This window comes from Arvicola amphibius, chromosome 5, assembly GCF_903992535.2.
Source record: "Arvicola amphibius chromosome 5, mArvAmp1.2, whole genome shotgun sequence".
Taxonomy (NCBI): domain Eukaryota; kingdom Metazoa; phylum Chordata; class Mammalia; order Rodentia; family Cricetidae; genus Arvicola; species Arvicola amphibius.
Window position 1 is genome coordinate 136,810,529 of NC_052051.1, and position 133,237 is coordinate 136,943,765.

The 133,237-nt window shown below is 40.3% G+C and overlaps 1 protein-coding gene across 1 annotated transcript; it reads left to right on the plus strand.

Moving 5' to 3' along the window:
- The first annotated feature begins 48,617 nt into the window (after positions 1-48,617).
- Positions 48,618-100,970, plus strand: Htr4 (5-hydroxytryptamine receptor 4). The gene is made up of 6 exons (XM_042055170.1): positions 48,618-48,698; positions 48,782-48,948; positions 50,173-50,373; positions 65,178-65,331; positions 76,722-77,290; positions 100,880-100,970. Exons 1-6 carry the CDS (start codon positions 48,618-48,620, stop codon positions 100,968-100,970), a joined length of 1,263 nt encoding a protein of 420 aa, XP_041911104.1.
- Positions 100,971-133,237: the final 32,267 nt, after the last annotated feature.

A 133,237-nucleotide genomic window follows, 5' to 3' on the forward strand; every position in this document is an offset into this window, starting at 1 on the left:
TTAAATAGTCAATGTGCTTTTCAACTTGAAGTTCAGTTTTGAAGGAAGTCCTTTCTCTCTTAAGAAGGACCTGCATTGCATCCTTCCGAACAATTGAGGTTTTATCGACTGAGGTACAAGCCCAAAGCAGCCCTGTGACACAGAAAGCAGGTGCTGGCATGGGGAGCTAGGGTGGTAGTGTCCCGTGGGACTGGTGAGGATGGGAGGATCAGGTTTGCTTATGACTTCAAAAGAGCAGATGTCCTAAGACAAGAGCTGAGCGACTGGAATACAGTTGTATCACTTTTTAGGTGGCAAGAGAGGGCTTTATCCCAAAGCAAACTCGTGGGCCTTTTGCTTCCATCCGTTCAATTGTGTTCGGGCAGAAATCTCAACTGTGGGTAGGAAGCTTACGCCGCAGTCATCACCCCAGCTGACTGATTTTTTTGTTATTATATGGAAACCACAAAGTTTAAATATTTGTTTGACTTTCAAAGAACTTATTAACAAACACCAATTACTATTCCTGATTTAAACGCATGGTTATTGGAGTTGACATCAGAAATGTAAATTCCGCTGTTAAGAAGACATTCTGTGAATTATTCCTCTATTTATAGCTATTCTTCTGACACAGGCAGATACGGCTGTGCGCATATATGGTAAGTGGATATTCGTGTGAAGAGGCGGTGGTGACCAGTTTTCTAAGTGAGTGTACTTTCCTGCGTGGGTGTGAATTGTGTGGACACGGCAGCTGTTGAGTCTTGATGCAGTTTTTATCCTGTGCGAGATGAGAAAGATGGAGGGCTAGGTCAGGATTTCCTGGACGCTGTAATATCACCCGAGCCCAGAGAGGGCAAACCGGCCTGTGTGGAATAGCTCTGCTCAGTAGAAGTATGGTCAGACCACACAGATGCAAACCACAAACGTGATTGCAAGTGGTCTAGTGACTATACTGAAAGATAAATAAAAGACAGTTGGAATTAATTTTAATGATTTATAATGTATACTCAATACAGCCGGAATATTATTTATGCATGTGATATCATATATCAATATATTTATTGAGGCCTGTAACAGTTTTGGTTACTTAGTCTTCAAAATTTCGGACTAATCCCATTTAAATGTTCAATCATTGCAAATGGCTAGGAGAAACCATATTGGAGCGCAGGGGTGAAACCTAGGTCCCAGAGCCAGAAAACTGCCAAGAAGACCACCGCTGGCCTTCTAAAGCCTCACCCAGATTCCACCATCACTGTGAACGCTGACAATCTACTTTTCCTTTTACTGGGTCCTATTATGTTTTCATCATCTTTAACAAAATATTTCCTTTATTATTATCATGTATATGATGTGTATGTGTGAGTGGGAGCATGCGTGCTCTAACAGCTGTGTGGAGGTCAGGGGACAATACTGCGGAGCCCGAGGACCAAATGCACGTTGTCAAGTAGACACAGAAAGCGTCTTTACACTCACTGGGCTGTGTCTATCGCTCCGACCCTTGCCACACTTCAGAGTATCTGAGACAGTGTCTATCAACTGAGCAATTACTTGATGAGTAACTTCCAACCGTCTTGCCAACAGCGTTTGACCTCTGAAAAATCCCCAATAGTCCCCCACTGTCTGCATCTGCTGAGCTGTCCCTGAGCTGGGTACAAGACCTTACCTTGCCCCAAATGGCCATCAGCCCACAGGACAGAGACCACCTCCTAGCATACTTAGCTTATTAAATTCATTTTACCTGTTGCCTGTCCTCCTGCACTGGCTGTTTCTAGTAGGTATTTTTAGCATGAAATACTAAATTCTTTTTGTCTTCTGTATCCTTTTAAATATTATTAGTCACTTCACTGCAGACTAATCAGGCTATCTTTTCCAAATTCCTTTTTGGACCTAATATGGCTCATGTTTTTCTGTTTTCTTTTTTGTGATTCTGTCAGATTATAACTCATTTCTTGCTGTTGGCCTTTAAAAGAAAATTCTCCTACAGCTTCCACAATCTTGGCTGGACCAGATAAACCACACAAAGAAGTGTTGTTTCTGGTTGGGGATGGGGCTATGTGAGATCCTGGTGACTCCTTCCTTGGGTCTTACTGCAGACTGCTTCATGCTATCTGCTTTAACATTTGGTCCACATCGAAAGTCTGAATTGAGGCTAGTGTCCTAGCTTTCGGTTTCAATATTAACCTGACAGTTGCAGTGCGTTTAGACACAATTTGCTTCCTTAGTCAGGAGAGACAATTTTTAGGCAATTAGTGATGTGGAAATAATAGCGACTTGAATTTTATATCGAATCAACAAGATCTCCTAACCTTGACCTTCAAAGATGCTCATCTATTCCTTGAATGATGATGCAGCTGGTTAAAAAGCTCAGGTTCATCACTGATGTGCAGGGTCACTCATCAACCAAGCAGCTTCAGAGTGGGCTGCAGCTGTACACATTCCCCAGGAAAGTGAAGGAAAATACAGAGGGCTAGGGGGTCTGTCGAGAGCAGTGGAGGATGAAGTAGCACTTTGGACTAGCAGTAGCTGTGAACTGTTAGCATCTCGAGGACCCTAGGTTCCGGTCTCTTATACTGTGAGAGTTATTTTCACACAGTATAAGAGAGTTTTCTATCTCTTAAAAATAGTTTTTACGGGGTCTATAAACTTTAGTACAGGGATATAGCTATTGTCTACCTGAGACTCATGGAAGAGAGTTGGAGAAATGTTCTTGCCACTCTCTTGCTCATGCCTCTTGCTGGTACTAGCCAGAGGGAAAGAAAGCTAATTGATGAGGTCCATATGCCAAGCCCAGATGGAGAAGAAATGGGTTCAAGGAAGACCTGGAGCCCACAGGCTTGGGAGATATGGAGCCCTCGGGCTAATAGAAGGGACAGACTAGGAAGACATGGAGATCACAGGCTAATGGTAGGGACAGTCTATTTTGATTGCCCCCTTGATTTGCTTTGGGAAATGAAACTTCTTATACTTTGGGGAGCTTGCATTTGGGGAGGGAAAATTGTTTCTAGGCTTCAGTTTGGTCGTGTTCTCTATTTCTGTGAATTTGAGGACCTGGCCAATCACACATGATTCTTTCATGTGGGTTCAGACTATCACCTCAGACTAGATTGGAGGCATTCCTTTTCTTCTATAGTTCTTTGAGTTTGCCTGTATATGTGCCAATACATTTAAGCATATATATGTATGTGTGTGTGTGTGTGTGTGTGTGTGTGTGTACAAGGGCATGTGTGCATACATGTGTTTACATGTGTGGAGGTCAGAGGTTGATACCCTGTGACTTCCTCTGTTTTCTATCTCTTAAAAATAGTTTTATTACTTTGTCATTTTTATCATATTGATTTTTATCGTATTCATTCCCTGTCTACTGTCTTCTCCCTACCTACACAGTTTCATGATCTCTTCTTTCTTTTAAACCCAATGAATCACATTCCTGTTGCCCAACTCTTCTTGGGTGTGGGGTCTGCTGTGGGATGTGGTCAACCTTCCAGGGAACACATCATCACAGAAAACTCCCCCTGCCTCTCTCAGGAGCTATCAAATGCTACTAGCTTTCCAGCTAGGGGTGGGGTTGCTTGTCCACCGTCACCTCTCTCTCTGCTGGGGTTTTCTTCAAAGTCTGTTTGGTCAGTTATTAGAATAGTTATGCCTGCTTGTTCCTAGTTCCATTTGCTTGTGATACTCTTCCATTGTCTTAACCTAAAGTGGTGTTTGTCATTGGTGGTGAGGTGTGTTTCTTGGAGGCAGAATAAAGGTGGATCCTGCTTTCTAATCCTGTCAGTTGGTCTTTTTTTTAGAATGTTGCAACCATTAATACTTAGTTATTGTAATTTTTTATTTCTATTATTTTTGTTGTGGTGGTATTGTTTTCCTTTACCTTCTTTTGTTAACTCTCCTGGAAGTATATGTTCCTTTTTGTCTTGGGTTTGTTTAATTTTCCCTTCAGAATAAAGTATTCCTTCCAGTATCTGTAAAACTGATTTAATGACACAAATTCCTCATATCTGTTTTCATCATGTAACATTTTTTTCTCCTTCAATTATGACTGGTAGTTTTGTTAGGTATAGTAATCTGTGCTGGCATCAGTAGTCTTCCGGAATTTATAAAGCATCAGTCTAGGCTCTTTAGTTTTCAAAATACCTGTGGAAAACTCACCTGTTCTTTTTATGGGTTTATTTATTTATTTTATTTTAAAATTTTAAATTTTATATACTAGCACCAGTTACTCCTTCCTTCCCTTCTCCCATTTCCAACTTCTCCCATTCCATTCCCCCATCATTCCTCAGAGGATATCACCCTGAACGTCTGATCTCATCTGGGCTGGTTTTCATATCTGAGTTGTTTTTTTTTTTTTGTCTTGCCACGTTCAGTACCCTTCCTTTGTTCTGTACACTTCTGTTGCTTTTTATGTGATTTGGGGAGTTTATTCTCTGGTCCTGTCTGTTTGGTTTTCTCTATGTTTTTGCACCTTAGTAGGTATCTTTGCTTGGATTTGGAAATTTTTCTTCTATGATTTTGTTGAAAATATTGTATGTACCTTTGACCTGTGATTCTTCTATAGCTATTAATCATGAATTTAGTCTTTTTACAGTGTCCCAGAGTTCTTACTTGTTATGTTCATGATTTTTTTTTAGATTAACATTTTCTCCTTCTTTGTTTTCAAGCCCTGATATTAACACTGGTGCTTGATCTAATTTATTGACAAGGCTTTCCTTCAAGCTTTTTGTTTGACTTCTCAAGTTTGACACTTTGTATATTATTTAAGGTTGGCTTTCCTAGGATATTCCATATCTTTTCAAATTTTATTTTCACATATTGAATTGCTTTGTAGTTTCATTCAGCTGTTTGTATTTTCATAATCTTCATTCTGGCATTTATTCATATCTTCTTGGAGGTCCTTGAACGTATTTATAATAGCTATTTTAAAATCATTTCCTTGTGCATCAACTAAGTTGGTTTTCTTTGGGAATATTTTGATGGAAATTGCAAATTTCTGGAGGAGAAATGCAGTCTTGGTTGTTCATGCTGGTTTTATGTTGACGATGGGACAGAAAGTGAGTAGAATTAGGTCATTGCTAGTGTTTCTTGGTGTGGATACCTGGTCACACCTTTGTGGTGTGGGTGTTTGGATCTTTGCTTGTTTCCCCAGCTTGTCAGTTTGCGAGCCAGCTGAATGGCTGTATCCACTCCGTGTTGATGTTTGAATCGGTGTTGGAAGTCAGTTCAGCTCAGTGAAGGGGTTGGTGCAACGTCTGGACTTAGGAGTACATTTTTTTGTAGGCTCCTACTGTCTATGTTCAGAAGTCTATGGAGGGCTCCCTGGGTTACAGATGAACCTTGGGTGGTAGAGGCTGGAACCACAGTGGCTGTAGATGATATTCCTTGGGGAAAGGGCACAGGGTGCTATCATCCTCGAGTGAAAGCAGATAGGGTGGAAGGCAGACTAGTGTTTCCTTTCCTGAGTTCAAGGCCACAGGACACAGTGTAGGCCAGAACAGCATGACGTGATAGGGTATCTGAGAGCCTGGGAGGGAAGACTGGGTCTGAGGATCCTACTAGACATTCTGAGCCCGCATTCATCAGGTCTCAGATTGAGATTGACTATATGGTCCCAGATCTGTGTGGTTTCTCTGCCTTTAAAAGAAATAAAAAATATGTGAACCCACAGATCACTAATTGGCTACATTGACTGACAGTGAGTTGTGGAGATCTTTCTCCCTCCAACACACACTTGAGGTACAAGTGAACATCAACATGTCAGATCTACATGGGTACTAGGGATCCACACACACTTGTACACAAGTAATTCACTGACTGAGCCATCTCCTTAGCTTTCTCTTGAGATTATAGACTCCTTAAGAATCAGGAAACCATTTCATCACATTTGGTGGAGAGTCTGCCAAAGAATTAAGACAATAAGGGGGACAGGATTACTGTTAGATGGAGAGAAAGATGCTGGATACCACTGGACTTATCTGACCCTATAATTGATGTATCCATTTCTACTGGAAATTTTATCAGTGTAGCCAGAAAGTAATTTTTTAAAGCCACTTTGAATTTGGGTTTGTAACATTTAAAACTATAGTCTACTTAGAGTTGTTAAAGCTAAAAGCCAGGCAAGAGACTCAAACAAAGGTAGTTTTAGTAGAAATAAAAAGGAAATGAACTACTTGAACTGGGAAACTAGTAGTGCTAGATAGCTATGGTTGGATTTGACAGAAGATGTAGTAAGATTGGTAGAACTGTCTCGCCATAGATGACTTACCTGGTGTTCATTCTTCCAAGTTTTATAGTACTAGATAATTATGACATGGTATAAGAGTCATTAAAATTACATTAACTATTATTAAATGTATAAACCCAGCAACAAATATATATGGGAATATAAGGAAAGGATATGCTTGTGTATATACATAAAATAATCTGAAATATTATGTGCACAGGTATTTACACTGCCTGTCACAGATAAGTGAGATCATGGGAGTTTTTCATACATTCCTCTGAATTGCACTACATTTGTTTAGTGGCCATATATTATTTTGTAATAAAAAATAAAGTAATACGCACATAGTATAGGCAAGAACATTGTATTTTTTTCTTCCTAGCAACTGAAGAGAGCAAGTACTGATCACGATAGGAGACAAAATTCTCCTGGAATTAATAGCCTGGGTGGACAGCGCAGTAGGAGAGTAGGAAGATAGCCTGCTCTCTGGGACCAGGAAGGAGGCTATGAAGTACCCAGGCTGTGAAATACGGTCTGAGTCAGAGAAATTGAGAGCCTTCTCGCCTATTTTCATCTCTTGAGATGATTATTGTTATAACAGTTTGTGTCAACTTTTCATCAAGGAGAATTTTGAAAACATTTTGGAAAAACGTTGAATGCCAGAAAGATTTGAAATAAGTGTATGTTTTCCTTTCCTCGTGTGTGTCCAAGAATATTCACCCCTGTGGTTATGAAGACGACTCTTGATAGCTGCTTGTATAATACAGCTGCCCAGCATCCATTCATTGTGCTGGTACATGGCCCTTGTTGCTTAGCAACAGAAATGGAATTGCTATGTGTGCTTTTCAATAGCCATAGAGTCCTGTTCTTTATTTTCTATTAAAAAAATAAACAGAAGAAAGATGGAGGAAAGACCATGGAAAACAAAGTGGGGAAAAAAGATCCATTTGGCCTTCCAGATGCAAAACATAGTGTATGTCTAAGTTTAAGTAGGTAAACAATTTTGTCAAAAATTTTGTTTTGGTCCCAGTGAGGAATTGATTCATAAGTGAAAGTCTCCAAGTCAGCATTTGATTGAGCAGTCTGGAAGAATTTTTTTTTCCAGGAACTTATTCATGTCTTTAGGAAGTGTTTGCTTACATGCTCACGAGGAAAGCGAGTCCTCTCTTGTTTGAAGGCTGTCTTATTAAGGTTGATCCTTAACCCTGTGGCTTCCCTTTGCACCCTCATACTCCTCATAATCTGTATTTTCAGATTCTATAATTTGTAGGATGGTGAATTCTGTCACTGTCCTTTAGACTAGAATCATATGAAAGATTCCTAAGAGCAACACCTAAGTGAATTGCCATGAAAAAAAAAATCACACTGAAAATTCCTCAATGTAGATAGTGTGTGCTAATGAAAACGAAGGTGTCTTTTCCTCCGTGAGTCCACACATTGGTTTTTAAGCCTCAGGACAAGTCCTCTTCCCTTCCTTGTGAGCTGTTTGCAACAACTGGCTAGCTGGGAGGATATGTGTTGCTTGAATTTTCAATACATAGATCTTTGCTTTGCAAGCAAGAGTCCCAGTGTCTGTACCCAGTGAGGACTGTGGGGAGCTGGACTGGAGGAGAACACAATAGATGGCAGCCTTTGTCGCCCGCTTTTCTGGGAACCTGAGATCCTCAGTGTATAGCGAGCAGAATCACCTGCAGAGTAACAGCCTCCTCTCTTGGAGTCAGTTAATTGAGTCTATATTGCAGCACTATGATAGAATCCGCCCCCCTCCCCCCCGCCGCCTGCTTCCTCCGGCATCTTTGATCTTTTTAAGGCCAGGAGCGCCCCACTCTTATGCCCCACTCTCATCATTCAATAAATCAGTCAATAGATGATTACCCATTGTCATTCTGCGTCTGCGGCCCAGAACCAGAACACGAAAGGCTTGAACTGAATCCTAAGCTGTGCAAACAGGCTCCCTCCATGACATTATTCCATAACAGAATGCATGTTTTGATTAGCTATATCACACCACTTTCTACATGGATTCCAGGTTCTGTGTGTTCCTTCATTTTCTCATAAATTCTATTTTCTTGCAAAACTGAGAGCAGCCTTCCCCATCTCTTCACACGACATTGCATCACCTTTACCAAGTCCTAGATTAGATGTCATTTTCTAGGGAAACGCCTGAATTAACTGTCTGTACTCTGACGTACTTCTTACATATTTTGTTGGTTTCTCATTGTAGTACTTATGAGATTTTTATGGTCAGGGTTGCCTGCAAGGCTTTATGATACTTAAAGATAAACGCTGTCTTTCTTTACCCAGCTCAGGCAATATTAATTCAGGGATGTGGATGTAAAGCCGACTTTCACTGTTAGTTCTAAAGCAGCCTGATATACACCGTTTGTTGAAGCTCCAGCGTGTGTTATTTAACCTCTTCATAAAAACGTCAGATGGCAGTCAGAGCATGGATCTATATCTCAGCCCTCAGCTCTTTCTCACCGATCCCTGTGTCTTTGGATGCCAGTAGTGTGCTATCGTCCCTGTTCTACCTCTGTAGTATAATGTGAAATTGGAGATGGTGCCACCTCCAGGAGGTTATTTATTTATTTGTTTATTTAAAATTATTTTGGCTATCCTGGGTCCTTTGTGTTACCATTTTTTTTTCAATTTCTGTGAAGGATTGAGTGGGAATTTTGTTAAATCTGTAGATTGCTTGGGGTAGACTATTCATTTTTCACATATTAATTCTGCTAATCCATGAGCATGGAAGGTCTTTCCATCTGGTATTCTCTTCAATGCTTTTCTTCAGTGTCTAAAAAATTTTTACTGTGTAAGACTTTCACTTTTTTTGGTTAGAGTTATTCCACAATATGTCTTGAGGCCATGGTGAGCTAGATCACTTCCCTGATTTCTTTCCTTTTCTGTTTGTCGTTGGTTTATAGGAAGGCTGTTGTTTTTTTGTGTGTTGATTTTATATCCTGTGACTTTGTTGAATACATTTATCAGATGTAGGATGTGGGAGCTTTGGTGGGTTCTTTATGAGTCTTTTAATAAATTATCTGCAAATGAGAAGATTCTGACTTTTTTATTAAGAATTTTTAATACAATCTTTTCTCATTTTACATAGCTATCCCCGTTCCCACTTCCTCCCCTCCTCCTGCGTCCCCCCACCTCACTTCACCATCCACTCCTCAGAAAGGGTAAGGCTTCCCATGCGGTGTCAACAAAGTTTGAAACTTCACTTAGAGGCAAGACCAAGACCTCCCCTTGTATCTAGGCTGAGAGCAAGGTATCACTCCAAAAAGAAAATGCTCCTAGACACCAGTTCAAGCACAAGGGATACATTCTGGCCCCACTGTTAGTGGCCCCACAGACTTCCCAAGTCTCACAACTGTCCCCCACATTCAGAGAGCCTAGTTTGGTCCTATGCAGGTTTACTCACTATTAGTCCAGAGTCAGTGAGCTCTCACTAGCTCAAGTCAGCTGTTTCTGTGGGTATCACCATCAGTGGAGAGGACGCTTAAATTGGCCTTCCCCTGTAATCAGATTGATGACTACCTTAATTGTCATCATAGAACCTTTGATGAGCAACAGATGGAAGCAGGTACAGAGATCTACAGTGAAGCACTGGGCGGAGCTACCTGAGACCAGCCAAAGAGAGGGAGGAAAAACAATATTAGCAAAGGAATCAAGACCGTGACACTGACTTCTTTCCCTATCCGCGTTCCCTCTTTTTCCTTCCCTTCTTCTATTGCTTTAGTTAAGAAATCAAGCAATATACTGACATTAATTAATCTCTTTTAAGGTAAAGTTTGTTCTAATGTTTCCAAGGCCTTCAGGAGCGGCTTTAAGTTATCAAAATGAGGTCTCTCCAGCTTTAGCGTAGGCACTTGGTGTTATAAACGTCCCTGTTACGACTGCTTCGACTGTGTTCCATAAATTTTGATTCGTCATGTGTTCATTTTCACTCAATTCTAAGAATTTAAAAAATTTCCTTCTTGACTTTTCTTTTAATCCATTTTTTAATTCAGTTGTTCGTTGAGTTTTTCTCGAGTTTGTTCTGTGAGTCTGTGTACTTCCTGTCATCAGCATTGCTGTTGACATCATGTTTTTTTCTTTTTGTCCTAAATTTGTTGAGACTTGCTTTGTGTCCTAATAGGTGATTAGCTTTAGAGAAAATCCCATCGGCTGCTGAGAAGAAAGTGTACTCTTTAGTGTTTGGGTGGAATGTTCTGTCGTTGTCTGTTAGATCCTTTTCTTTTTAAAATGACATTGTGATATCATTTAGCACCCAGATTTCACTACTGAGATTTTGTCTGTATTAGCAGTCTATTAGTGAGAACGTGGTATTGCTGTGTTAGGATTGTTTTGTGACTTCTAGATGTAATATTTATTATATGAAACTAGACGCATTGATTTTGCTGCATAAATGTTTAGCATTATAGGATCCGTTCAGAGAATTTTTCCTTTAATGAATATGAAATGTCTCTATCTCTTCTGACTACTTTTGGTTTGCAATCCCTTTTGCATGGCATCAGACTAGCTGTGCCTGCTGTGCCTTTGCTCCATTTGCTTGGAGTACCATAGTGCCATTTCCTATCCCTTTACTCTAAGGTTTTATTATTCTATTCTGTTAGTCTGTCTTTTTGTTATGTAAATGGAGACTATTAATACTGAGAGTTCTATTGAATAATGTTTATTAGCTCCTGCTATTTTTTGTGGCTGTATTATTTTATTAGACCTCTTTAACTAACTGTTTTGTTACTATATATTCCCTATTACCTCTTGGGTATGTTTAATAGTCTCTTCAGATCAAAATGCATGTTCCTTTGTAGAGCTGGTTTTGAGTACATAACTTCCTTAGGTCTGTTTTTATTGTGACAATTTTTTCTTTCTCATTTGATTGTGACCTATTGGCCATCATCCTTTGATCTGGTTTTTTCTTCTTCATATATAACTATTATTCATAGGTTTGGTCCTTTCATGGTGTCAAAGATTTCCTTTATAGCAGCGTTTCTTAATTGGAGACTCCACCTTCCACTATCAGGGAATATTTGACATTATCGAGTAATGTTTTTAGTTATGATCCTGAAAGAAGCTGCTGGTGCTCTTGGCATCCAATGGCCTGCTGTCAGTTATGCTGTGAAACAGCCTTTGTACTAAGAAAAAAGTATATACTCTGTCTTAACTGTTAGAAAGGCTGAGTTACCGTTAGTAGGGTTGAGCAACCTTGGGCTGGAGACAAGGACGATGGGACGAGTGCGGAAATGGTTTCAGGCTGGTAAATATGAGTTGAGCACCCACATAAATACTGTGGACCCCGGGCAGTCTACAGTGGGAACTGTTGTGGAATAATGAAAATTCCGCCATGTTTTAAGAAGCCATCTCAATTTTTTCAGTTCATTTTACATTCTAGATATCAACTCCTTGTCTGAATCATAATTTCCAGAGATTTCCTCCCATTGTTTGAGTCTCTTTTCTTTCTTTCCTTCCTTCTTTCTTTCTTTTTTCTTTTTTATTCAGCAGTCTTTTAATTTCATGTGATCCTATTGGTCAGTTCTGGTTATTATTTCCCATGCTATTGGAGTTCTTTCCAGAAAACTCTTGTGTGTTTTAGAGGTTTTCCCTTTGGTTTTCTTCTAGAAGTTTCAGCAATTCACTTTTTTATATTCAGGCTTTTGGTCCATATAAAACTTTTATTTATTTATTTTATTTTGGGGGGGCTGCAGGGCGAGAGAGATGGGTATATCTTCTTTCTTCTGCATGTGATTCACTTCTGCGGGAATGTAAACTTGTGCAGTCACTGTGGAAATCTATATGGAGGCTTGTCAGAAAGTAAAACCAGAACTACCACATGACCCATCTATACCAGTCTTAAGTACACAGCCAAAGGACAATAAATCTTGTCAGGTCAATGAGATAATGACTGCAGAATACATTAAAGCTACAAAAATAGTTGAATTCTCCTGTTAAAAGCACTATATCACTGCATTGTGGGATTTGCCAATCCCATTTCCATGTCTGGGGTATTTTTACTCTCTGTGGATGGAGAGCATTCTGGGTCCTAGAGTCCGTATGTCTGATCCACCCCTGAGACGCATACACTTGGAAGAAAAAGTTATGGTGGTGCACATGCCTTGAGAAACCTGTTTCCTAGCAGAACAGTTAGTGGTGGGTCTGGGATTTGGAGAAACAAAGGTAAATGTCGGCTCTAGTGCCTTCCCCAGACACAACAGGTGAGTTCTGGTGCCTGTGCCACTGGCGTCCATAGGACTGAAATCTCCTCTGAGTTGATGCTCGGTGCTGTTCCACTGTTTTGCAATTAGGTTCCTAGCACTCACGACTCTCTAACCTTCCCAGAGAGTTCAGAGCTGCCCAGTTTCCTTCAGGGAGAGCCTTCTCTATCAAGGTAGCTCAAAATACATTTGATGTTGCAAATGCTGTCTGATCCCCCTATGTGGTCACATCTGTTTCTCTATCTTTAAATTATTTGTATTAAAGAAAAGCAGAATATCGTTCTGTTATGCCAGGTAGGATTTCTGAAGATCTCTATCTTTTATGTATTTGCTTTCAATGTTTTCTATCATACGCAATTGGTTTTTAAAAGCAGTAGAAAATAAATACATGAGAAAGCTTGTTCTCTTATGGCTTTCCTGCATTTATGAAACATGGGAAATGAAAGCTCACATAGACATTTTGGAATTGCCTTGCAATGATTGTAAAAAGCTATCGTTGTAGCTATCATACTTCATGGAAACTTTCAAGATCAGGATTTAGGCCAGCTTTGTTCCTGACTGTGTGTCTTACTCAGGGTCACCATTGCTGTGATGAAACTCCATGACCAAAAGCAAGCCGGGGAGGCGGTTGTTTTGCTTGCACTTCTACAACATAGCCCCTTGGTGAAAGAGGTCATGGCAGGAACTCAAAAAAAGCAAGAACCTAGAGGCAGAAGCTGGTGCGGAGTCCGCGGAGGACTGCTGCTCACTGGCTTATTTAGCCTGCTTTTCTTTGATCAGTTGAACAGTGGTTAGAGTCTGGATATCTCAGCTGGTCTTCAGTATATTCTGGAATCCTAAAGAAGAAGTAGGCTCTAATGTCAGTGAAGGGATTGTCTTACCAGTGAGAGTGAAGGCAAGCAGACAAGGAGAGCAAGTTATTTCTTCTTCTTCTTCTTCTTCTTCTTCTTCTTCTTCTTCTTCTTCTTCTTCTTCTTCTTCTTCTTCTTCTTCTTCTTCTTCTTCTTCTTCTTCTTCTTCTTCTTCTTCTTCTTCTTCTTCTTCTTCTTCTTCTTCTTCTTCTTCTTCTTCTTCCTCTTCCCCTTCCCCTTCCCTCCTCCTCCTTCTCCTCCTCCTCCTCCTCCTCCTCCTTGGTGTGGCCCAGATTAAAGGCGAATCTTCCTGCCTCAAAAGATATGGATAAAAAATAAACCCTCATAGGTGTGCCCAAAATCTTACTAGTAAAGTTATGATGAAGTTGGTCATCCCCTGACTGAGGACAGCAAGACCCTGAGAGGAAGCCCAGGGAGGAACTGTGCTGAGGAACCTTTAGAATGCAGCCTTGATAGGGGTTGAGAGGTTGAGTCTGGGTCGCTGACTGTTCCTTCTGAACTGAACTTCCCCAGGATTTCAGGTGGGAAGATATAAGTTCCAAGAATGGAAAAATAAAAAGACACAGTCTAAATCTCCCTTTACTGCAGGTCATCACACTTCTTTTTAAAGCCTCCTTAAAGGAACAGTGTTGTCACCGGTAGCTTGGATCCCCAGTCACCCTACCTTGAAAGAATAAACAGTGATTAGTTATATAAAGTGACAGGAAAGAAAGACATGGGTACAAATTAGTGAAGGAGAATAGAGGTGCAGATGTGTCCTCGTGTGGTAGGAGCAGGCCTCCTACCTCTCCAGGTTCTGATAGAAGAAAATGTCTGAAAAAGATGGGCTTGCCTCAGGTGGAGCCCATCACCCCAGCCTCCTCCAAACCTCAGGATTTCAAAGAACTACACCAATTCACCCTGGTATTGGATGCCAAGTATATATTCAGTCCCAGATGTACTACTAGCTTACTCTGTGACCTTAAACACTCTGTCCCTCAAGTGTCAGTTTTTCCAGCCTCAAGGGAAGGTGATGGGCTCAAACTATGTCAAATTTCTTCTACTTCTGATGAACTGTGCAGTTAAGAATCTTCAAGACCCTTATTCAATACTGCGGGAAAATAACTTTGGTTTATTTACTCATGGTCAGTTATAATAATCTACTGGTGGCACTGGTAGCACCTCAAGTCTTCCTACTTTTCACCCTGATGCAAAGCTAGCTGCCAAGTACCAAGGCAGCGACATAAGTTCCCACAGGAGCAGTCAAGTGTGACACAGTAGCCAGCAATGGCGGCACAGCTGAGTTCCACAGTGCATGCATTCCCCAGCGGCAGAGGCATCAGAATGTTTCTGCTTCGCTGGGCTGCCAGTGTCCACCTTATACAAGAAATGAACATGTCTCTGAGTTTCTGCAGCCATCAGCGTAGACTTAAGAGGACAGGGAATAGCAGGGGCTGCAGGGTGATGAAAGAAGGGACATTCATTATCTCATCCGTTAGCTTTCACAGTATTCATTGTCTTTTTAGAGATGCAGCCCATGACAGATCTCGCTACTGTCCCCAGTCCCAAACACTTGGGTGGAATTCAACTATTTGTGTCTGGAGACCAGTCTGTATCGCCACTTGCCTCCTCTCCTATATGGAAGCTCCTTGTAGCTTGATTCTGACATACCTTCTACATTATGTCTTCTTATGAAACTAAAGATAGAGTGGTTTCAAGATTCCTTCATTTCATTCATGTATTCTCAAAAGCAAAATAAAGAAAAATCTGCCAAGTATAGCTCATAAATATTCATCAAATATTGTCCTAGGAGCCTAGAATTCTAGAACAAATAGAATTATGTAACATTTAGTTGACAAATATTAGGTGCCAACTCTGGCTCCAGGCATTGTTGTGACCTCTGGAAAACAGCAATATACAAGGCAGGGATGTTCCTTGCCCTCCTGCAGAGCAGCAACAGGTATGTGCAAATATAAAGCATGATCTAGTGGCTTGTGTGAACTAAGAAAGACGTGGGTAGCAAAGAAGTAACAGAAAAATAAAGAAGAGCAATCAGAACTGTCTAGTGTAAAACTCTGTAGAGTGTCCGGCTTGAGGAAATAAAATCATGCTTCATTTCCTAACTATTTAGTCAAACACTGATCTGGGTACTTCAGTGAAAGGATCTTTTTGAGTATATAATTAATGCCCCAAATCAATTGTTTTTGATAGCTAGATTATCCAGCTATACCCATTTTAGTCACACATGCCTCTTCAGTCTAGATCTAGAGGAAAGACAGGGTAAGTCAGAAATTTGAAACACAGTTGGATGTGCAGCAAAAACCTTCAGACTAGGTTTTAGGAGAGAGTGTACCACATGGCAGGGGTTGTGGACAGACTCACGGGCATGGCAGTCTGGATGACAGCAGCAAGAGGGGCTTCGGGTCATACCAATGGCCATGCTAGAGTGAGAAGGGGAAACTCATGGGGCCACCACTCTAAGCAAAGAACTACGGCAACCGGGGAATGATGAGCACAGGGAAATGGTCTTCCCCAGAGAAGAGCCCACATTTGGTTACACAGTACCAAGTGGTCAGCATCATATGTATACATATATGTAGACTGAGCAGGTTGTACTTGTGTATTTAGGAATACATACACACATATGTGAAAAAGATGAGCCAAATTTGAGAGAGAGCATGGTCATGGATATTGGGGGAGCAGGTGTGAGGAAAAAGAGGGGAAATGATATAATTATAATTTCAATAATAAAAACAGTTTATAAAAAGATAAAAAGAAAGAGGACTTCATGTTACAGCTGCAGGAAATAATGATAATGCGAACTACACAAGAACTGAAACCCCACATGCAGTTAGCAAGGAGTTCTCCTGTAATTTGGGTTCATTCCTGAGCAGAGAACCTGCTTACAATGCCCAGGCTTCAGCACACACCTGGACTAAGCAATCTTAGTCCACCATCTATCTTAAGTCACCAAATTTCTGAAATGTATTATTTGAATATCCGAAATGAACACACTTACCTTGGGCATGTAGTTTGGACTCAGTCCTGGGCAACTCTAAAACTTAAAAAATACTCTCATACTGAAGAATTAAGCATATGGCAAATTTTATATTATGCAAAATCAGTTTTAAAAATTTTAATTCATTTTAAGAATACACAATAGTGGGTGCCATTATGCCATTTCATATGCACTTATCATTATATTTTATTCTTTTTCCCAACCCCTGTTACCTCTCATTTCCAGGTCTGCCTTATCCCTTCCTACTTCAAAATAATACCTCTTCCCTTTCCAAGTCTTAGATTAGATGATCGATAGAGAGATAAACAGATAATAAGTGGTAGATATTTCAAGTTACTGGGTACAAGTAAAACAAGGTCACCATTTAGATATGAATTTGAATTTAGTTCTGAGAACTCTAAGGAAAAGACATTTCCTGCAAGTTACATATTCTATGTAAAACCCAACACAGAATATCATTTGTATCATTAGAATGAAGTGGAGAGCTAGAAAGGAGGGAAGGCTGGCTGTGTCCCCTAGGTTTAATTTAAAGAAAGAATGAGGATGTACGAATACTTAATATATTTCTCTAGTTGTCAAATCAAGTTGGCAGCAAACTGATAGCTATGGATGATTTGAAAATCCTCCTTTAGGTAGGGAAGAGCCCATCAATTGGTTATTCAATACCCAATGGTCAGCCCTAAGAACATAATCACAGATGGCATTATACAGACTGAGCAGGTTGTATTTAGGAACAAACATTTATATACAAAACTTGTTTATATGTATGTATGTATGTATATAAAAATGATGAAAAATGAGGCCACAGATATGAAGGAGAGCAAAGAAGAATATATAGACTTTAGAGAACTGGAAGGGAAGGGCAAACAATGTATTGTATTTTAATAACATATCACACATGAATTCCCTCCTATCAAGCAGGCCTTATGAGACACCTGTTGGTTACTTCCAGGCTGTAAATGCCACCTATTGCACCTTTCAGAATATCTCACTGTTCTGGTTTGTATGCCTCACACCAGGTAGTGTTATGGACTGCTTTTCTCTCTTGGCAGTCTGCATAGCTCCTTCTGGTTCTGTGAGATGTACTCAGGTAAGAACCTTCCAGATTGGTTCCTGATCAATTTATCTAAATACTCTGTTCAAAAAGGGTATTGTTTTCAGCCATAGAGTCTTATTGTCAATTTCTGGTAGGCATCCCAGGGCCATGTTAACAGCCTATATTGGGAGTGGGTCTCTTGAACTCCCAAAGTTCAACAGCTTGAAAGGGTGTTTCCCATGGCTGACACCCGTTTATATATTACCACACATACACACACACACATACACACACACACACACACACACACACAATGGTAAATAAACATAAAATAATATGATCCCCTGTTGTCTTTAAAAACACCTTTAGGGTTATTTATACATCTTTACTTGTGCTCTGTTGCTCTCCTTCTCCCTCTCAAAGTATCCAAGTAAACCTGTCTGCCTTCCCCACTTCCCCATTCATATTATCTGTGTTTGACTGTCCTCCTCTCTAGAATACCCCGGTCCCCACCACGGTCCCTTTTTAATTTCCTGGAATCTACTGTTACACCAGGCTATACTCTCACATCTAAAACTTCAAAGCTAGGGTCTACAACTAAGAGAAACTACGTATTGTTTGTCTTCGGGGTCTGAATTGTATCATTCAGTAGAGTAGTTTCTAGTTCCACCCATTAATTGTAGATTTCTTTTTTCTTTACAGCTGAACAGTATTCATAGTGTATATGTCCTGTATTTTCATCATCCATTTGTCAGCTGAATGGCATTTAGACGGTTTCCATTTCCCAGCTACTGGGAATAGAGCAAGAATGAAAATGGCTGAGTAAGCACCTGTAGAATAGGATGCTGAGCCCTTCGAGCTTGTGCCAAGGAGCGGCATAGCTGGGCCATAGCGTAGATTTGTTTTTTGCAATCCTACCAACAGAGAATGAGGGTTTCCCTTTCCCGACTGCTGGCCAGCACCTATTACCAACTGCTGGCTTGTTCTTAGCCATTCTGATTGAGGTTAAAGTAAAATCTCAAAGTGGTTTTGATTTACATTTCCCCAACTGTTAATGGTTTTATTTTAAACACTCTTTGAAAAATTTATTAGCCATTTTATTTATTCTTTTGAGAACTCTCTGTTTAGATCCATAGCCTATTTTTTTTTAATTGAATCACTTTTTTATTGTCTCTGTTTTTTAAGTTCTTTTATATTCTTAATATATTCTATATATATTCTTTTCATATTGACATTAATTTCCTGTCAGATGGGAGAATGGAACCAATAAATGAGGGGAACTAATGACTCCTGCAAAAGCCAGCTTTCTTCAGAGCATCAGACAGTTTATACTCTGAGGGTGAAGAGGCGTGGCAGGAGTAAAGTGTTCACTCACAAGGGCAAGCTGCACATGGTGGACAATCCACATGCTGCAAAAACATGGTTTTATATAAATAAATGACAATAGCCAGTTGTAGTGGATAACCTGAAGTGAACTCTCTCCTATCTGCTGTACCTACAAGGGGCATGAAAGCGTAATCCAAGAAAAGTTCTGTGTTGTTGAAGAAACTGACTTAGGGTTACAAGGCTCTCGTCTTGCTTTCTTGGGGTTTTCTCTCAAGCACTCAGAAATCTCCTCACATGACTCCATTCTTTGACTGTGTTTCAACATACTACTCTCGTTTTCCTAAGCGAGTATAATTCCCAGCTACTTTCTAAGTACCCATCCTTATATCTAATGATAAGTACAGCTCTTGCCCCCGCCCAGTCTAAGAAGCTCCCTTTTGCAGCAGAAAGTAACCATCCAAGAAAACTGCAGTTAGTGACTATGTCCAGAGCCACTCACCACGGGTACCCATCCCTGGCTGATACATCTACAACACTTCTGCAAACCACAAGAAAGTGTAGCATGATGTTGGAGAGGATCTTGTTACCAATAAATAAAGGCAAATACAAAAAGGAAATAAGCTAGGCAGATAAACAAGGAAATTCACACATGGATCCAATGTGATATGATCATGGAGATGTTTCTGTAATTGCAAAACACTAGAATCTATCTGTATGCTCATGAACAGGAGAATAAAAAATCATTGTCATAGAGCAAACTCTCACAGTTAAGTGAGAAGCATATAAATATTGATATATTATACCTATATACTACTGAAGTTAAAAATGAATATATTTTGAATATTGTTCCAATACAACACATAGCATTTTGCTTACATAAAACTAAGAATACTAAAAATATTGAATAAAATTCAATATAAAAATATGGAATAAATTCAATATAAAAATATTGAATAAATTCAATATAAAATATTGAATCATTCTTGAATATTTTATGTACTTGCTTAATGTACTCAAAAGAATTAAAAAGCACAGTAATAAGATAGCTTCCATGTGCAGGGCACAGTTACCTCTGTTGAGTAAGTGGGAGGATGTAAATAAAAAGGCGAAAACTTATTTTCCAAACTGGATGATGTGACCTACTTTAGATGTTGCTGCAAATCATCTATGAAAATAATGCAAGCATTTCAAGGATAAACTTTACCTTGACCACCATCCAATACCTGATTCCAGGCTTGGTGTCTATTTGTCTATTTTTATTGGTTACTAGATACACACAAATTCACACAAACTCCCCCTCCCTCTGCCCCCCCCCCTCTTGGCACCCCCCGTCCTCCTCCTCTCTCTCTCCCCACCCTTCTCTCTCTCATCTCTTCTCTCTCCCCCCCCTCTCTCCTCCTCTCTCTCTCCTCTCTCTCTCTATCTCTCTCTCTCTCTATCTCTCTCTCTCCTCCTCCTCCTCCTCTCTCCCCCCCCCCCTCCCCCCTCTCTCTCTCCTCCTCCTCTCTCTCTCTCTCTCTCTCTCTCTCTCTCTCTCTCTCTCTCTCTCTTTCTCTCTCTCGTTCTCTCTCTCACACACACACGGGGGGGGGTGATGGAGGAAGGGATTCAAGCACATGTGTGTCTTATGTGATAATAATACATATACTTTCACTTAAGATATCTGACTGTATTAACAGCATTATTCCTAACACACAGTAGCATTCAATGATCAGAATAACTTTTCCTTATTTCATCCTCATGAACATATGGAAGCTAAGGAGGGATTGGGAAGACCCCACAGCACCCCGACGGGATTACAAATTATATAGCAGGGCGTACTGCAGACTGCAGCTGGGCACTTATTGTCAAACTCTCACACAGTATTCTATCTCAGCAACAACTCGCACAGGGAAGCGTTTCTACCCCATAGGTTATTCTAGTAACGGAAACAGTCACCCATGCAGACATCCGAGATTTGCACAAAGCAGCTCACAAGTAGCAAGCGGATGATAATGAAATACAACCTTTTACGGAAGATGTTTATCACAGCTGTCAAAGATCTTGATGACAGTGAGGAAATCTCGAAGCTAGCACAGAGCATCCTAATTTGGCTGGCAGCGAATCAGTGAGCAGTATTTGCCTCCATTTCTAGTCTTTACAACACTTCGTATCCACCGGTCTTCATTTGCAGCGTACAACCAAGGCTGTGAAACAATACGCCCGCTCTTCAAGAAATAAAACGTGCCAGGATTTTGAAATTCACACTTTTTTATGTTCGTACTTCCCCTCATTTCAGATCAACTACTAACTTCCTCTTTTATCAAGCAATATTTTAAATATCTCTTTATGATGCCGAAGGGAAATAAGTCTTTCAGTGAAAAAAATTATTTATGCACAAATAAAAAAATCTCAACATTGTTCACGAACTAGAATATTTAAAAAGTTTGAGTAATTTATAATAAAATTATACATGGGCTATAAATACCTAGGGTTGTCTAAAGTAGAAACAATAAAGGCCCTGGGAAATATGTGTTAAGCATTAAGGGCCAGCGTATGCGACAGTTTCTCACAGCCTAAAGAGTGTGCGCTGGATTAACAGCTCCAATTGGCTGCAGGGGACACATAACAAATGCTTGAACGGAATGAACTCATAGTCGTCTTTCCATCTAGCTAGTATAAATAAGGAACCGTAGAAAATTCTTCATGTTTACATGGAGAAGAAGCTGAATACTAGATTACTGTATTTACATAAATGCCTGGGAATGCATGTTAGCCTCATAGAGACTAACTATGGGCTGTATTTTCTGCATGAGCGATTCTCCGGCATATCGCAGTATGTCACCTGCCCTCCCCATTAGGACCTGCTGTGTTCTCTAAATCATAACCATGACCAAATGTCTCCATTAGTCATCACAAACAGCCCCCTGGAGATTATACTACATCCACTAAAAACCATGATTTAGATGGGGATACACATAAGGGAAGTCTTTGAATTTACCAAGGTCAGACCTCGATACCCAAATGACTGACTCAGTAACTCACTGCACTGTTGTCTGTTGGGGACTATGGAACACCAGACCCTGAATTTCCTATAAACAACTTGTTTTCCTCTGCTCTGAGAGCCTTCAGCTCTTCTGAGCACGAGACCCTGATGGCAGGGGAGTGGGTTCTGGTGGCTGCAGCTGAATGATCCCGAGAGCTGGGGCATGGCCAGAGCACTACATAAGCTGTGCGTGAGCACTTATAAAGTGGGGATTCTTGGCATTCTTGTTTTAAGGATGACCCGTGTTTCCAGCTATACTTTGTCAGTGTGTGTGTAGATAGGCCCTTTCCCAAAACACATGGACCATACCGTAGCGCATATCATTTCTTCCCCAGTATTCTTAAGGCAATCTGTGACTCCTCACTGAGTTGATAGGGCAATCATAAGGCGCGGCTCCTGGGCCACCTTTCAGATCTGCTTCTCCAATCTCATTCTGGCACGCTACCTCTCTCTACTCCCTGCACCCCAGCATGCTCTTCTCCTCTCCTACACTAGGCCGTGTGGTTGTTACTGCTGCACCAGCAGCCTTGCTCCTGCTTACTGCCTGCTTTTCAGTAACTCTCGTTCTCCCTCCAGTCTCACTTCAATGATCAGTTCTTGGAAAAACATTGTCTGGTCTCTCACAGGGCAGCTCCAGTAGGGCCAATGCTCCTCTCCCAGCATCCCCTTTCCACAGATGCAGTTTCGGGTTTTTGTCTGCCTTCCCTAGTGGCTTCTGAGTTCTGTGTGGGAAGACCTGTATCTGTTTTCTCTTCTTAATGCCCATGAGTCTACATTTGCAAATACTTTGTTGGGTGCATGCACACATGCTTGAGTGGATAAGAGATGATCAGATGAACACATGGCCAAACATGCCTGTGACTAACCTGACATTCCTTGGCCAAACCTCTTTTTGAGTCAGTGAGTTTGTTTGTTTTCTGCTTTGCAGCAGAGCTTATATGCCAGCTACCTGGAGAAATTAATGACTTAATGTTTGACCTATTTGGCAAGAACAATGTGCTAACCTTCTAGTTTGATGGATTAAAGAAAGGGAAAGCGACAACTTGTGAGTGTGCCACAAATATAAGAGTGGCTGGGTTTCACAAGAGAGCGAGGCTTTCCTTTATCTCCACTTGAACAAGCAGCGCATAGACATATCCATTCCCAAAGCTACACGTTCCTTAAGCTACAGCAACTCAAATTAAAAGTTGTCCTGTTGGGCTGGAGAGATGGCTCAGTGGTTAAGAGACAAGCTGCTCTTCCAGAGGACCTGGGTTCAATTCTCAGCACCTACATGGCAGCTCACAATGGTTTTTAATTTCAGTTCCAGGTGATCTGATGCCCTCTTCTTACTTTCTTGACTCAAGGCACCAATATAATATACGGGCATGCATGCAAACAGGGCACCCCTCTGCACAAAAACAGAACAACAAAAAGCAAATAAACAAAACAAAAAACTTCTCCTGTCATCTTTGAGGCTAGCCTGATCTGCAGTGAGTTCCAGATCAGCTAGGGGTTGCACAGTGAGATTCTATCTCAAACAAAGGGAGGGGGGAGAAAAAAAAATCTCCTGTCATTGTTTTCTGCCACAGTCATTTTTAAATGTCTTGAGCCCCTTTATTAAAGGACAATAGAACACAGGAAACAGATATGCAAAACTGTAGAGCACCTTTGTAGGTCTTTAAAATATGTTTTTGAAAATTTTATATATGATATACTGTATTTACATCATTCCCTTCTCCTGTGACCCCCCACTCTTTTAATTCATGCCTTCTTCTTCACTGTTGTTAATTAAACACACATACATCCATATAAATGCTTCCTTGTCTGCATATGTCCTTAGGGTTGGCCATTTAGGATTAGATAACCTGTTAGGAAGTATATTCCGGGAGAAATCCGATGTCTCCCCTCTCCTGGCAGTCATGAATTGCATGCGGTTATTTGTCTAGGAGTGAAGCCCTACCCTAGTTCCCCATTCACACTAGCATTTGGCTCGTTTTGCCATTGTGCTGTCTCGTCGAGATAACCACATGGTTGCACATTCATGAGTGTAGTTCCACATCCTATTTAGAAGACACAGTCTTGCTGCAGATGCCCCGTTCTGCTTGCCCTTACAATCTTCCCACCTTCTTGTCCGTGACATTCTCTGAGCGATTGCATTATATACACATATCATTTGGGGATGGATACTGTGTGCTCATTTATTCTGCTTATTTCCAACAACCCTGGGTTTTAGTGATGGCCTCTCTGCTGCTGAAAGAAGCTTCTTGGATGAGGAATGACAGTCACACTTAGGAGTGGGTAGAAGGATAGATATTTAGAATGTGTTGGGAATTATACTGGCTTAGGGAAGTGGAAATAGCAGGATCTCTTCTTTGGTCTATGTCCTTATCAGCATGGCCAGTAATTACTTGGGTAGTTTTACAGTACCAGGCATGATTTCCCTCCTGTACTGGGCCTTAAGTCCTTTCAAATCAATCACTAACCTCTGTTTTCATAAGATTATTGCTTTAAACATTCTCTATCATACTTAAGTGAACTAAGTCCATGATCAAGTTAACTTATTTGTGCACAGATGAAAATAGACAGCTGTTGGTTACTTCCAAGATACAAATGCCATTATTATCGCACCAGTGGGGATGCCTTGGATTGCTGGTAATTACTGTGACTCTTCGGCTTTACAACTGGGTAGGCTAGTGATCGTTTTTCTCCCTTGAAGTTTCTCTCATGCAGAAATGTCAAATATAATGAAAGCCAGTCCTCTCAGAAGAGGCTTCTGGGTTGATTCCAGCTTGATTCCTTTAAGACCCATGTTTGAAGTCAAACACGAGATGGGTGTACACTTATGTTTAGATCTTCTGTTTTGCTCCATTGATCTGAATGACTGTTTTTGTGGCAGTGTCGTTGCTGGTTTTATTACTATAGATATGTAATATAGTTTGCAATCTGCTATTGTAATCCTTCCAGTATTGTTCTTTTTGCTCAGAATTGTTTTGCTATCTAGGGTTTATCGAGGAATTTTCCTATTTCTTTGAAGAAATGCCATATAAATTTTATTGAGATTTTACTGAATCTATAAATTGGTTTTGGTGGGATGGTCATTTTGATAATATCATTTAATATTAATATGCATTCTACTTAGTACCCCATGTGCAGTCTCTAGAATAGATTACATATTGAAATACAAAACAAATCTTAACAAACTAAGAAAAACTGTAGTACCTCTGTGTAGCCTACCTGAACACAGTATAAGAAAACTTAAAATCAATGACAAGGACATCTGTAGTAAATATACAAACTCACAGAGATTAAGCAACACAATTACTGAATGATCAGTGTATTGAAGAAGAAATTGAGAAAGAAAGAATTTAAGTCCTGGAATGAAATAAAAATGGGAACACAACACAAAAACATCTCCAGGACCCATAAAAAGCAGCCCTCAAAATGGAAATTTATAGCTACAAGTGTCTTCATTAAAAGTCAGAAACTGCAAATACATAATGATGCAACTTAAGAATTTGGAGAAACAAGAACAAATCAAACACAAAATCAAGTAGATGGTAAAGAATATCAAACATCAGAGCAGAAAGAATGAGGCAACCCAAATGAGTGGAATCAGACGTGAGCAGGCAAACTTTACAAGAGAACAGAAAAGAAAGAATGTCACAAAGAAGTGGTTTATAAACCTTTGCTTCATTAATTTATAAAATCTAAAAAAAGAACAGATAATTTTCCAAGTTAATCCAAACCACCAAAATTAAACCAAGAAGAGAACAACATAGCAACTTGGAGCATAATAAGTCAGGAAATTTAAACAATAATAAATGTCTGCCAACTTAAACAATAAAACAACAACAAACAAAAACCAAACGAGCCCAACTAGATGCACAGCAGAATCCCTACTGTCTTTCAAAGAAGTTCTACTTCTGATATTCTTAAACTAACAAAACCAATAGAAAGTCCTTCTATGAAGCCAGTACCAGTCTAATACCAAAACCAGATTGAGACACAGCAGAAAACTACTGCCCAATACTTCTGATGAACATAGATTCAAAAATGCTCAATAAAATACTTGTAAACAGAAACCAGATATGTATCAAAAACACCATCAATCATAACCAAATAGACTTTATAACTCTGCTGCGTGGATCATTCAACATACGTCAATGTTATGTATGTCAACATGACTGGATTTAGAGTCACCATGGAAACACAACTCTGGATGTGTCTGTGAGAATGTTCCCAGAAAGGTTAAATCGAGGAGGGAAAACTCACCCTGAATGTGGGCGACACCGCCCCATGGGCTGAGGTTCTGAATAAAAAGGAGAAACGGTACTGAGTACCAGCGTCCATTTCTCTCAGACTCTTGGCTGGGATACAGTGTGACGAGCTCCCTCATCCTGTCGTCATGGCATTGCCATCATTGTGGATGTAACCTCAAACTGTAACCCAAAGCAAACTCTTCCTTAAGTTGTTTGGGTCAAATATTTTGTCACAGCAGTAAGAAAAGTTCATAAGGGTGCATTGGAGAAAATCCCTTTAAACAAATGGTTCTGGGAAACTGGCATCTTTCCATGTAAAAAAATACAAGTAGATCTGTACCTCTCATTCTGCACTAAGCTAATTCAAAATGAATTAAAGATCTTGATATTATACCTGAAACCTTGAAGGAACCGAAGGAAAACACTTCACAATCTGGGCATAGGTAAGGACTTTGTGCAAAAGGCTTCAGCATCATGGGAAATTATTCAAAGAATTGGCAAAATCACAAGAGATTAAAGAGCTTCTGCGTAGCATAAAAATAAGCAACAGCATAAAGAGACAGACTTTGTAAAAACAAGTCTTTATCAGCTATATATCAGGTAGAGGATCTGTATCTACAACATGTAAAGAACTGCAAAACTTGCTTACATAACTTCAGGAATACTGTTTACTCAAGTTTGCAAATGAATTATCACAGAAAAAATACATAAAATTTCATTCATAAAATGTTCGTTTTCTTTTTACTTGCTACAATGAAAAATCAGTTGGTGTTTCATCAAAATATATATTATCAGTAGCCAAAACACAGGCAGCTTATTGTCAAAGGAACTAACGCTGCTGTAGCCACTATGCCTAATGACATAATATTTTCTTCTATTTCAGGAAATTCCTGATTGTAAAAGTGATGCATGACCCTTGTGTTATGGTTGTCAATCTGAAATTTTGCATTCTATGCAGTCGTCTTTGTAAATATGCCTAATTTGAATGAAGAATTACAAAAAAAATAAACATCAAAAAATAGCTTTCAATTGCTAAGTGGGCTGGTGAATTGAATATATATTCCTAAAAGAAGAGTATAAATGCAGATAAATATTTTTAAAGTGTTCAGCATTGTTAGCCATCAGGGAAATGTGAAGTACACCAGTCAGAATGGCAATCATGGAGAAAACAAATGCAAAAATACTGATGACATTGTGGAAACGGGGGAGCGATTCCATACCGCCGGTGGGAATATAAACTTGTCTAGTCTGTGTGGAGATCAGTATGTAGGTTTCTCAAACAACCGAAAGTAGAACCACCATATCACCCAACTATACACAGTTATAGTACCCTTTGTTCTGTATGCTAACTCTTGAAATTAATTAATACAACTAGTTATGATGCACAGTTATAAGGCACTCCTGAAGCATATAGGAAGGGGACAATACTAGAGTCATGGATGACTTCCCAGTCAATAGATATTTGAACATGGATTAAAGGACATGTGACAGCCTGTTACATAAAGGTTTAAAAAAAAATAGGAGTGGTTAAAAGTGTATGGCGTCTTCCTTTAATGGTGGCTATATATTTCTCTCTGGTGGAGTTGGTTATGTTTCAGTATCAAAAATAAAACAGAGAACTAACCAGGTCAACCTTTGGGATTTTACCAAAATAATAATGGAAAGATATTACAGAATTTTTAACAAAAGGAGAATTCGTATTTTGTTTTTCTGTGAAAAGTTCCCAAATTTTGACCTCAGTAATAAGACTTGTGAAGGAATAAGAACGTGGAACAGCATATTAAGAGCTATCTCATTCATTCATTAATTCCTTTGTCCACTCCTCAAGCTGTTTTTTTTTTCTTTTTGTTTTTTGAGACAGGGTTTCCCTGTAGTTTCTAGAGCCTTTCCTGGAACTAGCTCTTGTAGCCCAGGTTGGCCTCGAACTCACAGAGATCCGCCTGCCTCTGCCTCCCGAGTGCTGGGATTAAAGGCGTGCGCCACCACCGCCCGGCTCAAGCTGTTGTTTTATCACTGATGTGTTCAGGTCCGTGTTGTGGGTACAAGAAATACATCAGCATCATAAACCGGTTTCTGCTCTTATTAACCTTATACTGAAATTCCAACCCCTCTGTTTCTGTCTTTAGGGATGGGGGGAGGCATATCAGATAACTGCTGCAGAAATCAATAACATACAGGACAAAGGGATTGAGAGTGAGGAGGTCACTTTTTAGTGTGCGTGGCCAGAAGCCTTTTTTCTGCAGAGGTGAATCTGAGCGGATATCGGAATGAAGTGAGAAGGGAGCTCATCAGATCCTAGACAGAGAGGTTCAGGTAGACAGAAAGATGTAGGGGGTGGGCAGCATCGGATGAGAAAGCTGGAGGTGAGAGTGTGCTTGGAACTCTAAGGGAGCCCCTCTATCTGGATCAGTGGAGGAAATAGGAATCTAGCTCTCTAAGATCACAATTTAGGTCACGATTAAGGCTTTGGGTGTTGCTATCCAGGGAGTGACGAGGCATGTCCAGGGTAGTAAGTACAGAAGTGGTACATTACAGGCAAGATGTTTTGTCAAGCTTATCCAGCCTTACGGATGACTGCAGTGTGTGTGTGTGTGTGTGTGTGTGTGTGTGTGTGTGTGTGTGTGTGTGTGTGTAAAGCAGTGGAAGCCAGGTCACAAGCTTTTTGGGGGTGGAGGGAGAAGTCATGTAGCTATAAGGGTGGATGTCACTGAACTGGAACCAGAACAGGAGCTGATGAAGGGCCAGATATAAGGTGACATCCAGAAGACAGAGCTGGGAGGATTTGCTGACATGTGTGAATAGTAGAGAAGGAGACATATAAAGAATGCTTCCAGATTGCTGCCTCATCAACTGCAATGGTGGATTTGCCCTGTAGTAGGATGGAAAGCAGGCTGAGGTAAGAAAAGCAAGAGTTGAATTGAGGTCACATAGATTTAAGCTGCCTGATGAACTGCAGCCCTAATGGGTAGGAAGATGGATGTTTAGGAATGACTAGATAGAGACAAAAGATAGACCCCTCTTGGGGGTTGGCTGGAAATCAGGGAGAAGTGAGAGACTGAGAAAATAGTAAAGAGTAAAGAAGGAAGACAGAGGCGTGGTGCTTTGTCAACAGCTCAGCCAATAGGAAGGCATCACTTTCACTGATGGAGGAAGCCCAGGTAAATGAAAGCCCAAATTAAACAAGATCTTTTTAGTGGCTCCCCTGGTCTTACTGTTTCTACACTATATGCTTTGAAATTTTTGTTTATATTTTAATATTTTGAGTCTTGGTCTTTCTTATATAGCCCTGGCTAGCCTAGAACTCCCTCTGTAGCCTAGGCTGGCCTCAAACTTCAGCTGGTCTTCATGTCTCAGCCTCCCAACTTCTGAGATTATACCCATGTACCACCACAGCGGGCATCTCAATACTTCTTTACTTCTTTTTTTTTTTTTTTTTTTTTTTTGGTTTTTCGAGACAGGGTTTCTCTGTGGCTTTGGAGCCTGTCCTGGAACTAGCTCTTGTAAACCAGGCTGGTCTCGAACTCACAGAGATCCGCCTGCCTCTGCCTCCCGAGTGCTGGGATTAAAGGCGTGCGCCACCACCGCCCGACTCAATACTTCTTTAAATCACTTTTGTCTCTGGTTCCTAAAGATCGAGGGCCATCAAACTTTTTTTCATGAAAGGCCATGGAGTAGGTCATTTGCTGGCCATAAAGCTCCTACAATAATCCCTGGGCTGTGTCTATGTGGTGTGAAAGTCACCATTAAAATGCAGAAGCCCATGAAGGATGGTGTTTGTGTTCCAGTGAAAACCATATTTACAAAAATGCAGTGGGCTGACCTTGGCCACCGACTGTTGTTTGGGTATCCCAGCAGCAGAGTAACATTAAACAGGGGTTTATTTTGTTTTTTCCCTTTATTTAAATGGACCGGGGACAGGTCATTAGCAGACTGTGAGAATCTGCTCTCACTTGAGCGCTTCATGAAGTGAATGATTAACCACAACGGAGAGGCCACATACAGTTCCCGTTCTCCCCCAACCCTCCCACACTGACATTCTTACAATCAAGGTAATCCTTTCAAAGAAATCACCATCCAAACACTGAGAAGATATTGTACAGTTTTTGCACAGAGGAAGATATTTCTGTACTGAGTAGGCATCTTCCCAAACAGTTGTGGGTAAAGAAATATTGGCAAAGTTCAAGATTCTATATGGAATCCACAAATAAACACGAATGCAACTCTATCTGCTCCCTGTCTATTCTGTTAGAATGGAATTTCTTAAAACGATGGAACCTCTTTTATGGTCTAATTCATAAACACTATCATTAATCATGTCACTTCCCAAAAGAATGGACCCACAGTAATATTGACACGCTGAAGTGGAGAGGCTCTTCCCTAACGTAGTTGGTACTTTGTCAGATTAGTTCTGGATTTGGTTTGTGTGGCTCAGAGAACAGTGCCTTTGATTTTGCTGTCCTTTGTACTCTCTTTCTTTCGTAACTTAACTCTGTAATGCTCTGTATAGACGAAACCTCTTTGAACTTTGAAGCTTTTCTCATGCCTGATGTGTGGGATCTTTGGTTTCACATGTGCTATTAGGAGGTTCCTGGAGAATGTCGTCAGTCCGTGCGGTTTCAGTTCCGAATTACCTGTCAGCACACGTGTACCAACTACTTACTTCTCTTCAAAATCGGTGTGAGCTATTTTAATACTATAAAGAAATTCCATTATATATAATTTCTCTCCCATAGGAGTTACTCTTTTTTTATACCATTTTATATAGCCAGCATGCTTTTTTTTCTGGCTATTAAGCTGTCCCCATCAGCCTACTTTTCTTTAGCTCTTAGACAAAAAGTTAAACTTCAGCATGTCTTTTCTCTAAAGGAAATTTACTCAGTTTCAAATTAGCATGCCTCCACGTTAATGGAATAACACTGAACTTGCAACCAGAATACATGGGCTTAAATCCCAGTTCCACCATTTGACAGATGTAGAATACTGTCTCTGGGCCATGTGGCAGTATAGCAATGTCAGATGGCATAACTGTGAAGATGAATAAGCCAGCACAATAACAACAACAACAATTAAAAAAAAACCTTCCCTGAAGTATGATTAGATGAAGCACAATTAAAAAAACTCAGAAATTGAGGTTCAACCTGAAGATCTGAAAAGCAAAACAGCCAGCCACTGGCTCTTACCTCGATCTCAGTCTGAAATGGCGATCCTTCCTCCAGAATCTCAGAATGAGACTGTGTGTTTGAGAGCTATCTACCCTCATCTTATGCTACTCTCTAGGGCTGGAATTAAAGGCATGCACCACCCAGTTTCTATGGTAACGAGTGTGGTTACTGGGATTAGAGGTGTGTGTCATTGTGGTTACTCAGATTAAAGGTGTGTGCTACCATAATCTGGTCTGTAAGGCCGACCAGTGGGACTGTTTTACTCTCAGATCTTCAGGTAGTCTTTATTTATTAAAATATAATTGAAATGCCACTACATTTCCCCTTTTTGTCTAAAATAAAAAGAAGGCTATAACTAATAGAAGAAAACTATATACAATAAATACAGGCAATAAATACATCAACAATGTCTAGAGAAAATATTTCATATCTATCCTATCTTGGTGAGTCCAAAGTCTTATACATAATTTACTTTCTATCATAACTTGCTTTCTGTGTCTGGTAAACTATAGCTATCTAATCTTCAATCCCTCAGAGACCCAAGAAGGAAATAATATTAACTGAGAAAGCAGGAAGTGCAAGCAAGCGACTTCCAAACAATGTGAGTAATGACAGAAACAGCTGGCTGCCTGGATAGTCACCCAGGATTCCTCTGCAATGGGGCATCCATCTTCGGCCTACAGGCTTAGCATATTTGACAGAATTTTCTGTGAAGCAGGGTGTTTTTTATCCTTTTTGTCTAATTAGGACAGCATACTGTCAGCAGTTGAGATGGGAGCATTTTCTTGCTCAGTGGCTTACTTTTGCCTCAAAGAAAGTAAATCTATGTGGAGTTTCTTTGATGCCCATTATCTTCTCTGAAGTAGATTGATGCTGCCAGGAGCAGACATGAATCGTTGTTATAAAAAAGAACCTAGGTTATTAAAACATCTTAAATGCCATATTCTGTAGATCTCTGAAGTATTTGAAGATGACTATCATCTAAATTTTATCTTTGTCTGACCTTGAAAACATACCTAATGTGTCTACAAATTCGATTATACTAAATGATTAACTGCTAACCTATATTTCTTTGTTATCCTAAACAGTTGATAATAATAATTTTCAAGTACTAGAAATTTGCATTGCATTGTTGAATGAGCTGTATAGGTTCAATACCTTGAACAAGATTAGAAATATATGCCTGGCAGTAGTGGCTCATGCCTTTAATCCCAGTACTCAGGAGGCAGAGGCAGGCAGATCTCTGTGAATTCAAGGCCAGCCTGGTCTATAGGAGCTAGTTCCCCAGGCACACTCTAAAACTACAGAAAAACTCTGTCTCAACAAAACCAAGAAAAAAAGATTAGAAATGTATGTATGTACAGTATGTTTTAACAAAATTAATTTCAAATTTGTATCAATACACAAAAGTAAAACAAATATAAAACATTTAAAACTAATAATTGCTTTTTAAAAGTAAATTTAAGGAGGCAGCGACCTCCACCAGAGCAGGCCCAACCTGAGCCAGAGAACTCTGTGGGCCTAGGCATGAATCAGTTTGTTTATACAGTGAATTACATTGACAGATTTTTGTATGTTGAACCATCCCTGCATCTCTGGGATGAAGCTGACTTGATCATAGTGGATGATTTTTCTGATGTGTTCTTGGATTCGGTTTGCCAGTATATATACCTCAATGAAAACAATTTAAAAAGAAAAAAAGAAAACAAAAAGACTTGCATCTCAAAAAAGGCCCAGAGGAAAAAACTTCTAATTAGAAGTGTTTTTGAAGTGATCTAGGGCTATGAGAAAGCCTATCTAAAGGTGAGATGAAGATGAAATCCTAAATCTACATTAGATTATGCAGACTGGATCAAATAAAAATAGTTTTGCATTTGTAACAGATTCATTTAAAAATACATTAAATATATTCATTGTAATTAGGGCTGCCTACTTGGAACTGGATAGCCTACCAGGAGCCTTTCGGGGGCTGGGGGAGGTAAGTCCCCCTCTCTTAGCTGCCATCAATGGACTGACTGTAACTCTTCATTGAAGGGCGGGACCTTGTGAGATTTCCCCATCATGCATGTTGCTGTCATAGTCATGTTTTGCTTAGGTAACCATGTGTTGAGACTTCATGGGTGCAACTTCCCTGCGATATCTAGAAGATGCAATCTTGCAGCAGATGCACTGGTCCTCTGTCCCTCGCAATCGCTCAGTCCCCTTTCCACAGTACTCTCTGAGCTGTAGGTGTATGGGTTTCATTGGAAATCTACCAGGAGAAACTCAAAACTAAACAGTCAGTTGTTCTGTGTCTTTTGAAGAGTTTTTACTTTCTGCAGTGATCTGCCTCTGTTGTACAAACAAGCCACTTTGATGAGGGTGGGAGCTATGTTTGCCTGTGGACATAAGGACAGATATTAAGAATGCAGCTGGGAATTTTTCTGGTTTAGGAAAGTAGCTGTGAATCTCTTCTAGAGTCCATGGCCTCACCAACTGTAGGTAGTTGCCTAGGTTTACAATACTGGGCATGATTTCCTTCCTATTGAGGAGGTCTTAGGTCTAATTAGACAGCTATTGGTGGTCTCCAAGTGCCAATATTATACCTTTGGGGATATCTTTTCCTCATTCTGTAGGCTGTGCAAAAGCTTTCTAATTTCATGAGGTGCCATTTGGCAATGGGTATTGTTTCATTCAGAGCTGGAGTCCTATTCAGAATATCTGCCTCCATCTTGAACCATCTTCCCTAACTTCTCCTCTGACAGCTTCAGTGTTTCAGGTTCTACATTAAGGTCTTTGAAGCATTTGTCAGTGATTTTTGTAGAGAGTGAAGGTGAGGAGCGAGTTTCATTCTTCTAGGTAGACCAGTCTTCTCTGTACTATTTGTTGAGTTGGCTATCTTTTTCCCATGTACATTTTGACATCCGTGTCAGAAATCAATAGGCACAGCTGATGCATTGGTTCATACCTGGATCCTTTATTCTTTCTTACTGAGCCACATATCTGTTTTTATTTCCACTGCAAGGCTGTTTTTATTACTATGAGTCTGTTTTATAAGCTGAAATCTTCTATAGTGATACTGCCAGTATTATTTTTTTACACGAGATTATTTTGGCTGTTTCAGATCTTGTGTGCTTCCATAAGAATGAAAAAGAAAATTTAAAGCAAAGTATGTTCATTCCGTAACAAAGATAGGTTTTATAACTATAATACACAGTTTTCAGTACTTTCAAACTCCTGCAATATTACACTGTAAGATCATGGATAATAAATCAATATTCACAGGAATTCTTAAAATTTCAGGATTATTTTAAACATAGAATCTTTATACTGCATTATTATTTGGTTAGCTAAAATTCTTGTTTAAAGGAAAAAATACACCAAATTTGACAGCCAAACAATGACAAGCTGACTTGAAACTCAGACCTCTTAGTAAGGTGACATCCGTCATGGAATCACATCATATGGACGTTTGGAGAATTTTCTGACTCTGCAAAGCATGTCACTGGAATCTTGATGGTTATTGCAGTGAATGTTTAGATTGCCTTTGGGAGAGTAGCCATTTTCACAATATTCTTCTTATTTGTGAGCATGGGAGGTCTGTACCTCTAGTGTTTTCTTGAATTTCTTCAGTGTTTAAAGTGTTCAATGTAAATGTCTTTTATCTTTTTACTTTTGTTTCTTCTATGATAATTTTGAAGAAATTTAAATGGGATTGTTTATCTAATTTCTTTTTATAATTTTTCATTAGTTCTTTGAGAAGTTCATACAATAGGTTTTGATTCTATTTGCTCCCCTTCGCAAACTTGTCCCAGACACAGCCTTTCCCTGCCCACTTAACTCTGTGTCAAAAATAAAATGAAGCATCAAGACCAGTTCATGCTTCGCAAATATTTTGGACTGTGCTCAACTCATTAAAGGCTACACTCTTAGAGAAAACAGTCTGCCCTTCCTGGAAGTTAACAGTTGCCAATGGTTCCATGACTGGGGGGAGTCTTCATATCTGTCTCCCATCTCCAAAGTAAGATTTGTTCTGCTTGGACTTTCACAGGTCTTGTGCATGCCATGGCAACCATGGTGAATTTATATATTCTGCTGCCCTGCTGTGTCCAAAGGATGCTGCTCCCTTGTAGTCATCCATGACCACTGGATCTTAAAATCTTTCTGCTCTGTTACCTTAGTTTGGGTTATTATTGCTGTAATAAAACACCATGACCAAAAGCAAGTTGGGGAGGAAAGGGTTTATTTGGCTTTTGCTTCCACATTGCAGTTCATTATTGGAGAAAGTTAGGACAGAAACCTGGAGGCAAGAGCTGATGCGGAAGCCCTGGAGGAGTGCTAATGAGTAGCTTTGCTCATCATGGCTTGCTCAAACTGCTTTCTTATAGAACCCAGGACCATCAGCCTGGGGATGGCACCACCCACAGGAGGCTTGGCCCCCCTGCATCAATCTCTAATTAAGAAAATGCCCTACAGGTTTGCCCACAGTCTGATCTTATGGAGGCATTTTCCTAATTGAGGTTATTTTCTCTCAGATGACTAAAGCTTGTGTCAAGTTGACATTAAACTTCTCAGAACACCTATCTTCCACAATTATTGCTAAGCCTTGGAAGGCGGGGGAATCACTCATATGTTTCATCTAGGACTAGACATTCTTTAGTCTCTTATTGTCTTCACTCTGGCCATTTGTGGGTCTCTATGCACTATCTAATGCAAATGAATTTTTTTCTGATGGTGGTAAGAAATGTATTAATCCATGGGTATAATGATAAGGCATTGGGGTTGGTTTAATATTATGTCTATATAGCAGAGTAATAGAAATAGGTTATCTGCTAGCACATATGATCTGTCTACCTACAGGTGCTTGGCTAGATAATGGTGCTAGGTATTGTTTTCATCTTTGGAAGCAGGTCAAATTCAATAAGAAAGTCATGAGTCCTTGATGGTCATGCTACTATTATACCAGAGAGCATATCTTGCTGGACCAGTCATTATTGTAGCTTGTTGGTTTCACAGCTGGTAATGATTGATTATTACTTTTCTTTTTCAGTAGTATACATATTATCTTCCAGCTCTAGCAAAGATAACCAGTAGGGATGAAAGTCCAGGTCAATCCTAGCTTGATTTTTCCATGTTCTATGATTCAAATATTTAGTGTCTTCATCAGTAGGATCTTTCCATCACATTCTGGAGGCTAACTGCGATAGTTTTAATAAAAATGGCCTCATAGTTTCACAGGGACTGCCACTATTGGTGTTGTGACCTTGTTGGAGGTGGTGTGGTGTTGTTGGAGGAAGTGTGTCACTGGGGGTGGGCTTTGAGGTCTCAGAAACTCAAACCAGGCCTAGTGGTTCATTGTCTCTTCCTGCTGTCTGCAGATCCAGATATAGAACTCTCAGCTCCTTTGTCGGTGCCATGTCTGTCTGCATGCTATCATGTTTCCCACCGTGATGACGAAACATCTGGACTGTAAGCCAGCCCTAGTTAAATGTTTTCCTGTATAAAAATTTCCATGTTCATAGTGTCTCTTTACAGCAATAGAAACCCTAAGACAGCAACCAAGAACATTAGCATTGCCCTATATTGACTGAGGGTCTTTGAGACCTTATTGCTAACAACTCCAAAATGAGTATCCCATTCCTGACACTGAACATTTTTATTTATTAGCCTCTGATGTCTACAAGGGACATTGTTGCTCTGTTATAGGGTGTGTGTGTGTGTGTGTGTGTGTGTGAGAGAGAGAGAGAGAGAGAGAGAGAGAGAGAGAGAGAGAGAGAGAGAGAGAGTTTATGGAAGCTCCTATAGTTTTAAGTTAAGTTTCCATTTGTCTTTTTTGTAAGGTCTTGTATTATTTACCGTTCTTGTTCTCCCATGTCTATCATGCCCTTCCCTCACACCAATTTAATCCTTCCTGCTCCATTGTTCCTTTAGCCCTTTATTCTATTCTGTTCTATCTCCTCTGCCTTAACCCCCCCACCATGGCTCTTTAATAATTTACTAGCCTCTATGTGAATTCTAAATAAAATTCATGTCTGAAAGTTCAAAGCTAACCATCCCAAATGAGAGAAAATATGCAACATTTGTCTTTCTGGTTCTGGGTTACCAGGTTCAGAATGATTACTTCCAGGTCTTCCCATTTACTTGCCGATTTTATAATTTTATTTTTCTTAATACTTGAATAATATTCCCTTGTATAAATACACCATATTTTTTATTATACATTTCATCAGTTGGTTGACATTAAGGCTGTTTTCATTTCCTAGCTATTAGGAATAGGGTGGCAATGAACAAATGATCAGGTATCTCCATTTTAATATAGAAAATCCTGTGAGTATATACTCGAGAGTAGTGTAGCTTGGTCATGTGATAGAGCTATTTTTAGATCTTTGAGGCATCTCCACACTGATTTCCATTGTGGATGTGCCAGTTTGCAGTGCCACCATCAGTGAAGAAGTGTTCCCTTTTCCCTCCGTGTTCGAGCAAGTATGTATTGTCAGGTTTGTTTTGCTTTCTGGGAAAAAAAAAAAAAAAAAAAAAAAAAAAAAAAAAAAAAAAAAAAAAAAAACAAAACCTTAGCCATTCTGACTTGGCTAAGATGAAGTTTCAAAGTAGTTTTGATTTGCATTCCTCTGGTGAGTAAAAATTGTTGAATATTTAAAAACTGTTTTTTAGATGTTTAGATTTGATCTTCTGAGAATTCTGTTTAGGTCCATGCCCCACTTAAATTTTTTATTGTTTTTGTTTCTTTGATGTTATATATTTTGAGTTATTTGTATATTCTAAGTACTAACCTTCTGTAAGATCTGTATCTAGTAATGACTTTTCCCATTATATGGGTTGGCTCTTCACTCAAGTGAAGGTTCCTTTCTGTACAGAAACATTGTAGTTTACTAAGATTTCATTTATTAATTGTCGGTTTTAATGTCTATAACCTCGAGGTCCTGTTCAGAAAGTCTTTCTTTTGTTAGTGAGTTCAGAGTGGTTTCCTACTCTATTCTCTATCAGATTCAGGAAATTAGGTCTTATGTTCCCTGATCCATTTGATGTTGAGTCAAGTTTTATACAGGATGTGAGATAAAGATTGCATTTCACTCTTCCACACATAGCTATCTGGTCTACCAGCATCATTTTCTGTCTCCTCCAATGTATAGTTTTGCACTTTTTATCAAAAGTCAGGTGGCAGTATTCCATTGATCAATGTGTGTGTGTGTGTGTGTGTGTGTGTGTGTGTGTATGTAGAGAGAGAGAGAGAGAGAGAGAGAGAGAGAGAGAGAGAGAGAGAGAAACTTGAAATGGTGATACTGCCCACAGGTTTTTGTTGTTGTTGTTCAGGGTTGTTTTGGCTATTTTAGGTCTTTAATGTTTCTATATGAAATTTAAGATTATTTTTAAATTTTCTGTGAGGAATTGTGTTTGAATTTTGATAAGGATTGCACTGAATCTGTAGATTGTTTTGAATAAGATGGATATTTCCCCAATATTGATGATCATAACAATCCATGAGCATGTGATATCTTTCCAAATCTTCTAAAAAGTTATATACATCAGGAATTCATACATTTCTTTTAGATTTTTCAATTTAGTAGAATATATGTCTTTAAAATATGTTCTAATGATCTTATGAAAGTCATTGGTATGATACAATGCCTCTTTTCATCTATAATTTATTAATTTGGGTCTTCTCTTCCTTGTTGATGATCAGTAATTATTGATTCCTGCTATTTTATTGTATTGATGTAGGAGTTTCTCCCCTTTGATTTATTGTTCTGAGATTATTTATTTGTGACTTCTTGGGTTTAGTTAGCCTCTTCATACTGAAGTTTTCCTTCTAGTGCTTTCTATAGAGCTGACTTGATAGACAGAAATTGCTTAAATTTGGTTTTATTATAGACTGTTTTTCTTTCCTATCAATTGTGAGTGATAGTTTTGCTGGGAATAGTGATCTAGGCTGACATCTGGGGTTTTTTAATGAACTCTTAGAATCTGTGGCTGTGTGGGTCCATGGGTGTTTTTGCTGGTGACATAAAGGAGTAGATCTAGGCTAAGAGGAAAGACTGAGATGGACGGTGAGAAAGAGCTAAGTATAACCTTGTCAGGGCCTGGTGCTAGCCCGGACCATAGATTATTTCTCTCGACCAGACCCCAGCATAAGCTCTCTCTCTTGACTGGCGTGGAGGTACAGGAATAAAGATACATCTCACTTGGCTTTATCGGGAGGAAGATTCTCAGTGGTCCCTCATGAAGTCCTGAGTTCACATCCTGAAGAATTCCTCTTGTTTATTACCCAAACAGCTTTTATACCAACATATAAACTGAGTGGGAAAATACGCCAGACCTGTCTCCTAGGTAACCAGGTGAATAGCGTTTTGTCACATCCGCATCTACCTGTCTGCTGTGTATGCTAGCTGTCACGTAGGCTTGAATCAGCATCTCTATAAGGCATCTTCCAAATTACAAAGGAAGGAGCAACAGCATCCTGATCTTTTGTTAGGGCAGTGACAGCCTGTCTGCAGGGCTACGTGACCACCTCAGGTGGGGCCTATGGCGTCAGAGCCTGGCTGCCACACCGTAGAGAAATATGGGCCTACGTAACCTAGGACAGCATCAAGAGGCGGAATCCCCAGGGAATAGATATGGGTTGGGAGGAGAGGCTCCTAAAGAATTAAGAATAAGTCTGGAGAAACCAGAGTAAAGGAGCTATGGAACAGTGAGGATGTACCAAGAGTGATCTTATATTTGTCTCGCTAGGTTTGTTTTTTCTATTTGTCTTTTAAATAACTGACTCTTGGTTTCTCTATATTGCTTTATATTTTCATTTCATTAAGTCCTGTCTACCCATTATTTCCTTCTATGTGCTGATTGAAGATTTGGCTTGCTTTATTTTTATTGATTTGTTTTGTTTTTCAAGGCCCTAAGGTACATCATTAAGTTATTTATTTGAGATTAAGCAAGTGAGAAATTGGAAAACATCAAAGACTACAAAATGACAGGGACTAGTGCACACCTTTCAATACTAATTCCAAATATTAGAGATCTTAGTTTCCCAGCCATAAAACACAGCCTAGCAGCTTTGATTTAAAATCAGGTTCTTGATATTTATTGCCTCCAGGAAATGTATGTTGCTGCCGAAGCCAGACACTTCGTGTGGTTTATTGGTATCAGTTGCCTCGTGCATATATTTATCTTTCTTTTTGTCTGAAAGAGTCCTTTTCTATAAAGCTGATTTAATTAGTTCTTTAGCATGTTTTTATTGTGGACAATGCTGACAATTTTGTTGACTATGGTAGTCTTTGTTGACAATTATTATCCCAAAACTTGAAACGTAATATGACAAGCCTGCCTCACTTCTAAGTTTGAAGACTCAGCTGTTATTCTGATGGGCCTGCCTTTATATATAATTTGTTTCTCACTTACAGCTTTTAGTATGTTCTCTTTGCTCTGTAGATTTATTTTTTTATTATAAACTGACATGATGTTTTGTTCATTTGGTGTTCTAAATATCTTGTCCTTGTATTCTCATATTCTTCCATAGATTTGAAATTTTCATTATGATCTTGTTAAAAATATTTTTATAACTTAAAAATTAAATTTTAGTTTTCTATGCCCAATATTCATATATTGAGTCTTTTTTGCTGTCCATAGATCTTGAATATTCTGTCCATACCTTATCCATTTGTCTTTGTTATTTTTTGAATGTTCCAATCTTATCACCTTGTCTATAAACCCTGATATTATTACCTCTATGTATTAGTGAAACTTTCTATGGACCTAGCTCTGTATTTGGTTTATTGAAATTTTCTTTTCTAGTATTTCAGATTTTGTCCCCAGTATTTCTATGTTTTTATCTAAGTCTGTATTGACTTTCTTATTTGACTCAGTTTTTGTTTCCTATTTAGGAGTATATTTCCTTTGTGACTTGTTTAAATACACTTATAATTGTTTATTTGAATTCTTCTTGTGAGATTTCATCTAATTCATTCTCAGTGGAAGATATTACTGTGTGATTAATAATTTTGGGAGAAGTCATGTTGCCTAAAATTTTCCTGTTTTTTAAGTTTTTGCAGTGACACTTGGACCCACACTAACACAGGATCCTCTCAAGAAACTTTCTTTTGTTCATTCTTCTATGGTGCCACATTTATCTGGTGTTCTGAAGTTGTTTCGGACTTTCTCAGTATCTTCAGCTGCTACCTTCTCTACAGAATGTTAAAGTCAAGACTCTGGCCTGCTTCTTGGATGTTTACATTCTTCCCCATGGCAAATACCATGTGTATTTCCTGCCTGAATAACCCTTCTCAGTTGTAGATATAGGTACCTAGCTGTCTATTTAAGATGTATACCCGAAGCTCTTACAGGTGATTCACATCTTATTTTTCCATTGAATAAAATTATATCATGTATCTATGTATGCAAATTAGAAATATAGATTCACTTTTGCTTCTTACCACCACCCATGCTATTACTCTTTGAGTTTACATATTAAATAACATATATGCGAATGCTGCCCCTTTTGTGGTAAGCACTGTCTTCTTTGCACCTATAAATTTTTAAACATTTTTATAATTGAGATTATAATACAATTACAGCATTTATTCCTTCCCTTTCCTTGCTCAAAAACTTCCCATATACCCTCCCATTCCTCTTTCAAATTCATGGCCTCTTCTTTCATTAATTCTTATTGTATGCAAACATATATATGTACACATATATACATATATTCCTAAATATGATCTTCTCAATTCATATAATGTTGTTTGTATTATGCTTTTTGGGCTGACAATTTTGGCACTGGTCAAGCAGTTGGTGTGCTCTCCTGTGGGGAAGACCACCTCTCCTGCCTCCTCCTCTCATTCTGCTAACATCAGCATCTCAGCAGGGAGGAACAGCCCTGGGAGGCTGCTTCTCCTTACTTTTGTCAACTCATTTCAGGTGCTTTCCTCTCCGAGAAAGAACACAGAAAGGAGTTCCCATCTCAAGGCATTTGCCCTTGAGATTTACTCTGTTTCCTCGATGTCTGCGTCCACTCCAAAGGTCACCTGAATATCATCTGCAGTGTTCCTGGACTACCTAACATTTCCCTCTCGTTTAATTGCTCTGTATCACACTTTCCTGCTTATGCCCTTTAGAGTTTTATAATCCAGGTATAATTCAGAAGATTGAAGAGATGAATTATGAAGAACTGAATCCACTCCACAGCATCTGCATTAGAATGCCAGGCAGAGTCATGTGTCCCTGAAACCCCAGCATGGGGGAAGCAGACACAGGACGACACCTGGGCTTTGCAGCACACTCGTATAGCCGAATTGATAAGCTCCAGGTGTAGTGAAAGAACCTGTTTCAACGCAAAAGGTGGAGTGGTGACTGAGGAAGACGTCTGGGGTCAGCCTCCAGCTTCTGTGTGCATGCACAACCACAGGTACCTCATCCTCCCTGCACAAAATAAAAGAAGGTGTGGTTCAGGAAGAACCACAGTGGCACAGAGGCTGAGCAAGCTAGAATCCCATGCTTCACCTGAGATGCTCAACACCACAACCTACAACTGGAAAGGATACTCAGTGAATCACCGAGATGAAAGCGAGAGAACTACTTTGAATCTCTGACCACACCTGCATTTGTCCCTTGACTGTCCCCGTCTACCTTCTCATCTTCCACCACAGTGGACTTTATCTGTGTCCAGCACAGCGCTGGGCATATAGTTGCCTCTTAGTGTGTATTTGATAGGTGTTGAGACATCTGCTCTAACTTCCATAAAGTTAATCCATAAAGAAACTGAGGCTCAGAGAAAATAAGTGAGTGTTGTAAAGTCGTGTAGCTTATTATTAATAAAGCCAGGATAGAATCAAGCGCGTTGGTAGCACAATAAGTACCTTATCCTATTGTGTGTATAGGCTTCTGAAATTTATAATAATTATTTGCTATCAACGCTGGCCTTTGACATTGGCTTTATATAAACTAACTTACATAGAATACCAGGTTTAGTCTTTCCTTTTTCTTTGACTAAGAACAGAGAAAATGTTAAACACAGCCTACAATTTTGTAGAATTTCTTTATTAATGGGTCAAAAGATCTCTGAAAAAGAAATGTAAGAAAATCCCTCACAGGAAAAGCTGTCAAAGAAGCCAGTTAGTGTAGATGGCAGCTCTGCGGTGAGCACTGTCTAATTGCTCTTGGCAATATTTCTGGAGGGTGTCAGAGGCCACCCAGGGATCTAACGTAAGTTTTGAAAAAGTGGCTCCTGATTTACTTTAATTGTTGCGACTGGCATTTACACTTACTTTTGCTTAATTATAAAAGTTCTCTCTGTGGATAAATTGTGCTTATCACTCACAATTTAATGGCTAACATCTTCCAACTGCTAATTGGCATGCAACAGATGAACCACGACATTGAACCTCTGACCCACATTCTTTAAATACAGATTCTTTGCAGCCAGAGGTGCTAGTTACAGACACTCTGAACATGTTTGTTTTCTTTTTGTAAAAGGAGAGAATCAACTCAAGGAAAGTGGTTCTGATGGGGAAGGTGAGCTATGTAGAGAATCTACCTGCTAAGGGTATATTTGTATCAGCCATTGTAGGTAAGAAAGGGACCTAAGTTACTCAGCCCAGCTGGCCACTAGCACAGAAGTCTTGTGCACTATCATCCTGATGCATACTCATCTGTGTATTTTTATTATAATAAATCACAAATAGACCTTTTTACTGGGTAATGTACTTCATAATGATCATAATTGCACACTTCAGTAATAAGTACCTGCATAATGGTGCAGAACTATTATCATCAATACTGTTCCCAGAACTTCCCCTGTACCCCGAAGGATCACTCTGCACCTATTAAGTAATAATTTCCCACTCCCCTACACCCCAAAACTTACGGAGTCGTTATTCCACTCTCTTTCCTTATGAATATATCTATTTTATGATTCTAATGTAGGCAGAATCATGTATTTGTCCTTTTATTTTTGTTGCATTTTACCTGGTGTGATATCTTTAGGGTACACATTGATTTTGAAACATATGTTACACCTTCATGCCTTTCAAGACAAAATAATATTCCAATACATATATATGTGTACATATCTATTCTGATTATTTGTCTGTTCATGGGTGTACACCACTATATTATGTCTACAGGCTCTGTTAGGAATATTGGCATGAAATTATCTGTTTTTATCCCTGCTCTCAGTTCTTTGGGGTATGTGTTTAGAATTGAATTTCTGGGTTCATGTGGCCATTCTGAGAACACATCAAGCTGCTTATAGTCTCATCAGAGATACACATAGATTCCAAATTCCCTACATTCATGATAATGCTTGTTTTTGTTTATTTTGTTCTTTTTTGATTGTAGCTATCCTAACAACTATGAATTAGTCTCTCAGTAGAGCCAGGTATATTTTTAATGGGAATTAAAAAATATTCTCTCATGTATTACATCCACTGTAGTTTCCACTTCCTCTCCTCCCCCTAATCCCTCCCCCCACTTCTTCCCCTCTTACTCAGACCTAACCCCCAACCTCCACTCAGACAAAAGCAGGCCTCCCAGAGTCATTAACCAAACTTTATATAACAAAAATAAAATAAGACCAGATACATACCATCATATCAGGGCTGGAAAAGGCAACCCAGTAGGAGGAATAGGAACAGGCCTGCCTCAGCTCCCACTATTAGGAATTCCACAAGAACACCAAGCTTCCTAGTCATAACACATTTGCAGAGTATCTCAGTCAGACCCCTATAGGCTCTCTGAGCCCTATAAGCCCCCATGACTCCTGGTCAGTTGATTCTCTGGGCTTTGTTCTTGTGGTGTCCCTGACACCTCCAGTTCCTCCCATTCTTCTTTCCCCCGTCTTCTGCAGGACTCCCAAGGCTCTGCCTAATGTTTGGGACTTCACTTCTGCTCCCAACAGTATCTGGATGAAGTCTCTCTGGTCTTTCTGATGACAATTCTGCTAGACTCTGATCCCAGAACACTATGCAGGCAGAACAAATTGTAGGTTGGAAGTTTTGTTTCTGGGTTGGAGCCCCAATCCCTCTAGTAGAGGCCTAATCTGGTTACGAAGATGCCAATCCAGGTTCTGTGTCTCCTATTACTAGGAGTCTTTGCTGGGGTTACTCAATGGAGTTTCCATTGCACCAGGTTTCTACCTCACCTCTGAAATACACCCCAATTCCGGTCATCTCTCCTTGTATCCCCCCTTATTCCTCCTCTTCCCAACCTCATCCATCCCCAGACCACCCAGGAAATTCTTCTATTTCCCCTTTCTAGGGAGATCCTTGCATCCTATCTTTAAACCCTCCTTGTTGCTTGGCCTCTCTGACTCTGTGGATTTTAATGTGATTATATTTTACTTTAAGATAATATCCACCTATAAATGAGTAAATGTATGTTTGTCTTTCTGTATTGGGTTACCTCACTCAGGATGATTTTTTTCTATTTCCATCCATTTGCCTGCAAATTTCATATTATCATTGTTTTTAACAGCTGAGTAATACTCCATTGTGTAAAAGTACCACATTTTCTTTACCCATTCTTTGGTTGAGGGTCATCTATGATGTTTCTAGTTTCTGGCTATTATTAATAAAGCTGCTATGAAAATAGTTTAGCAAGTGTCCTTGTGGTAGGATGGAGCATTCTTTGGCTATATTTCCGAGAGTGCTATAGATGGGCCTTGAAGTAGATAGATTCCCAATTTTCTGAGAAACCACTATATTGATTTCCAAAGTGGCTGTACATGTTTGCATTCTCATCAGCAGAGGAGGTGTGTTCCCCTTAATCCACATCCATGCCAGTATGAGCTGTCACTTGTGTTTTTGATCTTTTGACAGGTGTAAAATGAAATCTCAAAGTTGTTTTGATCTTTGATCCAATTGGACTTGAGTTTTGTGCAGGGTGGTAGATATGGATCTTTATACTGGTATCCAGTTACATCAGCACCTTTCATTGAAGATGCTTTTTTTTTCATTGTATATTTCCAGCCTCTTTATCAAATATCAGGGGTCCATAGGTATGTGGATTTATATGTGGGTCTTCAACTTGATTCTGTTGATCAGTGTGTCTGTATTTATGCCAATACAATGTGGTTTTTATTATTACAACTCCAACTTGAAATCAGGGATGGTGATACCTCCAGAAGTTCTTTTATTGTATTGATACAAGACATTCTTAGGTAGTTTTTGTGTCAGAAAATTCAAAACAATTCCAGGAAGCCATTGAAGATTCTCTCTGACAATGAGAAGGTTCTTACCTAATACTTAACACCCTTCTTCAGTGAGACTCAGTCTTGGTTACAAACCAGAATCACTTAGGAGGTTCAAAAGTTCTGACAGCAAACTGCATACAAGACCAATTAACTGAGCTTTCTGGATGGAGTCACACCAACAGCACTTTAAAAAATATTTTTGTGTGTAGTGTGTGTGTGTGTGTGTGTGTGTGTGTGTTTCTATATAAGCATGTATAGATGTTTATGTGTTTGTATAAGCACACACACACTCACCTCGGAAAAGCTGGTCCTGATGGTGTTGTCTATGACTAGAAGGACAAGATGGGTGGATTCCTTTAGTTCCCTGACCATCAGTCAGGCCAAAGTGATAAGATCCGAGTTAGTATTAGACTCTGTTTCAAAAACAAACTAAGACTCACAGGTGCCCTGCTCAGAAGGGTGGGTCCTAAGAACAGAACTTGGAAGCAGGAAGCGGGTCTATGAGGACGTGTTCTGAGGAAGCCATGTGCTTGATCAAAAAAATTAAAAAACAAACAAATAAACAAATAGCATGGGGGAAACAAACTCTGACCTCCACACATGCCCACATAGGAGAGTACACCTGCCACACACCTCTCCAAGCACAAAGATGGCAGCCTTCTAACCCCCACAGACAGTCCTGCTCTCCCTACCCTTTTCGGAGCTAACATTACATATTTTCTAATGTATCTGTTTACTTTCTGCTCTATTTTTCTTGTAGACACACTAAGCTTATCCTGGAGTCAAATAAATGTATATATATATATATATATATATATATATATATATATATGCAGGCAAAGTACTCATAAACATAAACTAAGTTTTTTTTTAATTATAGAGAAGGATGAGCATACAATACAAAGCCCTGGAGGAAGAAGATGATTCAGAGGTTCTCTGAGTCTTTGATTTAAAGCCTGAAAAGAGCACTCAGAAAACAAACCATTATCACCTTCTTTGTTAAGCACTTTATCTCAATCAATATGGCTTAAGTTAAAAATTAGTTTTTGGTGAGCAAATCACTGTGTTTTTATTGAATTAAATCTTCCCTCTCCAGTGTTTGAAGGCTGGATCTTAAGTACAGAAGGGTGATTTAGGTAAACAATCCTTTTTGTGTGAACTCCAGCCCTAAGCATTTCAGTCAATGTAAGGAAAGACAGAGTGAAGGGTCTTCCACAGTCTTCCACTGGCTAAGGGTCATTTCTAAGGATCATTGGAATGGTTTCTTTTGGACTTGCTGACAGGAAGAAGTTGTTAACAGGGTCAAATTTAGAACTGAGCCAACTCTGGATATTAGGGGTCAATGCTCATTTTAATTTTTTAGTCAAAGAAGTGCAGAATAGACAGGAGATTCTTGGTTCTTGAAACCTTGTGTTTTGTGTGTTGCGTTGAAGTGAAATATGTCCTCTCCCAAGCCAGACACTCAACTATTCCAACAACTTTCTTCCATCCAGTGCTTACTTGGATGGTTTGTGCCCAGCGGTTTTAAAATCATTTTTGAACTTTTTGTTTGTTTGTTTGTTTTTTGAGACAGTGTTTCTTTCTGTAGCCTTGACTGTCCTGGAACTCATTCTGTATACCAGGCTGGCCTTGAAGTCACAGAGCTCCACTTGCCTCTTCCTCCTGAGTGCTGGCATTAAAGTTGTGTGCCACCACTGTCCGGCTCAAACTTCTTAAAAAGAGCTTTTTGTGACATTAGGAACATGATTGTTTCTTACAGTTTCTGAGCAACTAGAAAATATTTTGCTTTCATTGAGAAGAAGCACTCACTTCAAGTTAATAAAACAAAATTCTGAGCTTATGCTTGTAGGAGAGAATTTGTAGGGTCTAATCCGGTGCTGAAATTGGCAAGAACACGAATTGGAGGTATCAGCATGACATAAGGTGACAGCAAAGCAACACAGTCATGAAGTAGAAGATGACATTGAGCTTCTTGTCCAATATGCTTCCCAGAACCTGAGGTCATTTGTCAATTATCACAAGAACACCTTTCGAGTATGGCTGTCCCTTCCCAGATACCCCACCTCTAAACCACAGCTTTTACTCAAGCCTCACTGAAACTCAGAAAAGAGTAGCCCTTGCTACTCTTGCATTCATGCAGCCCTTGGTTTCAGTTCCTACCTTTCATCGATCAACCATCATCTCCTCCATCTGAGAAGTGAGGATGATGCATTGAACACACATCAGTGAGTAAAGCAACTGGGGTCTTTGTGTTCTGGTGCTTGCACTGTAGTTGAGACAGGTGTGCAAAACAAATCGACCAAGTGAATACCTGAGTACTATACAAGGTGAATCTCCGAAGGAAAGAACAAAACAAAATAGCACCATGCAGTCAAGGCTAGAGATCCCCCTCCTCAGACCTCTGCTCATATTCTCCAGTCATCCGGGAAAGCCCAACAGGACTTTGGCAAGTTTAGCTGTTATTACTGCTGATTGAACTTCCTGGAGATTGAATGGAAGCAAATTAATTCCTTTCTGATGTCTTTGAAGCTCCCTTACATCTTTGCGTTTTGTTTCCATATGCCCTACAGTTCCAACGAGGGTTTCGGGTCCGTGGAGAAGGTTGTGCTGCTAACATTCCTCTCGGTGGTTATCCTGATGGCCATCCTGGGCAACCTGCTGGTGATGGTGGCTGTGTGCAGGGACAGGCAGCTCAGGTGAGCACTACAAGGGAACCTCTTTGGAAACACGGGTGTCAGAGGGATCACCCTGGAAAACTGGCTCTGAACGATTTCCATTTTAATTTGTCACGTTCATGAGAACAGGTTTTGAAAGACAGAAAAGGGATCATACATAATCCTACAACCCCAACACTAACATAACCATAGGACCACCCTGAGCTAATTCCATCCTGTCTGTTTATCTATGCTGTGTTGCGTTTGTTTAAATAGCTGTGGTCAATATATATATGAATACACCCTTCTGCTATCAATGATTCGGAGCAGAGTGAATAACTAATGATTGATCTGGGGAATAAACACTGTATCTATCACATTTTGTACATTATCAGTGTCAACTGTGGTTACATTTATAATCACCTGAGATATTTTTCAAAATACTACTGTATGATATTGGTATGTCCTGTGCAATATTGTGGAAATATTTATGTTTAAAAAAAGTAATTCACCGTTAAAAGTCAAACAGCCATCCTGTATCTTATGTAGTCCTCATCAGTGGAGGAAGATGTTATGCACAAGACTTTTTGTCTAATTGATCCTAGACTGAACCCTGGGCACTGATATTTGCTAAAATCCACCAAATATTTCTAGTGTGTGGCCTGGTATAAGGAGCATTGGGCCGTGAAGGAAGAGATGAACTAAAGGTGGCTCCTTTCTAAGCAGGACCTGCCCTAAACCAGTGAAGAGGGGGAGAAAGGGGCAATGCAGAGTTTTGGCTGGGGTCACACATGAAGGGGGTACACAAGAGGGTACCCTATTAGCTGCAAGTAGTACACTTGACACTGTCTGTAAGAGCAGCATCTTGAGAGGGCTCTGTGGGAGCGCCTCAGCCAGGGCCAGAGCCAGGGTGGACAGTGACCGGGAGAGTGGGTGGGAAAGAGTTCGATTGTGTGGAGCCTCAGAACCCTTCGCAATACACTGGTGGCCTCCGGTCAAGCCAGAAAAGAAAGGGGAAGGGGTCTTTGGGCTTGAAATGGGTCTAGAGAAGTCAGAAGAGGCTGGACCACAGAGTGTCTTTTTGGCCGTGGTGCAGAAGGGAAAACTGAGCCTTGGGAATTATGTTTAATGTGTGACTTTTCTTTCCTTGTCTACCTCCCTTCTTTCCTTCCCTCCATTTCCCCCAACTCTTCTCTTGCTCTTTCTTCCCACTTTCTTCTCCAAATCCTCCCTCTGCCCCCTTGCTCATACTCTTTTCACTCACAGGAAAATAAAAACCAATTATTTCATTGTGTCTCTTGCCTTTGCCGATCTGCTGGTTTCGGTGCTGGTGATGCCTTTTGGTGCCATTGAGCTGGTCCAAGACGTCTGGATTTACGGGGAGATGTTTTGCCTGGTCCGGACCTCTCTGGATGTCCTGCTCACCACAGCATCGATTTTTCACCTATGCTGCATTTCACTGGATAGGTAAGAGAGAACAATATGCAGAATGGAACCCAGCTGACAATAGTGACCTAGCAGATACTACCCAGTGTCTTTCTTTCCTGTCCCATCTCACGAAATTAGTTCCAGAGACAGAGGTGGAAGGTCTGCGATTCCTGCACCAGGGCAGTCCTTGTGGAGGACTTCTTCCCAGTCAGGCACTCTTAGGGATGTTGCAGATACAAAGGTTGCATAGTCGGGCAATTGCTTGTAGATAGGTATCCTTATCCATGTTTACTTCTAGCTTTATATTATTGACAGGAATGAAATGCTAAGGGAGATAGGTAGTAAGATTTAAGTGTCTCTGCCCAGGAGGGTATGGGCCAGTTCAGAGTGATGTCACCGTATTGGAGCATGACTGTCTCCTAAAATATGCCCACATGATAACTAAAGTCTAGGAAAGTGCCTGTGGCCATGGGGATTTTTTTTCCCTAGAAAGTAAAAGTTGATAATAAAATTTCTACTAATTACTGTATTCGAAATTCAGCTTATTATATCTATCCCAATGTTAACTGTGGGCTTTTATTCGTTTGTTTTGTTCTGTTTAAAACGCGAAACAATCTCACGCCAGTTTGGATTTAAAGGGGTATTTATTTTAGAGGTAAAACTTACAAAACACCAATCGTCAGGAAAGGAATCTAATCGCTGGAGCAAGAGCGGGAACCAAGCACGGGAGCCAAGAGAGCTAGCCGAGGCTTGCCTCTCTTTTTAAAAGAGAAATAGACCACGCCCCAGTGGGCAGGTATTTCAGCGGCTATTGGCTGAAGGAGCAGAAAATACTCCGGCAGCACTGTTTTTACTTTAGGTTGCCTAATAATTCCAACCTTTGCCCCATTTGTTGGGAATGTAAGGTTATCAGCCCTTTCCATTCTCCGATTTCTGTTCATTCTCATGGACTAGCAAATGAAAGAATATTCTTTAAAAGTCAGACAACTCTGAGAATGTATGTGGCGTAGGGGCCAGAACAGAAGAAAAAGTGAGGCAAAAGTTTCATGAGCTTAGATTGTCAGGGACAGCATCTTACTTTCTCTCCAGCTGCCCCGGGACCTATTTCCCTGGCTTGGGAAAGATGCGTTTCTTAAGCGAGAACTTAGAAAAATAGTCCGCAAAAGTTAGATAATGTTATATGTCTAAAATATTCATCTTTAAAGAGTAACGTAATGGCTTCTTAGAAAATTACTCACCGGGGGCAGGTCCTTAAGAGCTGCAATGTGCCGTGGTAACAATAGCTTCACCTATGAGAGCACCGATTGGAAGGCAGGTGTGACAGCGTTAGCCTCCTCCGTCTCCTCCTCCTCCCCCTCTTCTTCTTTTTGTTTGTTTGTTTTTCAAGACAGGGTTTTTCTGTGTAACAGCCCTGGCTGTTCTGGAACTTGCTGTGTAGAGCAGGCTGGCCTTGAACTCACAGAGATCCACCTGCCTCTACCTCCCAAGTGCTGGGATTTAAGGCATGTGCCGCCACCACCTGCCTGGCTCTGTTTAAATCACTTTCTCTGTTCTTCTGACAAGAGCACAAAGTCGAATTGCCTAGGTTCTGTGCAGGTATATTGAGATTCCACTGCATAGACAGGTGCCAACAACAAGACCTACCATGAGTCCTAATTAGAACTTTCTGTGTCTTAGCTTGTTTATAACTGGACACCAGTGTCTGAAGAGCATTTCAAAGACATTTTTCTACTACATGAAATTTCATATTACAGAAAAGAAAATATGAGGAAGGAGAAAGTGCAGGGAAATCCTAGAGGTTAGCCTGTATATCTTCATTGCTATAATGATCTGTGAGACTTGACGTAATATAGAAACTTCGAGAAAAAAAAAGCAAGGCTGGGGATAAAAGGGAGCTGGAAATCAGTGAGATTTTGGCAAAAGCCAGAAGAAAATGAGCCATGCAGGCAATAAAAAAAGGGGGAGAAAATTCATCTTTCTGCTGAGAGAGCAGACAGCCGAAGGTCTCCCATGGGGTTTGGCTTCGGATTTGTAGATTTAAGCTCATACTCCCTCATGAACATTTCTTCACGAAGGCTCACATTGTAGGGAAGCAGTTAAGAATTGGACATTAAAAGCCATCTGTTTTCAAATTTGAGGGATTTAACTTTAAATTTCAGCTCTGTCGGATTTTGCCTCTGAGATTGGCCGTGAGTTAATAAGCCTTTCTGAGTCTCAGTTTTCTTTGTCTCAAAAAAAGGAGGCTAAAGAACTGATGTTGCAGGACTGACTGCAGCGAGGAACAAACGAGCTAGGCTGCCTGAGGGGGCACATTGTCCACTGTGACTCAGTACTGCCATGAGTGGCAGGTGCTACCGAGCTAATCATCGTCTGTCTTAGCAAGGTTTGACTTCCCTCACAACACCAGAGCATCCTCTGTTTGTTCTCCTCGCATCAGTTTATCGTCTACTCTCACAAGAGCAAACAAATGCCAGCCTTCCAGACAGCAACTCTAAGCATTACTGCTTGTCTGGAACCTTTCAACAGTGACTCGCTTTGAGATATGACCACATTTCTTGATGTAGAGAATCTTAAAGTTTAACTCAATTCATTTTGAATTTGATTTAATTTATTTAAAATTTCATACGTAAGTATTGGATCTATGGTGTTTCTGCTCCACCGTCTCCCTAGACCCTCGATGTCCTGCTGCCACCTCCCCCCACCCTGCTGAGTCCATTAGTGTCACTCACATGTGTATGTGTTTAAGGCTGAAGACTTGGCATTGGATCACCACATCTCTGGAGAAGACAGATTCCCCTTCTCTTGGCAGTCACTGCCTGCCTGCAACTCTTCTTCTGAGGGTGGAGCCCTGAGATGTCTCCATCTGTGTTGGCCTGACGATTGGTGCTGTCATTAATGCAGGTCTTCTTCAGTCAATGAGACTGAGATTTCATAAAGTGTAGTAGCTTCCTTGTCCTATATAAAAAGCACTATCTTGGGGCAGATGTCCTGGTTGTCCGGCTTTTACAGTCTCTCCATCTCTTCTTCTACAATGTTTCCCAAGCCTTAAGTGTAGAGGTTACATTTTACATATACTAATTGGGGTTACATTCCAGTGACCAGTTACATCTTAATCAATTGTTGATTTATTAATTGTTCCCATCTGCTACAAAATGAAGCTTCTCTGATGAAGGGATATCTCCGTTTATCTGTGGATATAAGGGTAGGTATTTAGAATGCGGTTAGGGATTTTGCAGGCTTTAGGAAGGTAGCGGTAGTAGGTTCTCTTTTAGAGTCCAATACTCGACCAGCCATGCATAATTGAGTAGGTTTACAATACCAGCATGGATTCTCTCTCATTGAGTGGGCTGTAGGTCCAATTAGATGGCTGTTGTTTACTCCTGAGATGTGTCACTGTTGGACCTTTGGCCTTTGTGGTGACATGTAGGCTTTACAGTTGGGTAGGAGTGCTGTTCTGCCTTGACAGATGCGTAGGAAACATCTGTGTCGTATCCACGTTGATCCCTGTGTTTCAAGTGTGCAGCGTTTTCAGCAACAGGGTTTTACCTTCAAGTTCCTGGAGGAAATCAAGGGGGCCATAACCTGTGTTATGTTATGTTTCCCATGCCCAGCACTTGGGTTTGTTAGCTATCTATAGCTCTTGGGGAGAACATTATTACTACAAATTATTCACTTAAATGAACTTACCCTGTATTACACGTGATTTTAAGTAAGCATAAAATGATATTTCCCTGTAGCTTTTTCAAATATTTTTGCATTATTTCTCCCTCCCCACTCTACAATTAAAATTTTCCCTGATTTTTTCTATTTTCCCCTTTATTGCACCTGCATCTTACTATCCCCCTGTGAAAAATATTTTCATCAAATCTTTAAGAATTTCATATAATACATTTTGTTTTATTCACCCAACTCTTCCCCCAAACTCCTCCTAGTTCTACCCTACCTCCCAAACTTATGCCCCTCTTTAAAATAGCCAATCACCTCCAATTGTGCTGCTCAGTTACCTCTAAGTGTGGGGCCAAGCCCTGGAGCAAAGTCGCTCTACAAGGAGCCTTGCCCTTAGAGCAAACTGACTCCCCTACCTGAGAAGATATCAACTGTCCATAGCTCCTCAAGTAAGTGTGAAGGCTCACCTTCTTCTCCCTCAGTGCTAGAATTGGCTTGGTATTGTGCATGTCCTATGCAGGCAGACAAAGCTAATTTGAGTTCAGCAATACAGGGGTCCTGTCATGTTCCAAAGACACCACTTTTCTCCAGTTTTCTCTAATCTCTGGTTCTTCTGAGCTCTCTGCTTCCTCTTTGCTTCAGTGTCTGAGCCCTTGTGTTTCTCTCTCTCTCTCTCTCTCTCTCTCTCTCTCTCTCTCTCTCTCTCTCTCTCTCTCTCTGTGTGTGTGTGTGTGTGTGTGAGCAATCTAGATGTTTCATTTGTGGCTGACCACCCCACTGACACTTAGTCTCTGCACATAGACCAATTATGAGTTTGTGTGTTAATCACCATCCACTGCACAAAGAAACTTTTCTGATGAAGTCTGAGAGTGGCAATGATTGATGAGTATAGACAGTTTTAACTATTTTCTGTCTCTATAGCAAGTTTCCCTTCAGACCCTTCCCTAGCCCTGTCTCTCCCCTCTGACTACCTTGATCTCTTCTTTCTTCTGTTGCTTTCCAGGCATTGGCTCCTCTCTGTCCCTGGAAAGCTCCTTTGCCCTCTGTGTGACTTTCAGGTTTAGCTTAGTCATATACCCCTGCTGCAGAAGTCATCTCTATTCTCCTCAGACGCGTTCCTTGTAGAACTCTTTGCATTTTTTATTAAATGCAGTTCTGTAATTTCTCCCACAAAGTCCTTTTTTTTCTCTCCCATGTTGGAGGAAGCTGTGCATTATGAACAAGGCCAGGAGGATGTTTGAATCTGTGGAATTTGCATTTAATGGCAATTTTGGCAATTAAACAGTAGCTACATATAAATATTTATTTAGGTATGTGGCAAATTTTCATTTTCTCCCCTTAGTAGACATCAGAAACTTGAACACCACAAGGAAGATGGGACTAGACAGCATTTGTCTCATTTTGCTTTTCCTTATCTCCAGCATGATCCTATCCCAGGTGATGCCCTCTCTGAGCCAGAGGACCCATCCTGAACGTTACAGACAACACCTTGCCATTAACGGCATGGTTTTATTTATCATATAGCTTCTGCTTTTCCCACTGTCCCTCCTGGTAAAAGAGAAGGGGTGGGGTATGATGCTCTTTTCGTCTGGGTGAGCCCTGACAAGACGCACAGCCCTCCCACCTCAGCTGCTGTGAGTGTTCTAGGAAAGGGTGGCACGGTTAGAGAAAGGCGTCTCACTTTTATTATTGTTGCCTAGATTGTTGCCTCCTGGGTCCAGTAAAAATATATGACTCCCATAATATTAAAAGACCCATTTCCATGCCTAAAATTCTTGTCCTTCTTTGGTACTTTGACAAATGACATATTACTGAAAAGTTAAAATAATTTCAAAACTATAATTGCTATATTCAGTATAGTAGGAGGAAGGCTAAACACTGTATTGCCTGAGGTTCCATGGTGAATGAAAACAACCAAGAAGCTATACAAATATGCTGCTTTTGAAAGTGAAACACAATGAAACTATTGAAACTTCTGGCAGATCGTATGTGCTGAGAGGTGTAACTGTTATTTTTTATTTTTATTGATCTTTATTGAGCTCTATATTTTTCTCTACTCCTCTCCCTGCCTCTCCCCTCCCCTTCAACCCTCTTCCAAGGTTTCCATGCTTCCAATTTACTCAGGAGATCTTGTCTTTTTCTACTTCTAATGTAGATTAGAACCATGTATGTCTCTCTTAGGGTCCTCATTGTTGTCTATGTTCTCTGGGATTGTGATTTGTGGGCTGGTTTTCTTTGCTTTATGCTTAAAAGCCACTTATGAGTACATGTGATAATTGCCTTTCTGTGTCTGGGTTACCTCCCTCAAAATGATGTTTTCTAGCTCCATCCATTTGCCTGCAAAGTTCAAGATGTCATTTTTTTTTCTGCTGTGAGTACTCCATTATGTAAATAAACCACATTTTCCTTATCCATTCTTTGGTCGAGGGTCATTTAGGTTGTTTCCAGGTTCTGGCTATGACAAACAATGCTACTATGAACATAATTGAGCACGTGTCCTTGTGGTATGATTGAACATCCTTTGGATATATACTCAAACGTGGTATTACTGGGTCTTGAGGAAGGTTGTTTCTAAATTTTTATCAAAAGAACAAATAATCCAATAAAAAGTTGGAGTACAGACATTCTTGGTGTCCGTCTGCAGTTTTCCTATTTTCTAGACCTGTGTCTCTATTTGTGCCTATTTCTTGTTCTTTTTCCATCTCTCAGCTCCGAACTCTTGTTGAATTTATTCTCAAGGCGGGTTCTTCCTGGGGGCAGGAGCATTGACACCCATATGTCTAAATCACAGAAATCCACAGGAAAAGAGATCTACATGCTGTGTCTAAATGTTGGAACCACACAGTCCCCAGCACCTGCTCACCGTGGCATGGGGATGACACATGGTTTTGCCTGGGCAAAGGTGAAGCTCCACGGCCGTCATCTTCACTAAAAGCATGTGGTAGCAAAGCTTGGGAGTTCCCCAGGAACTGGGACACAGTGTGGAGATCAGATTCCAACTTCTCTCAGGCTAGCTGAAGGCTTAATGGGAGCTTTCAGAGTAGTGGCCATCAGTGGGAAAGTGTCATCCGCTGGTTCCTTCTGTATTGACTAATTACGTCTTCATTCTTCCTCTGGGTTCTTAAGCCACACTTTCTTAGACTTCGCTGTTCTACCTCTGTTTTTTGTTTTGTTTTTAACATGTTTGCAATTTATCCTGTATTTGGCCTTAAATGCAATTACATCTAAAAGTCTACTTTACTTTATTGAAAAGGACATTGCGTGTAAGGATGGCTCTTTGTTCTTCATAATCAACTTCCTTCTGCCATCCAGAAACTTGACACATTCTATCTGCAAAACCCTCCCCAGTTCTCGAGTCCCAGGTTTTCTTTGAAACAAATTTATTTCCTTGTAAAACATGTTCTCCTGACTCTGGGGCTGCATATTTAATTTCGTGCAAGAGATAAGTTCTCTATGTCGCTTAATGGTGTCCCTGGAGCATAACTAAAATTGTGCAATGTATAAATCAAATGTGTCAGTCATTGGGAATGCGTGTCACCCAGTTCCATTTGTTTTCCCAATATAACGGAGGGATTTTTTCAAGGAACGTGAATAAGAGTTTCTTCTTTTTGCATTTTCTTAATTAGTGATTTATGTGGGAGAGCCCAGCTCATTGTGGGTGGTCCCATCCCTAGACTGGTGGTCCGGGGTTCTATAAGAAAGCAAACTGAGCATGGCCATGAAAAACAAACCAGTAAGCAGGTCCCCTCCATGGCCTCTGCATCAGTTCCTACCTCCAGGTTTCTGCCCTGTTTGAGTTCCTGTCCTGACTTCTTTCTACAAAGAACAGTGCTGTGGAATTGTAAGCCAAATAGCACCCATATTCCCACGCTCAAAAAATTTTTTCTCTTCATGTACTCTTTGCAGCCAAGTCTACACACTATACCTAGCCTTCACATTTGGATCTTATGGTGGAGGTTGTGAACTGGAATTTTTGTATGCATTTCATCACATATTTCTGGAGTGCTTACGGATGATGGGAACGCTTCTGGATGCTGGGATTAGGTGGCAAATGGCAGGAAAGGCTGACTCACAGGGCTTTTAGAGCAGCGAGGGAACATAGTGGTAGAAAATGGGATGTTAGCGTAAAATTACTAGTAGTTGAAGAGCAATATGAGTAAATTCCGAAAGCTGTCAGGCTGTGCCATCCTCCACGGCATGCAATGTCCTTCAGGAGGTTAGGTTGAAGCCAAGCCCTGACTCCTCATTAACTATGGGCTAGATGCACATCTTAGCCTTTGATTTCCTTTGTACATCCTTAGCATTTGCAGGAACCATCACATATAAGCATGGCAGCTCATCTTGGTCTATTTTTTGTCAGGCTCTCCCTAATTGTGAATGCCAAAAGAACCAGATCTGTCTCATTAACTGTATGTTCTTGCTACAGGTATACAGAGCATCTGTCCCACACATGCTTGGCTGAACATAGCGTGCTCTGAAATGTGCCTTGGGTTTTTTTTTATTGTTGTTACGTCTTTGTGTTATTTCCTTTCTTCTGAAGGCCTTTACTCTTAAGCCTAAAGAGCCATTTGTTGTTGGAGAGTTACCCATTTTCCCAGCCCTGTGTGGCTCTTTTCTTTCCCTTAAAGAACTTGTTTATCTGGTGATGTACTTTGTTTTTATCCTGTCTTTCAGTTTAACTCTGGGCTCCAAGGTCCTCTCTCTACCTGCCAATTAATAATGATATCTTAGGCATCTTTCTGTTTCTCCCAAAGTGAAATTTTCCATCACACCTTAATACTCTTTCTACTTAGTACATCAAAGGATGCAAAGTGTTGCCTTGCAATTACAGACATTGGATACAAAGCAGGACCCAGTTCTTGCTACACAGTGCATTTCAATTAGTGTGTAGCATGTGTTGCAGATAATTGAGGTATCAGAGAAGAGAGTGGCAATGGCAATGCAGTTAAGGAAACACCATGGCAATGGCAAAAATGATACAGAAATGGGGAGCTTATCTCTCATCTGAAGAAAAGGACACATTCAGAGATCTGAACCACTACATGGAGGAAAGGCTTCTACCCAGCAATTAATCCCAGACAGTATAAAAGTATTTAGATATATAGAGATAAACAGATAGATAGATAGATAGATAGATAGATAGATAGATAGATAGGTAGATGATAGATAGATAGGTAGATAGATAGATAGATGATAGAGATAGATAGATAGATAGATAGATAGATAGATAGATAGATAGATAGATAGATAGATAGATATAGAGATGGTATTTCTGTTTATCCTCTTGTGATTAGGTATGAGTATAGAATATTGTCCCCAGAACTTGTAAGCATATATATACTGTTGCTTACAAGTTATATACATATATATTTACATACATATATATTATCTTATATGTGATAAACCCCATTATTCACACCATTTACCTGTAGGGAACAGCTTGTTTAGTGTGTGCCTTAGACTCTACTACAGGAGGAGATGCTGATCCAAGTGTTTTCATATGGTCTGGCAAATAGCTTAGAGCCCAAGTTCCAAAATGTAACTGAATCCATTTAAAATTCACACATACACACATGTTTATGTATGTGTATGTGCTGGGAACTTCCTATGTTTTCAAATATTATTTCATCAGTTCTCACAGTGAGTGGATGGTGTAGCGTGGTTATCCCACATTACCGATAAGGAAACGGTCTTAGAGGTCAATAGCTAGCTCCGAGACCAGAGGGAGTAAGAGGTTAAGGTAAAGGAAGTCAGTGCCCTTCTATGAGGAGACATGAAGTTGGCTGCTAGGGTCTCTGCTAATTCTGAAAACTCAGGATCCTTGTTTGTTCTGAGTACTTCTCCCTTTCCTGTGATTGGAGTGCTAGGAACAAGGCGGAAGAGTTCTCTCCAGTCGCAGGAGTGGTGAAGGGGATTAGCATGGAGCTTAAAATATACTGCTGTCAGCTAAGACTAAGTAGACTGTGTCCCTAGAGACACTGAAAAGCAATTAGATCCTACATTTGCATGTGGTTGTGGTTGGAGAAGCTGCAGGTTGTCTCCCAAAGGGGATTTTAGCAGAGTTTTATGAGCAAACTTTGAAGTGTTTTTGCATAAGAACTTACTTCGTGAATACCTTTGCTACATTCCAGTTAATCCTGCCCATCTGGAACCTAATTTGTCATTTAGAACATTTATTAAATCACTTTGTTAAAGTATTTTTGGTTGATAGGAAATGTCCTATGAAAGGCTAAAGAGCAGACTTTGTATATTAATCTGCTCCCAAGATGAACCGCAATTCTGTTTGCTAAACAACATTCATTCAGCCTGAGACTCAAAAGCCCTTCCCTTTGATGTAGTTCTCTTAGAAGAACATGCTTCAGAACTGATCTGGATGAACAGTTCCAAGTTTTGTGACCTCTTATAGGTTAGCATCCAAAAACTGTTTTTAAAAGTAGTATATTTTTGCCAATTCTTTAAGAATCACATACAGCATATTTTTGTAATATTAATTTATTTTCCCCAAACTCTCCCCGATCCACCCTCTCCTTCTTTTCCTGCCCCCTTCAATTGTGTGTCTTTTTAATTTTTGAGAAGAGATTATCTTGAAACAGATGTCCTGATTCCCTGGCTCATACCATCTTTCTGTTGTCTCTTTCGCTATGTTCCCTGAGCCTTAGATGCAGGAGCTGTGTGGTAAATATATCTGCTGGGGATGACACCCACGGTCAACTGTTCCCTCCATTTTGAGCAGTTGTGGTTTTCTGTGCCAGTCTCCATCTATTGAAAAAAGAAGCTTCTTTAATGAAGGGTGAAGCTACACTTACCTGTGTAGAGGCTGAGTAATTAGAATGCAGTTAGAAACTATACTGCTGTGAGAAAGAGGCAGTACTAGGTTTTTCTATGTCCCATAATCTCACCTAGTCAGTTATTGTTACAGTTCCAGACATGACTTCTCTCTTGTTTGAGGGGTCCCTGAGTACAATTGGATGGAGGTTGGTTACCCCAGAATGTCAGTACCACTATTGCACCTCTCAGAATACCTTTCCACGTTGACTATTGTGATTCATAGGCTTTACATCTGGGTAGAATGATTGTTTTTCTACCCTTGGAGCTTACAAAGCTACTTCTGAAACATTTCTACCCTCATGAAGCACACAATGCAGTAAAGTAGACTTTCTTACCTTTTGTCCTAGGTTGTGCTTTGAGGATGCACAGGTACCTGTGCTGCAGTGGGCTAAGCCTGGCCATAGGGAGCTATGGTAGACATGGTGGACGGCAACAGGGCATTGTGCTCATTTATGGCACCCCACCCTTACAATGACACATACGGAACATATCAGGGCTGTGGAGCCCCTACTACTGATGAAAACGACATCACTGTAACCAGAGGTTTTCAATATCAGCACACTGACATTGTAGGTCAGATGCTTAGTTACTGTTGGAGGCTGTCCTGTGCATTGTTGGTGGCATACCTCAACCAGCAGGATTCCAACAGGATCTGCTTCAAGGCTGTGACTACAGAAAATTGTCTCTAGATTGCCAAAAGTCACCTGGTAAGCAAAATCACTCCTGGCTAAAAGCAACTGAGAATTTTTTTTTTTTTTTTTTTTTTTTTTTTTTTTTTTTTTTTTTTGCTAAACTGTGACTTCAACGGGTTATAACAATGCTTTTCTAATGACCATGTGACAGCCATGAAGGAAAAGCCTTTAAACATAAAACATTTTAATTGGGCCAGAGGGTTAATATCAGAAGAAACAGAAAATCATCTTTAGAGAGAAATTTATTAGCTTCAGGATACTCTTAGTTTTATAACATACTCTGGTAGAGCCTACAGAATCCTCAGGTCCTAGTAATTCAAGGAGATCTGGATACATACCCCACTTTAGTGGAATTTAAACACTTTGCATTTCTGAGTTTCTTTGTTTTCTCTCTGTTGCTGTGATAAATCCCATGACCAAAAGCAGTGCAGGGAGGAAAGGGTATTTGACTTAAATATTTCAGGTCAGAATCCACTGAGGGAAACCAAGGCAGGAACTACAGACAGACACATGGATGCAGGAACTGAAGCAGAAGCCACAAGGGTATCCTGTTTACTGGCTTTACACCTTGTAACTTGCTTGGTCTGTTTTCTTATATCACCTAGGACCACCAGCCTAGGGGTGGCATCACCCATAGTAGGCTCGCAGCCTCTCCTCCCCCCCGCCCCATCAAACATCAATCCCAAAAGTGCACACAGATGTGCTTACAAGCGATCTAATGGAGGCATTTTTCTCAATTGAAGTTCTTCCCAGATGACGCTAGTTTGGGTTAAGTTAACAAAAAACTAACCAGGGCATGAAACATTCTTTAAATCCTGATTTTTTTTATTTTTCATTTATTTGTAAGGTGGGTATTAAAGGAGTTACGAGAAATCTCTTGGAGATTCTAGAGAGATATCGGAGTGAAGTGATAGCAGTAATGGTCCAGCTGGCTTTTCAGTGGTCTGTCGAAGCCCAGTGCCAGCAACTCTTCCCAATGCAGAGTGTTGGCCAAGATCCTGACACACGCACACACACCCATACATACATACGTGTGAGCACGCACACACACACGCATGAGAACACACACACACTCACACCCTTTTTGCTTTTATTTCTTCATTGGATACATTGGTGTATTTCCTCATTTTAAAAACCCATGCGGGGCTGGAAAGATACCGTAGTGGCTATAAGGACACGCTGTGCAAGCACAAGGACTTGAGTTCAATCCCCAGAATCCGCATGAAAAGGCTAGGTGTGGTGGCACATGCTTGTAATCTCAGGGTTGGGGAAGGAGATACAGGCAGACCTGTAGGGCTTGCTAGGCAACCAGCTGAGAATACTTGGAGAGCTCCACACCAGCAAAAGACCCTTTTCCCGAAAGAACAGATGAATGGCAACCAAGATTGACCTCTGGCCTCCGCTGACACATGAACACAGGTGCACCTACACAGACACACACAAACACATACACGAGAGTGTGTGCATGCACTAGTTATGAGTGTTGTAAAATATTATATAAATACGGCCTTTGGTAAGAAAATCAATGGTAACTGTTATGATTAATGCATCCAATGTGCTTTATAAATGATCTCAGAACACTTGCCAGTGTGACAAGCAACCTCTCACTAGTGGTACTACCAGGCATATTGTAGAGGAAGTAACGATAGGGAAGTTTCCTTCTTTTTTAATTTTTCTTAATTCTTTGCTTGAAAGAGAAGATTTTATGGTATGAGGAAAGATATTCAAAATATATAAGGTGGTTTCTTTGAGGGTTCTTCCAGGAAGAATCTTCAGTATTTATGTCAGTGTTGTGAGTTTTAGCTAAGAATCTCACATTTCATGGACTTTGCTTTGTGCTACCAGTTTATAAAAATTACATAATGCCTATTGTAGGATAGAGACAAAATTTAAGCCAATGTAAATCTAGGCATGACCACACGTTTTTATGTGTATATACTAACCTAGCACTCAGATTTCACTAACCTAGTTTAAAAATTAAGCAAAATAAAATCATTTCCCCCTCTTTACTATTGCTAATATTTTAAAGAGAGAGAAGAAGAATTTTTACCACCTTTCTCAACAATCCAAGTCTATGCAAGAGCGCGTGTCCATAGCTGTCTGTGCAGGGGACATCCCTGCATCCCACCGTAGCCCCTGAAGATGGAACTGTCCCAACAGCTGTACTTCAGGTATCCATTTTCCAGGACTGACTGTATCTGTGAATTGTACAAGTGTTTGGAAAACTGTGTGCTGGCTCTATAGCATCACCCTCACAGTTACATTTTAGAGGGAATTTGAAACTTCCATTTGTTTCTCTGTAGCAGCAACCCATACTATTCTAGAACAATGCTAATCAAGGCACAGAAACCTTTGAACAGGCTGGAATGACATACATGCAGGATTGCAAGTTTGGGAGTTAGAGAGGAGACCATTTGTGGAAGCAGAAGATGTCTAAAACCTTAGGCACAATATAAACACAAAAGAGAGTGAGCAGTGAATCCAAGAAAGGGTCAGACCCGGTAAATAGATGGAGGGCAGTTTCAACAAGTAGGCAATAATTAACAGTGACATATTTGCAACTTTATATTCCTAGCTTTAGAATAACAATTAAATGGTCACTGTCAGAAACAACTCATGTGAACTCTACTTGTATCTCCTTGTCTTGAGCCCATCACTTGGTCTCATGCTAACAGGGAAACCTGGAAGTGCATGCACCTCTAAGGGGATAGTAAGGGATACTTACCTGAAGGTAGCATTGACTTGCTGGTGAAAATGTACACTCCAGGTGGCTTCCCAGAAAGCTGTGTGATTCAGGAGACCCTTGGGGTTTGCACTGACCTTCTCAGCTAAATCTGTTGTAGGGGAAGGGGAGAAGATATAATACTGGACACCAATTTAGGAGACATACAAGTACAACATTTCAGCACAACCATCAAGAGGAAGAGAGCAAGTATAAGATAGGTCAAATCATAGTCACAGAGGCTAAAGGTACCTGTGGATAGGGGCCTGGAGGGCTTGAGGAGGTTTTCAGTTCTCAGATAGTGGATCTGTGTTTGAGGTAGAGTAGACCTTCCTGTGGGGCAAGCTGATTAAGACATGGGGAGGGGGCTGGAGAGATGGCTCAGTGGTTAAGAGCATTGCCTGCTCTTCCAAAGGTCATGAGTTCAATTCCCAGCAACCACATGGTGGCTCACAACCATCTGTAATGAGGTCTGTGCCCTCTTCTGGTCTGCAGACACAGACAAAATATTGTATACATAATAAATAAATAAATATTTTTAAAAAAAGACATGGGGAGATGAGGAGGGACATGGAGCCAACTCAAGGTAATGCCCTCTTCCTATGCAATCTAAAGCATATTTATATATTAACAGAAATATATGTCATGTGTTAATATTTTATTGTTTAATTGCATTTTCTCTTTCCTTTGTTCCCCTCTTACCCTCTTCCCTTTCTCTCTACTCCTCTACCACCTGCTCCTCCATTTATTCTCACTTTTTCTCTTCTCTTTCCTATTTCACTCTCTCCTCCCCTTCCAATCCTCCTTTTCTCAATACTCCTCCTTCTTTCCATCCTTCTTTGCTCCTTTCTTCCTCCTCTCCCGATCTATTATTATCTTTCTCCTCTCCCTCTCATTTCTCCTTGCCCATGGCCCGCCCTTCACTGTCTCTCCAGGTATTATGCCATCTGCTGCCAACCTCTGGTTTACAGAAGCAAGATGACCCCTGTCCGCATTGCACTGATGTTGGGAGGCTGCTGGGCCATTCCCATGTTTATATCATTTCTCCCCATAATGCAAGGCTGGAACAACATCGGCATAGTTGATGTGGTGAGTATCCGCACAGAAGCCATGGGGTTATTAATCAATCAACTTTGTGGGGCATTCTAGATAAACAAGCAATATTAAGTTGGGTAGTTATTTTAATAAACATTCCAACATTGATCTGAGCCACATTTCGGAATGTCTACTGACAGAGTCTCACCTTGGCCAAATGTTAGTCAGGGTCCTCTGAATTATCTTCCCACTAGACCATGTGTTTTTCAAGTTTATTTATTTATTCTCTGGAAATTTCATGCATGAGCACAATGTATTTAGATCACAGGAATCCCTAGGCACCAAAGTTTGGATTTCCATGTCTATCTTAATTTCTTTGCTGTGCTGTGATAAAATACCTTCAAAGACTTGACATCCTTGTCATATAGCTCTTTCACTTGCTTCATGAAAGCTAAAATTTATCTTGGTTAGAGTTACACCAAGACATATTATTTGAGGTTTTTGTAAAGGGTATTATTTTGTGATTTCTTTCTTAGTCCTTTTCTCATTTTATATAGGAAGACTACTGATTTTTTTTTCAGTTAATCTTGTATCCAACCACTTAACTAAAGGTGGGAGTTCCTTGATAGAGTTTTTGGGGTCACTTATGTATAGTATCATATCATCTGTGAATAAAATACCCCAAAGAAGCAACTTATGGAATGGCTTATTTTAGCCCAGAGTTTAAGATATCATCACGGCAGAGAAGCTAAGGCAGTAGGAATTTGAGGCAGCAAATTCCACAATGTCCATTGTCAAAGGAGAGCAATGAATGCACACTACGACTCAGTCATCTCTGCTGGCTTCCACATTCCTGAACTCCTGCCCACAACTAGGATGGATCTCCCTACATCAGTTAAAGTACTAAAGATAACCCCCCCACACAGAGATATACCCAGAGGGCTTTCTTGCTGGTGATTCCAAGTTTGGTCAGGTTAACAGCTAATTCTGAGCAACATATTGCCCAACTGTGCATTGCTCAGTGTCAGCAAGCATGCTGATAAGCTGGTTTAACTGGCATCCCCACCCTGAGTAAAGGATTGGGCACATTATCCTTCACCTTCCCCAGGTTGTGTCTGATTGCCCTGGCTTGTTTTCTGCAAGAATCCTGATAAGGTGACTCAGCTCAAATCCCCTTGCTCCTCTTGTTTCCTCTTCCTAATTTTCTATCCACTGATCCTCATCAATCAACTCCTTGGCTAGAAGTCCCCACTTTTTTTGTTGTTGTGTTCAGAGTTGGAGTTCATCTCTTTCTGCAAAACTCACAGTAGCTTCTTGTATTTATGACAATAATGTAGAGTAAAGGCTGCTTTAGCAAGTGTTTCAAACAATTTTTTTAACATTACTGGATATTGAAAAGTACAATAAGCAATTTACATGTAACCCCCAGAGAATCCCGTTTTGGAAAAGTTTTAAATCTGTCCACTTTCATGATGAGTGGATTAAGTTGCATTACTCTTGCCACATAGTTCTCCTGTAGGTGAGCAAGTACTCACTATTTAATAATCAGTTCCTGGAACTTGGAATATAACATATCTCCTGAGAAGCATTCATCCTATTTCATGTTCAGAGTCTTTAAGGTTTGCAGTGCCTGGAAAAGACATACCAGGTAAATGTGGTCTGCCAGGGAATGAAAAGAGTCCTGGGCCAGAAGTCAGAGAGCTAACCAGTGAACCCAGCTCTGTTAATGTCCAACTTCCTAAGGATTGTATTAAGAAGGGAAGCTGGTACTGAGTGAAAATGGTGTCTAATATGAGTGTTAAGAGCACATGTGTTACATATGCCATGCATTGCCCAAACCCTGGGTGTTGGTTTTCCAGAGAACTAGAACCAATAGGATTATTGTATGTGTGTGTATATATATGTATGCATATATATGTGTATATTATCTATCTATCATCTATATCATCTATCTATCATCTATATATCTTTTCCTTGTCATGTATCTGCCCATCTATCTACTTATATACTTTTATTTTAAAAAGTAACAGAGACAGATAAATAAACAAATTATAACTGATCCACATGGTTGTGGAAGTTGACAAGTCTCAGCACACTAGAAACTCAGGAGAGCCAATATTTCAGTCCAGGGACAAAGATAGGAAAAACTGATAGCCCTTAATTAAGACAATGATAGAGCAATCAGCTTTCTTGTTCTGTTCAAGCCTTTAATAGGTTGGCTTCAGTGTTAAATTAGAAGAGAAAACTGGTGTATACAGTCTATCAGTTCAGAGTTTCATCTCAACCAAAAATATTATCATACTCAGAATAGGGCTTTACCAAACTTCTGGGTACCCCATGGCTCAGTTAAGTTGACACATAATATTAACCATCTCACTTTAAAATCATCTTTAAGAGTTCTACTCTGGCATACAAGAATTATAATGATGATTAAAACTGACAATCTGGATCCATTGGCAGGGCTATGGAAAATGATGTGTAGTCATTTAGAGTCAGTCCTCCGAGGATGTGGGGAAGAGAATAGAAGGAAGAGACTGAGAATGGGTGCTGGCCCAGAAAGACCAGAAAAGGGAGAATGCCCCTTCCTTTCTACACAGAATGATTTTAACTCTCTCTTTGAATAGGAAACGGCATTCAATCAAATCCCATGGCAGGACTTACATTTCAGAACAAGTGCTTGAGCCCCTGAAAACATGCTAGAGGCAGAGAGTAGAGAGGTAGGGTCTCCATCCTGGAGAACCCGTGGCTGATTTCTTCAACCCCACACCTTTTCTTTCAGAATGTGAGGTTTTGTTTTGTTGCTTGTTTTCTCACTTGGGGGGAAAATGAAATACCAGCTTCCAAATGCTATTATTCAAATACCAGTTGTAATCATGGTCAACAAATGTTTTGTACTTCCTGTGTATCAAGCCCCACGTTAATCACCATTCCAGTGAGCCTCATGAAGCCTTAATTCTTGGCTCAGTCGAAACACAGAAGTTGGAGAAGTGGTCTTGGGACAGATAATGTTTTGTTTGTTTGTTTGTTTTTACTTTGGACAATAGAGGAGTTTTTTTTTAACTTTGAAATTGGAAAATTCAGAAAAATCATCATAGCTAGCCTGCAGAAAATAGCGATAGGGCTGTAGGAAACTGGGAAAACGCTGAGGAGAGACTGCAGTAGCCCTGCTGAGTGCTGAGGGTAACGAGTGGAATGGCAGTCACCTGAAGTGGTGAGATGGTTGGAGAGTTTAGATGTTCTCTCACTCTGTGTTGATTGGGCACCTGATTTTCTAGGTGCCGGAGCTGCATCACTGAGCCGAGCTGGTATTGGTCCAAATCCTCGTAACTTTATGTCCATCCAGGGAGATGCAAGCAGCAGGTGATACACTGAACATAAGCAGAGATCTAGCATGTGAGGCGATAATGGCTGTATTTTACTTCAGTTTGGGGCTGAAGAGATGGCTCAGAAACAAGAATGTGGACGGCAGCCACACCACTCACAACTGCCTGTCACTCCAGTTCCAGGGACTCCAACACCCCTGGCCTCCCTGGCAACCTGTTCACACGAGCACATACCCACATGTGGGTGCACGCACCCACACACACAATTTTCAAATATTAAATCTTTATAAGGTGGGTTGCTAGCAGATTGAAAGTCTAAATAGGGAGTTCGAGTAGGCTCTATTGAGAAGGTGACATTTGAATAAAAACTTTAAGGAGATGGGGGAATTATACTTGTAGGTATCTTTGAAAAGCATGCTGTGGGCATTAAATAGCTGATACAAAGGTCCAGAGGCAAGATGAGCCTGTCATGGGACGATACAAAGTTAATGTGGAGGTAAGAAAGCAGGAGAGGAGTTTAAGAGATGATAAAATACAATAAATAGGAAAATAATGTGTTGTTCTGTGGGACATTTAAGGCATGAGATTCAACTTTGAGAGATATGGATTGCTGTAGGGTCTGAGCATGTTATTAATATGATTTATAATATTTTGAAAGAATCCTCATTTTTTCTGTTAAAAAGTCTGCTAAAGTAATGTCATGGGTAAGAGATAATGGTGCCGTACTTTCAGTGGAAGTGATGGAGATTATGATTCAGAATATAGGTAGGTTTTTAATGTAAGTAAGATCATCCATATGGTTGGAAGAGAAATGGTAAAGGAAAACCTTTGTTTACTACAACCAAGATTTTGGTTGGAACCACTGGAAAAATGGAGAGAATGACTATTGATTTCAGCTGGAAATTCCAGATTGGAAGTACAGTAGGACAGGTTCTATGAGATACAGAAAACACAACATAAGCGTTAAATATCTGTTAAAAATAGTGATATTTTAGTGCAATGGTAAAGCAATCATCTTATTATCAAACCATGATATTTATGGGAATTCTCTATGAGAAACAAACAGCACGTTTGTAGCATTCTCAGAGCTAGACGTTGTTTAAACCCATACAAATAGATGTAATCACCTGGGGAATGAAGATATGAAAGAGAAGATGTCTAAGAACTGAAAAAGTCACTGGTGGAGGGTTGAAAGATACAACTAAGAAGGAAGCATAAAAAAGAGGGAAAATTCTAGAAAACCAATTTAAAAACACATTAAAGTAAGACTGGAGAATGCTGTTTCTGGGTATGACAACTGTCCTAGCTATGACTATAAGGATGAATAAAATGTATTATATTCAAAAACCAGTATCGAGAATTGTAGTTCATGCCTACAGCCATAGCTTTTAAGAAGCAGATGCAGGAGAATTTATGGTCCAAGCCAACTTAAACTATGCAGTAAAAATCTGGTGCAAGCCTAATCCAGAACAAATCCCAGCTTGGAGTGAGAAGTTGGGCATACAATCCCATCCCTAGCCTTGAAGTCATTAGTCACTGTTAGATGCTGGGAAAGGAAGGATCAGAGTCTCTTGGAGTGTACCTCCTGGCAAGCTGACCATGCTCTGGTGGAAGACCAAACATCCAAGAATATTTTATACTGCACAAATTGACTGGAAGGTTCTTTGAATGGGAAAAGGAGTGGATAGAGAAAGGGGTGGATGTGGGAAGAGCATGGGTCATGAATAGGTGAATGTGGTTGAAACATGCTGCATATAACTAGAAACTTTCAATTACTGATAAAATGTTAAAGAAATCAGCCCATTTTTAATGAATGTTTTAATTAAAGATGTTTTTACTCAAGGAAAAAATTCAGCAAAATTTTTATCCTAAATATTATTTAAAGAAGAATTTTTTTTTAGTCCCATTCTCTACAGTTAAAAAAAAAGTCCCACATGAAAATATCAGAGAGCAGAAAAAATACAGAACACTCGGAATGATGAGTATACAAGCAGGAAAGCAACAACAACAACAAAACCAAAAAGAATATTGACTACTGAGATACTATGTTTAATGCCTCCTGGATTGTTTTTAGTACAGATCGAATCAAGACGCATAAAAATCAACATACCAGGAAAGAATGGATGAGAAAATGAAGATTCAGTGTTTAAGATGTTTGTATTGTCAAAAAGAATAATGTGGTAATTATATTTCATAGATAGACATGGTCTTCATGGAAAAGATGAGAACATATAAGTAAAAGAAAATGAAGGAAAGAGGCCAAAAACCCAAGGAAGATGTTTGAATAAGAATTCTCCCCCAGAATCATGAATTTGAATGCTTAGTCACCAGGGCGTGGTACTATTTGAAAGGGCTAGAAGGATCAGGAGGTGTGTCCTTGTTGGAAAGAAGTGTGTCACTGGGAGGGGGCTTTGAAGTTTCCAGAGCCCATACCAAGCCCAGCTTCTTTCTGCCAGTGGATCAGGGTATAGCTTCTCCAGCACCATGCCTGTCCTGTCTACCACCATGCTCCCCACTGTAATGATAATGAACTAAGTCTCTGAAACTGTCAGCAAGACCCGAATTAAATGTTTTCTTTTTGTAAGAGTTGCTGAGGTCATGGTGTCTCTTCACAGAAATAGAATAGTGACAGCGTCTTAAGATGGATAGAATCAACCTGTGATTATAGTAAATGTCAAATGACTAAATTCTGTGAAGAAAATTTGCTAAAAAGATAAATGCTGTTATATTGAATCCAGAAAAATTGCAAATATATGCTGTTTAAAGAGCGGCCCATTGTGCAGAATACAGTATAAAGGTTAAAAATTTATAAAATGGTAAGATCACAGTACCTTGTGAGTACTGAATTGTTTTTATTATTAGATTTAAAAAAAACAATCCAAATTCCCACTCCTTCCCCTCCTCCCATTCCCTCCACACACCCTCCCACCCCACCTCCATCTAATCCTAAGAGAGGGTAAGGCATTTTGCTTTGTGGAAGGTACAAGGCCCTCCCTTCTAAATCTAGCCTGAGCAAGGTATACATCCAAAGAGAATAGGATCCCAAACTGCCAGTGGCCCCTCTGTCTGCCCCAGCCATATAGCTGTCAACCACATTCAGAGGGACTAGTTTGGTCCTATGTTTGTTCCTTCCCAGTCCAGCTGGAGTTGTGAGCTCCCATTAGCTCAGGTAGACTGTTTCAGTGGATGAATTCTTCATGGTCTTGACCTCTTTGCTCATATTCTCACTCCTTCCACTCTTCAACTGGACCTTGGGAGCTCAGTCCAGTGCTCCGATGTGGGTCTCTGTCTCTGTTTCCATCTGGTGTTGGACAAAAATTCTGTGGTGATATTTAAGATAATCATCAGTCTGACCAAAGGGCAAGGCCAGTTCAGGGCACCCTCTCCTTTATTGCTTAGGGTCTTAGCTTGGGTCATCTTTGTAGATTCCTGGGAATTTTTCTAGAGCCAGGTTTCTTGCTAACCCCATAATGGCTCCATCAATCAAGATATCTCTTTTCTTGCTCTCATCTCTGTCCTTCCTCCGTCTTGACTATCTTATTTCCTCAAGTTCTCCTCAACCCTCCCCTTCTCCCCTTCTCTTTCCCTTCTACTAACTATAAAGAAAGGACATTGAGCCTATAGTTCATGATCCTAGAGAAGCTAAGTAATAAGGTGGATCCAAAGAAAAACATATACAGAACCACCTGGAAATTGGAAACAGACAAGATGGCCTGACAAAATTGGGAGCATGGGGGCAGGGAGTAGACAGAAGGGTAGAAGAAGTACTAAATTTTTAAAAAGCTTATATAGCTTTACTATGACATGTGATGAAGCAAATTTAACACACGTAGTATTACTTCAGACAAAGATGTTTTGTGCTGATAAAATGAAAAGTTAAACAGGAAGATATATTTGCACATGGCTGTGTGTCGGGATTTTCTATATTGCTCTCAAGATTTTCCTACCATTTCATTTTAATTTTTTAATTTTTTATTAAATTTGGATTGTCTAGTAACTCCATACCTGTGCTGCTTGCTTTTGTCAATGTGACAAAAACTCAACATACCTGAGAAGAGGGAATCCTAATTGGAAAAATGCCCCCATAATATTGATTGGCTTTTGGGCAAGCCTATGGGGGTATCACCTTGATGAATGCTTGATGTAGGAGGGACCAGATCACTTTGGGCAGTGCCACTCCTGGCTTGCATAAATAAGGAAGCAGCAAAGCAAGCCATGGGGAGGAGCAAGCCAGTAAGCAGCACTCCTCCATGACTTCTGCTTCAGTTCCAGGTTCTAGGCTCCCATCTTGAGTTCCTGCCTTAACTTTCCTCGGAGATAGAGTGTGATCTGGGATTTTTAAGATAAAATAAATGCTTTCCTTCCAAGTTCCTTTTGATTATGGTGTTTTATTATAGCAACAGAAACCACAACAAAAAAACTTACAGAAAAAGTATATACCAAATGAACTGAAGAATTCACAATGTAAAAATTCATACATCAAATGTGTACCAAGATATGAGAAAATGTCTTCAAGTGGTAGATAGGAGAATTTTTTATCATGAGGGATAAAGATTTCTTAACAGGCCACAAAGGCACTAACTGAAGCTAAAGTTTCTTTAAAATTAAAATTGCCATCACATAATACTAGTAAGAAAGCAATAAATGAATAAGCCAAGAATCTGTAATATATATATTTGACAATGAACATGTCCAGAATATCAAACTATTGAAACAAAAAAGACCTATATAGATGTTTATTAAGGGGAAATTTCCTGAATAATGACTTCCCAAGACAAATGGTGAAGTGGTAATTGGCATCTAGAAGTCTGGAAATGTGTGTTAAAACCATATTCCCAATGTGAGCAGTCCTGATTAATTTAGACTTTACTCTGTGTTACTGTAGTTGATTAAAAATTCCAGTTCCTCAGGTGAGTTGGGATAAACATGAAACAGAGTACAGAGGACAGGGTACACTGAGCCTAAGAAGACTAACATGGATTGAGTCTAAAGACAATTGCAAGATTGTGGCCTGAGAAGCTAGGAAGTAGCTCAGTGTTCTAATCTAGCCTTAGAGGAGGAACTAAAACACTGATTAGGAATAGAAGCAGAAACTCATTCCTTCTTTCCCAAGAAATGCATGTCAGTATGCTCAAATCATGTGGACAAGGAAGCCCAAGACACTGTTCAAGGTTGACCTCTTGGCCTGTGAGTTTCCCCAAGATGCTCACACAATAAAGGCTATTGTCAGTCCAAACTACCAAAGACACCACATTCTTGAAACATAGAACGTGGAAAATCAAGCTGGTACTGACCTGAAAGCTTCATTCCCGCTGGCTAGCGTTCATGGTGCTGGCAGAGGTTATACATGCTACCAAAGAAAAAAGTCATCACCAAACATACCCACCTGTGAATTCTGTAAGCTGTAATAATAACTGGCCTAGAAAGACATAAGGTATGAAAGGCATGAATCTTATTGGAACTACCAATCACTTCCTGTTTGAATTTTCACCTTCACAAGATGAAACCCATACCTGGCCCCATTATCAGGCCAAGAGCCTGATCACAGACCCTGGGAAAGAACCTACTACTATTATTCTGCTAAATGGATGTAGTATTGAGCAGTCTCCTAATGACAATATACCCACAGATTAAGGCAGCTCTCAACCTTCATCAGAGAGGCTTTTGTTTGCAGTAGACCATGATCAACACAGATACCCACACCTAATCAATGTGCAGAGAGTAAGAGACCATAAAATGTTCATCCCTAAAAGGTACTTGTGTACCACACTTCCCCCTCCAAAGATGCAAGGATCACTGAATAAAGAATGTAAGAGTCAGATGTTTTGAATGACGACAGCGAAATATTGCCTTCTGAATCCATCAGAGCAGCTGCACATATGAATCCACAGTGGTTACGACAGCATGCATAAGACCTATTCAAACTTGAGCCAGACCAAATCCCAGCACTGACTGGGGAATTAGGCATGAAGTCTCACCCCTGGCAGTGAAGCTATTGGCAGTTACTAGCTGCTGGGAGAGGAAGGATCGATTTTCCTTAAGAGTGTAGCCCTTGATAAGTCTGTCATGCTCCAATGGAAGACCACAATCCAAGTATATTTGGGAAACACAAGGTGGCCTTGATGGAAAATCAAGAGAAAAATGGATAAAAAAGGAAGAGGTCCAACTGGAGAGACTTGGAGAAGGAAGGGTGAATATTATCAAAGCACACTGTTTAAAATTCTCAAAGCACTAACGCACACACATTCACACACACGAGAGAGAGGGGGGGGGAAGAGAGACAGACAGACAGACAGACAGACAGACAGACAAGAGAGACAGACAGAGAGGGGGAAAGAGAGGGAGAAAGAGAGGGAGAAAGAGAGAAATGGATAATACTTTAAAAAAGTTAAACAAGCCGACAATGAGGAACAACTATGTATAGACAATAACAAGTGAAACCTAGGATGTGGAGTAACTAGTGTGCTCCTAGCCTAGTGGCAGAAATGTTCACTGATACAGTCCATTGGGAACTACATGACTATAACAACAAACTATATTGTTATAGCTGAGAAGGGTATTTGGGAGGCATTAGAGATGCCACTAAGATTCTATACTTTGATTTGTACATGTAGGGCTACATATGTATTTTTACTTTGTAAAATTCATTCACCGTACACATTTATGATTTTGTACATTGTGCTTTACTTCAATAAAATATGTATCGTAAGGGAGGCTTTGAGATTCAGATGCATCAATACATTAATGCATCAGTACATTAGCTGATTTAAAATAAGACAGATTTGTGGAGGTCTTTGGCAACCTTGACCATGGCAGTCTGGATGGAAGGACTGAAAATAAGTCCTGAGTGGAGTGGATTCAGTAGAAGATAGGAGGCAAGAATGAATATCCCATTATCCACTAGGTGTTACACTCCAAGACCCCTGAAAATTCCTGGAACCACTACATATATACTACACATACATATAGTATTTTCCCTATACACATGTATGCTAAAATTCATCTTATAAGTTAGGCACTGAAAGAGACCAATAACAATGATTGTAATAAAGTAGAACAATTTACAACTACATGCTGCCATCAAATTGCACTAATCTTGTGCTTGGGGCCATTGTGAAGGAAAATAAGGGCTACTTGAAGGCAAGTATCTCAACAGTCATTCTGATGACTGAGAATGCCACGAAGTAGTTAATGATTGTGTGACATATATAATGTAGAGATGCTGGAGAGAGGGATGACTCCCTCCCTGTGTGAGACAGAAGAGAATGGAGTAGAATTTCTTAATGTTACTCAGGATGACATATAATTTAAAAATTAGGGATTGTTTATTTATCCAATGTTTGAACTGGTTGACCTGTGTTCACAAAAACCATGAGACGTAAAACTATGAACAATCTGGCATAGTTTTATCTTTCGTGGTTGTGAAATAGCTACCTTTCCTTTCTCCCAAGCCCTATGCTTCTTTTGCTCATTTCTCCGTGTTGATGTTTCCAGTACTATACTTTCTAAATGGTAAACCTTCCATCAGTATATCTAGTAAGCAAAGAAACAGGTCTAGGGAGGATCTCAGTATCCCCCAAAGATCTGGGTTTACAATGATACAGGGTGAAGTTTTCAAATATTAACAAAGTTATTATTTAAAATACGTGGCAGCTAAAATGAAGAAATTGAGCAATTGATCTATATGAGGGGTCAAAATCTGCACATATCATAAACATAGTTGATGGTAGTGATCTAAGACATCTCGTTAAAGGATATTCATGTGTTATGATCAAGTCAGACAAGGAAGAAAATGTGTAGATGGAATTGAGAATGATTACTGATTATATCTTCCTTTTCTTCCTGAGACCTCACACAGACAAGCTCATTGAACTCTGGGCTACGTTCTTTTTCTACCATGAAAGTCCTATGTGCTATAGATTTGTAAGAAAAATAAAATTTTAATAATAAACCTTATTTTTTCTTTTCTCTTTCCCCTTCTTTCACTCTTGCCCTCTTCTTTATCTTCTTCATATTCTTCTCTTCCCATTTTTTCCTGCTTTTTCACTTTTGCCATATTTCACTGTTTGCTCCTCACTCGCCTTCCCACCCCCCTTTTCTCCCCACCCCCCCAACTCTCAGATAGAGAAAAGGAAACTCAACCACAGCTCTAACTCCACATGCTGTGTCTTCATGGTCAACAAGCCCTACGCCATCACCTGCTCCGTTGTAGCCTTCTACATCCCATTTTTCCTCATGGTGCTGGCCTATTACCGTATCTATGTCACCGCTAAGGAGCATGCCCAGCAGATCCAGATGTTACAACGAGCAGGAGCCACCCCGGAAAGCAGGCCCCAGCCAGCTGACCAGCACAGCACACATCGCATGCGGACAGAGACCAAGGCAGCCAAGACTTTATGCGTCATCATGGGCTGCTTCTGTTTCTGCTGGGCCCCCTTCTTTGTCACCAATGTCGTGGACCCGTTCATAGACTACACTGTCCCCGAGCAGGTGTGGACTGCTTTCCTCTGGCTTGGCTACATCAATTCAGGGTTGAACCCCTTTCTCTATGCCTTCTTGAATAAGTCTTTCAGACGTGCCTTCCTCATCATTCTCTGCTGTGATGATGAACGCTACAGAAGACCCTCCATTCTGGGCCAGACTGTCCCCTGTTCAACCACAACCATTAATGGATCCACACATGTGCTAAGGTGAGTGCTAGGGGCGGGAGGCAGTAGATCAGTTTGGTTGGTTTGCATTGCTCAGAAGGGGTTAAGATCCAGTTTTGTTCTAGGTAGTTATTCTTGAAAACGTGTATAGTGTTTTCAAAGACTCAAGTCCACCCTACCATCTTGTCATGGAATCAATAGTGGGTTAGGACTGGAGCTCTGTAGGGAGATTCACCTTGCATTCATAGTCATAGTTCTCTGACCTTGGGGAGATCACTACGAGTGATCCCCTTAATTGTACTTTAAAATGTTGGTATTATGACCTCTGTATGTAGATTCCAGAGTTTGGGGGAGCTTAACGTGTGTGACAGTCCTAGTACAGAGCCTGAGTTCAGTAAGCATGCAGAGCTGGTGTTGTAAGCTCCTATTCACAGGCAGTGTTTTAGGTTAGCAGCTAAAAGCCTGGTCCTTAAAGCAGCAAGGGCTTGATTGTTAACTCCCTCGATGCCCTACTAACCATCTCTGTCACCTTCCCTGCATTTACTTTCGTCAACTACGAACACGTCCATAACACTACTAACTTTCTAATAGGGCTTTATGGCGATCAGAGAGAACGTGTTTATACAGCTTTGCACATAGTATGTTCCTAGCATTAGCAATTGTTATTATATTTGTTAAACTGGTCGTAACTGTGTATTGACCGACAACATAAATGAGATGACAAAGCTAAGATAAATTGAGGAACATGTTTGTGATGATAATGCTGTGTACAAATTAGTCAGCAGAGTATGGGGGGGCGACGTTAGTGATATGAGCAGTAAAGACTGATTTGTAACTCAGGGAAGACTTTTGTCAAAAGCTGGGACAAGGAAGATAGAGCAGCATCAGAAAGAGGAAAACAGGGACTTACGAAGGCCGCACCAGCTGGTGGAGGTGGGGATGACGTTGGGGTTAAATGTGCGTGTCTACGATACTTACCTAGGTCACACAGGCTGGTGGAGGTGGGAGTGATATTGGATACTGGGTGATATACCATGGTTCCACACACAGAGAGCCTCTAGGTGCGAGCTTGAATTGTTCTCAACTGAGAAGTTACAGGCGTAGAATCTTCAATATGCTGTTCTTTGCTCTAAGACACATCAGGATCTTTGAAGACTACTTTCTTCCTGGGGTTAAGCATTTGTCTTTTTTTTGATGATGGCAGTATGAAGTTGTTCTAGCAGCTGAGACTATGAAATGGAGGGATTTCCATTTGCAAGCTTAAGGGACAAGGAGCAGACTTAAATTACTATGAAATATGAACAGTGGTTTTCAGAGGCGGCCCAGAAGCATGAGTTCTGTCTACGGCCACCAGTGTGGGCAAGCCTCACACAATATTGAAGTTGCAGCTGGTAGAAGGACCTTGAAGGATAGTCTGACAGCCTGGCATTCTCCTCATTACTATGGAGGGAGCGCCACTGGAAAAAAAAATCCAGCTACAGAGTGTGTGTAGAACTTGTGTGGGGGTGCTAGGAGCTTCAGCTATTTAAGCTAGCAGTTGCCTAAGTTGGCAGCTTCCATCAATGTATACTCTCAGCATCGCATTTGCTAAGTCGGTCATTTCTGAAGTTGGCGGCTTTCTAGCTCAGGTGTTGTCGTAGATGACATCTGGACACTTCTGGGACAAGTGAAGAAGGTCTGTTTTGCTGACATTGTACTATTTTGCCCTGATCCTTTGGTCACCTGTGGATGGCTATAAAGCAAAGAGATAGGTTTGGATGGCTGTGACTGTATCCTCTGTACAGTCCTGCATGCACTTCTTAATGGAGTCAGGAGGAGCAGAAGGTGGATTAGAGTTGTGGGGAAGAGAAACATATTAAAGTCAGAGATGGTGGTGGCGCACACCTTAAATTCCAGCGCCTGGGAGGCAAAGGCAGGTGAATCTCCATGAGTTCGAGGTTAGCCCGGTCTACAGAGCAAGTTTCAAGACAGCTAAAGCTACACAGCAAAACCTTATCTAGAACCCTCTATACCCCCCCCCCAAAAGAAAAGGAAGTCAAATGGTCTCTGCAGAGAAAATACATCTATTTCTAAACTATAGGGAAAGTCTTTTAGGTGCAGGAATATACCTAGTTGGTTCACTGCTCCATAGCAAGGACCCAGTGGCACCTAGGAAATTAAGCTATTGATGACTGCATTAAAAAAATTTAGTTCTTCAGATCAAGTGTTTTAACTTAAATGTAATGTTCAATAATCAACATTGTCTTAAAGATCTCACATGTAGAATGTCAGTGGCTTGAGATGAAGCCAACAAATATAAGACCAAAATAGCAAAAAAGAAGTCAACTTGTAGTGGCCACCCCATCTCCAGATAACTTTTTTCCAGTATCTTTACGCATATTCTTAAAACCATATAAAGTCATAACTTTTCCCCATCGTCTTATATAAATATGGCACCATCGCTTATGCACTTTCCTGTTTTCTGGATCTTGTATTTTATTTTTTTTAACAACAATGTATTTGAACATCACTGAAAAATGTGGAAACAGAACTCATTCATTTTTTCCTCTATCTGTCTTATTCATTTTTTTACTACTAGATCTGTAGGTGTTTCTAGGATTTCAGAAAACTTTATGATTTTAATGCCCCAAACACATTTCTTTATGCATATGCTGGAATTTTAGATAACAACAAAGCTGAAATGCTTTATTAATATGTATGTTAATAACATGTTTGCCACAAAACGGATCTCCTACAACACTGTATTAATAATTATCATTTTTTATCAATGGTTGTAAAAAGAGTATCTCCACTCACCAGTAACAAATATTATCATTTTCTTAATTAAAAACATCCATTTAGTTTGCCTTTCCCAGATGACTTATCATATTGAGCCTTTTAAAAAATTGGTACTTTTAAAAATGTACGGCTCATTTTAAAACAGTTAATTTTCCTTTTAAATGTGCACATAGAGGCACAGAAATGCCACTGAAAACCATACAGACAACATTGCTTTTAGCAATCACAAGGTCTGAATTTTAGTCTTGATTTCCTCCCTTAGAAACTATATAGATAGATTCTCTGAGTCTCTCCTGACTCATGCAAAAGAAGAGGAATAAATGAAGTTCTCACTGAGTGACTTGGTATCCATCTGCTACCTATGATTATTTAAGTAAAAGTTTGAGTTAAATATATTTTAAAATACAAAAGGATGCTATATATTATTCTTGTTAATTCTTTAATCATCTCACACATGCAAGCCATACGCTTTGTCTTGTTCACCCCCCCCCATTCTTCTTTGCACCTCCTTCAAGAACCCTCTGTTAACCCTCATGCCCTTCCAATCTGGGTCCTCTTTATTTGCCTTAACAATTTGCTGATGCAATTTGTGCTGCTCATATACTCATGCATGCAGGACCATCTACTGGAGTGTGTTCCACCTACCGGGAACCACACCCTTAAAGAAAATTGACATTCCATCTCCCTCAGAATCCATTGACAATGGCTCCTCAGCAAGAGGTGGGCACTAGTGAACCCTTCCCACCTAGAAGCTGAACATTGACTATTCATCTTGTGCAAGCAACCACAACCCTTGTGAGTTTATGAGAGCAGCAGTCTTACTGTGTCCAGAGGATGCTCTCTTATACAGCCTTTCTGGCCCCTCTCCGTGATGGAGCCTGAACCACTGAGAGGAGGTATAGTATAGATGTCATGTTTGCGGCTGAGTAAACACTCTTAAGGAGCATCCTAACCCAGAAATTAGAGGATAGCTGCCGTTAGCAGGAAAACAGCCATACTCTAGCTCTTGCAGTACTCAGAAGGGCTTGAATTTTCTTGATGGATCATCACATGGCTCTTGTTTGAAATAATCTAATCATGTATTTGTTAATAAAAGGGAAATTGAAAATTCTGATGTCCACAAATAGCAACCATGTTAAAACAGAATATATTTGAATGCAAGGACAGCCAGGTCACCCTCACCCAGGAAAATCTATGGCTATGATCTGACCGAATTTGGATAATTGTGCTTTTCCAAGGAAGCATTTCAGAGAAAAACAACAGTTTATTGCGACTTCGAGAGGGCCACTGTTTGTTAAACTGAGTGCTGTCTTTGGGGCTGGTCCTCCTATAATGCTGACTTCACTTAATGCCACTTATTTTCCCTTTGGTAAAATTGAAAATAAGTTGTTTTTCATACAATATATCCTGACTATGGTCCCTCCCCCCATCTTCTCCCAGATCGGCCCCTACTCACCCAGCCAAATCTTCTCTCTCTCTCTCTCTCTCTCTCTCTCTCTCTCTCTCTCTCTCTCTCTCTCTCTCTCTCTCTCTCTCTCTCTTTCTCTCTCTCTCTGTCACCACACACATTCACTTTCTCGTTCTCACTCTCTCAAGACTACAAAAAGGCTTCTTAAAATAATAATGATAATAAATAAGATAAAATAAAAAACAAACAAACTGAAATAAGATGAAGCAAACATCTGGGAGAAAAAGATACAAAGATAAAATCACAAGGAACACATATAGAAATTTCATAAAAATACAACATGGAAACCATCATATATATACAAAAAAACCTAAAGAGGGGAAAAAGGAAAGAAAGAAAATAAAAATCATACCTAGACCAAACCTTAAGAGACGAGGAGCCTCCAAAAATGGTGTTGAGTTCACTTTGTATTGTGCTCAGCATGGACTCTGTCCCTAAGAGTTGTTTGTATACCCAGTGAGACTCCACCCGAAAAAGCTAAGTTTTCATTTGTGAGCAGTTATCAATTGGAGATAGTTTCTGGGTTAAGGATGGGGTCTTGGGTCTGCTCTGCCTCTCAGCACTGGGACTCCATCTGGCTTAGACATGTGTAGGTCCTGTGCATGATACCACAGCCTCTGTGAGTTCACATGTGTGTCAATCCTGTTGTGCACGGAAGACCTTGTTTCCTTGGTGTCTTTGATCCCCACTGACTCTTAGAGTCTTTCTGCCTCTGATTCCACAGGGTTTCCTGAGCTCCGAGGATAGGGATTTGATGGAGATATCCCACTAGGAATGAACATTCCAAGGTCTCCTACTCTCTGCACCTTATTCCATTGGAGGTCTGTATTTGTTCCCATCTGCCCGAGGAAGAAGCTTCTCTGATGATGATGGAGCAAGACCCTGATTTATGAGAATAGCAGAATGTTATTGAGAGATATTTTACTGCCATGTTCCTTCAGCAGAACAGTAGTGTTTGTTTTTTTTTTCCCCCAGGACTCTGGTTTATCTGGTCTCAGGTTCTTGGCTACCTGAGCAGTGTGTCAGGTGTGAGTTCTACCTCTTGGAATGGGACTTAAATCCAATTAGATATTGCTTGGTTAGTCCCACAAGTCTGTGTCTTCATGACACCAGTTTATCTTGTAGACAAGTCACCATTGTAGATGGAAAGGTTTGTAGTTGGGTTGTTTACCTTTCTCCCCAGATAATGTGCAGAGAGCCTTCTAGTACCAGCAGCACTGTTCAGGAGGGAAGGCTCTAGGCAAGCACCAGCTCAACTTCTCCACGTTCAGTGAATTACACAGGTGTTGTCTTTAGTAGGGCCTTACCATCAGTTTGTAGAGAGCAACCAGTAGCCTTGGCAATAGCCTAGGTTTTTTGGGGTGTCCATGGGATCCCTGGACAACAATTCAATTAGATGTAATCCATTTCTAGAACTGTAGGTTTTGGCGATGAGAGATGTCGAGTCAGAACTTTGTCTCCTCTGATATTTGGTGATTCCATTTTTATTTCTTTCATATATGTGTATATTTTAAGAATCTTCCACTGAACTGAGTTTCCAAATAATCCTTCTAATGGCCCTTAGTTTTATCTGTCCCTCCCTTACCCACTCTTCTCCCCCCTCATTAGATCCTTCTTTCCCTCCCCACCTCTTCCATTCATAGTGATCTATTCTATTTCCTCTTCTTTGAGAGACCTGTCTCTCCCCTCCCTTACTCTATACCCTGTGGATATATGGATTATAACCTGCTTAGCAAAGAATTAACAGCTAGCACCCACATATGAGAGAGTACGTGCCATATTTCTCTTTCTGGGTCTGGGTTACCTTACTAGGGTTAATTTTTTTTTCTAGCGCCATCTATTTACCTATGAAATGCATGGTTTCATTTTTAACAGCTGAGTAATATTCCATTATGCAAATGTACCACATTTCCTTTATCTATTCTTCCATTGATGGACATCTAGGCTATTTCTAATTTCTGGCTATTATGAATAGAGCAGCAATGAACATGATTGAACAAGTATCTTTATTGTAGGATGTAAAGTTTTTGGTTCTTAATTACTTTTATTTATATTTATATCAACCATATACCCCTCTAAGTCTGGTCCTTTTTTATGACAAATTCTATGTGCTTTTCTTTTTATATTACTTTTATTTAATCTTTGAAAATTTTACATATGTATATCACGTCTTAGTCTGTGTTCTATTACTGTGAAGAGACACCATGACCATGGCAACTCTTATGAAAAGAAAACATTTAATTGGGGCTAACTTACAGTTCAGAGGTTTAGTCCATTGTCAGCATGGCAGGAAGCATGATGCCATGCAAGCAGATATGGTCCAGGAGAGGTAGCTGAAAGTTCTGTATATAAATTCATAGGCAGCAGGAAGAGAGAAAGCCACTAGGCCTGGCTCAGGTTTCTGAAACTCCAAAGCCCACCCCCAGTGACAGACTTCCTCCACACCTTCTAATCCTTGTCAAGTAGCCCCATTCCCTGATGACTAAACATTCATTTCTCCCCTGGCAACCTTCTCAGTCCCTTCTAGCACTGTTAAAGCTAGCCACCAGGGACTGTATCCTGGTCAATTCAAGACTGATTTCTCCTTGTTCTGCCATTCAAGTATATGTGTTCTCTTTATTGATGTCTGGGCATTAGTCATGTTTTGGATACTAATCCTTCATTCTATATTTTTCAAATGCAGCTTCCCTTCTTCTGCTTGGTTTTTGACCTTAGTTAACAAAATAATAGAAGTCTCAAGTTTTGAAAACAGTATTATTACTTGACCTCTTATAATCACTTCAGCTTCCTTTTTCAAATACTTCCCCATTCATTTTCCTTAGCACTCTAATTTCCCAGTTTAGTTCCCAATTCAGAGTGCGCTGTTCCTTTCCCCACATGCTTGTCCTTCTCTCCCTGGCCTCACCAGTTCTCAGGAAGCTTTCCTTCATACACATGTGATTGCCCCACCCATGACGTTCATTGTCATCTTCATGCCACCTGCTTTCTTCTTTTATCTTTAGCCATAGCTTCCTCTGAGATCTAGACAAGAAGATAAAGTGTGCTTGCTGGATAACCCCATATAGACATCTCTTCAAAATCTTAAGTCAAAATGAACCAAGTAGAATCCTCAGTTCCGTGTTTCCCTGCTTCCAGCCACATCCCTTGGCCCTTCCCTATCTCTACTATGGCTTCTTGCAACTCAAACATGCTTTCTGTGACTCAGGAAGAACTTCTGTATTGGAGGACAGAGTTACATATTTTAAAAAGAAGACCCAGTTAAAGTATGGTCATCAGTTTGCTTGCATTAGAATCATCTAATTACTTAATAAATCAGATTCCAGGGCCCTGCTCAGCAAATCAGAACCAGATCAATAAAACGATATTTCTACAGAAACTAATTTTCTGCCTCATAAACTGTAAGCTCCACCATCTTCTAATTAATTTATATTGATTAGGATGCTCAGTGCTTGATGGCACTGCTTGTACTTTAGGGCTTCCAGTTGTGACATGTACTTCACTTCTTGCAATCTGATAAATTCTGCGTAAGGGTAAATATTAATTGTACTTTAACTAACAAAATGTACTAGAAAACTATTTTTGAGAATTTGCTTTCGTGTAGTCATGCTTCAAGCCAGCATCTCTACTCTTGAGAGACAGGATATGACCTTTGCTTTGTGACTACAATAATTAGGTGACAGGTGGAAGACAAGTCACATTGATTTGATCTGAGGTTCCTCGGCAATTATATTTTGCTAATATAATGCACATCTCATGGGATAGAGAGCTCTAAGAGTAGACAGAGTTAGGCATCACAAGCAGAACTGTCCACAGTTTAGATTTAGAGATGAGTCACCTGTCCCTTCAAGCTTAGATATCTTCCTTGGATTCCCAACCTTAGGTACTCAAACCTAGGATACTTACTTAGTTCTCAGTTCCTAGAAAGTTGGGGAATCTTTTCCATAGAACTGCTATCTATCTTGGGTCTTTGCTTTTATCCTCCATTCTGGCTCCAACACTCCTGATAGACAGGTTTCCATTGTCTAGCTACCTCTAAAATATTGTACATGGTGTTAATATGTGCCACATGTGACTATTAACATTTTGTTACACATGAAATGAAAGGAAACAAAAATTTATTTTGCTGGTGATAATGGCTCCAGTTTAGCCACATGAGTAACTTCTGTATTGAACAATACAAAAATGTATGAGTAGAAAAGCTCTATTAGATAATGTAATTTAATGTATTTTAGAGACAGTCAAATGTTTTTTTTTTCTTGAAGGAGACACAATATACCTTTCTCTCAGCCTTAACAACTCATGATACCAGCCAGAGCTCAATCTTCGATAAAGCAGTTGTGTATAATGCATACCAATCTTTTATGTTTCTAAGTATGGGGTTAGTATACTCAAGTTTGTGGGGTATCAGAAGAGAAAAACGTGAGGCCAGAAAGAAAATAAAAATAGAGGGCAAAGAGCATTAGGACCCCATCTTCCCCCCACACAAAGCAGAATAAATTGATTACTTGGAGATTTTTGCCTCTTTTTCTTTCCCTTACAACCAACAATCAGAACATATATTGTGTTTTCTGCTAGCTGATTGTCCTTCCCCCACTGGACTTGTCAATACTAGAGGAAAGATAATTGTCTCTTTAATTTCCTAAAGTTTCTCCAGGATTTAGACATTTCACTGTATGTTTACTGGATAAATGGATTATTCTATGGTGTAGCTGGGTTGTGTGCTAGAAAAAAATTTTCACACACACATACATGACTACTGAAAATCATTATTTTTTTCACCATTTATCTACTCACCATTTGACTTCAACTCAACAGGATCCTTTCTTTTTTAAAATAAATTATCACAATGTGAATTAGAAGATTTTACTACCCCACCAGATGAGCGGTTTCTTTGGGATCCTGAGAGATTTTTACTAATGTTGGAAGGTTGTTTGGCCTTACCTTTGGAGGTTACAATTGAAGTCAACATTTACTCATTGAATTGACCCAAAGCAAATTTGATCTGTGTCAAATTGAGGATGGATGTGGATGCCCTGGCTCATCTCCCTTAATCTTCTTCAGGGTCAGTGTAATTTATAGCTCAATACAAAAGGAACATATTGGGTTACTTGTTCAGAGGGCAGGGAAAATTGCCACTAAAGGTACTGAAACATGGCCTTTTCTTTCCATCTATCTCTGTTATCTGGTAGTTTATTCTCGTTGCTCATTGTGTACCTTTATATAAAAGAAAATTTAATTAGTATCATAAAGTTTATATTTTTGAGAATTTCATGTATGAGTACACGAATTTCCAATGGAAATTTCCATAATCTCCACTTTTTCCTTCATTCTATCAAACTCTTCATGTCTCCCTCATAACTCTCTCTCAAATTTGTGACCTCCTCTTTTTAATTAGTATTGTTAAATCACACAGATGCACTAGTCTTTTCAGTACTGCTTATATGGAGTGCAGGTCTGACCACTTGGGATTGGCTAACCTATCAAGGGTTCATCCCTGGAGAAGGCTGATTTTTCCCTCTCTTAGCAGCCACAAATTACCTATAGCTCTTTATTGTGGGACAGAGTCTTGTGAAATTTCTACCCTGTATGTTGAAACATGAACTAGTATTGTCATTACGCACATCAGATTTCATGGGTACAGCTTCCCTGTCCTATATACAAGACACAATCTCACAGTGGATGTTCTGGTTCCCTGACTCTTCCTATCTTTCTGTGCCCCGTTCTGTGATATTTTCTGAACCTTAGGAGTAGGAGTTGTATTGTAGATGTATCGACTGGAATTGGCTATTCCTCTGCTGCTTGTTTTCTTCATTTTGACCAGTTATGGCTTCCTATAATGGTCTCCAGCTGCTGCAAAAAGTAGCTTCTTTGATGAGAAATGGGAGCTACACCTATCTATGAATATAAAGATGGGTGCTTTGAATGCAGTTGGGAATTTTGCTGGTTTCAGAAAATGGCAACAAATCTTCTCTAGCGTACATGACCACACCAGTCATGGGTGTCAGCTAGGTTTACAGTAGTAGGCATGAATTCCTTCCTGTCTAGCAGGCCACAAGTCCAGCTAGATGGCTGTTGTTTAACTTTAAGATATTAAGAGTCACAATTGTGCCCCTGAGAATATCTTGCCACGATGGCTATTGTTGTGGTTCATAGGCTTTATACCTTGGTAAGGCTGTTCATTCCCTTTTTTTTTCATGGCAACTTCCAGAACACCTTCAGATACTGTGAGAGTTAATTCTCAGGGAGGAGCCTTCTAGGTCAGTTCCAGCTGTATTCTTCCACACCCTTTGCCTGAAGTGTGTGGTGGCTTCCTCTACAATATCTTACCTTCAAGCTCTGGAAGGCAACCAAGAGCAATGGTGATAGCCTAGATTTGCAAGTCTTTTGGAGGCTCTTGATCAACAACTTGAAAGGAAAATTTTATATCTGGTGCTGAGGTATTTTGTTAGCTAGTCTATGGCTCTCAGGGGTAGCATTATTACCCCAAGTAAAATTGTGTGTGTGTGTAATATATATATATTATAGTGTGTGTATGTATGTAATATATATATATATAATATATAAAATTGTGTGTGTACTCTATATGTGTGTGTGCATGCACACATGTGTAAATAGCTTGAGATATATACTTAAATAAACACCAATGCATGATTTTTCTATTGCTATAATAAAGCACCATGACCAAGGCAACTTATAAAAGAAAACTATGAATTTAGCTTATGATTTCAGGAGGTAGAGTCCATGATTGCACAGTGAAGGCATGGAGAGAACACACTGGGAATGAAAGAGTCCTTGAAACCTCAAAGTCTTCTGTACCATCTGCCTTAGACCTCTTACATCCCCAAATTCAGATACTCAGACCTAGAATAATTGCCCAATTCTCACTTCCTAAGAAGTTGAAGAAACTGTAAGCAATTTTGAAAGTCTAGCCCAGTGATAAACCTCCTCCAACAAGGCCATACCTCCTAATTCTTCCCAAACAATTCCAGAAACTAAGGCCCAAGTATTCAGTCACTTAAGCCTTTGGGGGACATTATCATTCAAACCACCATAATAAAATGTTTCCCTTTGACATATTCAGTTGTCTTTGGGCTTATTTATTTCTCCTTCCATCTGCTTCCTTTCAATTACTCTTCCTCTTTCCTGCCCTTTCAAGTCTATCCTGAATTTTCTCACTTCCCCATTTAGAGCCACTGTGTCCTACTACCCCCTCTCTAAAGATCTCTCTATGCCCCCACCCGTGGTCCCTTTGTACATTCTTGTTTTTTTTTTGGTTACTCCAGGCTATATTCTCACATCCAGGCATTCAGAACAAGGAACCACGAATGATAGAGAGTATGTGGTGTTTGTCTTTCCAGATCTAGGTGATCTCACTCAGCATAATATTTTCTAGTTTCATCCATTTACCTGAAAATTTGTGCTTTCAATTTTTGCAGCTGAAGAATATTCCCATTATGCATACATACCACATTCTCATCATCCATTCATCAGTCGACTGGTGTGTAGGTTGTTTCTACCTCCTGACTCTTGTGAGTGGAGCAATAATGAATATGGCTGTCAAGTATCTGTGAGGTAGGACGCCCCATCCTTTGTGCACATGCCAAGGCCTGGTACCGTTGCATTATATGGTAGATCTATTTCTCGGTGTTTGAGATGTCTTCACACTGATTTCCACAGCTTCTGGACCAGCTTGCAAAGGCATCAACTGTGAATGAAGATTTCCCCTCCTCAACTTCGTCGCCAGAATTTTTCCTCCGTGGTTCTCTTACCTTAACCATTCTGATTGAAGTAAGATAAAAATATCAGTGATTTTAATTTGCATTTCTATGATTCCTAAGGATGTTGAAAACTTTTATTCTTTTTTGTTTTTGAAATTATAACAATTGCCTCATTTTTCCCTTCTAAATATTTTAGCCATTTTTACTTCTTCTTTGGAAAACTCAGAGTTCAGCTTTACAGCCATGTTTAGTTGGCGATTTGTATCCTTGACTCTTTGTGTTCTTTCCATATTCTGGATACTAAACCTCTATCAAATACAGACAAGCAAACGTGTTTTCCCTCCCTGTGGGTTTCTCTTCACGTGACTGCTTGCTTCCTTGCTTTCTTTGCTGTCCAGAAGCATTTTATGTTCATGGAGTCTCACTTGTCAGTTGTTGGCCTTCCTCCCCGAGTGGAGCCCAAGTCAGAAAGTCCCTTCCTGCTTCTGCATTGGGTAAGGTGCTGCCTAGGGTTTCTCTTAGCAATTTCAGGGTATCAGGCTCCACCCTGAGGTCTTTGATCCATATGCAGTTGACTTACAGGAAAGGCAATAGATGTGGGTCTAATTTCATCCTTCTACGTGTGGCCGTCCAGCTTTCTTGGCACTGTTTGGTGAACAGTCTGTCTTTTCTGCAGTGGATGTTTTCAGGTTGTAATTAAGGGCGCTTACGTTTGGACCTTCTAATTTGTCCATTGCTGTGTGTCTGTTTCTGTGCAGCACCATGCTGTTTTGTTACCTTTGCTCCACAGTATAACTGGAAATCTGGTATGGCCATTCCATCAGCATTGCTCTTTCTCCCCACACTGAGCTTTGGTGGTTTATACGAATCTAGAAATTTGCCCTTTTCCTTAAGATTTTTAAAGTAATACAGCATAGTTTTTTTTAAGTATTCCCTTACAATTTCCTGTAAGGTTTTCTTACCATCCTGATCCTTTTTATTCCTATTGAAGTGGTATCACATGCAGTAGGGTGAAAAACCATTTGTGTACTAGAAAAGCCAAGAGGCCTTTTATGCTTTATGGGTCACCAATCAGTTATCCTCACTTAATACCAGTAAAATGAGGAGGTAGAATTAGACGATACCCTACGATCAGGCCTAGATCCAGATTTTTAGATACTGAGATAATGTGCATTTAAACCATCATGTCTCAGTGGTATAATTCTACCTACCATGTATATGGCAATATGTATGTGGTTAGAGCTGGGGTTGCTACTGACAGTTCATGAGCAGAGGCTAGCGATGATGCTAAAGTTCTCGCAGTACTCAGGGAAGCCCCCTACAGAAAGAACTGCACGGCCCTAAAAGTGCTACATGTCCTGAAATGGAAAGTTCTTTATTAAACTAACCATCCAGAACTCATGACAGAGAAACTTCTTGTCCTTGCCAGGAGACAGTTGGAGATCTCTTGAATAGTCTCTAGAGGTAACACCTGTACTAGTGACATTTCTCAAGACAATGAAAAAGAAGCCCTGCAGAAGGCAGCTGATATTAGTGCCAGGAAGACGCCTAAATTTCCATGGTTAGGTGTTGGCAGCCACCTTGCAGATAAGCTTTCTACCAGAAAGGCTCTATGCACTTGTTCCCTTACAGCATGTACTTGGCACGGATGCAGCCCTCTCGATTTAGTCAGAGCAGCTGTTCAGGAAGGAATTGCCTCCAAAGCACACTATGAAACCCACTGAAAAACTATATTCTTGTGTAAATGGGTGTTTAACCCACAGTAGAATGGTGTAGGTCTCTGGTCCATTGAATCGGTAGAAGCTTCCTCATATGCAGGGAATTAGCAAACTGGGTGTGCTCAAAAGAGGGCAGATACCATGATTTTTCTTTGTGTGTGAAGAACGGTGGGAGGAACAGAATGCTGTTTGCAGAGCAAATGATTCAGACCACAAGCTTTTAAAAATATATTTAAAGGACTGCTCTGGGGAAAGCGAGCATCTGGCTTGTTCTCTGTGGTTTGGGGTCTTAGGAATATGTGGTTCAGTACCAAGTGGGATGGATAGCCTTGCTTAGAGGGCTCCTGCAAACAGGAGAAGTCAGTTGAACCACCACTTAGCAACGTCAGTTGAGGGTTAAGTCACTGGAATGTCACCTGGTCATTGGTCAGAGTTTCTGAGAAAGTATAGGAGATTGTGTGAGGGTCTCAGACCCCTACTTTCTTCCTATGACACAGTAAAGTGCAGTAAAAAGCACAGCCCACTTCAGCCACTGTGCTTGGCTGAGGCCGGAGAAGTTTTCAGTGAGCAGAGAGGTGTGCAGAGGATGCTGTCAATCTCAAGGGCTCTTCTGTTCTTCGTGACCATTCTTGCAGTATGAAGAAGTAAAATGTTCAGACTTTTCTAAGGGAGAGATTTGTTCCTGAGTTCAATAGTGTACAACTATCGAATGCCTGAAATTGCCTTGGAGGAAAACCTTGGCCAAACCCACAGATCTGGAGACGTTTCTGCACTGTCTTCATCTTTCTGGCCATCATCAGCTGGCTACCAGCTAATATCTCATGGTTTATATGCAAAGCATTGAGCTAAGTGCATTGTATGTGTTGTCACATTGAGTTCTCAATCATCTCTGGGCAGCCATTACTCTTCTCAATTTACTGAGAGAGAAAAGACTCAAACAGATTAAACAATGACATTCTTGGAACTAAGCCATTGGGGGACATTCAGCATCCAAACTGTGACACCAAACAGAACAGAATCTCTTTGACAATGCTCTGTGGTAGCTGTCTAGCTCTACTCCCAATAAGGAACATCTCAGTATTATTGAAGGTCAGGAGTCCTACAGTTTGAACAGCCCTCATGGTTGCAAACTTGGTTAAATTTTACTTACCTGTGTTTTAGATGTGAATCTTATAGGTGGAACTCGTACTAGAACTCAAGCTTAGTGCCGTTCACACCTGTTTTTCAGTTCTAGAAACCATTTCGTTCAAATTGAATCTTATTCAAAAGTGTGTCAATACAAAACAAAACTGTGTCGATTAAAAGACGCACTAGTATAGGTATATACACATAACCATGCCCGTTGCTCCATCACACGAAAGTCTACAATGGCTACTCCACAAGGGGTCTTGATAAAGTTCTATAAAATCACCTGAGTTAGGACCCAATATGTTAGAGACAAGAAAATAGGAGGCTCAGAGAACATTGAGAGTCAACTGAGGAATGGAGATCAGAACTCCTGACCAACTTTTCTCTCCCTCGTCGGTCTGTCCATGCATTCAACACCTTGCTGTTACGTTTCAATTAGAGTTCGGACAATGTTCTGCAGGGAAAATTTTAGCACAAATGCACACAGAGAAGACACCTCCCAGACAAGACTGTATATGATGTTAATAATTTCTCACTTCCTTCTGATAGTCAAAGTCCCGCCTCTGGATGACACACACAGAACTGCACACAAATTATTCATACCATCCTGGGCAGCCTCCATATTCAATTTAGTATTTCCACAACTTTCCAAAATGCTTGAACTCAAAGCTCATCACAAGTTTAAGTGATTTAAGGAGATTTTTCCCTTGATAACATAGTAAACCATATGTGTTTTCTGCTTCTTGTTTTTCTTTCGGACCACTGTATAATATAGCCTGAAAAAGACTCTGTTTCACATAATATCATCTGTGAGGATGGAAAGGTCACTCGGGCATGTGGGATTAAAGCTGCAAATGCCAGCTGAATTGGGTTGTGCTAGAATAAGCTTAAATTGTGTAATGTGACTTGCAGTGAGCTGATGGTGAAGAGGTATATCAACCCTGCGCCTGACCCAATCTCGTTTCTTGCTTACTTCTCCTTTTGCAGTCATGTTCTTCATGTGGTAATGGTCAAGATGGGTGGGCTTTCTATAGATAAGCAATGAATGTTCCTGCCACTGAACCCCTCGGGTTACCTTGAATGTTGTCTCAATTTCTTTCCTGGTGTAGCATTCATCTTTCCTCTAGGGACCGTTCCAATATTAGCTAGTGTGGGACACATAGTGTCTATGTGATGCTTTTATTGGTTAATGAATAAAGAAAACTATTTCGAGGCTGAGCAGTTGGGAACCAACAAGTGCCCCTTTATACTACAATTAGCTCTATACTTCCCTGATCCCAGTCCCTGATCTCTGAGCAATAATCAATTGCTTTTTCCTGTGATCTCTCTTCCCTATTCTTCTCTTTTTTCATGGAAGCCCAGCTTATCCCAGGATCCTAAGTGTTCTTTGTGCTCCTTTTACATCTTCACCCACCTGTATTGCTCCTCATGAACAATGTCTAGGGGTTTAGGGAGTCCCTTGGTTGACAGTAAACACTTTGTGATGCTGGCTTGATGAGGCTCTCCCGTTCTACCTGGGCCTAGTTAGTAGGCCACATTCCTTTGCCCCCCCCCCCAAAAAAAAGATCAGTGTGATGTAGCTCCTTGATGATTCTGTGAGGCATTCACAGTTTGTCTCATACAATAATAAAGACAGCAAATAAGGGATCGTTTTACTACAAATCTCTTTAAAGGTATGTTCTTCTTGATACATTTAGATTTTCTTCTATTTGAAATGGTTCAGCAAAACAAAACAAAACCAACACACACAGGCATATCTGACATGCCCAAAGATGCAGATTTCTTATTCCTTTGCTATCTATAAATCTTGGTGGAAAATGGTTTTAAAAAAATCTTGCAGAACTGGATTTTTTTTCAGCCACCTTTTCACAGTGAGAAGGGAAAGACACACTGAAGTCAAAACCAACCATGCTTGACGTGGTCTCATGCTTGTCATTTCAGAGCCCTGATATAGGTCTGCGCTTGGTGGAGTACTACAGAGCCCCTTGGAATATATTTTGTTCAGAGACCAAAAGGGTAGGTATTCAGAGCCATACAAACAGATCTCTAGAGTCCTTTCTGGAAGCAACCCAAAATCTACTGTAGCTGCAGTAGAGAGAGCTCTGACCTAAGATCTGAAGGCATCTGCCCTTCAGGTGCATTGCTCTGTCCCAACCAGACACCGTGTTCCCATGCCTGGCACTAGGCATGTTTTTTGTGAGATGGTGTGTGATTCTTGAGAGGAGCATTATCATCCCATTTACTCAAGCACACACACACACTTGTGCACGCACGCACACACACACTATATATGTAAGTTTATAAAAGAATGTTTTTCTATACTTTTTTCAAGCATATTTAATGCTATTTATTTCTGCTTCTTCCCACTTTCCTAATACTTTGCTTATGCCAAACTCCCCAGCTGAAGTTCCCCATTGTTCCTATTACCCCTTTAGCAAGATCAAACTTTTAAAAACATAAATTGACAACAAATGCTGATGAGCCTGCAGGAAAAGGAGAGAGCCCTTGTTTACTGCTTTGTGGGTTCACACACTGGCACAGCCACTGTGGAAATCATTATGGAGAATTCTCAAAAAGCTACATGTGGATCTCCCTTATCACCTTGTAATACCACTCCTTGCTGTACTCCCAAAGGAACCAATGTCATCCTGTAGAGATACTTGCTTCGCCATGTCCATTGACTCTCTACTCAGAACAGCTAGGAAATGGAAACAATCTAAATGTGGCACAATATGCACAATGAAATTCTGTTCAGCCATAAAGAGAAATGGAATCATGAAATTTGAATGTAAATGGATGGAACTGGGTTACCGAGTAAGGTAACCCAGACCCTGAAATTCAGATGCTCCATATTCTTTCTTATTTGTAAATCTAAGCTCCGAATTTTTAGATTTGAACATATAGCTGACATATACAGAGAAGCCAGGAAAATAGAAAGGGACCCTTTGAGGGGGAGGGTCACATAGAGGGAGACAATGGGAAATTAGGTGGATTTTCATTATTAGTGCTTTTGTACATTTCCTTACAATGTTTTGCTTTCCCCTTTGCACGACTTGGTTACAAGACCTTTCCATCATCCTTGTCATAAAAATGATCAAATGCCCCTTTTCATCTTGTTATTGAGGGATATGTTGTATCTCACGTCATTGCTTCCATTTTGCTCAGTTTGACAGCACCACTGGTCACCTCATACCTTCAGCTCAGGTCACTGTGACACTCCTGTGTTTCCTCTTTACTACCACAAGACTATTTCTAAGTTGGCTCTCGGGTATTAATGGAAAAGTTTGGTACTCACTTGTCCAAAGACTTTCATACATCTGTGTACATAGACATTAGTTACAAATAATTTTCTAAGTGCGAATTTCTTCTCACCTAAACTCTGCCATCTACTGAAGGAGGACTTGCGTGAAAGCTTGGACTCTATTTATGGCAGGTACATGATGTGCAGTCATCATACAGATAGTCTGGAGGCCTCTGGGACAGATGGCTGAACTGGCGTTGCGTTTCTCCTTTACTCTCCTCCTCCTCTTTTACAAGACATGTGTACTATTAGTCTGTTGATTAACTGTTGACTTCAAACTTCACCGCAAAAATTTTTCCTCCCAAAAACGACCCCGTGTTTCCCAATAGAGAGAACTCTATCCTGGGGAGGAGCTTGAGAGGCAGAATTGGGAAGAAGTCTCAATTTATGGCTTGGGAGCCACTGTTAGCTACCTCTGTTAGTTAATTTTATGTTCCTGTAATGAAACACCATGACCAAGACAAGCTCTAGAAGGAAGGGTTTCTGGATCCAGAAAGGGATAGAAAGATTCCTTCACCATCACAGCAGAAAGCAGGCAGCAGGCATGGTCTGGAACAAGAGCTGAAAGAAAGTTCACTTCTTGATTCAAAAGCAGCTGAAAGAGCTAATTAAGAATGGTGTCTTTTGTAACCTCAAAGTCCACCCCCAGTGGCAAACTTCTCCATCAAGAACACATCTTCTAATCCTCTCCGAACAGCCGCCAACTGGAAAACTGTTATTCAAACTTATTACTTTGTGGGAGCCATTTTATTCAAATCGTCCTCTACCGGGATAAGGCTCCGTCACCACCAAGGCAGGGAACACGACAACAGGCAGGCAGGCATGGCGCTGGAGCAGCAGCTGAGAGCTCACATCCTGGTCTACAGAGGGGAAGTATAGCGAGGTGACTTGAAATGGCGTTGAGCCTTTTGAAATCTCAAAGCTGTGTCCAGTGATGTACTTCCTCAACAACTGTGCACCCTGTCATCCTCCACAAACAGCCACCAACTGGAGAGCAAGCATTCAAACACGTGAGCCTTTAGGGAATGTTTCATCTAACCGCCACACCGTCAATCAATCAATAATTAATCAATCAATCCATATCTACATTACATGTCCCTCTTCCTATCAAATGAGAATGGCATTCTCTTCATTCGGTCCTCATAAATTTGGGCTGAAGATTAAATGTGGAGAAAAGTGCCATCAATTTTTAAAGTATTTCACAAAATTTATAAAGCAAAACCTTGCATTTTTAAACTTAGCTGCTAGATTATTGTAGAAAAACTCATTTTTAATAATGTTTTGTGTCAAGGATTTTGCATAGCTTGGTCAGTGGTTTTTTTTTTTAAATCAAATCTGTGGTTGAAGAGAGTCAGTTATGGTCCCACTATATTTTGAACCCTACTTCAACTTAACAGCTTTCAAGTGTGAGTTCACAGCTCAGAAACTGAGGGCTTTTCCATTCTTTGACACAAATGCAGAAATTGCCCTCTCTGTGTTTCCAGCAAAACCTCTTCTTTCTACGTGGAATATGAAGTATCAGATACTAACAATAGGATATTAAAAGCCAAATTTGAATCAATTACCCACAGCTTTGCAGAACAGTCCCACACACAACTGCCACCCAATCAAAAGGCCTGTGTCTGTCACCCACCTTCCCTGCTACTCACGGAATCAGAATGTCAGAACGACAAAGGATCTTATGGATTATTCTCCTCCCACTCACTTAACAAATGGGGGGGAGGGGACGAGGTGCAGGAATAGAACTGTGCAGTTGGATACACACTCCTGTAGACTAACACCATGCTAGAACTCCCTGTCTTCTGCTTATTGTTCTTATTATTGCACTCTCCTGCTGCTCCTGCTGGGGTAGAACAGTGAGCTGGTAGCAAAGGGGCTCTTGGGATGGTAAAGCCATGCACATTCAATGTTGCCTTTTGCACCGAAGGCTGGTCTCTTCTAGTGTAGTAGAATCTCTCATAAACTTTTATCTTGAATCAAAACTTTCAGGCCAATCACAATAAAGTATTAACTGTTAATTTTACTGGTATAATAACATATGCTGAGGCTATTCCAGGCCAATGACATCACCACATCACCCTTTTATTCTAAAGTCCTGTACTGCCTTTGCTATTGCTGAGAGGAGACGGTTGCGTCTTCCATGGAGTCAGAGGCTAGGCCATTATGAAGACTTAAGCAATGGCATATTAACAGTCCTTCCTTCTTTCTCTTCTCCCTTCTACTCAAACCTTTCTCTAACTCTTCATAGCTACCTCAACATATGTGATAAATGAAGATATCGGATAGTGTGATGATGTGAGGGTACATGTTGAGTTATCTAGTTAATGGCATTTAAAGATTTTAGAAGAAAGAACATAAAACCAAAAACAAATCTAAATCCAAAGTATGTTCAGAGAAAGTGGAAATCCCAGAAACACTTTTATCTCACTATTTAGGGAACAAATATTGTGTATTCTGCTACAATAAGAGTAAACTCTCACTGAAAAGACGCAAACATTTGGGGACAAATTGCTGTCTAGAATTACTGAAAAGCCCGACTGTCTCTGAGCAAAGTATACAACCTCTCATTGACCAGAGGGCTAGCTTCAAATGGCTCTTCTGCAGCACAGGTGAAATAGGGAAGCTTAGACATCAGTAAGCAGTACCCCAGTTCTAAAACAAAAAAAAAACTAAAGCCAGACCCTAGAAATTGCAAACTTGTGCCTTAAAATAGGCTTTACTGGAATTCTATGACGTTCGTTATACAAATGACTAAAAGTAACTCATGCAAGATGACATCATCTTCTCATAGGACAGAAGAGTTGCTTGATGAGACATTTAACAGATCATCAGGCAAAGCCGGATAGGATGAGCCCATACTTAAGCACGTTGAGCCTTATGTGTTTGTAGCATGGTGAGCTAATATACTTTGTTCTGCTCTGATGAGTGTTTTTCCCTTGACTGAAAACCAAAAAGGCAGAACTGATATATCTAAGTAGTGACCACTACAGGTCATCTATGCTCTTAGAAAACATTTGAAACATGGCTCAGTAGGTAGGTATCCAAAATCATTTGAAACACTGAAATTTGTATAGCATGCACTCAAGCAGCAAAATGGTTACTAAGCCCATAAGATAAAGTTTAACTGAGACAAATTTTCTGTTTTGACTCAAATTCACAATAATGTATTACAATCTGATAATATAAAATTAATCAGAAGAGACAATCTATATAAACCAAAAAGCATTAAAATATTACACATATACACAGCAAACTCTGGCACACTCACTTTCATAAAAAGCATTCTACTGTCAAGGTAAAAATTAACCACAACACAGTAATGATGGGTGATTTCTATAATCCATTTTTTCTAGAGCAAATGGACAAAAATTAACAGAGAAACATACAAATTAATTGAAACATGAAACAAATCTCAACAAATATAGAAAAACTGAAATAACACTATGTAGCCTGTATGACCACAATGCAATAAAGCTGAAATTCAAAGAAAAAAATCTCTAGAAATTGCATAAACGTGTGGAGATTAAATAACACACAACTGAATTATGAAGGGGACAAAGAAAAATTGAGATGGACATTTAAAAATTCTTGGGAACAATTGAAAGTGAAATCAAAGCACAGCAAAACACGTGAGACACATGAAAAGCAGCCCGAAAAAGGCCATATAAGCCCTGAATGCCCTCATTATAAAGGCAGAAAGAGAACTAATGCAATTCAAGAATCTGGAAAAATAAGAATAAACCAAATCCAAATACCCTAAATGGGAAGAAAAATTAAAAACAGAACAGAAATGAATATAATAGAAGCAAACAGACCAATATGAGGAATTAACAAATCTAAGACCTGGTTCTCGGAAAAGATAAGCCAAATTGACAATTAACCAAAAGAAGGAAGAGATGACATGACCCAAATTAGCAGAAATAGAGACAGACATTACACTAGATGCCAAAGAAATGTAGGACATTATAAGGTAATACTTTGGAAGCCTGCACTCCATTAAGTTAGAAAACATAAAAGAAATGGGTTCATGTCTATATTTACCCACCACAGAAGTTAAATCAAGAAATCCACAACAATTTAAACAGTATCATAACAAATAAGGAGATTAAAAATCAGTAATGCAAACGTTCACCTTAAAAAAAGCAGGTCCTGACATATTCAAGGCAGAATTCTGCCAGACTTTCAATAAAGAACTACAAATAATAGCTTTCAAATTAAAAAAATAGAAACAAAGGAAATACTTCCAAATGTTTTCAGTTATTGCTATAATTCCAAAATATATAAGCCAATATTCCTGATGAATATGGATGCAAAAGCTCTCAATAAAAATATTTGCAAACCAAATGGTGGCACATTTCAAAAAACCTTTCACCACAATCAAGGTGGATTCATCCTAGAGATGCAGCTATGATTCACCATACATAAATCAATAAATGCAATCCTATACATAGGCTTTTTAATTTATTTATTATGTATACAATATTCTGTCTGCGTGTATGGCAGCAGGCCAGTAGAGGGCACCAGACTTCATTACAGATGGTTGTGAGCCACCATGTGGTTGCCGGGAATTGAACTCAGGACCTTTGGAAGAGCAGGCAATGCTCTTAACCACTGAGCCATCTCTCCAGCCCCTATACATGGACTTAAAGACAAAAAAATCACTCAATCATCTCCTTAGATGCAGAAAAGAACTTTGACAAAAACCTAACATGTCTCCATGATAAAAGTCCTAGAGAGGGTTAAACTGGAGAAAATATACCTCAACATAATAAAATATGTATATGACAAACACATAGCCAACGTGAGTCTAATGGGCAAAATACTCAGAGCTAACCGATTGAAGACAAAAACAAGAGAGGGCTTCTGCTGTCCCCACCTCTTTTCAACACAGCACTTGAAGCACTAGCTAGAATAATAAGGGAAGAGAAAGAAATTAAAGGGATAAGAGCAGGAAATATATGAGTTTTTATATTGATAACAAACTCATTATTAGTCAATAGCACATTAGCAATGCTAGGAAAGAGATTGATTGAGTGTCTCCACTTAAGTAAAGGGCACAGCCTATGTCACGTTTGCTGTGTATGAAGAGCTGGGCTCTTTTCAAGTGCCTTACTTTGAGAGAGATCATCACAATATTTATTTTTTCATAGGACAGTGCTCATTACGTGGTATGACATGGAAGATGTAACATACAATAATCTATTGGCTGGGGGAAGAAAAAAACTTGAGATATCCCATCAGGGAAGATTAGGGAGTTTGGGTGGGCCTGGAATGTAGAGTAGTCCCGCTGGGAAGAGATTTGGGGAGGGTAAAATTTGGGCCAAACATTAATGAACTCCTTCTAAATAAGTAAAGCTGTTCAGAAATAATTATTGGCTGGTGTGTTACTGGGGACTCTCAGCTTAGAGGCTAAGTTAGAAGCCATGTGCATGGCCCGTGAAGGGCACCTGCATGTTGTGCTTGTTCACAGTCCCTTGACACAGTCCAGTGCTTGAGCCTTTGCAATCTTCTCCCCTCCAGGGATGCAGTGGAAGGTGGTGGCCAGTGGGAGAATCGGTGCCACCTGACAGCAACTTCTCCTTTGGTGGCTGCTCAGTCCAGTGATACTTAGGCCCCTGGGACAGTGACCTAGAAGACAGCTGTGGCTCGGAAAGAGGCCAGGCCTAAGCTGCCACCTGTGTGTGTGTGTGTGTGCGGCTGTTCCTGGCCCTCTGTTCTCCAAGGCGTCCCATCAGCATGCAGCAACGCGCCCTGGACTTTTCCGCCAGGATTGCAGCAGGTGGTGTTTGAGGGAGTCAGGGGAGAGAAGGGCTTCCTTGTTCGTTTTTCAACGTTTCCTCTTCCTGGAGTCTGCCCTCTTGTTTGATGGTCTCTGGAAGTCTATGGCCTAGTCCCCTTGCTGTTTCCAGTCTGTCTTGTAAGCATTCACTGTGTTTGATTTTCAGTTTCTAAATAAACCTTCTTTGAGGTGTCTTCTTACAGATACTGTCAAAATATGTGCCTGTCTTCGCCACATCTCTTGCCTGGTCACATCTATCTATCATAGCTGTGTTCAAACTTCACTATCCTTTCTTTGCCTTCCTTTGTGATGGGCACTTGTACACTTCCTTTCTCGTGTTTAGGTGTAGGCACACTGAGCTCTGTTTTCGTTTTTTCTGTGTTCAGTGTCAATGTTCCGTTTAGGTCAGTCTTCATTCATTTGCCACTGGAGACAACAGAATAGAGATCTGTCAGTGGACTATGGTCTCCGCACAAACCCTGGAGGGAAGTCAAAGATGATTTTCCCCAGGACCTGGACCAGATCTATCTCATCTGAGATTTTCCTTTCCTGTCAGCTAGGATAGAACACCTAAAGAGTCTTAGGTAGGGCTGGTGGCATTATGGGTGTCTATTAAGAGATGCTGGCATCTTTTCTATGAGTTTGTGGCAAAGCCCACAGCAGCAACTTGGAACTTTTGAGTATGGCTTCATTGTTTACAGTGGACAGAACTGATGGAAATTCACACTGTGGGGCCTTGTTACCCTTGCTATCTGTTAGACGGAGAAGTTCACAGTCCAGAAGTGTTAGGAATGAGAAAACGATACCTGACTCCAAGTCAGAGATCCCAGATGCCAGCCCCGGCTCTGCTTCTAAAATGCTGAGACACCATGAACTATCGTCTTTTCCTCTATAACACTAACTTTCTACATTGCCAAATGAAGCTTGGAGTAGAGGCATCCTGAAGATTGCTTTCCATTTCTAGGACAACAGGATGCTGCTATTGCCAGCCATCAGCTACCTCGAAAACTCATGGCCTGCCTACCTTTTGACTTTGTTTCAAAGGAACCGCCCTCCTGATTTGGCCCTTTTAGACTTCTGACTTGGTCAACCATACCCTTACCATTAACCCAGTGTCTTTCACTCACAACAGAGTCTATAGTTTGTCCCAACTACCCCAGAACAAAGGTCTCAGTGAGGAAAGCACCCCTTCCCATAACCAAGTGATGCTTTCTTTAGTTTTCGTCTTGGCTGTGGTTTGATTCCATCTCACGACTGTTTACTGTACTCTTCTTTGGAGCTGCTCATAAAGGGTCATTTACTGTTCCTGTCAGTGTTGACTTTGGTTCTAGAACTGAATTTGGCAGGAAGGAGACTTTGGAATGAGGAAGAGAAGATTTTTCCATTCAAATGCCAAAAAGATTCTCTGTTATGTGAAGACTTAGTTTTCTTGAGCACAAACCATGCCTTATCAAAAGGAGGTAGACCCTGAGAGAGAACTCCCAAATGCTGCTGAAAAAAAAATGTTCTTGCTAAGAAATATTGCATGTTGAGATGGTTCATGTTAAGACTGATCCAATGGAGCGTTTCTGACTGGAGGCCCCTTCTTGTCAACCATGAAGAGAGTTGAAGCTTTAACTTGCACACTGGCCTTATAACTGGACCAGTCTGCTTTGTATTTGTGAGTCCCTGGCATCAGTAGGCTCAGCATTCATTTGGAGGCAAGCATCATTTTGAGATTGATTTGTTTCTAATACCAAGTATGAGATGCAAACAACTTATTTTGGCTGGCTGTATACCCACCCCTTCCATGACCATAGAGGTGAAAAAGTGGCACATAGTCAATGACTGACATTCTGAGTATATGGGACTGGAAGTTGGATGATTTGGACCTCAGAGTATCTTTTGCTTATTTCATAACAGTTGATTTGGAGATAAATGATATGTATGGAAACATTCTATAAACACCATGAAATGATAGTCTGTATGCTTATTATTATTATGGGTAATTTGAATTATTATAGATGTTCTTGAGGTCTCATGAGCTAAACATGCTTTTTCGCTAAGAAATGAGATCAGTTTAAAATGAACTATGTTGGAAACAAAACCCAAGAATAACCTTTGGGTACCAACATGCCCCAATCTACCCCTCCTCATTCAGTCACTCCAAGATGCCCAGCACACACATTTATATAACACACTCCATTTAAAGGGACTTCCTTATTCTCAAAGAGGTGAATAGAGAGGAAGACTATGGGCAAATTTTGCTAAGAATAACTCTAATTTTATATGTAACTTCATAGTCTCATGAGCTAAGTTCATATATCTGTTTTTCATATAAAAATCTCTGAAGAAAAAATTACCCATCCATAAAATTAATTCTCACATTATAAATTATATAATACATATAAATTATATATATACATATGAAAGATTAAACGTGATCCAATCTATGAATGACCAGCTGACAAGAATGTTACATAAAGGGTCACTAAGCTACTGAACCAAGATAAACTTTTTCATTTCCTGACATGCTTGTCTGTGTAAGCAGCTGTTGATTACAGCGCAATTCCATTTTTAATCTGATATCTTAATTTTGTTTACATTTTTCCAAGTGTAGTTACGAATGGGGCCGTTGTACAGTTTATAGTTGCACTGATGCCCTTCATGTAATGAGTCCAGCAAGTACATGTGTGCCTATTGTAGAGAACACGAAGCTCAGCTCTTACAGTTTTAGAGGGGGACAAGTTCCAACGACTGTGTTACCTTTGGTTTCATGAGCTTGCTGGTTATACCTGTGATTTATTTGAAGCTAATATTTTTAAGGTATCAAAAGCCCTGACTATAACCTTGTTTCCACGGGAAGCATCCTTGGTTTTATGTTAGATTCTTTTTGATGCAGTTTCCAAGAATATGCTCTTGGAAAACACAGGGATCTGCCCAGGTTTTTTTTTTAACTGATGAATTATATTTATTGATAAGATCCTGACATGTTACACATGTTTATATGACTTCATCTGTACATGTTTAAATAAAGTATGCATTAAAGCACATTGTAAGTTCTGAAAGAAATAACCGAGTTTTGATTATGCAATAAAATGCCAGTCAACCCGTGTCTGCCAGTGCTGTGGGGCTTCTGTTTATCCGTCAGAGACAGGTCATTCCCTAAAAGCTACTGTCAACTGGATCTGGAAATGTTCTCTCTTCAATATCAGTTCTCTTTAAATAAATCCCAAAGCCCAGAGTTCTTAAGTAGTTTGACTCTACCTGCCTGCCTGCCTGTCATCTTTCTTAAGGCTCAAGCACGGGGACAGATCTCTCTGACATGGTCAACCTGTGGCCATAGTGTGGGGATACAGTTCTGAGACACTAACTATATGAACGACAGGGAGCCTTTTACAGCAGTGTGACCATGACATATGCTCATGCCCTGGACTGAAATTATTAAGCATGTACCTCCTTGCTTATATAATAATACACTTTTTTGATGTAATAAACTACCTTGGAGCCTGTCCAGTTCCCTTCAGGACAGATTATGTCTAAAAAAAATCTCAGTCCCATCTTTTCTGAGTGTGTGACAGCAGAAAGACTCCCACAAACTGGGGCAGAGTGAGAAATGACTAGTTCCAACTCCTCAACTCTCAGGATTTCAACTTTTTGACATAGAATGTAGAGAATGGGACAATAATCAGGTTTTCGAGTCAGAATCCTTTCATATAAAAGTTTTCAGAGTCCCATTGCATAAATGAGAGTTTGGTAATTCTGAATTTCCCATATGTGTTTATTTCAACCCACACACTAGAAGGGCTCTGCTTGGGAGCTAAAGCCTAAAGAACTTGGCTTGGGGGTCTGGGGATGGTACCCATTTTCCCATCATTCTTAGTTTTTTCTAAAACAGTGCCCATAGAACCCAGGCAAACTATTTTTTCCTGTTGCCAGTCCTAGACCTCAATGAACACAAGACTTTACAAAACCTCTCCCTGTATATTCTACCACCTAGAACTTCCTGGGATGAAAACTTAAGCCAGTACCAAATACGGAGTCTATGCTACATTCGGATGAAGTTCTAGGCCCTAGAAATATCCCGCAGGAGGAACTGACCCAGTTGTCCCTGTCCATTTGTAATTTAATCCTCCCAACGGCACTACAGAGTTCAAAGAAACAGCTTTTGAGCACACTGTGTGTTGGGGTCTGTCTCCAGAGGCTTGCCAATGAGTGTTGACAAGCTCCCTGTTCTGTCAAATAGAAAATAAGCAAGAAGAGTCAGACAGGTTTAGATATCAGTGTGTGCTGGAGAGAGCATAAATAAAAAGCACAGCCCGCATGGGATGGTGTGTCACTACTACCTGGCTTGTTGGGGAAGGTTTAGGGGAGAAGAGAGTTCTCTGATCAGAGACACCGGGTGGGTGGACATATTGTGTGGAACAAAGGGAACAGCGATACCAATTCCCTGGGGTTGGAGTGAGCATGACATGGGCCACTGGAGTTCAAGGAGTGTGGGACATTGTAGAAGGTGCACTCAAAGGGCTATGTAAAACCTCATGCTAATTCAGACACTTACTGTGGCTCTTCCGTGACTTTAAGTTACCTGCTTCCAAATAGGAGCCTTCTTAAGAGAAAAAAAAATTCATAACCAAGCAGAAAGAGGTTTCCTACTAAAACAATTCTGGTCTTCAGAAATAAGTGAACTCCATTCCGTGTGCAATCAATAGATATTTTGCATAGTGCTTCCTTGCCTACATCCTGACTGACACTGTCCTTCCACAACTTGACATCACCTTTAACCAGACTGGGACATTAGACCCTGGCATCCACTGCTGTGCTGCCATAACCTCATCTGAACCCTTAGAGCACTCCTGACTGCACACAAGCCGCGGTCTCCTACTGCTTTCCTGACACTAACATGTATGATTTCACTTCCAGTTACTCCTCTTTATCCTGGCAAAGCCAACAAGATGCTCTGGGCTACATATTCTCTCCTTCGAGTTCTGCAGTCAGGCCACCGTTATAGCTGCACTTCCCCTTAGGCACAATTTCGTAGCCATACTTTCCAAACACTCATGTCAGATATTTTTTTAACCTTTTCTATCCAATATCTAACCATTTTTTTATTCTTCTCCTGTGACATTTTATATGCTTTCCTGTGTGGTTATTAATGACTCCATTTCTGGTATCCCCTAATTAGATGTGTTTCTAGTGCCCAGAGAAGGTTCTTGTGCCCCGAGGTTACTCAGCAACTGAACTAAATTTGCATGGCTGGAAGAATTCAGGACCATTCAGTGTGGTATCCGCATAACGACATACTTCTCTATTCCTTTGCCCTAACTAACCTTCAGCGTAGCTCTCATGGTTAATCCGCCACCCACTGCAAAAGCTACAGCCTCCCGATAAAAGGAGTTTTACCTTCTGTGACAGTGTAATCAAGATGCTTATCATATTTTTGCGAGTAGCTAAAAGATTAGCATTTAAAATACCATTGTTTCTCTGGTCTTCCCCAGGCTTCTGTTCTTTTGGGTTCAAGGAACTTAATCTTGATGTTTTATACATCTTGGAAGCAGTAATGAATCAGATGGAACTTACATAAGTTATTTGACCTTATACAATGGCCTAGAGGACATCGGACAATGTTTTACCAACAACAGTATTATTGACACAATAAATGGCATGAAGAATGGGTGGGTTGTGATGGTAGAGTACAGGGTGAACACAGGAACTTCTTAGATGAGGACTGAACATGTTCAGATGGTGTTGGCTTCTCAATGCTTCCGGCCTAGATCCCGAGTAAATTACTGCTACAACTGGGCACATAGAGCCCCATTCTGCCTTAAGTTTTACCATCTACAAATTAAGAGACAGTCTTTACAAGCCGGAACTTCAGTGTTATTTGGACTTGGGTTAAGCTCTAGACTCTGCTACATACTGAATATGGGCTTGTAGGCAAATTGTTTAATGCTCATAGTTCCAGTTTCTTCTTTGAAGCAAAAGTAATAGAGATTCTGACAGCATGTCCTCCCAATGTTCTTATGAGGATTCAGGGAATAGACAGGCCAGTATCTGACATACGGACCTGTAGCAGTTCACCTTGTCCCATGGAGCGTGGGCCCTGGTACCCTGAATAGGGGCAGCAAAAGAAGGAAGAAAATACAGACAGAAACAGGAAGGCTGGGAGCAGGTAGGTGTGTGTTCACTCTGATAAAATGGCACCTACTACTCTTGGCAACAGAGAAGCTCGGTGCGTATGAGGTACACACAGCAGGTGGGGTTGGCAGGTTTCCATAGGAGTTCTCTGTAGATGAGCCATCTAGGGCTGTAAACACTAGGCAGGAGGAAGTTGCTAGTTTTCATACATCAGTCACTCACTTGCATTTGGATCCCCAAGGAAGAGTTTGCTATCCCACTTGGCTCTTGTGGGGAATGGCCTTTCCACTTTCCCATGGTTCAAAGCCTTGGTCTTAGCCGTGACTGTGTCCATATGAACAATGCACATGTAAGCAGTAAGTCACTCGCTCAGGGCTTCCTCCATCCCTACACCTGTTACAGTTATGTTGGATTCCAGACATTTAAAGTTTTGAGACAGCATGTAGAATCATATGGTTGAGAAACCACGAGGTGGAACACAGTGGAAGTCTCAAGTGCTGGTTTGTTGTTGTTGTTCTGTGCTGGGTGTGTAATAGGCCAGAGGACAAGGGTAGTATTCAGGAAAACATGGAGATAGCAAAGGATTCGATTATGGAATCGGAAAAGGAATGTAGACATAGCAGATGTGGATGGAAAGTGGAGTACAGCTGGCATCAGTGTCTTGTGACAGATCACTACATAATGTCTATAATGTTCTCCAGTTGATGTGTCTCAAAAGCAGTACTCATCATTTCTTCTTTGAAAAGGAGTAAAAGGGTGTGACTTAAATAAGCATCTATGGTATGTTGGTATTGCCTTGATCTTGTTCTCAAAAAGTTTAAGTGAATTGAATCCCAGCCTCCCAACTTGTATTTCTTTAGGCAATTTCTTTGTGCTTCATTTTTTTTTCAATGATAAAAAGAGAACTGTTATTGCTAGTTAGTTTGTGAGATTTTATCGTTTAAATAAAAGGATGTGTTCACAACTATTAGGACAATGCCAGATAGGTCACTGGTAGTTCCTATTCTCATTTTCATTATTCCTTCATTTAACTCCCATTTTATAAATAAGGAAAAGGCGGACCAAGGAGGCTACATTTTTCAGAGGCTAGGGAAATGGCTCAGTCAGCAGAGTGTTTGCCTTTTAAGTATGAAGACATGATTTCAAGCCCTAGAACCCATGTTTAAAAAATTACATTCAGCAGGGTGTGGTGGCACATGCCTTTAATCCTAGCACTCCGGAGGCAGAGGCAAAAGGATCTCTGTGAGTTTGAGGCCAGTCTGGCCTACAGAATGAGTTCCAGGACAGCCAAAAATACACAGAGAAACCCTGTCTCAACACACACACACACACACACACACACACACACACAATACATCCAATTTACAAAAGCAAGGCATGGTGGCATTGCTGGAATGGCCAAATCAGTCAGGTTCCTGGGGTTCACTGGCCAATGAGCTTAGCCTGTTTGACAAATTCCAAGCTAGGAAGAAACCGTGTGTCCAGAAGACAGCTCCTGAGCATTGTCCTCTGACACTAACACACACAGAGACACACAGAGAGAGAGAGAGAGGGGAGAGAGAGAGAGAGAGAGAGAGAGAGAGAGAGAGAGAGAGAGAGAGAGAGAGAGAGAGAGAGAGAAATAAAAAAAGCGCTGCCGAGATGCTTTAGTGGGTACAGGTGTCTGCTACCTAGTCTGATTACCTGCATTCAATTCCTAGACCCCACTCTGTGGAAGGAGAGAACAGACTCTTCAAGTTGTCCTTTCCTCCCACTGACACTCCCTGGTGCCTTCCCACTGTCATCTACACAAAATAAACAAAATGTAATAAGATAAAAATAAGGATATTAGACCAGGCAGTGGTGGCACACACATTTAATCCCAGTACTCTGAAGGCAGAAGCAGGAGATCTCTGTGAGTTAGAGCCCAACCTGGTCTACAGAGTGAGTTCCAGAATAGTCAAAACTGTTACACAGAGAACTCTCTCAAAAAACAAAAAGGAGGGGAAGGGTTATTAAATTTAAAAGTAAAGATGACTAAGTTTGTGACTCAATGCCAACAAATAACAGGCAGGACCAGAACAGGCAAAGCTTTGCCTATATTAAGAATATAGGTTATATGGTAGAAGAAAAAGTGAGAAGTAGCCTTCAATGCATGGGCACAGGAGACCACTTCTTAAATATAACACCAGTAGCACAGGCACTGAGAGCAACAATAAATAAATGGGACCTCCTGAAACTGAGAAGCTTTTGTAAAGGAAAGGACACAGTCAGTAAGACAAAAAGGCAGCCTACTGAATAGGAAAAGATCTCCATTAACCCTACATCAGACATAGGACTGTTCTCCAAAATATATAAAGAACTCAAGAAATTAGACATCAAAATTCCAGATAACCCAATTAAAAAATAGGGTACAGAACTAAACAGAAAATTCTCAACAGAAGAATTTCAAATGGCCGAAAGACACTTAAGGAAATGCTCAATATCTTTAGCCATCAGAGAAATGAAAATCAAAACAACTCTGAGATACCATCATAAACCAGTTGGAATGGCTAAGATCAAAAGCACCAATGCTAGCTTATACTGGAGAGGATGTAGAGTAAAGGGAACACTCATCCATTGCTGGTGGGAATGCAAATTTGTACAACCACTTTGGAAATCAGTATGACAGTTTCTCAGAAAATTGGGAATCAACCTACCTGGGGATGGAACAAAACCACGCTTGGGCATATACCCAAAAGAAGCTCAATCATGCAAGGACTTTTGTTCAACAATGTTTATAGCAGCATTATTTGTAATAGGTAGAACCTGGAACCGAAGGATGGATAAAGAATATGTGGCACATTTATACATTAGAGTACTTGGCAGTAAAAAAAACCAATGAGATCTTGAAATTTGCATGCAGATGGGTGGAACTAGAAAAAAAAATCCTGAGTGAGGTAACCCAGACCCAGAGAGATGAACATGGTATATACTCACTGTAAAGCAAAGGATATTGAGCCTTATAGTTCATGGTCCTAGAGAAGCTAATTAGCAAGGTAAACCTTAAGAAAAATGTATAGCTCCACCTGGAAAGGGGAAATAGATAAGATTGCCTGGAAGAATTGAGATCATGGGAGTGGGGGGAGAAGGGATGGCAGAAGGGGAAGATGAGGGGAGAAGGGAAGTGGGGAGGAGAACTTGAGGGAAGGGAGAGTTGAAATGGAGGAAGAACAGAGAAGAGAGCAAGGAAAGAGATATTTCAATTGAGGGAGCCATTGTGGGGCTAGCAAGAAATCTGGCACTAGGAAAATTCCCAGTAGTCCATAACGATGACCCCCAGCTAAGACACTAAGCAATAGAGGAGAGGGCACCTGAACTGGCCTTGCCCTGTAGTCAGACTGATGACTATCTTAAATATCACCATAGAACCTTCATCCAGCAACTGATGAAAACAGAGGCAGAGACCTGCATCAGAGCACTGGACTGAGCTCCCAGAGCCCAGTTGAAGAGTGGGGGGGGGGAGTGAGAATGTGAGCAGAAGGGTCCATACCATGATGGAGACACCCACTGAAACAGTTTACCTGAGCTAATGGGAGCTCACAAACTCCAGTTGGACAGGGAAGGAAACAGTATAGGTCCAAGCTAGTGCCTTTGAATGTGGGTGACAGTTGTGTGACTGGGGCAGACTGCGGGGCCATTGGCAGTGGCACCAGGATTTATCCTTACTGCTTGTACTGACTTTTTTGGAGCCTATTCTCTTTGGATAGATACTTTGCTCAGTCTGGATATAGTAGAGAGGGCCTTGGACCTTCCCCAAAGCAATGTGCCTTACCCTCTTTGAGGAGTGGATGGGGGGGGAGGGGTAGAGGGAATAGTGGAAGGAATGGGAGGAGAGGAGGGAGTGGGAACTGGGATTGATGTGTAAAATGAAAAAAAGATAGTTTGTTTGCTTTTTTAGAAAATAATTTAAAAAGTGGGAAAAAAGAATATAGGTTACAGATAGATTGAATTGCATTAAGTACTGAAGAAGCATTCCTTCCCAAATTAGAAGACACTTTTTAGTATATATGGATATACTAGTACCTTGGGTGGACAGTCATTTAAATTGGTCTAGACCTTTAAAAAAAAAGGCAGATACTATCTGTAATTTCTCAAAACTTGGTTAAAATCAAATGATTTAATTTAAGCTCATTTTTTCAGTGATTATGCCATTTCATTCCAGCAAATGGGGCCCATATGCCAGTGCTTAATGACCCAATTCTTGGCCAGAACAGAGGCCCTCCCCCTTTCACCCACACTCTTTCTCCGAGGCCTTATAGCAATCTCCCTCCATCACCGTCAGGCATTTATTTGCCAGTGTGCGGAGGGCACTGAGTCATCAGTTGCTGAGACTCCATGAAAGGGAATTGGAAGCAGGATTTCCTAATGTCAAGTGAAAAGCTCCTGCGTGGGTCAGCTAAGGCACAGCTTCTGCAACCTTCTATCCAACCAGCCCTAGAGAGTCAGCCAAAATGGTATGAGTCAGTGTCGGTAGCCAGGAGCTGGCAATCTTACCAAGGTCACCCCTTTCCACCCCGGACCTTTAGTTGAGCACAGAGCCTCTGGTAACACGAAGCTGGAAAAACGCAAAGATCAAACTCATTCTCGAATTCAGTTTTGTCTAAGGGCTCCCCACTTGGTAGAGAACAGTCAGTCTGTTTGCTTTCTACCACCCTGGCATTTTATCGTTGTTCATGGATTGCTGTTGAGACTGATGTATTCCCTGTGGTAGAATGAACCATGGGAACACACGGATTTTGACTTCACCTTGCCTTCTGCTACTTAGTAGCTGGGTGAGCCTTGGTTACCCTCCAGTGTCTTCCATTTTTTCATGATAAACTACCAAGTCAACTCATCCACTCAAGTTCACTGGATAGATACACATAAGAGCTTTGTTCACTGGGCTTTGATGTGTACAGATATGCTAACGGCAGGAGAAAGATACAGTCACAAAGAGAGAGGGGGGAATCCAGAGAGAAAGTAGTAACCACAGTAAGTTTAATTAGAACATAATAGTTTAATTAAAATATAATTTTTGGCCGGGCGGTGGTGGCGCACACCTTTAATCCCAGCACTTGGAAAGCAGAGGCAGACAGAACTCTGTGAGTTCGTGGCCAACAAGTTCAAGCTATGACGACTATACATACTACTTTTTTAATGTTCCAGGTGTGAAGTCATTTCTGACCTTTGTGCTGCCCAATCTTCTTCTATTTATTCTCCAGATTCTCTTAGTTTATCTGGTCCAGGCTCTCTGGTTTTACAGCCACCTCTCAGAGCTCACTCCCCATGACTTCCTAACATGACAACTTCCTCTCCCATATACCTCTTTTCTGTCTACTTCTGTACATGCCGAGTAAACTGCCTTTTAAATCACCCATTTATACAGAACAACAGAAATAGAGTAGTATTCCCCTCTAACACTTCCCCTTTTCAACGATGTTAGCTCAAAGCGCTTAAGTGATATATCCAAGAGCTCATTGCTGAGTTGTCTGTATCAACAGCACAGTGCCCAGTTCAGACTAGAATAAAGAAAGCTGTACTAATTCCCACTTCCTTTCCCAGCTCTCTGGGCCTTCTGGGCCTTCTTTCTGCTCCGTTGCGGCCCACTAGCCGTGCCTTCTCCCTTCTCCTGCTACTTCCCTCTCAACATCATGGCCTATTTCACGGACTGCCTCATCTGTAAGAGTTAATCCAGGCTCTTCTGAGCTCTTTAATACATTTTCCACATGACCTAGTTCTCTGAGGACATCAGCCATAATCTTCCTAGATACTTATACTTACGTATCATACTGAAGAGAAGTGTTCAAATTATTGCGCTATCTCAACATGAACCAACCACTACTAGTAATTGCATGAGGTAAAAGCGACTGTCACACGAGGACAGGAGATAATGAGGGTGGAGTATTGTTACTAAGAATGTAATAACTTCAAGAATGTAAGGGATATTTGTGCTTATACCTATGTAAACAAACTTTTATTTAGCACCCACTGTGTGTTGGGCATGAAATTAGATGTCAATGCTGCAGACTCTTCATTGATGCGTTGTGTGTCTGCCTTCCCCAGTGGGGCCCCTAAGTAGTAATTGCAGCCAGTGGTGATCTTTCATGTAGATGAATGTGCTTTCTTAATCAATTAGGACCTGGTGAGTGACTGTGAGACTCTGTGTGGGTGTCCTGGGGATTAACAAAAGCTTTACACTACCAGGACATCTGGAAACCTCAGAACTCACTACTATACCCTGTGACCCCTGTAGTGAGGAGTTGCGGGCAGGCCTGCTTTTCATCCTGCTTGGCTCTCGGCCACCTGCTAGCATAAGCTCCCAAATAACAACACACAAACTGTATTCTTTTAAACACTGCCTGGCCATTAGTTTCAGCCTCTTACTCACACCTTGACTAACCCATATCGAATAATCTATGTAACACCACGAATGGTGTCTTACCGGGAAAGATTCAGCACATGTGACCTGGTGGCTGGTTTCATTGCATCTCTCCCTGAGGAGAGGCACCGCAGTCTGACTAACTTAAGAGAGGCGTGGCATCTGACTGAGCCATCTACCTCACTTCCTTCTTCCTGTTCTGTCTACTCCACCCACCTACATCAGACCCCCACCTCTGCCCTTTCTAGGCAGATATAAACTACACAGGAATGATTTTACAACAGAGCCTACAGTCAAATTATTAGAAAACCCCTTGAGGGTCTCATGGAAAACATATCACCTTTTTCTTTAAAATTCTGGATATCTGCACAAATATTTTAATAGGCTTCTGAGAATTTAATTTATAAGACAAAACTCCAAAGTAAGCAAAACTAAAAATCCCCACCTTAATACAAGATTATATAACATTCATTTGTGATGGAATTTCTAAAACCTTTCTTGTTGCTGTGCCTCCCAGTTTATGAAATTGATTTCGGAGTCATACTATACATTCCTGGTGCTGTTTCTGTCAAAAGAATGATTCATTTCAGAAAAAATATTTTTAATGTAAAATATTTTTAGCATAAAATTTTCTTTCCCTCAAGATATCTCTATGGAAACTATACCATTATTTACAACCAAGTACATATGATCTCAACTTGGAAATATTAGGGAAATATTATTATTTTAGCTCACACTCAAACACTAAATCAAACATCAATTATTTCAGCTGGGCATATGGTGCACACATTTGAGCTCAGTACTCAGGAGGCAGAGTAGGCAAATCTGTGTGAATTTGAGGCCAGCTTGGTCTACAGAATAATTTCCAGGCCATCCAGGGGCTATTTAGTGAGACCCTGCCTCAAAGTAAATAATCGATTATTTTGCCCAACAGAAGTATATTTATTATTTGACTCCAATGTTGGGCATTGTATCCATCATCAGGACTGCGAACCCAGCCTTCTGTTTTCTATGCAAGCCAATCCCAGGGATAAAAAGCATACTTTATTTGGAAATTGACTGGGGAAAAATACAAAATTTGTTCTCTGTGATGTTCTTATATTTTAGCATAGGTTACAGGGGTTGATACTTTTTCTAAAAGCAGGTAAATTGGATTAAAATCTTGATTTCAGCACTTACTAAATGATCTTAGGCTAGTTACTTGAGTCCTTGATCTTTAGTTTCCCTATATATAAAACTGAAATATTTCTAGAGCACACACACACATATTATTTTAGAGTATGTGCATGCTATATATATATGATACAAACACATACACACATATTTGTAGTTGCTAAACCAAATCAGCCTGTTTGGTCATAACCTTGAGTTAAAAATGGTTATTATGTTTGCAAGACAAAACCAGAGAGTAACAATGACAAAATTAAACCAAATTTACAAAGACATGCAAAAGGCTACTGAATACAGATGTCCAGACTTGCTGGAAAGCTTTACAGACGCTAGAGAGTTTGGCAAACTCTGTCCTAAGATAGAATGCCTGTGTAGGAACCCATGTGACTCCCTCCAGTGGTCTTGAGTAATCATCTAAGTTAGATACCCAGTTTCCTTCATGTGCCAAATAGATCATAATATCTATGCTAAGATGCATGGAGCTTGGTGTATAAGAAAGCATTCATGAAATGCAGGCTTGCCCTTTATGTTGTGTGACTGGGTCTTGGTATGAAGCTCTAAATGGTCTGGCACTCACTATATGGCCCACACTGGTCTCAATCTCCTGGCAATCCCCCTGCTCTTGTCTTCCAAGTATCAAGATTATAGGCGTGTGCTACTATGCCTTGTTAGCCTTTCTTCTCCTCCTCCAGCTCATCAGCACATTTTTCTTCTTCTTCTTCTTCTTCTTCTTCTTCTTCTTCTTCTTCTTCTTCTTCTTCTTCTTCTTCTTCTTCTTCTTCTTCTTCTTCTTCTTCTTCTTCTTCTTCTTCCTCCTCCTCCTCCTCCTCCTCCTCCTCCTCCTCCTCCTCCTCCTCCTCCTCCTCCTCCTCCTCCTCCTCCTCCTCCTCCTCCTTCTTCAGGAATTTGAATTAAGTGAGGCTGTGCATATCCCACACCTAGTATTTGGTATGGTGCCCTGACATGGCATTTAGTCAGCTAAGATCATTTATCACTGATTCTGTCGCCACCATCAATGTCACCCTCATTGTTTTCAGAGCTTTCACACAAGCCATCTCACTCGAATGGCACGGCAGTCTAACGACTGGCGTTACGATCTCAGTCCAAGGAGCAAGAGATTGACACTGAAGAGTGATAGAGGTAGATGCCGAAGTTTAAAGAGGCAGAACGGGGCTCACAGCATGACCTTTGCATTCTGTATTAGTAAGCCCCTTCCTACGCTGCGCTACCTCTTCATCTAAATGACTGATGATCTGTTGATTGCCCGTTTTCTTCCAGGGTTAGCTGTTGAATCCTGGGAGCCTGATGAGGTAGACAAACATGAGTATTCCTCCTTGGCAGGGCTCTACACACAGGAAGCTGGGATAATTGCATTCCAGTAATTTGGCCTTGGGACTGCATTTGTAACCAGCTAACTGCTGATGGCCAAGCCTGGTGGAAAAAGCCCTGACCGCACTCGAAACACCAGCATTATTCAGAGGCTCATTGTTTATGCTGCAGTGAGTGGTCCATGAACAATAGCCAACCGCTTTCTAATGGTTCCTGCCCAGGAGATGACTGGCTTCAGAACCTGCCAGGTCCCAAGCCACCACCAGGAGCAAGCAGGTGCTAGGGGCATTCAGTGAGAAGCCAGAGAGTGTTAACAACATAGCTTCTGCAGTCGCATCCGAACTGCTTTTTGACTTGGTTTGGACCAAAGACAGGGACAGACTTTGTGTGAGTGAAGCACCCTCATATTGGTGCTTAAACAAAACAATTAAGAACAAGTGATATAGCTTTTGAGCGAACTCTTGATTATAAAAGTGGAGGGGGAGGTGGTGTTTTAAAGAAAGTATAAGGTTTATAAGTGAGACCCCTGGAGCCAGGCTGAGGTTAATGAACAAAGCTATAATTAAGTACTAACTGTCAGGCTGTTGCCAAGAGAAGGAAGAACAGTCCTAATAAAAGAGAGTTTGGGTTTGATAGGATGGTCTAAGTTGGTCGGGAGAGTGATGGAAAACCACTTAGGGGAGGGGCTGCTGGGAACGAAGGAGCTGTCGTAAGTAGAAATTTCTCAAGAGGACCTTTAGTTGTTAAGACAACGGGACTCTGTGCTCATGCTGCTCTTGCTGAGATAAGGGTCAGATTCCTGATGTGTGTGGAACACGCAGTTTCCATTTCCACAGAGGGGCAGGTTCCCACACGGGTCATCCATCTTGGTGGCTTAGGTGACTCTGTCTTGGCCAGGGACTTGGGCCAGCCTAACATTCCAGCCTTTTATTGACAATAGAGGGTGTGCCAATGGTCTCATCTAGCTACTTTCTGCTGGACAGGGAAACTGAATCTAGGGGCAGAAAGGTGGGGCAGAGAAGTGGCCTCTGCTTCAGGAGACCTAAGGGCAGATACGGAAAGAAGACAGACAGGCTAAGGGGAGCTGGTTAGAAGGATGGTGGGTGATTTGTTTACCTGGTTTTGCATACAGTTGAGGAGGCATGGGCTAGGAGAAGGAGGAGCCAAGTAAGGGGTCCGCAGGAGCCATGGCCAGATGCTACCTAGCTACTGGAGACATTCCATGGCCCAGAAGGCTATGAGTCCCCACTGAGCTGTAGATGGCTGGCTTTGGTTTGGAGTTAGTTTTCATTTCTACCTGTTCTGATTGGCTGATATAATGACAGCATTCTTCATTGAGGAAGAGACAGACTTCTCCCTTTTCTGCTGTCAAGAGGTCTAAGGCTCACTGATTTGGAAGGTCATCTTTAGCCAGAGAAGAGAGGTGTTCCTGTAGCATTCAGAGACCCCTTGCTGACCTCTTGGTTGCTGTTATTAGGTCCACCAAGAGCTGATCACAGAGAATTCCAGGTGATGCCCACCACCACAGGGAAGTAAACAATCAGCCCTATTTGAGGGTATTAAGGAGTGCTGGAGCAGGAAGAGTTCCCACTCAGTGTAATATGTTATTTATTTTTATTCTTTTGTAATAAGTTAGTCTTAAAGTCACTAAGTTCATGCATGGACCCTTCTGCTTGGGGCTACACAAGAGAATAACTTGGATCCAAATGAGAAGATACCAGTTGGGGGGGGGGGGGAAATGATGGTTAGAGAAAGAAAAGTTTTCTATAAATGGAGCCAGCACTCGCTAGTGAAATGGTGCCAAGAGTTCATTCATCTTTTAGGAAAGAGAGACCAGGAGCAGGGTGAGGGGAACACGGAGCAGGAGAAATCCAGAGTGTCACTTTTAACCCTCTAGGGCTTTAGTGCCCCATCTCTTATCTGATTAGCTTGATTATCCCATCCCCAACTGGAAGCCTTTTTATTAGCCTTCCTCGGTGCTCTGTGTTGCCATTTGGACCCTTAATCTTCCTTTTAACCTCGGGATCTGCTCTCATTGCAACATATGTGATCAACTTACAGTTTTCACCATGGAACTTCTTCCCTTACTACCTAGAGACTGCCAGCTCCTGCATCAAGGAGGATGCTGAGCCAATCTTTAAAATTACCCATATGAATCTTTAGAAGCATATATGATGTCCAGGACAAAATAGATGAAATATACTCTGTGGTTAGAAATTCACTGTGTTAGGCTAAGCGACCAGCATCTACTATTGAAGACGGTGATGAATTTTGGTTAGGACCAGCACTGCGAATTGTATTCCAACATTTGCCCAAGGGACATGGAATTCTCAGTGTGAGAAAGAAGATGATAGTCTCCCTGTCAAGGAAGAAACCAATGCAGGTAGCCTAAGCCTAATGGCCAAGTTGCCAAGGTGGTCTTCTCTTCTGAGGAAAGCCAATTTAAAGTATTAATATTTATGAATAAGACACTTTTATGTTTCTGTAAGTGTCTCCAAAAAGTGTGACATTTGAAGTACTGTGAGCTGATAATCTAGGATTTCCTCCCTCTAACCGGCCTACTCTCTAAACCTTGATCCCGGTCCTTAGCCAATATCACATCACCAAATAATGTACAAGCAACTGTGATCATCATGTTCATCTGGGATCTGCCACAATTCTATCTCAAACTGATAGGCTTACATCTGCCTGTAATAAGCATAGTTCAAGACACAAAAGGTAACACTGGCCAGTTAACATCTGCTCCTGTGATCAAAGTTTTCTATGCTATCCAGACAGGGGAAGGCCTAGGATTTGTGCCTCTCTCCTGATCAAACACTAAAACCTGGGTTTGTGGTATAGAGAAAATAAGACGTTGGATATGCAAGAGTTTACAGCATATTATTTTAAAATACAAATATGAATGGCAATCTCGACTGGTAAACTGCAGCTTCAACTTGCTGTGGTTTTTTAACATGACTATCTTTTCACCAAAAACTCAAACAAGTGAAAATATCAGGAAAACTACACTGCTAACTTAGGAAGGTTTACATGGAATATAGAAAAGCCATGTACTTAAAACTGTATAATTTTTGAAAATCTGAGTTTTTGTTATACTGGCATTTAAGTCTCATCTTAACATTTCGTTGACATAGAGTGGCAAATAAAGCCCATTTTGGTGTGTAGTTTAAAAAAGTATTTATGAACATTCTATCATCTTCTGAGTTTCCTTTTCACAAAGAAATATTATTTTCCCTAATACTTTCAGACATATTGCTCTCAAATTTCCTCAGTCATATGAAATTATTAGGTGAGTTTCCAAGAAAATATGCAGAAGTAGTGACCCTCATCCTCATAGAAACTCCAGTCCTGTAGCTTGTGGACCATGTGGAGAATCATACATTTCCTCCAGGGAATCATAACTATAGACGAGGAAGGCCAAATGCACAGAAAATATTTCCAACAAGATAATAGAAGAAAATCCCCAAATATATGTCTATCCTGCATAGACGGGATCAACAAATAAACTCCTCATGGTATATATAGTCAAAACGCTAAACGTATAGAACAAATAAAAGATCCCAAGAAGTGAAAAATATAAAAACCAAGTTACATATAGAATCAGGCCCATCAGAATAACAAGTGAGTTTTCAATCTAGAGAGACCTTTAAAGAAAGAAGGATTTAGACTGACGGTCTACAAGTCCTGGAAGACTACAGATGCCCGTCCAGATTTTATATATATATGTATATATATATATATATATATATCAAAACTATCAGTGATAAGCAAAGGATAAAGAAAAACTTTCACAATAAAGGCAAGCTAAAGGAATGTATGCCCACCAAGTTAGCTCTGCAGAGGATACTGGAAGTAATATTTTAAACTGTAGAAAGGGATAAGTATATCACCAAGAACTGAGTGGAAAAATGATAGCAATGTTGGGTCAGTGATTAACCAAAGGAAAACCAAGAAAACAAATATCACAACATCAATAAAATGAAATGTGTTGATTCATCAACACACATCTTTCAGTAATAACCTTGACCCTTCAATGTCTCAACTTCCCAGTCAAAAGACACAGACTAGTAGACTGGATTACAAAACAAGATCCATCATTCTGCTGCCTCCAAGTAAAACCTCACTACTAAAGATAGAGTGGTCTGAAAGTTAAATGATGAGCAAAGGAGCAAAGGTATTCCTATCAAAGATAACCAGGAAAGAAGCAAAAGTTTCTATTTTAATAGCTTATGAATAGAATAGACTTTAAATAAAAACTAATGGGAAGAGATGCTACTTTATGTAGATCAAGGGAGCAATCCACCAAGAAGACATTAAAATCCTAAACACATATGCAGCCGACCTCATTAAGAAAGCACTGCTGAGGTGACGCCAGAGATTAATCTGACACTAACTCATTAACAGCAGGTGACTTCAATAATCCACCTTAACTAATGGACTGATCCTCCAGATAAAAATATAAGCATAGAAACATAAACACAAAAATATAAATGTATAAAATATAAAATAAATAGAGCTAAATGATATCCTAGATCAACTGAACCTATAGTTATCTACAGAATATTCCATCAAAATTGTAGATAGTACACAATATTCTCAGAAGCTCATGTATTGAATCTGCCATTTAAAAACAAACTTACCAACCAAAAGTAAATAGCTAACCACACAAAAGTTCCTAGACCAGATATATTTATGCAGAATTCTACCAGACCTTTAAAGAAAAAGACAATACTCCTCAAAGTCTTCCATAAAATAGAAAAAGGTCCAAATTTCTTTTAAGAAGCCAGCATCAGAATCTGATATCTAAATCAGATTAAGAATACAACAAGAAAGAAAATTATATACCAATCTCTATGATAAACATAGATGCAGAAATTCTCAATAAACTGTTTGTAAGCCAAATTAAAAAAAAATAAAACAAACAAACAAAAAACCCAATCCGTCATGATCAGTTCAGCTTCATCCCAGATATGCAAGGATAGTTCAATGTAATTAATAAATGTAATCCATTACATAAACAGACTCAAGAACAGAAACCACATGGTCATCTCATTAGATGCAAAAGGGTCACTGACAATTCAACATCCCTTTATGATAAAAGTCCTGGAGAAATTGTAGCTACAAGAAACGTAGCTCAACAAAAGAGGTCAACTAACAATCCAACTTAAAAAAAGACTTGAAATATTTCTGTTAAATAGGAAGAAATGATGTCTACTCTTTCAACTCTTGTTTGATATAGTGCTTGAAGTCTCAGCAATACCAATAAGACAAGATGAAATAGAAGAGATATAAACAGGAAAGGAAAAAGTCAAAATATCATTATTTGTAGATGATGTTATTATATTCATACAAAATTGTAAAGACTCCATCAGAAAAGTCTTACATCTGATAAAAATATTCAACAAAGTAGCATGATATATAATTAACACACAAAACTCAGAAGCTTTCCTATATACTAAAAAGAAACATAGAAAGTAAAAAATAAGAAACACAAGCCCATTTTTAATAGTCTTAAAAACATAAAATATTTTGAAATAAATCAAAAAGACCTTTACAATGAAAACTTCAGGACTCTAAAAAAAAAGAATCTGAAGGAGACCCTAGCAGGTAGAACGATTTCCCATAATCATGTATTGTTAAGATTAATGTAAAAGTGGCCATCCTACCAAAAATAATCCATAGATTGAGTACAATTCCCATCAAATTTCTATTGAGGTTCTTCACAGGGACTGAAAAAGCAAAACAAAACAAAATTTCATATGGAAACTCAAAAGACTTCCAGATATCCAAAACACTCCTGATCATTAAAATCCCTGCTGAAGATATCACCATCCTTTATTTCAAGTTAAACTACAAAGCTATAGTAATTAGAACAGCATGGTATTGTCATAAATATGAGATCTATTGATCAGCGAAACAGAACCGAATATCTAGATATAAACCCAGGCTTCTACAGGCATCTGATTTTTAGCAATCAGCCACCAAATACACATTGAAGAAAAACAGCATCTTCATCTTCACAAGTGGTGATGGAAAACTGGACAGCTACGTGTAAATGAAACTAGATCCTTATCTCTCACCCTGCACAAAACTTGACTCTGAATAGATCAAGAACCTCAACAGAAGATCAAACCCTCTGGATTGGTTCAATTAGGAAGCTGGGATATGCTTTAATTTATAGACACAGAAAAAGACTTGCTGAATAGGAATCCAATGGTACAGGAATTCCAACTGACAATTGACAAATTGGGACCTCATAAAATGTAAAAGCTTTTTACAGTAAAGGACGCCATCAATTAAGTGAAGAGGCAAATAGAAAAATAAATTACCATCTGGAGAAAGGGGCAATGTCTATACTATAAAAAGAACAAAACAAAGCAAAACAAAACAAACAAAAAAACCAAACATCAAGAAAACAAATCATTCAATTAAAAACTAGGTCATGTGAATAATAATCAGAGAGTTCTCAAAAGAGGAAACGAAAATGTTGAAGCAATCTTTTTTGCTCAACATCTTTAGTCATTAGGAAAATGTAAATTAAAACTACTTAGAGAAGATTTTATTAAAAAGACAATGTTGTAGGAAGCCACTTGTTTGTTTCCCAGCTGCCCAGACTCCCAAAATAACCACACAGAAATTGTATTAATTAAATCACTGCTTGGCCCATTACCTCTAGCTTCTTATTAGCTAACTCTAACATGCTAATTTAACCCATTTCTATTAATCTGTGTATCGCCACATGGCTGTGGCTTCCCGGCAAAGTTCTAGCATGCCTGTCTCTGACTGCAGCTCCATGGCTTTTCTCGGACTCTGCCCTTCTTTCTCCCAACATTCAGCTTAGTTTTCCCCACATAGCTCTGTTCTATCCTATCAGGCCAAGCCAGTTTCTTTATTAACCAATGGTATTCACAGCATATAGAGGGGAATCCCACATCAAGACAATAAATTATAGCATGGATGTAGAAAAGAAGAAAACATATTCACTATTCATGGAATTTCAAACTGGTGGAACCACTATGGCTATCAGTATGAATTTTCTTAAAAAAAATTTTAAAAAACTGAAAATAGGTCTTCCACATGATCAAGCTATACCGTTTGAGCACACCCCAAAGGACATTATGTCCTTCTACAGAGACACTTGTTCTGTGATTCTCTATTTTCAAATTTCTGGTAGGAAAAAAAAAAAGAAAGTTGCACTGTTTTTATTGGGAAAGCATAGCAGTTTAGTGCCCAGTTTTTAAAAACTGTAATTATTTAGGCTGGGCAGCTAATATACATACATATCTTACCACTTAAGCTCTAAGTGGTGTAATTAGATATTGAAAGGATAGCAAATATACTTATCCTACATTTTCATATTTTAAATCCAATGCCAACGTCTATAAAGCTGTACCTTAAACACACTGTACGGAATAACCACACGACGCAATATCATGCTCCACTCTCTACTCTCCATTGGGAACAACTGGGTGTTCATGTAGGTTAAACCAAGCATCTACTAACCTTTCTGTTTTCTTTCTTTTTTTTTTTCTCCCAATTTATGCTTGACTCTTTCTCATCTGTGGCTGTTCATCTGTGTCAAGGTTCCCCCTGCTCTTCTGCAGTAGACCTGTTCCCGTCTAACCCTGAGCGTGTCCTGCAAGGCTGTGTGAGTCTGTCCGGATCTGTCCCATCCATTGCTTCATGTAAAACATAATTCATCCGTGTTCATCCTCTGGCATCTCTCAAGCAGGCTGAGAGTGTACAGGGGGAGGCTTGCTAAGCCCAAGATGCTTTCTGCACCTTGATGGCTATTGACCTGAAGGCCAAGGTTCATATGGGATGAAAGGTTTGTTTTCTACCTGTTAACTTCTCAGTGGAGTTTTTTTGTTTCTTGTCTTTGCAAAGCTTATGGGAAATATACACTGTGGTGGAGCTGAGCTCTAATATAACCATGGTCCTTATAACCATATAAGATGTTTTCTTATCTAGATTACCTCTCATGCCCAACTCTTTTTAATCACCTTGGCTGAATTGGGGTCCTTCCTCATGTACCTCAACAAATCATTATGACTAAATCAAGGTAATGTTTTAAGATGTTTTAGGTATACTTTGGCTATATGGAACTTTCTTTTTTCATATAAAATATTGAAAGATACATATATTTCACATATGCCATCTGCTGTTGCAGCTTCCCCCATTGTCAACATCCCTCAACAGAGTGGTCTATTGATTAAAAACAAGCCTACAGTGATTCCTCATTTCCTGCAAGGGCCCATAGAAGATGTTAGTTCTCACTCTTGGTGGTGTACAGCCAGGATTTGGACAAGATGCATATCTCCCATTGTGGTATTTTATAGAATTATTTCATCACATTACTAAAATCCCTGTGCTCTGTCTTTCAGTTCTTACTTTGAGCTTTACACCTGGAAGACACAGATTTTTCTATGTCCATACTTTCTTATTTTCCAGAATTTCATTTGGCTGGAATAACCCACTATCTAGCACCCATAGATGGGCTTCCTTAACTTAGTAATTTATATTTAAATTATTTTCATATACTTTTATGGAAATAGCTTATTCCTCTACCTCTGGATAATCATATTCCATTGCCAGATGTGTTACTGTTTTGATAGCTCAATTACCTCAAAGCTTTAACAATTTTGAACAAAGCTGCTACAAACACCTATGTATTCTTGCAAATGCATAGAGACTTCTGCAAATTTTAACATAATGACTTGCTAGCATCAGAGTTTTTCATATATTTCCATGCATGTCATTATCTTGTCATCTGCAAGGTCAGTTATTTTTTTTTATCCTTTTTCTAGCTGTATAACTTTTTGGTTGTATTGCATACCCTAAAACTTCCAGCATGGCGCTGAAAAGTAGCAATCAGAGAGCATGCTAGCATCGGTCCTGGTCTTAGCAGGAACTCGTGGTTTCTCCCATTAAGCACAATGATGGTTGCATGTGTTTGGGGGTGTTCTTCATCAAATTGAGGAAGTTCCCTTTATTCCCTGCTTACTGAAAACATTTCCTTAGAATGGCTGTTGAATTTTGTCAGATGCCCTTTGTGGATTTAATGACATGATCATCCATTTTTGTTTTGTTTAGTTTTTTTTTTCCAATTTGGTCTGTTGATGTGATAGCTTATACTGACTTTACTTACCATTCTTTTCATGCTGAAGGTTGGACTCAGGTCTTATTCATTCCAGGCAAAGCACTCTCCTCCTGATACATGTCCCCAGCCTCATTGAATTTTCAAGCTAAATTTCCCTTGCACCCTATAAATAAATAAATTTGGGAACCTGGTCAGGCATGTTCATCAACTTGACTATGAAACCCAATATGGACAAGTTCAACAGAACCAACATATACGGGCTGCCCACGCATGCTTCAGCACTGCCAGGGCATAAATTTCATACATTCGTTCACAGTTCTTTTTGGACAGTGTTAGGTTTTATTTGTTAAGACTTTCTTGAGGATTGTTGCATATATATTCATGAATGGTGGCTACAGTCTCAATAAGGTTTGTACCCTAAAGGTCCACGTGCTAGGATCTTGGTACTCAATATAACAGTGATGGACAGAGGTGGGGCTTAAATTGGGGAGATTAAGTAAGGCACCATCGTTATAAAGAGTTAACTATTATTTCTAGAGGATGTGTCAGATCCCATGGGACTGTTTAATCCCCAAGAGAACAGATTGCTATAAAGTGGTTTCAGCTTTCAGGGTTCTTCCTCCTCCGCCATCTTTTGTCACATAGCTATTTCATATGCAGTCCTTACCTTGTAGTGATGGAGGCCTAGGGTGGGCAGGGGCTTACTCAATGCCAGTGGCATGGAATTGGGACTTTCCAGTCCCTTGTATCATAAGCCAATTGCATAATTTTCTGGGTTAACCCAGTCTCAAATATTTTGTTAGAGCAATACACAGTGGGTTAAGGCATTTTCTTTTGGCAGTGTCTTTGGTTCCAGCAGTAAAGTCATGCTGGTTTCATGAAAAGACTCATTCAGGAGACAGTCTTTCTGTTTCTGTCTTTGGACGGATACTGTAGATAAATAATATGATTTCCTTCCTCCACTTTTTAATAGAATCAACACTTCTGAGCTTGGACTACTGTTGCAGAAGGTTATTAGTTAGGAGACTTCCTGAATGGATACGCCTAGTCTAGTAAACTGATGTTCCATGTCAATTTCTTCTCTGTGAGTTTTGGTATATTATGTATTTCAAATAGTCTTTTTAATGTAGATTATCAAGTTTGTGGGCATTGAGCACTTGATTACCTTTCCAATGTCTATGGGGTCTGGAGTCACCTGCATCTCTCTTCAATATCTGATGTAGTAGTTTGTGTTTTAGACTAGCTGTTAGTTTATCACCTTCTATTCTCCTTTTCAGAACATGAACTTTCGGTTTTATTATTTCTTCTTTATTGATCTTTTAGTCTCAGTTCCATTGAATTATGCTTTGACATTTTGTTTGTTATACTTACATTGGATTTAGGGGTTTTTTTTTTACACATATGTAACTTAAATTTGTTTTCTCCATATGAAAGACATGTGGTATCTGCCTTTTGACAGTGATTTGTTTTTATTAACATAATGATTTCTAACTGTCTCCGTTTTTCTGTAAATTTCATTTTTCTGACTGTCTAAAATTTCAGGGTCTGTGTGTGTGTGTGTGTGTGTGTGTGTGTGTGTGTGTATGTGTGTGTGTGATTTTATTCCTCTGTTGATTAAACATCTAAGCAGGTTCCAGTCCTTAGCTATTGCAAATATGCAGCAGTAAACATGGTTATTCCAGTATCTTCACCATATGCTGACTTAGATTTTTTGGGTTTTCTTTGTATATACACCCAGGAATGGGATAGCTGGGCCATATGGTAATTCTATTTTTCTTGCTGTTTCTAAGAAACTCTATAATAAATCCCATAGTGGCTGCACAGTTTGATGCTCACGGCAGTTTTGAGTGGCAGCTTGTCCTTGCCCCATCTTCACTGGCATGTGTTGTCACTTGTTTACTTGATAGCCACCGTGCTGACTGTGACGTGAAATCTCAAAGTACTTTTCGTTTCCATTTCCCTGGTAGCTAAAGATGTTAAACACATTTCCGAGTATTTATTGATCACATGTGCTTCTTCTTTTGAGAGATGCCTACAGACACATCAGATGCCTATTTGATGGTTGGATGATATGGGGGTATTGCTGTTTAATTGTTGTGATTCCTTATAGTAACATCTTGCTTAATGTGTAGCCAGTAATAATTTTTCCATATTATAGTCTGTCTCTTGACTTTTGCTATGCTGAAGCATCATAATTTCATGTAACCCAACTTTTCAGTTATTATTATTATTATTATTATTATTATTATTATTATTTCTTGTGCTACTAGAGACAGAAAGTTTTTGTCTATAGCCTATCATTTAGGGAGACTGTCCTTCTGGAAAGCGAATGTCATAAGTATTTCTCAGTCCTCCCTAACTATTTCCTGGAACTAATGGGTGGAGCTAACAGAAGTTGTTCATCTCCTCCCTAACACTCAGTTAGGAACTTGGATTTTCTTGATGGCCAAACTTGTTCAAACAAAAACAACAAACAAACAAACAAAACAGAGCATGTTTGAGCTCTCTCTCTCTCTCTCCCTGTCTGAAACAAAGTGGGGGTTTTCTCTCTTACTCTGAGAAGCTGGTGGACTCTCCAAGAAGTAAAACTCACAAAACTGTGGGAGCCCCCACTGCTGGATCTTTTTTTTTTTTATCTAGGATGATGCTCTGAGCCCCCATCAATCTGCTGACTACAGTCAGGCCTTCCCACCCATGATAGGTCCTCAGAAGACTTTCCAGTACATTCTATACCTCTGTCTCGTGCATTTGGAATTTGGCCCAGGGACCTCAGTTCAGTTACATGTTTAGGAAGAGTTGAGGGTTTTATTATTTATTTATTTAAGTTTGTGAAGTTTTTCACTTGTTAGAATAGAACCACAACACGGATGCCAGGAAGAGCATTTTCCCCCCAGTTTTATAAACAATGATTTAAAAAAAAATAAAACAGCATTACGTCCATAGAGAATAGAAATAGCTTAGAGAACTGTCTTACTTTGGTCCATTGCCTCCTTAAGTTAATACTTCATATAAACTTGGTACATTTATCAAAACTAGATATTTACCCCCACCTCTCCTTTTGATCTTTTTGTTTGGTTTGGTTTGGTTTGGTTTCTCTGTGTAGCTCTGGCTGTCCTGGAACTCACTCTGTAGACTAGGCTGGCCTCGAACTCACAGAGATCTACCTGCCTCTGCCTCCCAAGTGCTGGGATTAAAGATGTGCACCACCACTGCCCAGTCTGACCAGTACTTTCAATGGAACCCTATTTTTATTTACCTAGTAGTAAGTTAGTTTAAAAATAACTTTGTTCTAAGTTGTCATTTTACATTCAATTAAATTATCATATTCTAAAATAATGGCCTAGGGAGTTATTTGAAATATTTTTTCTAAAATGTTAGTTTGCTGTTGACTTTCTTCAAAGTACATTTGTGTTACATGAGCAGTCATCTCGTGCAGTTAGTTCAGTGACTACCACCTCAAGCTCCTTTCCTGAGAAGAGTCTCCAGTCTCTGTTATTATGTGTTAAGGATTTCTATAGAGGTATGCACAAAGCCTGCACATTACCAGAGTGAGAAGGCCGAGGGAGGAAAGAAAATTCTACAACTTTTTGAGAACTACCCTGGTTGTCAACTCGGTTCAGGTTTCTGGATAGCAGAAATCACTGAGTAACTGTTGGTTTTTGCTGTTGTTTTTCAGGAGTGGGGGTTGAAACTAGAGCCTTCTGTATGCTAGGCAAGACTCTACCACCGAGCTACAGCCCCAATAACTCATCTTTGCTTATAGGAAGCACAAGGAGTAAATGATGGGTAGAAATCTATAAAACACACTCTCCAGAATTTCTTCTAGAAGGTTTCAATAGACATATCCTATGGATATGGAATAAGTTAATTCTTGATGTTAAGAAGATTTTCCAGTCGCCTTTTCAGAGAATAGACCAAACCCAGAAATAGCGACATCCAAAGTATTTCTGAGAGAGAGATGTGTGGAGTAGATTGCTCTACCCAGCTCCAATCCAGAACCATACAGTGCTGCCCATAGAGCAATTGACACAGATGCACCAGATACAGAACTGTGGGGAATGGTATAGCACCTAAAGCTTTGGGGAGGACAAATAGGATACAAGTTGCCACTATCGTTTGCAACCAGTTCAAATGCCAGGCAAAGCTATTATGCATTTAGTAAGTATTTCCATAGACTGTAAGAGTCCTCATGCTTCATGAGGTATGAGATTGAACGTTAAGAATAATGTTGGAGCACAGGATTCCAGCAGGTGGATGTCTAAATCTAGGCTCTGTGAATCATCAATTGAGCAACTCAGTGACCTTTAGCAAATCTTTCCCTCCCCGAGTTTCCGTCTTCCCACCTCTGAAACGTGGACTTTTAAAATAGCACTGGCATCACGGTCAATATAAGAACTACTATACTTAAAGAACATTTAGTATAGGGTCAGGTGGAGAGTGGAAGTGTGTTATCTCTTAGGCCACGAAGAGATGTGCACTCTATCCCTCAAGAACCTAAGGAGGCCATACATAGGCTAGACCAAACATCCAACAGTGGCAGATAAAGCAGACAAGAATTGATGAGGAACACTGACTGAGATGTGAGGCTAACATCCAGCAACAACATTGAGAGCCTTCAAAGCTGGACTGCAGCTGGGTGGAATGCTTACGTGATGACCAGTGAACAGAGCAATGACTGCCTTGGGGAGGGAGGTGATATCTAAAGCTCAGACCAGTCTCTGGAAAAGAGAAGGACATGAGAATTAAGAGCATCAAAGGTGGTAGCAGAGAGGAGAACTTTGCCCATAATAATGGGGCCAGATTCCAATACTGGTCCCGGGAATGGGCTGACTTGAGTGTCTAGCGTGAGTCTGAGTTTGTAGCCTGGACACATCAGTACTCCTAGCCTCACTGTATAAGGATGCTCTTGGGATGTTCCCGCCTCCTTACCTGGTCTGTGCTCTATGATAGTCCTTGCTTCCATGTGTTTCCCTGGCTGCTCCTGGGTCCAGAGTGCTCCCACTGTTTCAACAGTGAAGTGTTAACAGAACCTATAGTTTAGTTTAGTTCCTCACTGCATATCTAGAATGAGACTTCTTCCCAACCCCCGACTGCAGCCGCTCTACAGCTCTTGAACCACAGACTGATCTGGGGATCGTTTAAAACCACCTGTGCTGGGTGAAATGATGCCCACTCAGCTAGGTCCTGTTCTCCGGGACCTTTGAATATGTTATACCACACGATAAGAGGTGGATTATGATACGGCTGAACTCTGTGTTGTCTTGATGTGGGCAGGGTTCTCAAGACTGGATGATCTCAGTAGTCACAAGTTTTCTTATAAGGAAGGGGCAAGAGGACCAAGTCAGAGAAGGAGCATATAAAAATAAAAGTAGAAGTTAACAAATTGACACCATACGTCTAGGAATGTGGGCAGGAATCCTGGAAGATGGCAATGGCAAGGAATGAATTATACTTCTGAAAGAAGGCAGATCTGCCAACACCTTCTTTTTAGCCCCATGAGACTCATTTTGGATTGATGGGCTCTAGAACTGTAAGGCTTGAAGTTTATATTATTTCAAACTTCTGTGTTTGGCATGATTTTTTACAGTAGCAACAGAAAGCTAATATTGTTCCCAATGTGCTGTTTTGTCATATACGACAGCCTAATTTTCCTACAGAACATGAGGTCCTCTCTCTACTTACACCCCGGTCTGTCTCCTGATTGCTCTTAGGATGAGGACAATGGCCCCTGGCACCGTGGGTCTCTGCCAACAGCACACTTTTGGCCAATGAATGCCCCTCCTCTGCTCTGCTCCACCACTGTGGGTTTTGCCACTTGCTGTTGTTCTCAGCTCTGCCCTGACGCCCTCACTGAGTTCGTATCCTCCTCATATGCCCTCTGCACCACCAAGGATGTCACATGTTTGCAGATGTCCTCCTGACTGCGGGGCTCACCGAGTACTGGGAGCTCTGTGGGCAACAGCTGTGTCAGTTCCCCACCTCAGCTTCTCCAGGCCGGGCAGAGGGCCTGAGCCACAGTAGGTCCACAGGATGCATTTTAAGATGAGTAGTTAGGTTAATACATGACCAGCATTTGAAAATCTTGTTTCTTTTCTTTTTTTCTTTCTTCTTCTTCTTCTTTTTTTTTTTTTTTTTTTTTGACAGGGTTTCTCTGTTTTAGAGCCTGTCCTGGAACTAGCTCTTGTAGTTCAAGGTTGACCTTTAACTCACAGAGATCTGCCTGAACTCAGAGAACTCCTGAGTGCTGGGATTAAAGGCATGTGCTACCACCACCCGGCAAAATTCTCGTTTTTTCATAAACACTGGGGAAAAAAATAATCCACCTGCCCCTGAAGTATCTGGGATTCCAAGCAACAGGGTTCCAATCTGCTTAAGGCATTTGATCTGTTTAAACGGAGCTGCTCTTATTTTGCAGGCATCTTCAGGGAGAGTGTGCAAGTGCTGTTGCCCAGAGAAGGCCTGAGGCCCTATGTACTAAAGTCTAAGCATTTCCCAGTGGTGCCAAGCTAGGCAGGGAGAAGTGGCACTGTGGTGCTATTAATTATTGCTCTATCCAGGCTGCTCCAAGTTTGATACTAATTGCTCAGTGAACAAATTGCAGATTCAGGTAATCACCAAACCTAATGTGGCTCCTGTCATGTTTGAATAAATTAATACAAAGCAGACAGCTGCTTGTAGGCTGCTTGAGAAGCAGCAGTGACTTTTCCCAGGTCATGAATCTCAGCAGATGCAATCCCTCCCTTGCAGGGGTTGGTGTCTCCCAGGTCAGCCTGGCAGTTAGATCTCACACCAGACCTTGGAGGCCTTGGGCATGCTGAGGGATGATGACCCGTCCCTAGGTGTGCTATCTCATCTGTTGTGCCATCTTGAAGGTTTCTTTCATCCCTGTGATCAGTTAGCAGCAGGCAACACATGCGTCAGTTCCTCAGGAATGGGATTCTGCACTAAACCAGGAATTAAGTGCTGGGTTCAACTGGTTCAAGTCCTGCCCTTAAACGTCTTATAACCAGGATATCGCTGTTACTTATTATTCAATATCTGGCTGTCATTAACAAGAGTTTGATAGGAATTTTCTCATTTAATGAGCACAACTTTCCAGAAACCTCAGAACAATTCACACAACAAATGAGAGGCAGAGTTAGGGTCTGGACCCAAGCACTCTGCCTCAAGAATTCTTAACTACCCCTACACATACTTATTCCTAACTATCCCATATCCCACTTCAACCTTAGGATAGTCACATCTTCTAAGCTTGATTTTGTTCACGTGTGAAGATTCTGCCACCCACTATGTGCCCAGCTGCTCAACAGACGTTAATTTGACCCTTACCTCAAAGGTGTCAGGTACACAGGAATAGCTGGCTTGGTCAGCTTATACAACTAGCAGATGGAGAGTTTGATTTTCTCTCAATACTTGTTAAATCTGAAGAGGTATGGATGTTCACTGGTATGCCTGCAGCAGGCAGCTGGGGTTTGGGCTCTCTAAGTCTGGTAGCCAAAGAAAGCATGCAACCTCTTTAGCAATTAGCAACAGTCAGTTCAGTTCTGGAAAGCGGCAAACAACTGTGGCCACAGCCTATTGTTTTAGGACTCATAGGACCCTGTGGCTAACAACTCCAAAGAAGGTTGTTGGCCACAGCCTATTGTTTTAGGACTCATAGGACCCTGTGGCTAACAACTCCGAAGAAGGTGACCTACTCCTAGCGCTGGGATCCCCAACCTCATGGCTTTTAGGAGTATCTGTTTACACCTTCTGTATTCTATCATTTACTGGCATAGGCTATTGGAAACTTTCCCCAATCACTTGGGTGGGTAACATTTGTGCCTTACTCCACCATAAATCTCCCCATAATTTCATGCCAACATTTGACCTTTGCACTCTTTGTGAACTAAGTCCCCATTCTGGCTTCCTCGGGAGCATGCTCAGTGCTCTTAAGCTGAAGTAAATCACAAGCAAGTTCTAACAGAGTTGGAGAAGATTCTAATGCACTAATACCAGTTGTTA

What these genes read in the sequence shown, in the direction of transcription:
- Htr4 (XM_042055170.1), top strand. Translation starts at nt 48,618, where the DNA reads ATGCAGTCAAGGCTAGAGATCCCCCTCCTCAGACCTCTGCTCATATTC. An exon ending in GAAAGCCCAACAGGACTTTG is followed by an intron (nt 48,699 to 48,781) that starts GCAAGTTTAGCT and finishes ATGTCTTTGAAG; the next exon opens with CTCCCTTACATCTTTGCGTT. An exon ending in ACATCGGCATAGTTGATGTG is followed by an intron (nt 65,332 to 76,721) that starts GTGAGTATCCGC and finishes CCCAACTCTCAG; the next exon opens with ATAGAGAAAAGGAAACTCAA.